We start from the raw sequence: 111,978 nt of genomic DNA on the forward strand, positions 1-111,978 counted from the left end.
TTTTTAAAAACCAAAAACCACCCTTTTTAAAAACCCTTTTTTCGTCCAATTTTAAAATAAATGGTGATAGTTATGTTAGAAGTTTTTGTCTGTACTGTTACCCTCGTCTGATAGTTATGTTAAGAGTTTTTGTCTGTATTGTTACCCTCGTCTGATAGTTATGTTAAGAGTTTTTGTCTGTACTGTTACCCTCATCTGATAGTTATGTTAAGAGTTTTTGTCTGTACTGTTACCCTCGTCTGATAGTTATGTTAAGAGTTTTTGTCTGTATTGTTACCCTCGTCTGATAGTTATGTTAGGAGTTTTGTCTGTATTGTTACCCTCGTCTGATAGTTATGTTAAGAGTTTTTGTCTGTATTGTTACCCTCGTCTGATAGTTATGTTAAGAGTTTTTGTCTGTATTGTTACCCCTCGTCTGATAGTTATGTTAAGAGTTTTTGTCTGTTTTGTTACCCTCGTCCGATAGTTATGTTAGGAGTTTTTGTCTGTATTGTTACCCTCGTCTGATAGTTATGTTAAGAGTTTTTGTCTGTTTTGTTACCCTCGTCCGATAGTTATGTCAGGAGTTTTTGTCTGTATTGTTATCTCTCTATCTAAACAAAGTAAGAAGTTCAGCTTTAATATGTTAAGTATTGTCTTGAGTTCTATGTTCAGTTACATGATGTATATGGCAGATTTTACCTTAGCCTTGTACCCCGAGTAATAGAATCTACCATCCCTGTGTAATATAGACATAATAATAGGCATTGCATGGATGTCATACAATTTGGTATACAATGTATTACTAATGACTTGACGTGATAATGAGGGAGAACGTTTTGAATGACGTAGGATTTTGTCTTGTGAAGTGTGAGAAAGGTGTGAGGGAAAAGCTTTGGTTATCATGAGTCTCCCAACGAGGACATGAAAGCTGGCAACCCTGAGACAGAGAAATTCATTGTGAAGGTAAGATTTTTGAAGTTTAACATGAGGTATCTAAACCTGAGGCTTTGTCAGGTACTGAACCTTAAAAATCGATGTTTGAGGTTTCATGATCATAATTACACAGAAATGATAATATTCTTATATATTTTCCTATTGTGAAATACTTGTTTCAATAGTGAGTTTAAATACTTCAACAATGACAAATAAAATGTGTGTTATAATGGCATCTTATTTTATGACATTTACAGAGTAAACACAAATACAAGTTGTTTTTTCAATAGGCAAACGAAGAAAGAAAATCGAGGAATGCAGCAGTGAAGTATGACAGACATGGCACATGTGTAATATCTCATAAAACATATAAAACTTTCAGATATAGTATATACAGCACCAAATAAACCAAATCTGACCTCTACATCTGACCTTTGTGAAATCTGAATCTGTGACTGACTGCCATGTGACCGCTGGTATGCAAATCACAGTCTACTAGTGATACATATCTAGTACATAATGTCCTAAATATAGCAACACTGTTCAGTTGTGATTTAGCCCAGGTAATACATTATCAAGTTTAACATTAAAATTACCCTGCTCTGCTAATATAACGTTATTCTCATGCTATGATGCGTTCCGTACCTGGATGGCTAGTACACTTGCTACGCGGATGACTGCACATGATGGTTACCAAGGTATTAATAACATTTTACAAAGTTTCAAAGGAACTGAAAAATGTATAAGTACATATAGTTCATATAGTTGTAGATGTTGATGAGAGCTGTGGTCCACTGCATGCTTTTTAAATTTTATTAATCAACTAAAATATCCCAAAACAATTACTGACTCAGAAACAAAGGTCATTATTTATAAAGTTTTGTCTACTAAATGCTAAATCAAGTAAAAAGGTTAATGTTGAAATGATTGCTACAATGAAGGAAACTATGACAGACAAGTTTATTTTCTACTTACTTGCTCTTTGCACTTTTTTGAAGACGAACATTTCTCTTCCACATCTTAAAAGTCTTCCACAATCTGGAAATAAGATAGGTTCAAAATTCAAAGTCACCATGATATTTTTTTTTACCAGGTTTCTTTGTACCATGATATCAAATCCCTGCTTTATGAAAACTACATGTACCAGTATGAAGTTTCATAAATCAAAAGGTTCCAGGGGCCTGTGTTCGTAACCTACATTTCACAGTGATGGCAAACCATAATGAGTGCTGAATTCAGAGACAGGATTTTGTATACGATATACATTGATAATATATGTAAGCTTTGATTAAACATTCAAAGTATCTCAAATAAATAATCCAACAAAAGGAAAACAATACATTTAAATAATAATATTGGTTTTCAAATGCATGTATGAAAGAAATATGAAATTTACCTAAAACAGGTCTCATATATATTTTTTAATGATTCTGCAATAAGCTCATGTTAATATTAATAATAAATGGTATTTCATTTTCCTGTAATAGTAATTGATAGTTAGTGTAACACTCTGACTGCTACTTAATTGTGCTTTCATTGACAAAGATCAAGATATTACCTCTTTAATTTCAGACTTCCACGACTAAATCTAACATTCCAATGATGTCCATTTTCAAGTTTTGTAAATTCAAAATCAAACATTAACACTTATCAATGCTATTTTACACTTTGTATTGTGGAAGAGATTTTCAAACAAAGATTGTTTATTTCTGTTTTATGTTTCTGATCAGAAAGTGTTGTCATAAAATGTTATATTCCGAATATGTACATGTACAGGTTAAACAGTAATTAATCACTCTCACCTGAATTTTACAAACACAGGAAGTTGATGTATCATGTAGAAAAGTCGTCTCTCCCATAGCCACCAGAGGGCAGGGTTGTTTACAGACTCAGTGCTGCCATCTTCTTTCTGTGTACACTGAAAACGAAAGAAATTGATATTCATTACAATGCAGTTATCAAAATGTCAGCTGATTCATCGTTACAAATAATAAAATTTATCATCCACTACACATATCTATGTACATTACGAAATGCTTTATATCTCCTCCTAATTCTGTTTATAGATTTTAAATTTTTACTAAATGTTGAACACCAACTGGATATTTTGCCTATTACGTATTATTTTCTAAATCTGACATCAGATGGAGTTCTCCCATTATATCTCAATCTGTAAAAGTAAAACTGGAGCAAAGAAGTCAAAACACTTTACACTACAGTGATACATGGCTGCCTTGAAAATGATTTTACTGGTATCATTCATTAAAGGTACTACCTGTTTCATGAAAGAAGTTTATTACAGGTAAGTTTTAAATATTATGTACATGTAATATCAGACTCACCGTGGTAATGAAGGATGCTGTCACAGTGTAGTAGACTTTGTGTGACCTTGCTGTATTGGCCGATACAACCTGAAGGTCATAGGGATCGTATCGAGCTCGTCTATTTTTACGCCACTTTGGCAGACAATACACAAAGTCTCCATCATCTTCTTTGTACTTAGACCCAACCTGTAAAAAGTTACATTAATTTAAACATTTGGTAGCCGTTCAGTCAACACTAATGTCAAGTTAAGAGAATGAGATTTGAGTTTGAAAAGAAATGGGCCTTTCAGTAAGAGATATTGACAGCCTTATAGCAATTATAACAGTACTATATTTATCCTCTACTTTTTGATTTTATAAACAAAGGAATGGATATCTAAATACATACAATGTTTTCAGCCTCTTCTTCTGGAATGTTCCGCAGAATCATCATGCTGGCCTTACAGCCAGGAGCATGACGAGGAATCTCGGACTCCCAGCCCAGGCGCTCCCGCAGCCGAAGTAAGTTATAAACCATATTGTCATTGTCTGGGACTGCAAGAGATAGGTGACACAAGTCAGAACTACACATCAATGTACCACATACAGAAAATCATCTGAGTTATCTCCCCTACTTCATAAATACAGACTATACCTCCATTATACCTACATCAGGTCATCTTACTTCTTTTTCATTATGCTGTCAGAGAAATATTCAAACCTTTTTTTTTTTATAAAACTTGATTAGTTAAGTCTGATAGAAGAAATCAAGAGTAAATATATTTCAGTTTGTATTTCTTTTAAATTTCAGATTTGGAAAAAAAACTAAATCAAATAAAATTTGTTTGTACATTTGGTTTTTACAATTGTACAATTTGTTTGAATAATTGTACATTTTGTTTGTACAATTATTCAAATCAAAAATAAAAATATTAAGATAACCAATATTAAACCCAAGTGCCAAACCTTTTCACAAATTTTTCAACAACACTCAGCAAACATTTTATTAATTACTAATTTTACCAAATCTTCTTAACCACATTCAAACAAAAAATTCACAAAACCTTCAAGCATTGGACAAATAAGGAAATAATTGTTAGCTAAGATATCAAATTGGTCATATACTATTAAAATAGATGTGTGTCTTAAATTCTGATCCATGGGAGACACGAGTGATCAATACAAGTTGCTATTATAACTTGTTTCACCGATTGTTATAAATAAATAAAGTCTACATTACAGTATTCTGTTCCACAAACCTAAACAACAAAAATTAAGTTTTTTTTCTGATTTTAATATAAAGCAATAAATATAGAAACCCAAGGATATCTGAAAAAATATCTTCCTATCAAAATATCCTATTTCATACAGAAATATTAAACTTGTCCCAAATTCATAATTTTAGTGAGTCTCCAAATAGCTCAAAGACTTGTTTTGTAGATTTCATATGGAACAGAAATTCCTATACCCAGTACATACGTATCACAATTAGATACTTGGATAGATCAAAGAAGAGAAGCATATTGAGGACAAGAGGATGGTAAAGTAGCAGAACACTGGAAATATGGGGAAATGGCAGCTGCAGGATATTGAGGTGGAATGGCTTCAGAGTCATACTGGGTTTCTAACACTATACACTAATTTAGGACACTTACCCCAGACACTAACCCAGGACACTAAACCCGGACACTAAACCCGGATGCCAACACCAGCCACAAAGCCCGGACACTGAACCCAGGACACCAACCCAGGACACCAACCCAGGACACCAACCCAGGACACTAACCCAGGACACTAACCCAGGACACCAACCCCGGACACTAACCCAGGACACTAACCCAGGACACTAACCCAGGACACTAACCCAGTACACTAACCCAGGACACCAACCCAGGACACCAACCCAGGACACCAACCCCGGACACAAACCCAGGACACCAACCCAGGACACCAACCCAGGACACTAACCCCAGACACTAACCCAGTACACCAACCCGGGACACTAACCCAGGACACTAACCAAGGACACTAACCCAGGACACCAACCCAGGACACCAACCCAGTACACTAACCCAGGACACTAACCCAGGACACCAACCCAGGACACCAACCCAGGACACTAACCCAGTACACTAACCCGGGACACCAACCCAGGACACCAACCCAGGACACCAACCCAGGACACCAACCCAGGACACTAACCCAGGACACCAACCCAGGACACTAACCCAGTACACTAACCCGGGACACCAACCCGGGACACCAACCCAGGACACCAACCCAGGACACTAACCCAGGTCACCAACCCAGGACACTAACCCAGGACACCAACCCCGGACACTAACCCAGGACACTAACCCAGGACACTAACCCAGGACACCAACCCAGGACACTAACCCCAGACACTAACCCCAGGACACCAACCCCGGACACTAACCCAGGACACCAACCCAGGACACCAACCCCAGACACCAACCCAGGACACCAACCCCGGACACTAACCCAGGACACCAACCCAGGACACCAACCCCAGACACCAACCCAGGACACCAACCCAGGACACTAACCCAGGACACCAACCCAGGACACCAACCCAGGACACTAACCCAGGACACTAATTACCCAGGACACTAACCCAGGACACCAACCCCAGATACTAACCCCGGATACTAACCCCAGAAACCAACCCAGGACACTAACCCAGGACACTAACCCCGGACACCAACCCAGGACACTAACCCAGGACACCAACCCGGGACACCAACCCAGGACACCAACCCAGGACACTAACCCAGGACACCAACCCCGGACACTAACCCAGGACACCAACCCAGGACACTAACCCAGGACACCAACCCTGGACACTAACCCAGGACACTAACCCAGGACACCAACCCAGGACACCAACCCCGGACACCAACCCAGGACACTAACCCCGGACACTAACCCAGGACACTAACCCCGGACACTAAACGCGGATGCCAACCCCAGACACAAAGCCCAGACACTAACCCAGGACAATAACCCAGTACACTAACCCAGGACACTAACCTAGGACACTAACCTAGGACACTAACCCCAGATACTAACCCCGGATACTAACCCCAGAAACCAACCCTGGACACTAACTCAGGACACCAACCCAGGACACTAACCCAAGACACCAACCCAGGACACCAACCCAGGACACTAACCCCGGACACTAACCCAGGACACTAACCCAGGACACCAACCCAGGACACCAACCCAGAACACCAACCCAGAACACCAACCCAGAACACCAACCCAGGACACCAACCCCGGACACTAACCCAGGACACTAACCCAGGACACTAACTCAGGACACTAACCCAGGAAGTAACCTAGGACACCAACCCAGGACACCAACCTAGGACACCAACCCAGGACACTAACCCCGGACACTAACCCCGGACACTAACGCTGTACACTAACCCCGGACACTAACTCAGGACACTAACCCAGGACACTAACCCAGAACACCAACCCCGGACACTAACTCAGGACACTAACCCAGGACACCAACCCAGGACACCAACCCAGAACACCAACCCAGGACACTAACCCAGAACACCAACCCCGGACACTAACCCAGGACACTAACCCAGGACACTAACTCAGGACACTAACCCAGGAAGTAACCTAGGACACCAACCCAGGACACCAACCCCGGACACTAACCCAGGACACTAACCCAGGACACTAACCCAGGACACTAACTCAGGACACTAACCCAGGAAGTAACCTAGGACACCAACCCAGGACACCAACCTAGGACACCAACCCAGGACACTAACCCCGGACACTAACGCTGTACACTAACCCCGGACACTAACTCAGGACACTAACCCAGGACACCAACCCAGGACACCAACCCAGGACACCAACCCCGGACACTAACCCAGGACACTAACCCAGGACACTAACCCAGGACACTAACCCAGGACACTAACTCAGGACACTAACCCAGGAAGTAACCTAGGACACCAACCCAGGACACCAACCTAGGACACCAACCCAGACACTAACCTAGGACACTAACCCAGGACACTAACTCAGGACACTAACCCAGGAAGTAACCTAGGACACCAACTCAGGACACTAACCCAGGACACTAACCCAGGACACCAACCCCGGACACTAACCCAGGACACCAACCCAGGACACTAACCCAAGACACTAACCCAGTACACTAACCCAGGACACCAACCCAGGACACTAACCCAGGACACCAACCCAGGACACTAACCCAAGACACTAACCCAGGACACTAACCCAAGACACTAACCCAGGACACTAACCCAGGACACCAACCCAGGACACTAACCCAAGACACTAACCCAGGACACTAACCCAGGACACTAACCCAAGACACTAACCCAGGACACTAACCCAGGACACCAACCCAGGACACTAACCCTGGACACCAACCCAGGACACCAACCCAGGACACTAACCCAGGACACTAACCCAGGACACCAACCCAGGACACCAACCCAGGACACTAACGCTGTACACTAACGCTGTACACTAACTCAGGACACTAACCCAGGACACCAACCCAGGACACTAACCCAGGACACCAACCCAGGACACCAACCCTGGACACCAACCCAGGACACTAACCCAGGACACTAACCCAGGACACTAACCCAGGACACTAACCCAGGACACTAACTCAGGACACTAACCCAGGAAGTAACCTAGGACACTAACCCAGGACACCAACCCAGGACACTAACCCAGGACACTAACCCAGGACACCAACCCAGGACACCAACCCAGGACACTAACCTAGGACACTAACCCAGGACACTAACCTAGGACACTAACCCAGGACACTAACCTAGGACACTAACCCAGGACACCAACCCAGGACACTAACCAAGGACACTAACCCAGGACACTAACCAAGGACACTAACCAAGGACACTAACCAAGGACACTAACCAAGGACACTAACCCAGGACACTAATCCAGGACACCGACCCAGGACACTAACCCAGGACACTAACCCAGGACACTAACCCAGGACACTAACCCAGGACACTAATCCAGGACACCAACCCAGGACACCAACCCAGGACACCAACCCAGGACACCAACCCAGGACACCAACCCAGGACTCTAACCCAGGACTCTAACCCCAGACACTAACCCAGGACACTAATCCAGGACACCAACCCAGGACACCAACCCAGGACACCAACCCAGGACACTAACCCAGGACACCAACCCAGGACACCAACCCCGGACACCAACCCAGGACACTAACTCAGGACACCAACCCAGGACTCTAACCCCAGACACTAACCCAGGACACTAATCCAGGACACCAACCCAGGACACCAACCCAGGACACCAACCCAGGACACCAACCCAGGACACCAACCCAGGACACCAACCCCGGACACTAATCCAGGACACCAACCCAGGACACCAACCCAGGACACCAACCCAGGACACCAACCCAGGACACCAACCCCGGACACTAACCCAGGACACCAACCCAGGACACCAACCCCGGACACTAACCCAGGACACTAACCCAGGACACTAACCCAGGACACTAATCCAGGACACTAACCCAGGACACTAATCCAGGACACCAACCCAGGACACCAACCCAGGACACCAACCCAGGACACCAACCCAGGACACCAACCCAGGACACCAACCAGGACACTAACCAAGGACACTAACCAAGGACACCAAATCTCTAGATTACTACGAGGGTTACAATTAAGATTATACGCTTCCAGAGCTACAATCAATGTACACTTTGTATATATATAATAATCATGATTTATGTAAAACAGGTATAAAATGCAACATGCAGTTCTATATACTTTTTATCTGTAAATATCTTCAGGCCTGTATAACCATTAGAAACAGACAAATTAAAATTGTAAATACACAGGTTTAAGTAACAAGCAACATGCAAAAATGTTTTATTTCAACAAATGCCATGCAACGTCTGAATGCCATGCCATGTCAAGTGTTCTTACCAAAGGTTATGCCATCTACTTCTCGGACTACAGTGTAAATACAAACCGTTTGTTAGTCATCAGCAAGATGCTATACAATTGTATTAAGTTTCATCAATTAGATAGAATCTTATGTCACATCAAATAAATTTGTGTCTACTGAAGTTTTATTTTAGTAATGAGATTTTTTTTATCTACTGTAGGCTTTGAATTAGAAGGTTAGCTGCATGTATTATATCAAATTTTACTGTTAGGTTCCTATCCTGTGCTAAGTGCTCCACCTGATTAGAAAATGTTCGTAACTGAATTACGGTAGGTTTAAATTTTTTCAGCATGCATCATTTGAAATTAATATTTCTAATGTAAGATAAAAAATTCATAACATTATTATGTTGATTACTTGGTTAGTGTAAGTATTTATGATAAATATATTTATAGTGAACGGTTTTCATATAACAAGCTAAATATACCTGTATCATCGTATTTCGTTCGCTTCTTTAAACTACTATGAATGTCCTTCTGCATGGAGGATGCAGATCTGTCTGTAACTGGAGCTTTATCCTTTGTGGGCGGAGCTTTGACAGGAGGTGGAGCTATAGTGTCAATAATCGGTATCCCTCCGGGGTATTTCACGAGGCAAACGTCAATATCCTCATCCTCTGTCACACCATCATCAAAGGATTTTCCAGTTGACACACGGGAAGTTAAAGATTTGGTTGGGGAGCTTTCACTTCCTTCTTTGCTGAATGTAACAGTTTTCTCCTCTGGAACGTCTCCTTGGGGAACACTGGGTTGTTCCTCTAACTGCAGATCTGAGTAAAATGACACACACTTTATGCTTGTGATATGCATATCCAATCAAAAAGAGTTCTGTAGTGCTGAGCTTTAAAAAAATTGTAATGAAAGATAATTTGGACTCATTGATAACACACTTGTATGATGGCTGGTGTCATTCCATCACTTAGCAGTTCTAAATATATGGAAGAGTTATATACCTCTTCACACAAATAGAGTAGAAAGACAATATTCACAAAAATAACATTTCTGTAATGTCCCAAAATTTCAAAACAAAACCATTTAGGCAATCATGAAGGTATTGCAAGACAATCCAGTCCCCAGCTAGTAACTGAAAACAACTTCATCAGGATTAGCCACTTCTTCAGAAGAGACGTATACACTGATACACAAATACACTGAAGGTATCCGGGTCACAATCAAATCATTTTTACAGTAAATTCTATATTATCAAACTGTGTTCATCTTGGGTTGATGGAAAGTATAAGATGAAAGAAGAAAGTTTGTGATTGACAGAGAACATTAACAGCATGCTGTAACCATGCAGCAGTAAAAATCATACCTGAAAATCTACAACACCATTTGATAGAATTAAGTGGGACTCTGAGATTAGACCTGAAGTTTCTGGGACCCTAAAAACAAAACTACAGTGAAAACCCTGTGAGGGTTACAAAGATATGTCCATACCTGGGCCAAGGTTTTCCATCTCATTGACTCCGGACTCCCCCATTAGTTCTACCAACTCGGCGAGAATCTCTAGATCCTCCGCACCCTCAGACACCATGTCGTCCACTGGGGTGATCGGCACCGACACCACTTTGGGGGTTTTCTTGTGGAGCCTGGTAACATATTTAATTATGATGTATATTAAACACCAACAATTACTAGTTTTAGCCCAGTTATCGTTACCTGACAGTTACAAATTCCTGGGTATATACTTATACTTATACATATACAATAGGAAATTAGATTAATTTTGAAATTTGACTATTAATAAAGCAAAAATGTTGCTTTGTTTATTCATTGATAGCCTATAGCAACATTCTATTTAACCAACCAAGATTCACACTAAACCTGTATGTAATTTCTCTTCATTTGAATCACAAAATATTAACAAATTTAATAAGAAGTCAAAAATTCAATTCGAAAAATCAATAGGAAAATAAAGTTATAATGGGTTTTTTTTCATTAGTAGTAAAATGAATAAAGCTCATTATTTCTTTTTTCAATATCTATAAACAGATATTAAAACAGATACCTAGACGACTTTCATGCAATTAAAAAAAAAATGAAAATATTATTACAGCTTAGATTTTAAACCAAAAAAGAATTGATTGACATAAGTATACATCTAGGAATGACATTGAATTAACAAGTGAACTACTAAACAAATTGATGATTAATTCCTAAAATATTACTTTAAACAAAAGTTTGATGATCTTATATCACTGACACAATAAAGTTTTGGTGAGGGACACTCTATATACATAAGTATATCTAGGAATGACATTTAATCAACAAGTGAACTACTAATAATAATAAATAAAACAAATTGATGATTAATTCCTAAAATATTACTTTAAACAAAAGTTTGATGATCTTATATCACCGACACAATCAAGTTTTTGGTGAGGGACACTCTGTATACGTACATGCTGACTGTAAGTTTGGGTGGGTCAAGTGAAGGCTGTTGATTACGTTGATTGAGATCTGTCTGACGCTTCTGGTAGTCTCGTTTAAATATTGTTGTTCTAAAACTTGACATAGGAGCACCATTGTTAGTTTTGGCTGATGGTGGTCGAGGTATCAGTGGACTCTGTAATAGCAAGAAAGATCATTCATAAATTTTGATAAACAAGATCTATTGCATACTTTTTAATTTCCTAAAATCTCTTCCTGTCAACCATAAAAGTAAACATAATATAGATGGCTGATGCATACATATTTATCTAAACAAATTTTACAATGCTACAAACAAAAGATTACATTATTATATTTTAGTAGTAGTGTGCAGCCAGCCGGGATCGAACCCGCAACCCTCGGCTTACTGGTCCGCCGCTCTACCGACTGAGCTAAAGGGAAATTCCCCCTAGCCGGAAGCTAGAAGGCGACCATACAACTATGTTCAGTATCTACAATTAAAACCTGGTCTGCTACAATAATAATAAAATATTCTTTTTTCTTTTATTGCTTCTTTTTTTATTCAGAATTATATTTATATGACTTATATGTGACCCTTTTTCTCACAAAACAAGTGTCACTTTTCTCTATTTATAAAACATGTATTATCAAATCCTGAAAAGTATTACCTGTCTTGTTGGACCTTGAGAACTGTTAAGACCAGGCTGAGTTTTTGAAGAGCTTGTGTTTTGCTGTCCTTGTTTATTTTCCCGGGGCGAAGCTTTCACCATCCTTAACACGTCCGAATTATGTGGTCTATCAATCAGTCTCTCCATCAGATCTAAATGTTTTCCAGCATGCATTCCCTTGCTCTGTTGCTTTCCTAGTTCTTCTACTGTTTTGGCACGTTCAAGAGCTGAGCCAGGAGCGAAACTGACAACTTTGGATGCCTGGTTGCTGGACGTATGGGCCTGTAAAAGGTCCTGATCTGTGATGTCCTGGTTTATTATAGTGGATTCTGAATACTGGCTCTGACTAGCATAACTAGCCCGAGACTCGCCTCTTGCTTCAGACATCCTGGCAGTGTCAGTAAACTTATGCACACTTCAATGTATTATCATCTGGAATTATATATTTATATGTAAGAATCACAATATGATAAAGCTTATCGGTTTTAATAGCTCAATAGAGATAATGTTGATTTGTTTTAACAGGTATAAATAACCTATAAATAAAACTTTGATTTGAATCACAGTAGCATTTTATCTAGATCAATTTTTAGTTTAAAATTTGGCGTCGTAACAGGGCATAGAAAATTATCATTATCAATTGCAGTCATCTACATTTTAATTATAATTAAAATCATCAAAGTCTACAGCGGGTCCATAAATATAAATGATGCCTCTTGCACCTCTTGATATTAGGAGGAATGTTGACATTTACGTTCCACTGCAGTAGGCCTATCACTGCATGCTTCTGTTGTAGTTATTCAAAGTCAGTCTGTCAATACGTACGTTCTAGTGGGAACCTAGAAGGAAGTTTAATCAATATATACATAACTTGGTACATGTTTTATGTCAATGACAACATGCCTTGATCTCAATAATGAGATTACCATTCACATTATCCTTCCAGTCGTGTTCAAACACCGCTCTAGTCCGCCATGATAGTTTACATGTATCTTGGCAATACCCAGCATGCTTTGCGACATACGACAAACCAATCCAGTTCGCGGGAAATACAAATATTGCATCTCTTCCCAGAGTTGTCGTTCCTTTACAATCACAAATGCCTCATGGAAATGATTGAATCGCATAGAAACAGGATGTTTACGATACCCCCATATGTGAAATACTTTTATTGTATACAGGTTTCGGTAATAAATATTAGACAAACATTCCTAATAGAAAAGTGATCGATGATCAGAATTGATGACAAACTACGCATTATTCATCATAAATAAACTAATTTAAAAGGTTACATTTATGTTGAAATACAGCGATAATCAATGTATGTATCAATGCAATATCCAAGTATTTTACAATGTATGGACCTTTTTAAATAAAATATGTACCACATAAGGACGGATCTCTATATTGCGATACAAATGATAGTGAAACAAGATGTTTCCGTCCTGTAGATATCAATGGTCACATCACAAACCACAAAAGTTATATATAAACACGACACCGTACACACCACGATAGGACTAATATCCATGGTCACATCACAAATCATAAGTTATATATAAACATGACACCGTACACACCAAGATAGGAATTACTTAGGCTCGGAAAAAACAATAAATATACTGAATATGCTGATTTCGGTCAATATTCGATTTTATCACATACACAGAACCACGTCAGTATATTGTTCTTCATATATAAATATTCATCGCTGAAACATGGTCGATATTTCGTTCTGGGCCGAGATAACACGATAAGCTGGACTCCAAAATGAAATCAACGTTTTCATAAAAAGATATCTGGTAATTTAAAACGGATTCGCGTAAAAAAAACGTTGATCATCCATAAATTGTATATTAGTTTGATACGATATAAAAATGACGGCATACAGAGATGTCCTCAACATGTGAAAAATACAAGACAAATTATAGACCGCAAATAAGATTTGTAAAGCAATTAAAGTTATCAATATTTACTTATTTGCTAACGTGACATGTAAGAAATTCAAAAGGATTCTCAACCCGAAGGTCAAACCACATGGACTGTTCACCAATGACAACGGCAATGACCAATTTAAACAGTAAATTATATAACGTTAATAGCGAACGGCAGCACAAAAATATAAGGCTTTCAGATCAGATGAATTCTTTTAGGGATATATTTTTCATATGTACACGTACATTCATATAATCATAAAAAAAAACAAATTCCTCCTCATCCTCATCATCGTCGTCGCTGCCGCGGCCGTCGTTGTCGTTAGTAGAAGGATAAACTTACATTTCCGAAGCACCATCGCCAAACGCACCATTATCACTAACTAGTTGATCCTCATAAACTGTAAATTAAATATATCCCTCTCTTCCTCGTTGTCGTCATCATCGTATAACACATTTATAAACTATAATTAGTATGTGTATTATCAGTAGCGTTTAAATGGATTTAGACAAGCTACACTAAAGGGAGAAACAGAAAACGTATATGATACGTTGCTCGATGTTATATCAGGTAGCACTGCCTGATGTGTGGACTACATGTATATAAACTAAAACTTATACATAACAGGACGAACCTTTTCCAGAAAGAAATTATTTTGCAATTTTGTTGACAGTCATTTCGTCATCGTACATAGCAAACGGCGAAAATACAATGTCTTCGCCATGAAAGAAAAGAAGGTTTTCCATGTTGAAATATAAATCTATTCTATCACGTATGTCAGATATTGTCAATTCAAACTGAAAATATTGTTTTATTTAAACAAACATTCCAAAAATATTCCACCTACGTTTTAAGTTTGTCTTTCTTGTAGATGTGGAAAAAAATTTAATTGATATAATTATCGTCACATGCAATATTACACTATTCAGACACCTATATAAGTATCTATAATTATCATCACACAAAATATTAGACTTATCAGAGACTTATGCTCATATGAATAAAGACATTATTTAACCGGTAACTTATTGTTGTATATAACCGGTAAATTATTGTTGTATATAACCGGTAAATTATTGTTGTATTTAACCGACAAATTATTGTTGTATCTAACCGGTAAATTATTGTTGTATCCAACCGGGTAAATTATTGTTGTATCTTACCGGTAAATTATTCTTGTATCCAACCGGGTAAATTATTGTTGTATCTAACCGACAAATTATTGTTGTATATAACCGGTAACTTATTGTTGTATCCAACCGGGTAAATTATTGTTGTATCTTACCGGTAAATTATTGTTGTATCTTACCGGGTAAATTATTGTTGTATTTAACCGGTAAATTATTGTTGTATATAACCGGTAAATTATTCTTGTATCCAACCGGGTAAATTATTGTTGTATCTAACCGGTAAATTATTGTTGTATCTAACCGGTAAATTATTGTTGTATATAACCGGTAAATTATTGTTGTATATAACCGGTAAATTATTGTTGTATATAACCGGTAAATTATTGTTGTATTCAACCGGTAAATTATTGTTGTATCTAACCGGTAAATTATTGTTGTATTTAACCGACAAATTATTGTTGTATCTAACGGTAAATTATTGTTGTATTTAACCGGTAAATTATTGTTGTATCTAACCGGTAAATTATTGTTGTATCTAACGGTAAATTATTGTTGTATATAACCGGTAAATTATTGTTGTATTTAACCGGTAACTTATTGTTGTATATAACCGGTAAATTATTGTTGTATATAACGGTAAATTATTGTTGTATATAACCGGTAAATTATTGTTGTATTTAACCGACAAATTATTGTTGTATCTAACCGGTAAATTATTGTTGTATATAACCGATAACTTATTGTTGTATTTAATCGACAAATTATTGTTGTATATAACCGGTAAATTATTGTTGCATATAACCGGTAAATTATTGTTGTATCTAACCGGTAAATTATTGTTGTATTTAACCGACAACTTATTGTTGTATCTAACCGGTAAATTATTTTTGTATCTAACCGGTAAATTATTGTTGTATTTAACCGCCAAATTATTGTTGTATCTAACCGGTAAATTATTGTTGTATTTAACCGGTAAATTATTTTTGTTTCTAACCGGTAAATTATTGTTGTATCTAACCGGGTAAATTATTGTTGTATCTAACCGGTAAATTATTATTGTATATAACCGATAACTTATTGTTGTATATAACCGGTAAATTATTGTTGTATCTAACCGGTAAATTATTGTTGTATATAACCGGTAAATTATTGTTGTATATAACCGGTAAATTATTGTTGTATATAACCGGTAAATTATTGTTGTATCTAACGGTAAATTATTGTTGTATCTAACCGGTAAATTAAGTTGTATATAACCGGTAAATTATTGTTGTATTTAACCGGTGAATTATTGTTGTATTTAACCGGTAAATTATTGTTGTATCCAACCGGGTAAATTATTGTTGTACTTAACCGGTAAATTATTGTTGTATCTAACGGTAAATTATTGTTGTATTAACCGACAAATTATTATTGTATTTATCCGGTAAATTATTGTTGTATTTAACCGGTAAATTATTGTTGTATATAACCGGTAAATTATTGTTGTATATAACCGGGTAAATTATTGTTGTATCTAACCGGTAAATTATTATTGTATATAACCGGTAAATTATTGTTGTATCTAACCGGTAAATTATTGTTGTATTTAACCGACAAATTATTGTTGTATCTAACCGGTAAATTATTGTTGTATCCAACCGGGTAAATTATTGTTGTATCTTACCGGTAAATTATTCTTGTATCCAACCGGGTAAATTATTGTTGTATCTAACCGACAAATTATTGTTGTATATAACCGGTAACTTATTGTTGTATCCAACCGGGTAAATTATTGTTGTATCTTACCGGTAAATTATTGTTGTATCTAACCGGTAAATTATTGTTGTATATAACCGGTAAATTATTGTTGTATATAACCGGTAAATTATTGTTGTATTCAACCGGTAAATTATTGTTGTATCTAACCGGTAAATTATTGTTGTATTTAACCGACAAATTATTGTTGTATCTAACGGTAAATTATTGTTGTATTTAACCGGTAAATTATTGTTGTATCTAACCGGTAAATTATTGTTGTATCTAACGGTAAATTATTGTTGTATATAACCGGTAAATTATTGTTGTATTTAACCGGTAACTTATTGTTGTATATAACCGGTAAATTATTGTTGTATATAACGGTAAATTATTGTTGTATATAACCGGTAAATTATTGTTGTATTTAACCGACAAATTATTGTTGTATCTAACCGGTAAATTATTGTTGTATATAACCGATAACTTATTGTTGTATTTAATCGACAAATTATTGTTGTATATAACCGGTAAATTATTGTTGCATATAACCGGTAAATTATTGTTGTATCTAACCGGTAAATTATTGTTGTATTTAACCGACAACTTATTGTTGTATCTAACCGGTAAATTATTTTTGTATCTAACCGGTAAATTATTGTTGTATTTAACCGCCAAATTATTGTTGTATCTAACCGGTAAATTATTGTTGTATTTAACCGGTAAATTATTTTTGTTTCTAACCGGTAAATTATTGTTGTATCTAACCGGGTAAATTATTGTTGTATCTAACCGGTAAATTATTATTGTATATAACCGGTAAATTATTGTTGTATCTAACCGGTAAATTATTGTTGTATATAACCGGTAACTTATTGTTGTATATAACCGGTAAATTATTGTTGTATCTAACCGGTAAATTATTGTTGTATATAACCGGTAAATTATTGTTGTATATAACCGGTAAATTATTGTTGTATATAACCGGTAAATTATTGTTGTATCTAACGGTAAATTATTGTTGTATCTAACCGGTAAATTAAGTTGTATATAACCGGTAAATTATTGTTGTATTTAACCGGTAAATTATTGTTGTATTTAACCGGTAAATTATTGTTGTATCCAACCGGGTAAATTATTGTTGTACTTAACCGGTAAATTATTGTTGTATCTAACGGTAAATTATTGTTGTATTAACCGACAAATTATTATTGTATTTATCCGGTAAATTATTGTTGTATTTAACCGGTAAATTATTGTTGTATATAACCGGTAAATTATTGTTGTATATAACCGATAAATTATTGTTGTTTCTAACCGATAAATTATTGTTGTATCTAACCGGTAAATTATTGTTGTATTTAACCGGTAAATTATTGTTGTATTTAACCGGTAAATTATTGTTCTACTTAACCGGTAAATTGTTGTTGTATTTACCTGGTAAATAATTGTACTTAACAATAAATTATTGTTGTATTTAACCGGTTCATTATTGTTGTATTTAACTGGTAAAAAACTAATTACATTAGTCATGTACAATTAAAATAACCAGAAAGTAGCTGTAAGTGTATCACCTGGCTGATGCTACCATAGAGGTTTCAGTGGTTATATATACCTCATGCATAAAATCTAATGATGTTGGTAAGATATACAAAATGCTCTTCACATACTTACCAACCCGAAGAAAATGTTTCACAATACGTTCTCTGATAATTCCATTTTGTATTTTAGTGATGCTGTAATCAAGTGGGCTGGTGGGTAGGCGGAACCAAACTGGACGGGACGTGGACAAAAGGACAGGCGTTGGACACGAACATGATTGTAGTGGGAGGCAGTGACGATTACAGGTGTCTTGCGATCTTGGCAGCAGCTTTTTCCAACAGGGAGCTTCATGGAACACATATTTCATTTTGTCAATGTGTGGTTATGTTTTAAAAAAAAAAATAGAGCGAAATGCTTGACAGAGTAAACTTGTCTGCCATATGTATATGTCAACCAGAGAAGTGTGTCTGTCCAATGCCAAACAAAGTGAAAGGGACATACCCTAAATAGTTACACTGAAATATCTAAAGAATGTTCATATAATTGAATAGATGATTAGCAAATCAATCTCCATAGCAACCCTGCAGGTGTTGTGTCATTTCAAAGGATACCATTTAAATAGTACAAAGTGTATTTAAGAAGTAATCATGATCATGGATAACGAAAGTATTCTTCCCGTGTTCATAAGTGGTTTCAATGAGGATTCTCTAATTCGGACAATCTGTTCAGTATGACTATGTCTATATGATATGAATAATGAAGATGTCAGACATTTTGTTCCACAAATCGTCAGAACTGTACAGTTATTATCATCAAAAACATATTCAGTGTTGATTTTCCTTAGAAAATATAGTAGACAAAGTCACCAGGAGCAAATTCTCAACTTCACATGGTAGCATGATTGCGTTGTTTTTTTTATGCCCAGCAAAAGCATCCATGGCTTAATAGTCAGGATCTCATTACATTCCAGATCCAAGTTCCCAGCATGTGCAGAAATTCCCTAACCTCGATTGTACTGCCCACTTTTCTTCCTAGTATTGTTGGGTAGTTTTTGGAAAGACAGTGGTATGGTCATGTATACCCATAAAAAGTTCTGGTGATCAAGAAATAACTCACGAAATTTTAACTGCATAAAATGATGTTGAACCAATATTTGCATTATCTAGCAAATCAATGCCCTTAATTCACCAATGTTCTCAACTTAAAATTAACAATAAAAAAAAAAAAAAATTGAATTCATGGGGAAAAGAATAAGAAAGGAACTTAATTGCCATAAATTCTGTAATGTTTTCTATGGATAAAATTTAAATTCACAAAGGTTTTTCTGCCTTAATGATTAAATAAACACAGTAGCACTCTGCCGTAGGCCTATGATAGAAGACAAAACACTTAATATAACATTCACTTTTAATTAAAGATGAACTGTATTGACTCCAGTCACAAGCTATAATTATCTTGTACAAATTTAAGCTTACAGTGGTAAGCTCGGCATTACAGGAGTTAACAAAGTATCACAATATTGCATAAACACTAGAGTACAGAATTAGGTAACATCATACGATTGGGTAATACTAGCCAATAGAAGCAACACATAGAAATGGTAGCAAACGGCACACTTCTGGTCAAATATGTGCGACACACTAAACCAGTAATAGGAAAATAAAGTTGGACACACTCAGTGCACTTGGAATATAACCAGCCATATCAGGTTTTTTTGTTCCATTATCAAAATACCTACGTCGGCAAAATTCTTAAATTATCCCTTGAAGCTACCAAAATGCTTTAATAATTTTTCTTCAGTGTGATGTACAACAGTAATGGTTTTTCTAAATCTTATGAATTTGTTTAAGTATGTGCAATGGAGAACATATTCCGAATAACTTCTGAATTCTTTCGAGGATTTCTAAATGTGGTTGTATACTAGAATACCTGATAAAATATGTCCCAAATATACAGCTTGTGTATATTAAATAAGTTATTGTATGACAGCAAACTACAAACTCTTCATCTATCTCCAGTTTTCCTACCTTTTACTAATTTCTTTCAAACATTTCAATTGAAGTGGAAAGAAATCAGTTTTTTTCTAATGTTCAGACAAAACAGTTAACAAATATCCTACAAAAAGGCCACTTGTGTAAAAATTCTTTTCTTAAAAAAAAAAAGAGGTATTTTTTTTATTAATTTTTAGCACATTGTATTAAATTTTACGTGATTAAAGAGGTCCACAAATGCCAGAATTGGTCACCTGTCTTTATCTGAATAAAAAGATATAAGTCACAGATTGTGTTGGCCATTTCAGATTTCTTCCAGGTCATCATTTCTTCATTGTGGAATTAAAATTCATTAGAAAAAATTCCCAGCCAATCGGAGAACAGAGGTCGTTTTTAAATTTTGAATTCATCCCATGACCATAATAGAATTAATGATATAAAGTCTTGATGATGCACCAGAGCATTAACTCAAATGGCTCTTTGAGCCAGGTGAGCTAAAAATTCAAATAAGAGATATTCAAATATATTATGTGATAAATAGTTTGTATACTTATTAATACAATACTGCAATATCTTGACAATAAAATTGTACATACAAAATACCTACAGTACGCACTACAGCAAACATTTATATGTAGACAAAGAGAAAAATACAATTAACCACATATTGGAGTTTCCTCCTTAGTTTTCATGGTCAGATTTCAAAACAAACAAAATAAATACAAACAAAACAAGAGGCCCAAAGGGGCCTTCACACTCAAATGAGTCTCATGGCCTTATTAAATGGCAAAAACATATTAAATAGATGATCATTCTGAAAACAACAATACTGCTATTGGTCAAAGCCTTACCACTGATCGCTTCTATTCCAGTATTGAAAGATCATACAAGTTGAATCAAAATAGATTTTCAAGTCGACTGATTTTTAAAAATTTCAAATCAGCTCCTAGTAAGAAACTTTAAACTACAAAAATAATTCTAGAAGTATCCAGACCTCGTGAATATTACAATGTTTTCTTTTTGAGCACATCAAACTGCATATCTCACATAACTAATATAAGAATTCTTTGCTATCAGACAAAAATGACATTCAGCAAAAGGCCAATAGGGCCTGCATTGCTCATCAGTTTATTTTGTTATCTGAAACAAAACTAAACTGCTTTCACTTATTACGAGACGAAATATCTTGGCTAAACTTAAGTTTCAGATGAAATCTCATTGATATCTGATCAGACTTTCAGTAGTAGGATTAATACAAGAAATAGCAGAAGAAGGAAACAGACTTGTTGATGGACAAGACATCAAACCAAAAGGCTCCCAAGTACCCTGGACCCAGTGTACAATACATGCTTAAAGTTGTTGGAAATTAAAGTTTTTTTTTTATTAAACATGCTGTTAGAGTAATATCTATGCGAGATTCAAATTTCCTGTCAGGACACATCTAAGAATAAGATACATGATTTCAGTGTTTGATTCAGTCATGCAGGATGCATGTGAATTGACGGGTATGAAAACATGATTTTTTTTTTGGTAAACGAGAGAGATAGCATTAACGACTACCTTCGCCCAATGTACCAACATCAAACAGGTCTAGATAAATTGGTTGATTTTATCAAAAGAAAAGGTTCATAACTAAGCTAATAACATATAATAATTGATGTTAAATAATTACTAGTCACTATGAACACAATATTCTTAATTTGTACACAATGGAATTTCTCATAATAGATATACATATAAAAGTTTGTGTAATGACCAGCCAGACAAGTACACAAAACGACACTAAGGGACACAAGATATAATACCAAACAATGTACTGTGTAATCATAGGTTTTACAATACTGGATTATGTCCCTTTGGGACACTACTTGAGGTGTCTTTGGATACGAGTTTGGACAGTTAATGTGATGTTGGAACATAAAACTGATTTGTTACTAACTCAGTTGGGTGGTGCTAGAAATGACAGGAGAATCATTTTCAACTGTTCATATATTGAAATTACATTATCTCTCAAAACATGTGACCAAGGACACCCTGGATTATCTCCCTTTGGTGACAGAGTGCTAGGCTAAATAATTCTTTTTTTTTATGCATTTGAAATAAATATATTAATTCTGAAATCTTCATCTGTTTCTAAATAAATTCTTGTAATTAATGTAAAATGTTTGTAAAAAGTGTCTGGGATATAAATTATCAAATGATTCGACAGCTGACAATTACAAATCTTGTTTACAATAAATAGATATGGTACAAATTTGGCCCAGCACACAAGATACCCAAAACAACATCGTCTAGAGACAGCCCTTACACAATGATGTTTAGTTTGGGTACATTAGAGATCAAAAACATCGCAAAACACTTGCATGTCGTGTTTGGACAGCTGCGAGACAAAACTCCAACAAGTACTCACATAAGCTCGTGACAATGAAGTTACCCAACGATGCCGATGAGATGGGGATATTTACATACTGGATCTCCTCACATTTAGGATGATTTTCAAATGCAAATTAAAGAGGAAAAAGATGGGGGGAAAGACCACAATTCTGATTAACACTTTCACTCTTACCAGTAAGGAAATTATTTACGAAATACTTTGTACATCCAAGGTTCAATTCCCTCACTGTTTTGCTTCTTTTTTTCATTTTTCTAAAGAACAGTGTTTTGTGTTCTAAATTTCTCTAGGAAGCATCTTATTTCATTTCAAATGTGCATACCAAGCATCATGGCTCATATTTTTTTCTTGGTGGCCTAGAAACGTCACTCAAAAGTACAAAATGTGAAGTGTTCGCAGACCACAATATCAACCCTGTACCTCGTAGTCAACACCAGGTTCTCTCATACGAGTATCTAGTGAACAAACACACATAATGTGGAATAGTCTACAGGTGAACCCCATAGCACTGGTTTATTGTTCTTTAGACAGTATCTTTAATTGTTCTACAGACACTTAAACATGATGGATATTATTGAAAGATACTGCACCTTTTTTACCTACATTAAGTACGTTTCACATGAAGTCTACAACAAAAGCAAGGTTAAGTATAAGTATGTTCCACACTAGATGTGCTTCGTCTTCCTGCTGGTGTCATGTCATGGCTATCTCATGGCAGTAACATATATCTGTCCCAGGATAACATATGCTGTATTGACCTTGTGCAACACAATCTCAGTCTTGAAATATATTGTATTTATGGAAATCTTTTATATGGAACCAAAACATCTGTTGGTCTGTACTTTCTACTGTGCTTTCTCTTTCTTCTTCAAGAACGGTACTTTAGTCTGCACTCTGAAAAATATACAATTATTCTTCGTTAACATTGCGATGCTAATCAATCTCATTTTCAAATTCACTCATTCAAACTAAAACAAGACCTTGGTTAATTGAATGTGTTGACATCTCTACTTATGACAACACAGTCGTACTTATTGTTCCATACAGACAACACAGATGTACTTACTGTTCCATACAGACAACACAGTCGTACTTACTGTTCCATACAGACACCACAGTCGTACTTACTGTTCCATACAGACAACACAGTCGTACTTACTGTTCCATACAGACAACACAGTCGTACTTACTGTTCCATACAGACAACACAGTCGTACTTACTGTTCCATACAGACAACACAGTCGTACTTACTGTTCCATACAGACAACACAGTCGTACTTACTGTTCCATACAGACAACACAGTCGTACTTACTGTTCCATACAGACAACACAGTCGTACTTACTGTTCCATACAGACAACACAGTCGTACTTACTGTTCCATACAGACAACACGGTCGTACTTACTGTTCCATACAGACAACACGGTCGTACTTACTGTTCCATACAGACACCACAGTCGTACTTACTGTTCCATACAGACAACACAGTCGTACTTACTGTTCCATACAGACAACACAGTCGTACTTACTGTTCCATACAGACAACACAGTCGTACTTACTGTTCCATACAGACAACACAGTCGTACTTACTGTTCCATACAGACAACACAGTCGTACTTACTGTTCCATACAGACAACACAGTCGTACTTACTGTTCCATACAGACAACACAGTCGTACTTACTGTTCCATACAGACAACACAGTCGTACTTACTGTTCCATACAGACAACACAGTCATACTTACTGTTCCATACAGACAACACAGTCGTACTTACTGTTCCATACAGACAACAACACAGTCGTACTTACTGTTCCATACAGACAACACAACACAGTCGTACTTACTGTTCCATACAGACACCACAGGCGTACTTACTGTTCCATACAGACAACACAGTCGTGCTTACTGTTCCATACAGACAACACAGTCGTACTTACTGTTCCATACAGACAACACGGTCGTACTTACTGTTCCATACGGACAACACAGTCGTACTTACTGTTCCATACGGACAACACAGTCGTACTTACTGTTCCATACGGACAACACAGTCGTACTTACTGTTCCATACGGACAACACAGTCGTACTTACTGTTCCATACAGACAACACAGTCGTACTTACTGTTCCATACGGACAACACAGTCGTACTTACTGTTCCATACGGACAACACAGTCGTACTTACTGTTCCATACGGACAACACAGTCGTACTTACTGTTCCATACAGACAACACAGTCGTACTTACTGTTCCATACAGACAACACAGTCGTACTTACTGTTCCATACAGACAACACAGTCGTACTTACTGTTCCATACAGACAACACAGTCGTACTTACTGTTCCATACAGACAACACAGTCGTACTTACTGTCCATACAGACAACACAGTCGTACTTACTGTTCCATACAGACAACACAGTCGTACTTACCGTTCCATACTGACAACACAGTCGTAATTACCGTTCCATACAGACAACACAGTCGTACTTACTGTTCCATACAGACAACACAGTCGTACTTACTGTTCCATACAGACAACACAGTCGTACTTACTGTTCCATACAGACAACACAGTCGTACTTACTGTTCCATACAGACAACACAGTCGTACTTACTGTTCCATACAGACAACACAGTCGTACTTACTGTTCCATACAGACAACACAGTCGTACTTACTGTTCCATACAGACAACAGTCGTACTTACTGTTCCATACAGACAACACAGTCGTACTTACTGTTCCATACAGACAACACAGTCGTACTTACTGTTCCATACAGACAACACAGTCGTACTTACTGTTCCATACAGACAACACAGTCGTACTTACTGTTCCATACAGACAACACAGTCGTACTTACTGTTCCATACAGACAACACAGTCGTACTTACTGTTCCATACAGACAACACAGTCGTACTTACTGTTCCATACAGACAACACAGTCGTACTTACTGTTCCATACAGACAACACAGTCGTACTTACTGTTCCATACAGACACACGACTGTACTTACTGTTCCATACAGACAACACAGTCGTACTTACTGTTCCATACAGACAACACAGTCGTACTTACTGTTCCATACAGACAACACAGTCGTACTTACTGTTCCATACAGACAACACAGTCGTACTTACTGTTCCATACAGACAACACAGTCGTACTTACTGTTCCATACAGACAACACAGTCGTACTTACTGTTCCATACAGACAACACAGTCGTACTTACTGTTCCATACAGACAACACAGTCGTACTTACTGTTCCATACAGACAACACAGTCGTACTTACTGTTCCATACAGACAACACAGTCGTACTTACTGTTCCATACAGACAACACAGTCGTACTTACTGTTCCATACAGACAACACAGTCGTACTTACTGTTCCATACAGACATAGTCATACTTACTGTTCATGACTCCATCCACTTGACAGCAGACCATATTGAAGTAGTTATCAATCTGAACCTGTGGGAGAAGATAAATCACACATCATATTTCTGGGAAATAATGGATTTTACTATTAATCACACCTTTTCAAGAAGTGGCAATATTATGTTCATGACGAAAATCTGTTCTAATACTACTAGCATTCATACCTTGAAATCACATTTCTGGGGGAGGTTTTTTTTCCTTTTCTAATACTGATTAAGATTTGACTTCAACAAAAAAAGAAATACTGAAAACTTTTTCAATAATGCCATCACAAAAATTTAAATCTTTGTACCATTGTCAAGAAGAAGCAACAGTGATTTAACCTTTTTTCTGATGAGTTTACAAAAACTAGGCCCTGTATCAAAAATAATTTCTGATCCATCTAGGAGTCAAGACAAGTTGTTAATGGCTGGACAAAACTTATAACTAACTACACATACACTGTAGTGTATAATGTTATACCGGTATGTACACATATCGCGATGGCGGTATAAATCTTAATTCACGATGTCCGACTAATCGTATCAATACATTCAGAAGATTTCATCTTTAAAAAATTTGGCACCATACAGGGATCAATCTAGGGCCGTTTTACTACCGGTATTCGGTAGTTTCCCCTCGGTGATAAAATTCCCCTTCTGCAGAATATTCCCCTTGGAACTTAGATATTTCCCCTATTTCTACCTGGAAAATACTGTTTTCTCATACAATTTCCCCTACTTCATAATAGATTACTTTTTGATGTTTTCTCCGCGATCGTTTTGTTTTGTTTTGCAAGAAATAATTATCGAGGCGAATATTAAATCTTGTTCTTGTCTCGTTCAATCAGGCGCTTGACACGTCACATTTTCCGTGTACTATCAGCAAGCGTCTGGTTGCATTGAACGAGACTAGTAATCGACTACACATGCTTCCGGTGGCATGATAACAATTCTTAACACTGTTTACGTTTACAATTATGTCTCACAAAGACCGATTCTACGTGAAAAAGCTTTCCAAAAGGGATGCATTGGGAACAAAGAAACTAAAAGATTTGTTCAGCAAGAAACCAAGGACGGACACAAATGACAACCAGGCTGGCAGTGGACTTTCAAACGAAGGAATTGTCTTGGTCAGGGTCACTTGATGCACTGATGAGGATATGTTCCGAGGGAAAAAAAGAGGAATTTTCCAAATATGATTTGGAAAAAATGGTGGACATATTCAAAAATAAGAAAGAGAGAAGCTAGGCTTGATCTTTAATATGGATACAGAATATGTAGACATATATGCAATAGTGTCCCAGTGAAACAAGTAAACCCCCTGGAAGAAATATTTACTGTGTTTATTTTCTGTTTTTTAAAAAGAATCTCACACGCTTGAAAGCTGTCAGTAGAGCCAATCTAAATAGTCTTGGAATGCTTAAAATCATTTTCAGTCTGTGGCCCCTTGCATTGGAACCCCAGCTATTTTCCCCTGAATACAGAAAAGGGTATATTCCCCTAAACCCTAGATTGATCCCTGCCATAACAGGGTATACGAGTGTGAGCATAAAAATGGTTTTATAAGAGAAACATAGCAAGGATTGAGAGAATAAACCAATAAAGATGGTACACAGATATAAAATGTAATGGTTTTATAAATCACACTCACCTTGTAAGTCTCATAAAATTTCGGAAGTGTAAACACAGACACAACAGCTGTAAAGGAATAAATAGTGGAGATCAATACATCATTCTGTATATAACACCTTATCCTGTATATAACACCTTATCCTGTATATAACACCTTATCCTGTATATAACACATTATTCTGTATATAACACCTTATCCTGTATATAACACATTATCCTGTACAGATCTCGATCATTAAATAAATAGTGGAGATCAATACATTATCCTGTATATAACACCTTATCCTGTATATAACACATTATCCTGTATATAACACATTATCCTGTACAGATCTCGATCATTATATAAATAGTGGAGATCAATACATCATTCTGTATATAACACCTTATCCTGTATATAACACATTATCCTGTATATAACACCTTATCCTGTATATAACACATTATCCTGTATATAACACATTATCCTGTACAGATCTCGATCATTATATAAATAGTGGAGATCAATACATCATTCTGTATATAACACCTTATCCTGTATATAACACCTTATCCTGTATATAACACCTTATCCTGTATATAACACATTATTCTGTATATAACACCTTATCCTGTATATAACACATTATCCTGTACAGATCTCGATCATTATATAAATAGTGGAGATCAATACATCATTCTGTATATAACACCTTATCCTGTATATAACACATTATACTGTACAGATCTCAATCATCATATAAAGTCATTAGGAAATGTGTAACATTAACAATATCATTTCAAATGAGAAGCTACTGTATCAAACATTTTTCTATTTTAGTTACAAATAAGTTGATTAACTTGATCTTATATACATGTACAGTCTTGTTATCAATGCCATTTTAAACAAAATACAGAGTGCAATTTTTCAAACGTTAATTTGAAATGTAATTTTGGAAAACAATTTAATTTGTTATTGTCAACATCACTTACAAAAACATCAACATTCACATTTTGATTTTATCAAATGATTTTTCAATGATTTACATTACGACAAATACAAAATATTTGTAATAATTGTTACTTTTATTTCTGTTCTTTATTTTGCACACTTTTTTCATGCCAAATAAAATCTTTTGTCAAAGTTTTAATTTCATTAAATGATAATTACCAAGGATGATCAGTGTCATTCCGTTGAACCAGGCTCCGATGTAGGTGAGCACCCACAGCAACAGGCCAAACTAAAAAGGAGAACATGGGTTATACAAGACCAGAACAATACTGTATAACATGGTATGGTCTTCCGTGGTTTGAAGCTTTTAAAATTATTTTGAGGTTAGTCCATGTAACAGTGTAATAATTTCATATTCATGTTTCCGTAGCAACCACGAAAACAACAAGTTTATACACAACAAACACTTTATGTTATACAGTATATACTTTCTAGTGAAACGTCTTTGCCTCATTGTAAAAAGAAAAGAAAAAACAAGAGATACTAAAACGTTCCTGATGCAATCCTACCTAATTATACATGTACATAGCCTTTGATTAACTGAGAATTTGGCCTTAAGCTTGTGTATTTAACATGTTGACAAATTCTCAACGGTCTTAAAGTTATACTTGTGGATGTATGAGCAGGCAGGCATATTTGTCTGTATAACCTAACTTTGCCTATTACAAAATTCATATTCAGACAATACATAAATAAGGTAATTCCAGAAAGATTTTGCTAAAATACTGTAACAAAACCTATATATCTTTGTGAAGTTAAATATTAAGCTGTCATCATCTTTTTAAGTAATTGTGGTATAATTAAAATGTACCCTTGTTTTACAGATATATATAAGATTTAAATGTGTTTCTAATATATCGGGCCTCTTACATCAGATCAGAAGCATTTCCCTCGAGAGAATCGACTAGAAGCATTTACCTTGAGAGAATCGACTAGAAGCATTTACCTCGAGAGAATCGACTAGAAGCATTTACCTCGAGAGAATCGACTAGAAGCATTTACCTCGAGAAAATCGACTAGAAGCATTTACCTCGAGAGAATTGACTAGAAGAAGTTACCTTGAGAGAATCGACTAGAAGCATTTACCTTGAGAGAATCGACTAGAAGCATTTACCTCGAGAGAATCGACTAGAAGCATTTACCTTGAGAGAATCGACTAGAAGCATTTACCTCGAGAGAATTGACTAGAAGAATTTACCTCGAGAGAATCGACTAGAAGCATTTACCTTGAGAGAATCGACTAGAAGCATTTACCTTGAGAGAATCGACTAGAAGCATTTACCTTGAGAGAATCGACTAGAAGCATTTACCTTGAGAGAATCGACTAAGTCCTCAATAAGGAAGAGACGGCGCAGCTCCCGAGAAGTGTTGTTCACGTGCCGTGTGATGTTTTTGAGAGCCATCTGGGCCTTATCCTCGGGCACGTCAATGTCCATGTCCAGGTAGACTCTGTAACATGTCAGTGTAAAACCAATGCCCCGAAATTATTATATTGCCTGTATGGAACAAATGGTTCAAAGGGCCCGAATTGCTCACTAGAGGTACACTTTACAAAGTTGATAGCAATTCATCACTGAAGTCTTTTCTCCTCATTTTCAAAATAATTCATAGCTTGTGATTTCTGAAGTAAAAATGCTACTGACAAAGTATCAAGACCTGTAACACATTTGACGTGATAGTTATATTAAGTCCTCTACAGTTAATTTGACACTTTTCACCTTGTTATTGTGTGAAGGTCATTCACTCTAACTGGAGGTTCAACAGCCTAAAGGATATTATTTAATACTGGGTACCATAAAACTTCTTTTGTTATTTAGAAATAACTCCAGATTTCAACGTTGGTGAACCCAATTCCTTTGAGCCCTGTTTAATATAGGCTATTGATAAGTGTAAGCATATTTTTTTTACCCCTGTGACCCTGAATGTGGTAAAATGATGCCCATTGGCATAATATTGACCCTTGACCTATTCATAAAGGTTATTTGTTAAGAGAAATACTGGAGTGGATGAAGGCCATCTGGCCCTCAAAAAAATGTAAGATTCCACATTATAAGCATTCTAATCTTATCATTGACCACTGGTCGGTCAATAATTAGCTAGACTCAAAGGGTTTGGCCACTTATCAGTAAACAGTGCCTTGCTGCTGGGACTTGAAAAGCCTTACGATTATTATATCTGGACCCGACTCTAAAGGCACCCATACTGGTAGATGGCATTAGGGTAAATTATCTTAATCATCATTATTTATTGTTTCTGCTACAACCATTCTAAACATCCCAAATTTCTAATGACCTCCACATAGTGTTTTCCTTGTCTATGAGTTGTCTCGGAGTTCTCCCATCTACTCCTGTATGTTTACATCAGGGGAGTAGTACTAGTGTTCAACAATGGAATTGAATAGAACCCTGCCACTCACATGTCCATCACAGGGGGACTGTCAAGCTCTGTGGACGTGCCAGATGGATAGGACATGTCTGCCAGGGGGATTCAGGCCAGTGGTGATATCTAATACTCCCCCCCCCCCCCCCCCCACCCCCTAGCGTCACCTGAGAACAAGCCTCTATTGGGGTGAAAGGAGTGTTATGCCAGCAACTAACCAACCAAGCAACCAACAAAGGTTTTATATAAATGGGTGTGGCTCTCCATATTTCTGTAATTTTGAATGCCTTCATGAAGGGAGATGATCATGAAATTATTCTGGCCTGAATGGGCGCGAGTCTCCATATCTCTTGACTGCTTATAATTATATGATAATCACTCAATATAATAGGTGAAATAATTCTTAGCTGAAGGAATTGTCTCTCCTGATTCTAGACTGTCTACACAAGTCAAGATTTACCTGAATGGGTGTGGGTCTCCAGATTTCTGGACAGCCTGGAGGACATTCTTGTAGATACGGAAGCTGAGCGTGACGGTGATAACAGCCAGAGATAGATAGGCGAGAACGCTCAATACTGAGAAACAGGACAGCGACAGAAGGATGAACATCATGGAGCCAAACACTACCCCCGTCGTCTTCACATCACGCCAGTACACAAGGTTCAACACTGGAAAACGACACATGGGAACAAATTAATATGCATATTTAAGATTATTTCAACTATTTCAAATGTTTGTGTTAATTTGTATTTGACTAAAATTGTTAAATCAAGTTGGACATTATGACAATATCAACTGAAATTAAATTAAATGAAATTAACATTTCAAGAATAGTATACAGATTGTTTAGTCCAAGTACAGAGAAATCACTGTCGGTAGTTGGATTCCTGAGGTTTATATCACCTGTGTAGATAAGTTAAAGTGATTACACATGCACATGAACAGAAGGGAAAGTCTAGGATTTCATTCAAAAGTTAAGCCGATATGATCCTGGAAAACCCTGTATTTACTTAGTAAGACTTTATATAACCTCTAGAATTATTTCCTGTTTTCAATACTTCACCTAAAACTTCACCATTTTAAAATTAATCAAGCTTTGTGGCAAGTAGACCGATTGGCTTTCAGTTTCTGATACGAGTATATTCTTATTTTTATGGGCTTCCCTGCTTGTCCAAATACAGGTATCACAACATAAGGAAATGATGAAAGACAAGGAAAACATACTTATACTCCCTGGAGACTGATAGCCAGTGTAACTGATCAGGCAAACCAGTTACTACAGGGTTGGTAATTATTCCACATCACCAACCCTTTATCAAAATATTTCTCTGGAATTACTAATAACCATTATGTATACAGCATCAATTCTGTGTTTGTAATTGAAACAATGAATCACATTAGCCTGATCCACATCCCATAATACCAAGTCGCCATGGTTCGACATGAGTCACATCAGAACACAAGGCACTGTGTGATGAGAACTCGTGACGATCTTCATTAACATACTAATCTCAAATTAAAGGATTATCATATCATTTCGTCATCAACATTTCATCACCTAAAGGAAACCATGTTTTAATTTGTGTATCGTGCATTAAAACCTTGACAGAGTAATCATTGCACATTTGTAATTTTGTTCCTATATAGCAAGGCTGCTGCTGCTGGCTCCCCTATATATGTCGATCAATATCTCGCTCTACTAAAACATCTGACGGTATGAATGGCTGTTTGGAAGAATTTTTCAACACAACAGTTTACTTATGACTCACACTTGGTATCTATATTTGAAGCTGGAACATTTCAATTGATAGCTGGGAAAAAAAAGAAAAAAAAAACACAGAAAGATCCATCAATAATGTAGTACCTTCAGGATAGTACAACATCCGAACCCCACCCCCAACATATGGCCAGGCATAGTCAGCCAAGTTGTAGTAAGAATATTATTTATACATTAGCAGAAAAAATATACAAATCAAAAGCTTAACATGATATAGACAGATAAATAATACATAAAGTGCAGGTACATCTAGTAATTGTTTTAACATACAGGTATGTAAACAGGTAACACTGTAGTAGACAGGTACGTGTAGGGAGTACAGGTAACACTGTAGTAGACAGGTATGTGTAGGGAGTACAGGTAACACTGTAGTAGACAGGTATGTGTAGGGAGTACAGGTAACACTGTAGTAGACAGGTATGTGTAGGGAGTACAGGTAACACTGTAGTAGACAGGTAGGTGTAGGGAGTACAGGTAACACTGTAGTAGACAGGTATGTATAGGGAGTACAGGTAACACTGTAGTAGACAGGTAACACTGTAGTAGACAGGTAGCTGTAGGGAGTACAGGTAACACTGTAGTAGACAGGTAACACTGTAGTAGACAGGTATGTATAGCTCTAGGGAGTACAGGTAACATTTTATTAGATGGATATACATGAAGGGAGTACAGGTAGACAGGTACATAGAGTGTTCATAGCTATAAGGAGTATAGATAATTTTGGTAACATAGTTATACAAACATAACACAGTATAGAGCTATAATTATGATAACATGACCAGATCATTAAGATGCAGAGACTATTGATCCACTATAGTTGTTATATAAATAGCATCATGCTGACTAACCTCACACAACCTGCCAGCCATAGTAAAGATTACAATAGGAATCTCAGACTGGAAATACCAATAAACACAGACAAACCTTGGCCAAGTATTGTCAGTTTCTTGTCATTTTGGATGCATCAATTACAGTACAGGACTGGTTTATTGTATAGAAGCAATTTGACTTCAATTTATTAATTACAGTGGAGCTGCACATGTCTACAGTATTGCCAGCTTACATTTATAAATAACAGTAAAAAAAAACTTGCAATACTTTGTATAATCAAGCTAACAATAACATGATCAATACTGTTTATTTTTTCGATAGCATTCTTAAGCGAAATGTTCAGTGTATGCTGACAATCCATCTATAGCATTCAATAACAAATATTTTAAAATAATCTTTGAAGTTATTGTGTTTGATTTGCAGGGATGATATAATGCAATTGCCTTCAACCCCATTGATTTAACACAGAATTTATCCTCAAAAGTATCCAAAATGATGGACTGATTGGCTCTGCATGCAGCTGTGACAGCACTAGTGATAACTGTATAGGTATATTGACTGTATCTGTGTCATTGACCTTGGACCAATATGGGCGCTATTCAAAGGTGTTAAAACTTAATATGTTACAGAAAAATATGTGAAGTGTCTTGTCAAGTTATATGTGTACCATGTTGGTTAGGCGTATCAGGACAGACATCAGGGTAATTACCCTTGAGCTGAGCTGCTGTACATCTCCCACCACAGTACTTGGTAGTGGTGTGTCTCATCAGTCAACACCGAGGCTCCCATACAACCACAGCATCATTGGAACCAGATTGTTATAGTGGACTGTGAGGGCAGACTGTGGGGAAGCTGCTGTGTATATCATATATATATGATATTATCATCAGGACGTCCTCCTACAGGTTATTACACACTGAGATCAACTGGTGCCACTTACACATACACACATCTGACCAGACAGGTCCTATAGTATACTAGTATATCATATATAAATATCATCATCAGGACCTCCTCCTACAGATTATTATACACAGTGAGATCAACTGGTGCCACACATCTGACCAGCCAGGTTCTATATTATACCAGTATATATCATAATGATTACATCAATGATTGTGTTATTAGCCTTGGCCTACCTTTATGTAAAGGTTCCAACATAAGTAGTGTACAAATTGTTTCCCAAAGCAGTGACCCCCAGGTGCAACACCATACCCTGAATCATATCTGTAGCCAATTTTGAAGCCTGTTTTATGTGTTTGTGGTAGCGTAATTAATAGTGGGAATCTGGATCACTTTTAAGTAGAACAAAACATAAATTCTTCTACCAGGCACCCCTATCTTCATACCTCAGAGCTCACATCAACTTCACTTCAAATCATACTGTGACCTCTATTCATAAAGAACATTGCTCCAAATGAAATATGGTTAAACTCTTTATTAATTTGGAAGAACTAGTAACCTTCAATTAGGTCTGCTTGCTCCATCATGAAGGCCCAAATATAGCAATTCCCTGAACCAAATTGAAGTCAAAAAGAACATTGTGGACTAGTAATGTTTTAAATGGAAAGATGAGAGAGGACACACAATGTCATAAACAATATCAACAATTATATACAGACCATACACTACCTAGGACTATCATCTACAGAAATAGTGTGTGACTTCATTATTCAACAGTTTCAATCGTCATGACAATCTATATATAGCTAGTGCTCAGCTTTTGATGTCAACTGTAATTACTATTCAATACTTCGTACGTGATATGTATTTTTTTTTTTGGTGGACTGATTCTGATAGCTCCAACCTGTGGTACACAGAGTGATTTCTGTCTTTTGCAAAATATGTCCTTCCTATTTCGTAATCACTAAACTTTGTCGCTGTTGCTGAGCGTAACAATAGCTTCATCAACAATCAAAAGATGTTAAAAACTCTTATTCCCCATAATGGCACCATATGACTTAATTGCCAAACCACTGGACATGTATCACTATACAGGCTTTCATCATATAAGATGTCACTCATTATGAGGAAAGAGATGTAACACTTCATGGGGAAGAGAGTTTTAGAGGCTGTGACTCAATGACATCCCGACCTTTAAGGCCTTCTTTCTCTTCATGACGTGGAGCTCAACCAGGCATTACCAAGCAATAGTTTGCTATCTATGATCATGAAGACATTATCATGCATTTCAAATGGAAGGGTCAATGACGCATGTCTAATTCATACAATATGTAAAGACAAAACAAATATTCCATCAGTGAAAAAATACATTAAATACAAAATTATACTACTTAGGGCCAAGATAGATCCATATGAATTGTGGTCTTCAGCAATACTTTGTAATGTATGCATTAGTGAATGTTATATTGGCAGTGATAGTGACTGGCAGTACACACGTCTGATGTTGGTAGTATGATATGACCCTTCCTTCAGTACTCCAAGCCAACACACAATCAATACCGCTATGGCATCATAAGCCTTGGGCCAGGCATCAAGCTGCTTACCCAGCCAGCACAATCAATACCAACTTGAAATGCATTCTTTTTGCATTACAGGATTTCTCAAGGTATATGACGGGAAATAAAATCAGCCATGATCACCTCTGTCTTAGCTTTGCATTACAGATGCTGTGAATGCAACGTCACATAGATGAACAACACAGCAGCAGTGGATTTACCTCAGAACTTGTCGCCAATGTGAACGGAATAGTCACAAATCATTACTGAGGTTGTTTACTCTTGTGATCAATTTAAGCAGTAAAAATAATCAACAATGGCAGGGCCTAAGATAGCACACCATTTCTGTAACACTGAACATCTGGTGCCAAACTTCTCCCACAAATTCTGTTACTTTAAGGCTATACTTGATTAGTGCCTATACCCCCACTGATTAAAACATCAGGCTGTATACAAAACAGAAAGCAATTTCCAAACCAAGTTCACTGCCCAGAAGGACTAATTATGTTAGTTGTCATTGACAATTCCATCACAGCAGAGTACTATCGCTAGTCCCTTTCCAGGTGACTGGTTATAAGGGCGTGTGAACCTATCTGACACACAGAACGTTACACATCAGGTAGTGCACATGTGTGGTACACATTAGCCCTGCGTTTCCACACATGACATGCTCGTGATTGGTGCAACACACCTTTGCAGCCAATAAAAACAACAAATTGATCTCCACTCCAGCTTTTTCCCCCTCAATACAACCTGCAGAATCCTCGATGGGTTGAGGGCTGGGGGTTGAGGGAAATCAAACACTTGCTAACATATTAACCAATTTCATGCCATACATATTGCCTATCATTTTCCATCCCATTACTGGGCACTAATATTGATCCAGTCCCCCACACATCTATACCTAGTAATGTGGCTGGTATCTATAAAACACTAGAACAATCTGCTCTGGTATTACACACTCCAATTCAAAGCAGCCACATAAATACTGACAAGACATATATTATATATAAATGTCGGTGTGACCAAGAGCTTGAGGAAGTACATGTAGGCCCAAGTTAAAGTATTGTGGACATATTTGTCAATTTAAACCAATTTAAAAAAATCTTCTTTTTGTTTAACTGCTAAAATATATATAGTTATATTACCATGTAACCAATGTTACTTGATTTGTTTCCAAAACCTAAATTAACAAAAAAGTCATCATCTGATGATGGATTTTATGCAAAATTTAAGTTGGGGCAGACAGAAAGCACATGCATCGATTGCTATTAAATATTACTCAGCATGATGTAGCAATTTTATTGTCGTGACCTGTTCATGATTAATATCACTTTCCATCCTGTCTCTACAGAGATTTCATTCACTGCAATCTGCAAAAGTGTTTTATGACAAATTCTTCACAATATTTCATGCAACATTTAAATATTATCATTTCCAATCTGAAATTGTTTCTTCTCCCTTTCAGATTTTAGTCAAAGTTTAGTAACATGCAGGTGATCTGAGCTCTGAAAGTGCTTGTTTGGTAAGTCACACCTAAAGCCCTCACACATGTACACTAATTGCATTTAACCCAATAAGGATACCTATTGAATGTTCCAAATAAGGGAGCCTTGTGGAATTAATCAAGTAAAACTTGAAAAAAATTGGGCATTGAAACAGCTGTCAACAACCAGTTTTTAACTATTTTCTTTCTTTTTTTGCTTTCTTTTTCTCCTTTGCTAATCCTTTCCAACAGTGCTATTTATCCAAATAATAACAGTCGGACTTTGTTATCTCGAACAGGAAGAATCATCTGTTCGGAAATCATATAGCAACGTATAATCTTAAAAAATTGAATACACAACTTAAATATTATTGAGTCTATATTATTAAAATATAGATACAGTCCCATTTCTAGCAATCAGGAGAGCTCGAGATAACAAGGTCCAATTGAAATTCTAATTCTAATTCTAATTCACTGTAAAGTATTTACAAATTTATTTATAGCTAATATGCAGCCATGATTCACTGTTAACATTTGATGTATGTTCAGGAGAGGGCCTCGATAAGTTTTAGAACTTGTGCCCAAATCCTATTTGTCACTATAATTATGAACCAATCAAAGGCAAATAAATATGTTTAAACCAAAACTTGAAATGATTATTTTGTAATCAGACATTTTTATTGTAGGTTTAATTATTGCTTAAAGTTGTCTAATTTATAATAGGTTTTGCTTAATAGACAACTTAAGCCAATGATATGATTTTGTTTTCAGGTAGTTCTCTTCAGAATGATATATATATACTGAGCTATATCAAAGAGGCAATGCATAATGAAAACTCTATTCCTTTCCTGCAGTAGAAAGGGTGAAAATAGGAAGTACTGTTTAAAGGAGAGATCTAAAGACGAGTTGTATCATTTACACCTACTAGGGTTGATACACAACACTGGCAGACTGTTCTTCAAAAAAAGGCTTTATATGTATCATCGTGTTACAATGATACCCTGAGTTCCAAACAACTATAGTGGATAATATACTTGGCATTCCCTAACCTTGATGTCTGTGAAACACCAGAGAAACACAAGAGGTACAAAAGGCCTGTTACTTACTGGCACCTAATGCCAATCGTGGCAAAAATTCTCATTAAAACATGATTAGATGCACACAACTCTCTTGCTTTGGACAGTACGTGACAATATATATAGTGACCAAAGCTTCATTGCCTAGTTAAAGCTGACATGGCCATTTGGGATTAGGTGATATGACATGTAAAATGTACATACAAGTTGATACATATATGTTCTTTCATGCTTTATGGAAAACTGTTATGTGAATTTGGTTGTTTTCAGAAGTGTGTGTGTAAAAACAATATTCTAAAGCCAGCACCGATGAGTAATCAGTTTCAAATTTCTACCACCTACCACCAATCACACATCATGCCAGACTGATCGGTTTCCCATACATACAGATATTTACACATTCCTGTAATGCACTAGTTATACTTTGAAGCCAAAGTACCATGCAGCAGGACTTACGCTGCTTCATCTCTAGTCGATCAGATTCTGGTAATTTGGCTTGTCCTAGTTCGAGAGAAAAAGAGACTATTCTTTCATCAGCAAATGGCAAGAATGTCTGTTGAGACATCTTATCTTTGTGTAATAGTGGGCATCACTCTAAATTTTCTAACAGATATCGCTTTATGCTGCTGGGGAAAAACAATACACACACCCATCACATACAAAGCAGTATTCATAAGACTGTAAAACAAAGGCTTATAATTATATAGATGTGTTGTAACAAAAATTTGAAAATGTAAAACAATTAATGATACATTAAATGATTCAGGAAATAAAAGTTCAAGTACTTCTTGAATGTTTTGAAACTGAAAAGGGAAATATGAACAGACTACCTCCCTTTGGCGATCACTGAAAACAAAATAAATCAAGACTTCCTTATTTTCTTACAAAAATGAACAAAGGGCTATAACTCTGTTTAAAGAGGTGCATATAGCCACATTTTGTATGTGAAATTCCACTTTTTAAAGATAATTCATCCACCATACACAACCTGCAGACTGAAATCCTTTACAAAGATTTGTGTATATCACTTTAAAATGATAATTCAATGGTGCATCATTGATTTGAGGCTGTTATTTTAAACTTTATAAACTCAGTGATAATTCTAGATACATTGTTTTTTTTTCCCATAAACTTATACTAATTTTAGAGAGCTTGATTTCAGTGGAATACTTTGTTCTAACAGACCTTAGGTAATTCTTATAATGTTAATATTTATTTCAGTGGAATACTTTGTTCTAACAGACCTTAGGTAATTCTTATAATGTTAATATTTATTTCAAAGTAAATATTTTAAGTCCTTTTTAAATGTATAATTATTCATGTATTTCTATCTCAGAACTGTTATAAAAACTTAATGTTCTCATCAATCATCAAAACAGGGTGTGTGTCCTATTAAAATGACACAGTTAGGTTTACTGTATGATGTGTCCCACTGATTGTAATTTAAAGGGGCCTACAACTGTTACTGGACTGGTCTTTTTCATTTTTTTTTTTTAAATTTCAGACTAAGGTGAGAAATTTAATGGGTTTTAGTAAAATTCTGAGCGGAGATCATCTTCATGTGTTATCTGTATGTGTATACATGTCTTTTAACAATGAATGTACATACAACCTCCACAGTAGTACAAACCTACTTCTGAACACGTGTCACACATTTGTACATCAGTTTGTATACTGAGCTAACATTAATCTACATAACACTCGTCTGTATGCATGAGTGCACACTAAGCTGGGTCTGTATATATTCCTACATACTGGATGGTTTTCTATACACTCCAACCTCCAATACTAGTATGACAATGTTAAATGGGCATATAGAGATACACATTTTTTTTCTTTACAAGTGGATTTATTTTATGATGGTATTTCCCGTCTGGACTTTGTGTAAACTCAATGAGTTCAAGTACCATGAACCTGACTGTGTCCCATGCGTCAATTAGATACAGTTTAACATTGAAATCCTGTTTGTGTGTGTGTACACATGAATCTTACACCGACGATCAGAATAATAATGCTACCAGGGCATATATAAATGCCATCAGAAATTACACCATTTTCATAAATGAATGTATTTATGTGTGACCTAAATAAACAGCCATCCAACTAGTACAAAATAATGAATAATTGATTGCGACTAGAGGCCATGATATCATTGTAGTGGAGCTAAAGCTTTAGGCCGGTAGAATGATCACTTTCACTATTACACATCTACTCTTCTATGTTTACACTGCTTGTCAATGTCAGATCTGTCTTCCAGCGAGTATTGCCAGGTCTGGCCTCAAAAACAGGTGGACCCATTATAACAGCTATATCATTCTTATAACATTTTCGTTACAGAAAATCTGCTATTAAGCAATATTGAAACATACAATTCACCTCCACGTCAAAAAGTAGCTAAAATCCCTTTGCACAATTATATTAATATGCACTACCTTGAAATTAATATAGATATCACCAATAGTAATTATGTGCATAATCAGAATGCTTGAAAACAAAAAGATATTAATATGCCCCCCCCCCCCCCCCCCCCCCCCCCCCCAAAAAAAAAATCTCACCCACCCTAACCACCATTCCATGCTGCAGTTGCATTGGATTCCACCCACTATCTATCTGTACTATTTCCTACTCCTAACACTTATAAATTAGGTTTGTAGGACAGGTGTAATATAAGGTACTATGGTTGTTCTCCATGATTCTTTAGATCAACTCCATATATACTGGGTACAATAATTGTAAACTATATCCATATACTGGGTACAATGATTGAAATATGCAAAGATCAAAAGTTGAAAAATATGCAAAGATTAATATGTAAAAAAAAGAATCCTCTTACCTCTTGGGTCGACATTCTTCAGCCATGTGTCTGAAAAAAACCATTATCACCTTTATTAATGTGAAAATGATGCTTTTCAATAATTGATAAATATAACAAGTAGCATGTGCCTAATTGAAGAAACAATGGTTTGAACATGTATAATGGCAAAATTGTTAACCTTTTTTTTTTCTGAATTAAAAAAAAGAAAAGAGAGAGAGTGAGATAATTTTGAAGATAGAACTTGTAGAACGTATTTAGCCAAAGATGAAACTTTTGCCATTTTCCCCACAATTAAAACAGACTTTCACATATCTCTGCAAATTATCAAGCAAATAATGTATTGAACCTTACAGAGAAATTTAAAAGTAAAATGAAAGTATATCAAAAGCATGCTAATCAATTGTGAACTCTGACACCGTGAAGAAACTAACATGCTGAGTGAGAAAGATGGATGCGATTGAAAGTCATAGAAGGTAGAAGTTTTAGTTGGCCTTAAAGTAAAATCTTCAAGTTAAATGCTTCTTAAGAAGTGCAGTTAATCTGAATGCTTAATTTATAATTAGGGAATACATTTTTTGTTAAGAAATTTTCAGATTCATGATAAACTTATCTATTTAGCACCACAAAATCTTGAGCAAACTTGGATGACGATAAATGTGTGATAGGAACAATGACGTATAACGAAAATACACTGAAAGACTTTGCAAATGCTGTGTGTACAGACTGTCAAATCAGTCACCTTGCTAGCAATGAAATGGTGTTATTGTTAATAAAAATTGCTGAGCTGGGTCCTGAGGTATGAAGTCCATTTACACCACTTCAATACATATAAATGTGCAGTAGTTTATGATTGTGCATACATTTAAAATGCAAGTGTTCTTGGTGGCAGCCTTGTCCTGATGCCTTATCTAGATTATGTCTGCTGGGTTAATAGCCAAATAACAGGGACCTGTCCAAAGTATAAATGTCCTGCAAGGCTTCAACATTGGATGTTGATCCATTATGCACCTGCACACGTCAAGATTCAAAGAGTAGAAAAGATAAATGTTCACACCAGCCCGAGCACACCTCCAGTGTTAAGTCCTTATATACAGGTAACAATCAAACATTATGTGTTAGAAGGACATTGGGAGCCTCCAGCAGGTCACCCTGCCATGAAAGGAGACCTTGGTATGATGGCAGCAGTGGCAATATTCAATGCAGCCACTAGAAACAATGCTTGTCCTATGATTTACATAGATCTTCAATACAATGGAGATCTTTCATGGTCTTGAGATAGCTCTGGCTCATACAAAACCAGTTATATCAACTTATATATTAGTCATGCTTGTTGGCTTAGATGAAAGTCTTAGCTACGTGACGTGGGAGGAAACCGGAGCACCTGGAGAAAATGATCACGGGTGATCCTGTTCAAGCACCTGTAATTGGGGAATCAAACCCAGGCTGCCTAGGTGAGGGCAAGTATTTTATCACTGTGCCACGTCCTGACCACTTCTCCAATGCAATCTGACATTATTAACTTCTATAGACTCATAGGCATACAACTGGCTTCATGACAAAGCTGGCTTCATGACAAAGCTGCCTTCACGGAGGCTCAAAGTGACACATTCATGATAACCACCTATATGCCCACCATACACTTATGCCAGCCGAAGACTAAAGATCTAGAGGCACCGGTATATACCTAGGAGTGCTGATACAGCCTGGAATAACACTGTAACATGCAGTGTTTATGAAATGTGACCCCTTCAACTCTATGTTGATCATGGTGCCACACAGATGGTCACTGAAGGCAAGGCCGATCATTTTTGCTCCACCAAATTAAACATACCATATGTGCCGAGATATAAACCTCTCATCCTCTTCAATGGCAAATACCACACACATTTGAACAGGTTTGTGAATTTTCAACAAAAATACCATGAGGTAGCTTTATAAGCATGGCTGTAAGAACATCAGGATGTTACTCCTGGGATCCATGTCAGAGCCATCAGCTCATTGACTTAACTGTCAACATAACGAACAGCCTGCCCTAGCATCTGCCATCATAAGGAGGAAATGATGCTAATGACTCTTCTGCTGAGACCAATAATTTCCAATGGCTGTAAGGTTATGTTATGATCTAAGATTAAGATACATGATGTCCAACAATATTCGCCATTGTAACCAATTATCATCCATGTGGATTTCCATTAGGTTACTATTGTGGGTGTCAAGTCTAGGCCAGTGTGGATGTTCATCCAGGCCAGTGTGGGTGTCAATCTAGGTATGTGTGGGTGTCAAGTCTACGCCTGTGTGGGTGTCAAACCCAGGCCTGTGTGCAGCATATATATAGGGCAATGAACTGCAATCACACTTGCAGGACTTTACCGACCTGATCACAATGAAAATCAAGTTGTTATAATCAGGGGCCATTGTATATAATGCCAGCAGATGGCCAAATCTAATTCAACATAGGAGTCCTAGTTATTACTGGTAACTGTCAGTGTCATGTGAATCAGTATTTCAATTGTCTTATGCCAATAGTCTATGCAGAATGTACTACATATACAAGTCAAAACCAACTGCAACAATCATCTTTGAGACTTGCCATTTTGGTTATACCAAAGGCTTGACATCAGACCATGTGGCCCACAGTTTTATTGCAAGAAGCACGCAGGAATTTCTGAAGGCCTGAAGGTGTGGAGTTCAGCAGGTGCACTAGATATTATGCATGTTCTTTTTTTTCAAATTTAAAAACTGAGGTGATAACTTATAAGCAGTTGTTACAAGTCTATACAAGCTCAACCTCATTGTATCCTTGGTCCTTTGGACTTTGAAACCTATCATTGTCAAAAGGAAGATCAATATGCAAGTACCTAGTTAAATTGTTTTCCTCAAGGAACAAAAAATGAGATATTCTATCCACCTATTCAAAACCTTCTAGCACTGGTTGCAATTGGTAAAACGGGAAACAAACATTTTTAATGCTGGCCTATATAGCTAATTCCTTGTGATTCAAGTCAATTTGATTTTGCTGTTCCAATCAATCGATCAGAATTGGATCGTGCAAAATATACTCGAATGAAGGGATCATGCATGACAGACATTAATCTTAATCTTTATCCATTTTTTTTGTGTTCAAGTTCAGACAGGCGAGCTGACAATTTTTCACTGTTTGTGAATTCATGTTACAAAACCTAATTTTAACCTTACTTTCCACTTCATAACACCAGCCATTCGTTAATGTCTACCTTGTGTACTGATCTGTAATAGTGTACATGCAATCTACAATTACCTGTGGAATATTTCAGTATATAGATACACTATATATAGATCTACAAGATAAAAGTTTAATTACTTTATGCATATATATATATATATATATATTTAACTACTCATGATCAGGGTGACAAAGTATTAGCTAATTATAATTAATGTACAGTAAAAAACCAGTTGGTTATATTATAGGTATTACAGGCTGTTTAATGTAATTGCAGATAACACAAGGAAATACTGCCCCTAATCAGTGATGTCTGTAGACAGCTTATTTACACATACTGGTACACCTGTACACTGGCACGGATACCCTACCCAGTGAGTGGGCACTTCATTTTAATATGACAAGCCTGTTAGAACAAAGTTCAAGGTCAGTTCAGTATTTGATCAGCCCTTTACTGTGTGTAGTCCATGTTTACTGTAAAATCTAGGTGTCATTGACAAACTAAGGTAGGGATATTATCTATAAATACTGTTCTATTTCTGTACAACATGTAATTGTGGATTTCCCAATATTGCAAACTATCAAATTCAAATTCAAATCAAATTCACAACTACATTATACATAGGAAATGGATTACAAAAATCATTAAAATATTCTCAATAGTGAGGATTTCTTGCAGAATTATTTCCTAATATATGTGCCTTATTTGTTTCTAAACTGATTTTCTAGTAGTCTGTCTGCATAAATTTTGGGAATACAGTATTTAAGTACAGTATTTCAAATGTAATAGGGAAGCTGTTATTCATCCTTTTACTTAATGCAGAAAAAATATCACACTTCTTTGATTAGGTGAACAAACCTGTTTAGTTAAGAAATCCGAATCTAAGATATTTCATACAATTCAAGGCTTATTTACACTGATGGTTCTAGAACCCTATAAACAGTATTACTGCATGGGTGGCTGCACAATCTACTTTTATCATCACGTTACTGGTTGCACTTTCTCAAGTTCTGATCAAGTGTAAATAGATTTTATTGGAGAAATGGCCTATGAAAGCCTGTAAATAAGAAAATGTCACTTGGCAAAAATACCAATTAGAATTTTTGAAATAAAATCTTTTACTGATCAACTGTTTCCATTCTTTATATAGCCCAATGCCCAAAATCAATAACAGAGATACTTTGATTGTATGTATACAACATATAAAGCTAATTAGGTGTTAATAAATTGAGGTACACAATGAACTAGATTTGGGGCGAGAGCTTAACCTCATTTTTCAAGCAAAATCTCATCTTTTATTTATTCACCTCCAATTGCAGTTCAATATATATTGCAGTATGGAGCACAAATTTGAAAAGATTTAAGTGGGAGTGTTGCCTAATTCTACAATATAAATTTATGTTTCCATGTTCTCTGTTTTGAACAAGATTACAACTTTATAACATATATTTTCAAACACCCAATCATACCAAAATAACACTGTAGGTATATCATTGCTTGGTGCAGAATGAAGATTTAAATATATATATATATCCAACACTGGTCCCCTGTGGATTTATAAAGTGTATACTTATCAGATGCATAATTATGTATAATATACTTAAAGTGCACTAATGAGAGACAGAGAAGCATTTGAGAATGTAAAATGCAAGACTACTGATTAAAAAGTATAGGCTTAAATAGTGATAGGTCATTCCAGATAGAGGAAACTAAGCCAAGCATCATGGAAAATGACAATGTATGCAACAGTTACTCACAGTCATGGTGGCACAAGGTAAGTCTTATCCGATATCATAATTTGAATAAATTCACATTTCAAAGCAAAATGACACTATATTAACAACTGAAGCTTGCACCTAACAACATAATTGAAATCTTAGGTTCAGTTTGTAATTAATTAATTATTAAAATGATATTGAAAATTTCGGCAAAACATGCATATGAATATCATTGACAAGTGAAGATAAGTGTACCCTGGTACACAGACCTAGTCATTTTGGAGAAGACTTGCTTGTTGTAGTAAAAGTTTGATGGCCCTTGTCCGAAGAAAAGGTATTACATATAGAATATATAAAAAATATGATGAAACCTTCATTTCCTCCAATCAAAATGGAAAGAAACATTGCAATCGGAAATTTTCAGTGATTATAATTATTGATCAATTGTCTTTTCTAACTCTTGACTACAGTTACGATGCTAGGGATTTCCGTGAACATGCAAAAACTAAAAACTCATCCTGTTTGATTCTGTTTGAATGAAGGCACCTCACATGAATATATAGCATGTTGATGTTCTATAAAAGCCTGTTATAACAACATTGAACATGTTCTTTGATACCCAGTCATATTTAATACATACCTATCAAAACTAATGCTATCTACATTTACCTATGCTACCAGCATAAGATGAATATATTTGATAAATGACATTAATGTGTTGTCGCTGTTAAACATTTAGATCGGATATAACATGCCGTTTGTCTATTGCGCCATTTTGATGAGTAACTAAGTTACGTGCATTAACTTTTCCATTTGAAAGCATGTTAACTGAAGAACGTGAACACGTTTGCAATAAGTGCCCATCTCTAACGATTGGTCATTCGTTACCTGCCGGTGGTTTGGAGACAGACACAGGTTCTGATGTTACTTTTGGTTCGGGTTGTATGAAAGGTGAAGTATCTGCTTCTAGTTCGTACTCAAAGCCACGATTGGTTTCCCCCATCCCACTTGTAAAATCAGTTGTTGGTGCAGGGGGTGCAGTTGGTTCGGGAGGGCCCGACTGAGAACCAAAATTAATTAAAGGTTCTCTAGTTTGGGAATCTTGAGGTGTCAGGTCACCATCATCAAAGTTTACGAGAGGATTAGAGGCATTCGCCTCGGATGTACCAGATTCATAGCGATCCTCCTCGGCTGCCTCACCGGTAAACGACGTAGTGGTTATCGCCTCGTCTTGCTCTGGGATTTTATCCACCTTCTCAAAGTCGTCGTTATGGAGGTCGCTAAAAACGTGCTCCTGGTTTGGTTGATAATCTCCCAATAAATCCGCCATTATTAGAGTAACGTCAAGTGTGCTTTTTAAATTATTATCACAAACAATTTGAAGCCGCACGACACTGTTGCATGCAACCAGACCTGGATCCGAAAGAAGTTGGACCTGACGTAATGGTCATGCGCCGAATACACATTCGTTCGGGACCTCTCTAGGTTTGGAGAAATGATCTTGCAGCTTAACTATTTGAATTAAACTTTGGCACTAAACAGTGTTCAATAACATAAGAGAAATATACACCACGTTTATGCTAAGCTGCCGATAGAAATTGACATAAGGTAAAAAAAATCTTTGAAAGTATACACGAGAAAAGTATTCCGAAGGTATTCTGTCTAACACAAATCCTACTTGATTGGTCACGGCTAGATTGTATGAACCAATCACTGAACGCGTTACAGATCCGTTAACAAATATCACAAACCTTCAAGATGGCTAGTGATGATGCCGTCCGATCTGGGAACGGTTCAATACACCATGTGAAAAATGGTAAAACAAATGGTTTTCATCGCCACAAAAACGGACACAATACCAATGGAAAGAATGGAGATTCTAAAAAGGTAATTTCATCGTGTATGTCATTTTATGATTGTGTAATAATCTTGACAGCAAGTTTTGGGTGGGACTCGTGCTCATGATACAAATTTTCATGACATCGATGCCATTCAATTGATCTAGTTTTATAATATATTTTTCAATAGGACTTATAAATAGTCTGAAGTCAAAGTTATTTGTGCAATCTTTTTATTTCCTTAAAAAACTTTATCACAACAAATCTTGAAGCCACGCCCACCGATCATGCCAGAAATTGCAGAGTTGCGTCCCCTATAAATCAGTTGTCAAGCGATTAAGTAAACATTTACGGTTGTTTATGTGCTGATGAAAACAAGGTCAAGAATTGTGTCGATTGTTAAACTTGTTGCATAAATGCTAATTTTGATTAACTGTATTGCGTAATGGTTATGCTGTACCAGAATCTTTGAGAATGAGATTTCATAAAAGTTTTTTTGACTGTTGTCAGATGACAGCTCAGGAATTCAGATAAGTTATGGTTGACTTACTTTCATTAGATAATGTATATATAACCTTGTTTATATTGCACCATAGTAATACTGGTCAATTTGCATACTACATCGTTACTGGCTTTAACGAATAATTTGAAAGAAAAAATAGGCATATATCTTGATATTTTTAAATGAGTATTTAATATTGTATTTATTGTAATGTTTGGTATGAAGTTTAAAGGTATATGCATTATACATACACCACAGAAAGGTATTAAGCTAAGATACCAGATAAGATATAAACACAAACAGTTCGATACTCCAACTTGTGGTTTATATATTTTACACAAGATATGCCTCAATATGTTACAGTGTATATTACACTAGACAGGATGAAACTTTTTAACAAATGTTTAGCTGCACTATATATATTTATAAATATATGCCTCTGATTCCCACTATTACTCACTGATATTGTAAGAGTTTACTAACATCATGATTATCATCAGTGGCCATGGGCCTCCAGCAGAATTGGATATTTTGGCCTTTTGTTACAGCTAGACTTCACATGAAAGTGATGAAAATAAACCTGAGGCACACTTCGCAGTAGTTAGGATACTTATTTTGCCATCACACTTTTTCATATCCTTCTAAATTTATATGCATTTCTTAGCCCCTTACTTTTGGCTTGTGGGGTGAGGAAGCTGCCTTTCCTCAAGTGAAATGGGATATAAATGTAGATTCCATCCCTTTGTAACGGTTCGAATTAACATATAACCCAGGTTCTTAATAGTACCGTACTTTGAATGTATAAACCACACAACAACTAGATACAAGTCCTACATTTATTCAACACTATCATTGGCAATATAAAACAACTAGTAACAATAACTATTTACATCACCACAGAATAAAACCATCTTCCTCACTAGCATACACGAAGCAGCTATTACCCAAAACATAGACAGAAAGACTGAAATAGAGTAACCAGCCAATGGCTTCTCGTAAGTGTAGGAAAAGTAGAGAAAGGAAAGAATAGAAGGGAAGTAAACAACCAACTTGCAACAATGAAGTACCAGCCAATGGCTTCTATATCTTCATACAACTTCCCACATATACTCGATACATTCACACATATAAACTAGCATCCTTTTCCATTCACAATGGTCCCCATAAATTAGCATACAATGTTTTCAATATAAAATACACAATCATAGTTACCCGCACACATTCTCAAACTATATACATACTCTCACACTACATATATTCTACATTCTGAACACATATATTCACACTCACAATTAACAAATCAACTATAATCCAACAAAATACTATCATACATACACAAATATATACTTCTACTAAGGGACACAACTCTCAAACAAAGGTACATAACTCACAAAATCCATTCCCGTTACACCTTTACCAAGATAAACATTAAGTCATTGAGAATGGTACATTCTGCTTGAGGTTCATGATTAATTATATGATGGTAAGGATTGGTTATAGTCAGTGTTACTCCAGATGATGTCACTTTCACAGGATATGTTGTATAAATTGATTGAGTTATTCAACAATTTTGTATAAAAAGATATTTGGACACTTTTGGATATAAAAAAAAACAAAACAACTACTTGAAGTGTGTACAAGATGTATTTTTAGCCCACCATCATCAGATGGTGGACTATTCAAATCGCCCTGCGTCCGTGGTCCGTCGTCCGTCCGTCCGTCTGTCCCTCCGTCCGTCCGTAAACAATTCTTGTTATCGCTAATCCTCAGAAAGTGCTGAAGGGATCTTTCTCAAATTTCATATGTGGGTTCCCCTTGGTGCCTAGTTATGCATATTGCATTTTGAGACCAATCGGAAAACAACATGGCCGACAGGCAGCCATCTTGGATTTTGACAATTGAAGTTTGTTATCGCTATTTCTGAGAAAGTACTGAAGGGATCTGTCTCAAATTTCATATGTAGATTCCCCTTGGTGCCTAGTTATGCATATTGCATTTTGAGACCAATCGGAAAACAACATGGCCGACAGGCAGCCATCTTGGATTTTGATAATTTAAGTTTGTTATCGCTATTTCTGAGAAAGCACTGAAGGGATCTTTCTCAAATTTCATATGTAGGTTCCCCTTGGTGCCTAGTTATGCATATTGCATTTTGAGACCAATCGGAAAACAACATGGCCGACAGGCAGCCATCTTGGATTTTGACAATTGAAGTTTTGTTAGTGCTATTTCTGAGGAAAGTACTGAAGGGAATCTTTCATAAATTTCATAGAGGTCCCTTGGTGGCCTATTATGCCTATTGCATTTTGAGACCTATCGGCAAACAATGGCGAAATGCAGCCATCTGGATTGACATTGAAGTTTGTTATCGCTATTCTGATGAAGTATAGAAGGGATCTTTCTCAAATTTTCATATGTATATTCCTTGGTGCCCTAGTTATGCATATTGCATTTTGAGACCAATCGGAAGAAAACAACATGGGCCGACAGGCAGCCATTTAGATTTGACAATGAAGTTTGTTATCGCTATTTTGAGAAGTACTGAGGGATCTTTCCAAATTTCATATTGTAGATTCCCCTTGGTTGCCTAGTTATGCATATGATTTTGAGACCTATCGGAAAAACAAACATGGCCCGACAGGCAGCCATATTGATTTTGATAATTGAAGTTTGTTATGCATTTATCAGAAAGTACTGAAGGGATCTTTCGCAAATTCATATGTAGTTCCCCTTGGTGCCTAGTTATGACGTATTGCATTTTGGACAATCGGAAAAACACCATGGCCGACAGGAAGCCATCTTGATTTGATTAATTTGAAGTTTGTTATCGCTATTTCTGAGAAAGTACTGAAGGATCTTTCTCAAATTTCATATATAGGTTCCCATTGGTGCTAGTTATGCATATAATTTTGAGACCTATAGAAAACCACATGGCCCAAGGCAGCCATCTTAGATTTTGCCAATTGAAGTTTGTTTATCGCTATTTCTCAGAAAGTACTGAAGGGATCTTTCTCAAACATTTTCATAAGTTCCCCTTGGTCTGTAGTTCTGCATATTGCATCTTGGGACCAATAGGAAAACAACATGGCCGACAGGCAGCCATCTTGTATTTTGACAATTGAAGTTTGTTATCGCTATTTTACAGAAGGTACTGAAGGGATCTTTCTCAAATTTCATATGTAGGTTCCCCTTGGTCCCTGGTGTTGCATTTTGGGACCAATCCGAAAACAACAGACAGCCGTTATCGCTAAATCTTAAATTTTATATATAGGTTCCCCTTGTTTGAAAAGTACTAGAGGGCTGTTTCTGAATTTACACAGATTAGTAAGACTTAGAGGAAGGGAAAAGTAGAGAAAAGATCAATCTGACATGGAACCTATAAAGATCATTCAATGGTGGGCGCCAAGATCCCTCTGGGATCTCTTGTATAATATAGACTCATGCAGCCATGCACATTTTTTGTTTTTTTGTTTTGCTCTAGTATTGAAAAGATAGTATAGTAACATGGAGCCATATAGATGTCCTGTGTTTATGGCCAAAAAATCAGTAACATTTTTAACATGAGGGGGCTGTAGTGGCCAAGTGGTTAAGTTGTCCCGACACTTTATCACTAGGCCTCCACCTCTAGGTGCAAGTTCGAAACCCCATGGGGCAGTTGCCTGGTACTGACCATATGCTGGTGGATTTTTCTACGGGTACTCCAGCTTTCCTCCAACTCCAAAACCAGGCACGTCCTTAAATGACCCTGGCTTTTAATAGAATGTTAAACAAAATAAACCAAACTAACATCTATTGAACAGTTATAATTATCAAATATATAGCAAATAGTTATGACTTACATTTATGGTAAGTCGTGGAATAATTTTGGTTTTTAGGGATGGATAGTATGGTTTCCTGATAGTTTTTGGAGATTATGATTTCATGAAAGGTTTTGGAGAGTATGATTTCATGAAAGGTTTTGGAGAGTATGATTTCATGAAAGGTTTTGGAGAGTATGATTTCATGAAAGGTTTTGGAGAGTATGATTTCCTGATAGTTTTTGAGAGTATGATTTCATGATAGGTTTTGGAGAGTATGATTTCATGATATAGGTTTTGGAGAGTATGATTTCATGAAAGGATTTGGAGAGTATGATTTCATGATAGATTTTGGAGAGTATGATTTCATGACAGGTTTTGGAGAGTATGATTTCCTGATAGTTTTTGGAAAGTATGGTTTCATGATAGGTTTTGGAGATTATGCTTTCCTGATAGTTTTTGGAGATTATGATTTCATGATAGGTTTTGGAGATTATGCTTTCCTGATAGTTTTTGGAAAGTATGTTTTCATGAAAGGTTTTGGAGAGTATGATTTCATGATAAGTTTTAGAGAGTATGATTTCCTGATATGTTTTGGAGAATATGTTTATGTTCTCACTTTTGATAATCCTTTTTCTGACATTTTGTATTTTTATAGAAGCCTGACTGGCAGGACGACTTCTGGGAATCCTTTGAAGAGACTCCTATCATAGCTGCTATATACACTTATTTCTGCTTCGGACTGCTTGTTGTTTTTGGACATATTCGTGACTTTTTAAGAAATATTGGAATAGAGAAAGTAAAATCATGCACAGAACCAAAATTACCTGTAAGTATGCAATGATATTGATTGTATAAACTGAAACAGTGGCCATGGTTTGCTATTGTCAGAAACATCTTCCATTAATTTAGCTCACCTTGGTGTCAGGTATCCGTCCATCCGTCAACAATTGACTTTTTTCTTCATAACCACTGATCAGAATTAAACAAAATTTAACTGGTAGCATCCCTATGGGGGTAGGGATTCAAAGTTGTACAAAGGACAGGGCTGCCCCCCCCCCCCCCCCCCCCCCCCCCCCTTGTATTTCTTTCCTTCAGGAAACAAAAACAGAAAGAGATGATCACATATGATACAGACCCTGCATGCCTGTTATTATTGTATGATTGAATTATGTATTTCAGGGATTTGTTCCACTGTATCAGAGCTGGGAGAGTTTTTACACCAGGAACATTTATCGCCGAATAAGAGACTGCTGGAACAGACCAGTGACAAGTGGAGCTGGAGCCGAGTTAGATGTTGTGGAGAGGGTATCCAACGACAATGGCTGGAACTTTACGTATGTATAGATTTTTATTTCATTTTGTTTTTCAGGTACAAATAATTCTTATATGTATCAGATATATAACCTAGATTATGACTGTCTGAACAACTGGGTTTATTTTTATATTATCTGTTATAGCCAGTCCAGGTTAAAAGATGAGGGAAATCTGTATTACATTATGAGATGGATTATTTGAACTGCATGTCATTGCCAAGCTAAAGCTGAAAAGCTTAATGAGATGTCCAAAAATGGACAAAAATAAAAAGTAAAATACAGTCACAAGAACACCAGTAAGTTAATTGACAATAGACAATAATTTCACCACTTTGCTTGTGTTTTCTAGAAATACGGGCAAAACACATCGTGTGATGAATTTGGGATCCTACAATTACCTTGGATTTTCTCAAAATTATGGGCCGTGTGCAGATGCTGCAGAGGAATCTACCAAAAAATTTGGGATGTCATTTTGTAGCAGTCCTCAGCATTTAGGTGAGTACTCTTATAGATCATACACAAAGTCCTTTCAAGTGCTATCGATTACTAGCCTGAGCAATACAGGCCCACCAGACTTTTTATTTACTCTAAGTTTCATTGTTTTTAATGTGTTGCATATGAAGCTTCCTCTGGCTTGTAATCTTCAGCATTAAAAAGTAGGTAAACAAAACAATCTGCTGTATATAGATTGAATCTCTTTTTCTCATCAGGTTACTCTAAGTTGCACAAAGAACTGGATGAACTTGTTGCTGAATTTGTTGGTGTGGAGGCAGCGTTTACCCTCCCAATGGGCTTTGCCACCAATTCAATGAACATGCCATGTCTTGTCAGTAAGGTTTGTACTCCCTAGACTTTGTAGTTAATTGGTTTACATTCTGTGTTTAAGTCTTCAAATGGGGCATAGATTTGAGCTGGAATTTATCAGTATTTTCCCAGATACATCTTTTTTTTTTTTTAATTTTCAATTGTCCTCTGAATTCAGTTTAATGATTAAGAGATTTGATAGGATCATGCCAAAAAGTTTTAAGTATAATATACTTATATTTAGATTTCAATAGAGAAATTTAATTTTATTTGTCATAGTAGTTTAATCTTGTGTTACATTAACCAGGGTAATTTGATCTTGTATTAATTTGTCTAGGGTAGTTTGATCTTGTGTTAAATTTTCCACGGTTGTTTAATTTCATGTGTTATATTTACCAGGGTAGTTTGATTTTGAGTGATTCTCTGAACCATGCCTCACTAGTGCTAGGATCCAGACTGACTGGTGCCACTATCAGGACCTTCAAACACAACAGTAAGTATACATCAACAGTAAGTATACATTAAACAATAAAAATGAACTGATTGTTCTCTGTAAACATGAACAAATTGTTACACAGTAAAACATGAACAGTTTGTTACACAGTAAACATGAACAGATTGTTACACAGTAAACATGAACAGATTGTTACACAGTAAACATGAACAGATCGTTACACAGTAAACAGGAACAGATTGTTACACAGTAAACATGAACAGATTGTTACACAGTAAACATGAACAGTTTGTTACACAGTAAACATGAACAGATTGTTACACAGTAAACATGAACAGTTTGTTACACAGTAAACATGAACAGATTGTTACACAGTAAACATGAACAGATCGTTACACAGTAAACATGAACAGATTGTTACACAGTAAACATGAACAGGTTGTTACACAGTAAACATGAACAGATTGTTACACAGTAAACATGAACAGATTGTTACACAGTAAACATGAACAGATTGTTACACAGTAAACATGAACAGATTGTTACACAGTAAACATGAACAGATTGTTACACAGTGAACATGAACAGGTTGTTACACAGTAAACATGAACAGATTGTTACACAGTAAACATGAACTGATCGTTACACAGTAAACATGAACAGATTGTTACAGAGTAAACATGAACAGGTTGTTACACAGTAAACATGAACAGATTGTTACACAGTGAACATGAACAGGTTGTTACACAGTAAACATGAACAGATTGTTACACAGTAAACATGAACAGATTGTTACACAATAAACATGAACAGGTTGTACACAGTAAACATGAACAGTTGTTACACAGTAAACATGAACAGATTGTTACACAGTAAACATGAACAGATTGTTACACAGTAAACATGAACAGATTGTTACACAGTAAACATGAACAGATTGTTACACAGTAAACATGAACAGTTTGTTACACAGTAAACATGAACAGATTCCTATTAATAAGTATGACAAACATGTTGACGAGGAATACATTATTTTCAGATATGACAGATTTGGAGGATAAGCTTCGTACAGCGGTGATTGAGGGCCAGCCCAGAACACACAGGCCCTGGAAAAAAATCCTGATAGTTGTGGAAGGAGTGTACAGGTATTAATCTTTGTTATCAGTGAAAACATTAAAGTTGTATTGGTAAACTGGTGTATGTCTTATAAACTAAGGTATTGAATACTAAAGTGTAGTTGTATTTAGGAACTGAAAGTAAAACTGTCATTACAGTTATCTGAACGGCTATACTTCCCTTGCCAGTACAGTATAAAGTAATGATGTTGGCATTGGGAGCAAAATTGAATTTAAAAGCCAGGAATTAAACCTAAAAGGTTTTGACTAAAGATATAATTCCTTTTCCTAGAACTTATATGAAATATCAGTTTTAATTCTTATAACCAGTCTATAGCCTGTTATGTAGGTTTTAAATGTTGATAGTGATACCTTGTATTTTAGTATACAATGTACTGTCACATTAAATGTTGACTCTTCAGATAGTTAGCATGTATACAGCCATATTGACATAAAAATGATTTATTGTTGTGACTTATGTTTTAGTATGGAGGGATCCATTATCCGTCTACCAGATGTGATTCGTCTAAAGAAGAAGTACAAAGCTTATATCTACTTAGACGAGGCTCACAGCATAGGGGCACTGGGGCCAAATGGAAAGGGTGTTGTCGACTATTTTGGACTGGATCCCCGTGATATCGATGTCATGATGGGGACATTTACGAAGAGTTTTGGTGCAGCAGGAGGGTACATTGGTGGATCAAAGGTCAGTACAAATAAAATTCAGCGTCAGTTTGCCCCTATCAATATATTGTACCAGAAACTTATATATTGAAAAAAAATGAACTAGATGAGCGCTTTAGATGTCTATTGTTCGCAAAAGGAGATAAAGAAAGTTTTGAAAACATGTTTCTTTTTATTGACTCATATAACATTGTATTTAACACTTGATTAATTTGAAGAAATGAAAAGTTTCTCTATGAAGATGACAGTGTTGATTATTTATCTTTTTTTTTTCTCTTTTTTCAGAAATTGGTGCAACATTTACGAGTGAATTCTCATGCAGCGCTTTACTCCGTCTCGATGTCGCCGTGTGTCACACAGCAAGTGATCTCCTCAATGAGGATTGTCATGGGACTAGATAACACATTAGAAGGTAATATGTCAACCAAAATGTCTAAAATCAAGATATTTCAGAAAGGCTGAGGATTAAGGTATTTGACCGTTAGGTTCCTGGAAGGTTACTTGTAAGAGGTATGACAAAGTTTTGAACTAGATATGACCATAAGTCAAATCTAGATATATTCATATACATTAAACAACTTTAAAAAGGTTCTCTGAAGAATCACCAAAGAAAGGAAATACCAAGAAAGCGATGCAGGCCCATTGGACCAATTATTTGTTTTCAAATTAATATGAAGTTCCATCTGTCTTACAAACTTTTAAATCTCTTTTTCTCCCTTTCTACACTGAACAAATTTTTTTCTAACATTACAATAAATATTACAACAATAGAAATGATTTGATGACAGGAAAAAGAAAAATTCAACAGCTGAAATGGAACACAAGGTACTTTAGACATCGCCTACATAAATTGGGCTTCATCGTCTACGGCAACAAGGATTCGCCCGTGGTTCCACTGCTTATGTTTATGCCTACGAAAGTCGCGTAAGTAAATATTTGTAGTGTGATGATTGTCACCTTTTGTACATAAGAATCTTACAAGAGACAGTATTATTGTTGTTAGTCTAGAGTAATGGTCTAAACATTGCTTTCATAGTATCTAGGTTAAACTAGCCATGACTATGAGGTTTCATTTTGAATCATTTGATGTCCTATTAACATGGTCATTTAGGGAAGGACTCCTCTGCATCCGAGATGCATGTGTGTAATGTATATGAATGTGGTTTTGAAGGCTGCAGTATGTTTGTCTTTGTCTCCTTGTGGTAGCATGGAACTGATGCGTGAGTGTTAAGCAGGAGAAGCAGCCACATTAATTTGTATAGGCTCTGGTATGTCTCAGATGGGGAAAAGAACCCAAAGCATTACATAACCAGTTTAATACAGTATACAATCAAACTTCATTATTACAAAGTCTGAAACCCTGCTTAACTCAAAGTGAAAATTCAGTTCTGAAAGTAAAAATTCTGTGTAAAATATATTCAGTTACTTAAATCTTGGGATATCTCAAAGTTTTTCATGACCATAGACTTCAAGATTATGAGGTTCAAGTGTACCAACAGAAGGGATTGGAAGTTTGATACAGATCTTGTCCATGCTGGTTTTCTAAAGTGCGGGAATTAATATTGAAAAGACATTACAGTAAAAGGTCTAAAGGTAGAAACAAAAATGTCATCTGAAGCTAAAATCTTCTTAACTGATATCCCTCATTTGTCTTTTGCTACTTATGTAAAGGAAACCGGAAGTAATGTGTAGTATTTCTACTTACAGAGCCTTTGCTCGTATGACACTGGATCGAGGCCTGGGTGTGGTAGTGGTAGGTTTCCCAGCCACGCCCATCAGTGAATGCCGAGCCAGATTCTGTGTGTCTGCTGCACACACCAAAGAACAGTTGGACAAGGTTAGTGCAATTTACAATTAAATACAGTCAGTCCTAATCAAGTGACTTTGGTTCATTATTGATACTTAGATATACGTGTATATAACAAAAAGGAATCTGTCCTTACGAAGGTTAACATATAAAGAAAAACCTGTGAGAGCAGAAAGGCCTAGCAACAGAGTCTTGTTGTTTTGTTATTTTATACATGTATATATAAATATATATATTAGAAAAGCAGAGCTAGTGTTAGTTCTCATCAAAACATTATGATTTTATTACAGTACATTTTATGTTGTTAAATGTTATTTGTTTATCATTAATCATATTTTTGCTGGTAAAAATGATTGTGAAAACACGACTGTGATAATTATGTATTGTTTTTGTTTAGGCACTTGCTATCATCGATGAGTTAGGTGAACTTCTTGGCCTCAAATATTCCACTATGGCTGTGCCGTCTCATGATGAGACAGACATTCAGCTAATCGAGGTACAGTAACATTATATAGTCAATGTGAAACTTTGGTGTTTAGTACAGATTGTCAAATAAACATGAATGGAAAGTAAAAAAAAAAATTTGGATACAGGTAAGCATACTGGTTAAGTTTTAGTAAGGGTAAGGGGAGGTAAGCAGTAATGTATTATAATTATGACTATTGTCATTTAAGGAGAGAGAAATAACACTGTTGGGTAGACTTTGTTTATTATGCCCCACTACCAAGTGGTCGGAGATATATAGAGAATACATGGTCAGTGTCTTAAAATATATGCTGTATTTTGGCGAGGGTAAAGAAAGACAAAAGTGGCGAGCCTTGGCGAGCCACTTTTGTCTTTCTGTCCCGAGCCATAAATACAGCTTATATTTTAAGACACTGACCATGTATTCTATTTATCCTGCAACAGTCATAAAAATAATCATCAAAAATAATCATTTTGAAGTGAAACGGTGTCAAAAATGACAGAAATATGTTCGCCTTTCAAACGTAGTTTCACTTTGAAGTAGGTCAGTCGAACTGACGCACGTGCTAAGATTCCAAAATGCAGCTGTTTTCCGTCACTGCCGTATACAGCAAAAATATATATGGTGGGTGTATTCCGACAATGCGGTGGCAGTTGCAGGATAAAATGTGTGGATGGTCAGGTGGCACAGGGGTAACACACTTGTCTTTCTCCTATACAGCCAGGATTTCATTCCCCGAGACAATACATAGCAGTGGGCAGAGTCATGTAGGCGGTAAACCATATTAACCCTTTCACCCCTTAGTAACTTTAATGGATTCTGCCATTCATTCATCATTTAAAGTTGAATATGGTCAGTGGGGGTAAAAGGGTTAACTAAGATTTGTGGTTTTAGACATGATAATATATCGTGTCACCTGCCAGACATATGGGTTTTCTCTGGGTACTCTGGTTTCCTCCCATAAGACCTCTCGTGTGCTTTGATAAACACTACTAGGATTAATTAAGTTGATATGACTTGTTTTACAATTGTTGAAAAATTGATAAAGTTCAAATTTAAAGGGTAACCCCCATCGGTCCCTCCACAGGTTTGGTTACATGGTTTGGCACAGTTTGTCGTTCACTGATAACATGATATATTATTTTTATTGGGTTACTTAATCATTCTTTCAGATTATCTGAAATAATTGTGATTTATCTTTTAATACAGTGAACATATCTCGAAGTTCCTTCATCATCATCACCATCATAAGAGTGGATTGGTGGTCCAGAAGAGAGAAGCATTTTATTTCACGGGCAGAAAAATCTGCTTTATCGCTGGATCATCATATGAAGCTATGCGTCTTCAAATCCTAGCTTTGTAACCTGAGTTTACGGTTATAACTAAGATCAACCATCAACTTGATGATTGACGGAGGAGAAGACATTCATCACATTGCCATATGTGTACTTGAAACCAGACGAGACATCAGTGAAGATGTATGTGTCTATGTGTTCAATTTTTATCAGGGAATGAAAGAAACAAGTGTTATTTTTACATGTGCATGTTGGTGATATATATATTTGCCTTTTGAGTGTGGATCTGCTTGCTTTGGACTGTATGGAACACACTTTTACAGATAAGTGTTGCTTTGTGGTGTGTATGGAACACACTTTTACAGATCAAGTGTTTTGCTTTGTGGTGTGTATGGAACACACTTTTACAGATCAAGTGTCACTTTGTGGTGTGTATCACAGTGTTTTATACTGATTTTAACACCATTGTTGTTTTTGCTTTAAAAAAGTAAATTAAGTTTGGAGAACAAATGTGCTTTGATAGTGAGACTTAGTTAGTGAGGCTGTTAGTTATGTTTGAGAGTGAGGCTGTTTGTTAGTTATGTTTGAGAGTGAGGCTGTGTTTGTCAATAAGGCTGGGGATGTGTTGGAATTTGTGAGTGAAGCAGAGTTTGATTATGAATGTTGGTTATTATCCATTACTTATATTCTTTTCTGAGTGGCACAAACATCTGTTGAGTTGAGTTAGTGATACTGTAAACACCTGTGTTATTTTAATGTAATTTTATTTTCATACTGACTCTATACCTAATGCATGTTTACCATAAAGTGTAATCAAATGGAAAGTGCTTCAGCACATTTCTGCACTAAAACCCTGTTGACCCAAGGGTTAGGTGCTTTTTGTACTAAATCATAAATAAATGCTGTACAGAGGATTGGCCCAATAGAATTAACCAGAATGACTATAAGTGTTTTTGTATTTAATTTATTTATCAACTAAGTTATCTGTTGCAGCTATCAATAGAATTATATTTGTGTTGTGTTTGTTTGTGAGGTAAAAATACTATAACACATGTCTACCTTAATTATATTAATTACCGGTAAGACCTGTGTTGAGGTACCTTGGTAATATTTATTACCAGTAAGACACCTGTGTTGAGGTATGTGTACCCTGGTAATATTTATTACCAGTAAGACACCTGTGTACCCTGGTAATATTTATTACCAGTAAGACACCTGTGTTGAGGTATGTGTACCTTGGTAATATTTATTACAGTAAGACACCTGTGTTGAGATATGTGTACCTTGGTAATATTTATTACCAGTAAGACACCTGTGTTGAGGTATGTGTACCTTGGTAATATTTATTACAGTAAGACACCTGTGTTGAGGTATGTGTACCTTGGTAATATTTATTACAGTAAGACACCTGTGTTGAGATATGTGTACCTTGGTAATATTTATTACAGTAAGACACCTGTGTTGAGATATGTGTACCCTGGTAATATTTATTACAGTAAGACACCTGTGTTGAGATATGTGTACCTTGGTAATATTTATTACAGTAAGACACCTGTGTTGAGGTACCTTGGTAATATTTATTTAATGTTGAGATCATTTGTGACTATGATAGAATAACATACAATGTTATGTTTGTGAGGCCGGCTTTTATCATTGAAGGCCAGAAACTTTTTGTTTTGTTGTTTCATAATGAAAAAAACCCGTAATTTTGATCTTAAAACCAGATCGATACCCTGGCTGTGGAATATTAACCAGTGATGTTTTAAATAATCTATCCTAAATACCTCTTGACTCCTGCCATTCCTTACACTGTTTTCTTCCAATTCAAATTTTACTTTGTTATGAACAAGTTTTACATAAATTTGTACAAAATTAGTAATGTTCACTAGGGACATGTATAAAGCAAGTTACGTTTGTTTGGGAAAATGTACAAAATTGGTTATGTTTGCTAGGAGACATGTACAAAGCTTATGTTTGTTTGGTAAATTGTACAACATTGGTTATGTTTGCTTGGAATCTTGTACAAAGCTTATGTTTGTTTGGAAAAGTGACTTCATTTTGTCTAGGGATATGTACAGATTTAGGTACGGTTTGTTTAGGGATATGTACAGGCTATGTATGGTTTGTTTAGGGATGTGTACAGACCATGTATGGTTTGTTTAGGGATATGTACAGGCCATGTATGGTTTGTTTAGGGATGTGTACAGGCCATGTATGGTTTGTTTAGGGATATGTACAGGCTAGGTATGGTTTGTTTAGGGATGTGTACAGGCTATGTATGGTTTGTTTAGGGATGTGTACAGACCATGTATGGTTTGTTTAGGGATATGTACAGGCCATGTATGGTTTGTTTAGGGATGTGTACAGGCCATGTATGGTTTGTTTAGGGATATGTACAGGCTAGGTATGGTTTGTTTAGGGATGTGTACAGGCCATGTATGGTTTGTTTAGGGATGTGTACAGGCTATGTACGGTTTGCTTGGGGATGTGTACAGACCATGTACGGTTTGTTTAGGGATGTGTACAGACCATGTACGGTTTTCTTGGGGATGTGTACAGACTACGGTTTGCTTGAGGATATGTATAAACTTCAAAGCTTCATTTTACTGAAGTTCTGGGTGGATTCTAATACTGAGTGATTATTGAAGAGCTTGCATGTCTTTTCATTCCACATCTGACATTCATGATGGCCACTCTTATTTCTGATATGCTGTGATATCTACAGCCCAACATTCAAGTTCTATTGGACCAACTATTTTAATATGTTTTAGGAGCGATACTTTTTGGGGAAATACTTAACATCCTATGACAAAGTTTTAATTTGAGGATTAGAGGGGTTTTGTGAATCTCTGAATATAACTGGATGTTAACAAAAGGTTTACAAGTACAACTTCATTGGGTTGACATCAACTCAAGTGTTCAGTGATGTACTTACATCAACTCAGGTGTTGTATCAGTGATGTACTAACATCAAAGTGTCTTCCAAACTGGCTGCTGTGAACTCTTTTTGGCAGAGACATGCAAGACTATAAATTCTGATGCACCAATATTGTGACTAATTTGTTGCAGTCATACACCAAGATTTACTTTAAATCAGACTATTTCAAACTATGTTTCAGTTTTCAAAAATGGTTGCCATGGTTTATGGCTATAAATCTTGTTCTATATGTGTACTTTGCTGGAAGCCAACATGAGGAGAAATAACATTTTATCTTGTACTTGCCTGGCGGATACAATCAGCCACATCTTCAGTTCTATGGGGTCAGTTGGATTGTTACTGGGTTTAAGTGTTGCTGATGCTGATTTCTTCCACAGATAGCTTAAGTACAGATGACATTTTGGTCTGAAATGGCAATGAAATATGTTGAGACATTAGATTTTTTTGTTTGTTTTTTTCATCGTAAACAAAGGTTTAAGTCTCATCAAGTTTAAAAAACAAATCTACTTAAGAATGGAAGGTGAACTACTTTCAACTTCTTTGCTGTTAAAATCACAAATACTCAGGTGAGGGATACAGGCCTATTGAGCCTCTTGTTTACATAACAATCCCATTTTTTATTTTTGTGTGTTTTGACATGCTTGCATATCATCAAATTGATGTTGTTTTTCTGCCAAAAGCCCAATCACTTCCTGCCCTATATTTACAGATGTGTTGATTGATATGATGATATGGATAAGAATCAAAATCTTTGAGAAAAACTAACTTTTAACTTCCAATTATATCAGTATTCATAATGATGGTCACTAAGTAGTCTTATAGAACATGGAATGTGTATGGTAATCTGTGCCTAATTCTCTCATCACCATCACCATATTTATCTTGCAAGCCCATTAGACTAGTGCAGTTCAGTGGAAGTCCTTTCAAATGTTACTTCATTGCTCTGCAAGCTTAACCCTCTGTTTAAGTCAAAGTATATGTTGCCGGCCCTGGCCTTATTACAGAATTAATAGGTAATATTTCTATAGTTGATTAGTCATACCTACTTTTTAACATTCAGCTATATCTACGGTAGATTATAATTTGACCACACTTAATTTTCACCGACAAAAATTGACTACAGTTGATGTTGTAGGGAATGTCATTATAATGTAGTACTTGTCGAATGGCTGAAATACATATTTGTAACATTGATAATGAAAACACAGTCGTCTACAGACATATTCTTCAAAAGATGCAATATTTCTGTTAGCAAGTCTGTTGTACACCATACTATTTAAGTATAAATGCATGTTTCTATAATGTGTTGTGTATAGTTAACCGTTAATGTATTTTGTATATTTTGATAGGTAATCTGTTTTCAATCACAAAGTGGTTTTCAATGTTTGTGAAATATGTAAAATTGATCTAACAAAGTCTATTTTATAAACATTTTATCTTGGAGTTGGCATAAACAATACTTCTATATATATATATATTCTTTGTGATACTGTATAACACATGTAAACATTCTAGTTGTCATATCAGTCCCAGTGATTTATATAGTATTAAACATCATTGATCAAAACCCCTGAAAACATTACCCTCCCAACACTTTGTTTGGAAAAGTAGGTACTTAAAATTACTTTGCTATTTGAGTCATACCAAAATCTTTATTTTATTAACATTTCAAGCCAAAGTTTTTTTAACAAAATTAGAACAACAACTTCGTCCATTATATACATTTTTTTACTTTTCTATTCTATTACGATATTTTGGTTATTGATCATGTTTATCTTGATGAGTTGTGTTATATTTTTGTTTGTGCATTTGAATAAGAAGTAATGCAGATCTTCATTGTGGTGTTTTTTTCTGAACCTGCTAGAATCTCTTTGTATTTAGTCCCTGATACCACATTAATGAATTCTTTTTGTGTTAAGGTTATATTCTGTTTATACAGTAGGTTTAGCTTGAGGTCTGATTACAGAGACTTTCCTATAAGTCAGGGTTCAGTTTACACAGTATGTTTGATGACATAATATGTTGTTGCTGACAGTGAATAAAGTTCCACTCAAAGGAATTCAAAATTGACGTTTTAGTACTCTTTTTATTGTGAAAAAACAAATCTTTAAGCAATATGTTCTTCTCCAGGTCTTTTGTAAAGACAGGCTGCAGTTACATTGTCAAAGGTTTACACGAAGCACTTCATTTGTCCATGTGTGCTGCCATTAACACATTGGTTGGGCCATAGCACTTTGCTCTATACGCTAAAGATTAAGGTCAGGACAAGGGTCAAAGATCATATTGTCAAACTTGCCAGACCTAATGACTGACCCTGCAGTTAAGTCACAGATGTGCTGATCTTAATGCTTCATGTATTGAAATGGCATGAAAGATGCTAAAACCAGATTATTTTGTGTAAAACGCAACATTTCAATTACCCTGTTGCTAATTTTCCATTTCTAGATAGCACCCTCCCTGCTTCTCCACTGTACAGAGATTAAATGTTCCTGTCAAACAGCATAATTGTAAGTAAACATCTATGGAAGACCAAAGGAGTATAAATTCTAACATTGAAATTCTGTTGGTGCAACTAAGGAAATGAAAATTGTAACACTGTAATTTGACATTCAAAATTCTAAAATTGATTCTGTTATTGCAATTTCAAAAATGTGAATTGATAAATTGCGGTATTATATTTGACAATGTTTTACTTTTGCAATCATTACACATACCACAGAGTGGCTTGATATTGCAGTGGCTCCCACATTTAGTACATTCATGTATGGTTATTAAATACTGTAATAAATGAATTATTCATTTTAACTGTAATCTTATTTTAAGCTGTTGTTGCACTAAATTATATTAAAACTAATTACACATCCTACATATTAGTTATATGGTAAATACAAGATATCCACAAGTGTTCACTACACTATACATATCTATTGTATCACTTGGTCTTTTTGATTTGTTTTCGCAACTTTTCAGGATCTCAAGTTAATTTTATTTCATTATCTCAAGATATTTCACCGTAATGTAGAAATGTATGTTAACATCTATCTAAAAGTACATTTTACCTGACTGATGATAGGAACAGGAGGTACCTAATGGTTTCCCATTGTCCATTATATTTAACGGTAGAATACTTACGTTTGTAAATGTACAATCATTTACAGATAATTCGCATACTTTAATGAAACATTTACTGGTTTGATCATCAGACACTGCGGCTGTTTATAAAGATATATATAGTTATACGGAGAGGATTTCGGCCAGTATGTGTTATAGCTGTGTGTATGTCTAACAATCTGCTGACCAATGAATAACACAAGTAACAAGATTTCGAGATACTCCAGGGGTTATGCTCACTTTCGCTCTCCGCACCTCTGGAATTTGTCGCGGTAAAATTGAAGGCCGTCACTGTGAACTTGCGGATAAAACAAAAAGACGCATTTGATCCTTTAATATACAATAAACGAATCTCAAGTTCGTACTGTTAAATTGACTGACTTTAAATTTGATTGTCACTATGCTGTGAGTCAAATTGTCTGACTTTAAATTTGATTGTCACTATGCTGTGGGTTAAATTTTGATTGTCGCTATGCTGTGAGTCAAATTGTCTGACTTTGAACTTGATTGTCGCTCTGCTGTGAGTCAAATTGTCTGACTTTAAATTTGATTGTCGCTCTGCTGTGTGTTAAATTGTCTGACTTTGAACGTGATTGTCGCTATGCTGTGTGTTAAATTGACTGACTTTAAATTTGATTGTCACTATGCTGTGAGTTAAATTGACTGACTTTAAATTTGATTGTCGCTATGCTGTGAGTTAAATTGACTGACTTTAAATTTGATTGTCGCTATGCTGTGTGTTAAATTGACTGACTTTAAATTTGATTGTCGCTATGCTGTGTGTTAAATTGACTGACTTTAAATTTGATTGTCGCTATGCTGTGAGTCAAATTGACTGACTTTAAACTTCATTGTCGCTTTGCTGTGACCGCTAAAAGAAATGCTCTAGCTTAGTGATGGGCCTGGTTCTTTATTCCAGACACCAATCAAATAGCTAGTTGTGTGCCTCGATTTCGCCCTGGTATATTCCATGGGTGTAGAGAGTGAATGTAAAGTGGGGCGTACTGAGGACGGAAACTACTTAATATCAGATTAAATTGTACATATTACAAATATTCTTACAAAAAGATAATAGCTTTCACTTAAAAATGATAAACTACATGAACAAGAGCTTCATGCACAATTCTAATTTGTTTGATTACTTTAAATTTAAAAGATAAAAAGAGAAGATAAATCGTTGGATGAGTGGTTAGAACATAAAGCATGTTAACTTTTGTTTTGGAGAAAAAATTCTCTTTGTTAGAGATTATTAACAATTAACAATGGGGGAATTCATCATGTGTCTGAACACAGAAAAGCATTCCTGGCCTAAATTGGTACGACAGCTCACAAGATGACATTTGATATGTATCAAGGAGGTAAAACAACATATAGTATAGTCCTTTACATATTTTGTTTACATGTATTAGGTAAACATTATGTAACAATTACATCGTAATGAAATCCCAAGCACCAGTGGTTACTAGTGTATATGGATATTTTATCACTTATCATTATTAGCTCACCTGGTCCGAAGGTGAGCTTATGCTATACCGTGGCGTCCTGTGTCCGGCTTCCGGCATCCATTGTACGTCCGTCCGTCAACAATTGACTTATTCTTCATAACCGCTGATCAAAATTGAACAAAATTTGACTGGTAGCATCATTATTGGGTGGGGACTAGAAACTGTACAAATGGTGGGGCTGACACCCCTGTGGGCTGAGAAGCGGGGCCAAAAAGGGTCAATTTGGCTTAATTGATATAAACGACTTCTTCTTTGGAACTAAGCATTGGATATAACTCATATTTGTGTGGTAGCATCCTTATGGCGAAGGGATTCAAAATTGTACAAATGGTGGGGCTGACACCTCTCCCTTGGGGTTTGGGGTCTTTCCCCACCCTTGAAGACTTATTACTTTTGTTTTATCTGTGAAACCATTCAGATCCCCACCCCATAATCATATATTGCCTTGCGGGGCATCAAGAGATGAACACAATCCTGATGTAAAAATAGACCCAGGGTTCTTTCCCCACCCCAAGGGACTTATAGTTTCTTTAAATACAATCATGTTGAATCTTGACTTTGTTTCTGGGTCATATCTTTGAAGCAGTTGAGATCCCCACAACATAATTATATGTAATCATAGATCAACAAATAAAGCTATTAGCAAATGGAACATAAACATTATTTTGATGTTTGCTCAAATAAACCAGGTGAGCGATACAGGCCCTCTGGGTCTCTTGTTCATTATGCCTGATTAATGTACCATTAGTTCTTTTCTGTTTGTAATATCCAACTTTCTCCCTGCATGAATATGCATAATACACATGAATATGAATTATAAGTTCGTGAATATTCATATGTTGGTTAGTGTTATATGTCAGTTACAGATCTTCATGAAAAGCTTGTAAAATTAAGTGTGTCAGTGTGTGAATATGTTTTTTTAGATTTATATATATTTAAGTTTGAAAGTTTTATAGCAACCAGTGACGGACACAATTAATGTAAGCTTTTTATATATCCTGAATATATACATATCAAAGTTGTTTGTATTTGTACTTTGAATAAATAAAAAATAAAAAGTAAATAAATATTTAGAGAATGCTTTATAGCTGGTGGTGATACACCACGACTTACCGCTGATACACAAAAGGTAATGTAGGTATAGCACTGCAACATACTGTACCTAATTATAAGGTCCTAAACAATGGTTTATGTTGCTACAGTACTGTACCTAACTATAAGGTCCTAAACAATGGTTTATGTTACTATAGCGACAGTACTGTACCTAACTATAAGGTCCTAACAGTGGTTTATGTTACTATAGCTACAGTACTGTACCTAATTATAAGGTCCTAACAGTGGTTTATGTTACTATAGCTACAGTACTGTACCTAACTATAAGGTCCTAACAGTGGTTTGTGTTACTATAGCTACAGTACTGTACCTAATTATAAGGTCCTAAACAATGGTTTGTGTTACTATAGCTACAGTACTGTACCTTATTATAAGGTCCTAACAGTGGTTTATGTTGCTATAGCTACAGTACTGTACCTAATTATAAGGTCCTAAACAATGGTTTGTGTTACTATAGCTACAGTACTGTACCTAACTATAAGGTCCTAACAATGGTTTATGTTGCTACAGTACTGTACTTAATTATATGGTCCTAACAATGGTTTGTGTTACTATAGCTACAGTACTGTACCTAATTTATGGTCCTAACAATGGTTTATGTTGCTATAGCTACAGTACTGTACCTAATCAATGGTTTGTGTTGCTATAGCTACAGTACCTAATTATAAGGTCCTAACAATGGTTTATGTTGCTACAGTACTGTACCTAACTACACGTATAAGGTCCTAAACAGTGGTTTATGTTGCTATAGCTACAGTACTGTACCTAATTATAAGGTCCTAACAATGGTTTGTGTTACTATAGCTACAGTACTGTACCTAATCCTAACAGTGGTTTATGTTGCTACAGTACTGTACCTAATTATAAGGTCCTAACAATGGTTTATATTACTATAGCTACAGTACTGTACCTAATTATAAAGTCCTAACAATGGTTTGTGTTGCTATAGCTACAGTACTGTACCTAATTATAAAGTCCTAACAATGGTTTATGTTGCTACAGTACTGTACCTAATTATAAAGTCCTAACAATGGTTTATGTTGCTACAGTACTGTACCTAATTATAAGGTCCTAACAATGGTTTGTGTTGCTATAGCTACAGTACTGTACCTAATTATAAGGTCCTAACAATGGTTTATGTTTCCCTCGACCATGTCTATTTCCCTCATTCTGATATGTCAGAGTTACTTCCCTTCGTGTCACTATATGTCAGTGTTTAGCCCGACAAAGGCGATGGGGGCCGACAATGATTTCCTTCGCCAAAACGTGATTTCTCTCACTTCTACTGTTGAATTTAAACACTTTTCATTTCAAAATGTCTGTATATTACGTTGATGTACATTCTATCCGCCTTTTGATATGTTTGCATGTTATAAGATCCATATGACTGTACAATATTCGCTGAAATAAAAAAAAAAGTGTGTTTGAACCTTTCACTGCTCCTTAATTTCCATGGGCCATTCCACCTGTGGTATATTCATAATTACTGATATATAAATCTAAAAATATCTAAGTGGTCAGATGACTGATTAACAATTCAGTAATCTGACGGACGACCTAACCGCATTTTAAGGTAACACCTGTACTCCGGCTTTCCTCCACCTCCAAAACCTGGCACGTCCTAAACGACCCTGGCTGTTAATAGGACATTAAACAAAAAAACAAACCAAAGCTGGGGTGGAGGTTTGGAGAATGGTTCCCTCTAATGCTTAAATGGTAAGTTTAATCTTATCATAATGGTCCACCCAAGTTGAAAGAGAAATCTTCTGTCGAGGTTGATAATATTACGTCTTTCACGAGGACAGCCTGGGTTCGATTCTTGGAATTCTTATCATTTTCACGTCTTTACAGATTCACTCCGAATGCTCGATTTTCCTTTAAGATAAGACCATGCACAAACACTTCCATAGACGTCAATAAATTTAGTTAAAATATGGAGGTAAAATCTTGTTTCCTAATTTTGTGAAAAAACAACAACAACATTCTTAGTAACCTTGTCCCCGTGACCTATATTTGTATGACGGGTGTCCCCGTGACTTGGATTTGTACGGCGAGTGTCCCTGTGACCTAGATTTGTATGGTGGGTGTCGGCGTGACCTAGATTTGTATGGTGGGTGTCATCGTGACCTAGATATGTACGGCGGGTGTCGGCGTGACCTATATTTGTATGGCGGGTGTCGCCGTGACCTAGATTAGTACGGCGGTGTCGTCGTGACTTGGATTTGTATGGCGGGTGTCCGCGTGACCTAGATTTGTATGGCGGGTGTCCCCGTGACCTAGATTTGTATGGTGGGTGTCGCCGTGACCTGCATTTGTATGACGGGTGTCGTCATGACCTAGATTGGTATGGCGGGTGTTGTCGTGACTTGGATTTGTATGGCGGGTTTCCCCGTGACCTGGATTTGCATGGTGGGTGTCGTCGTGACCTAGATTTGTATGACGGGTGTCGTCGTGATCTAGATTTGTACGGCGGGTGTCGCCGTGACCTAGATTTGTATGGCGCGTGTCGCCGTGACCTAGATTTGTATGGCGGGTGTCGCCGTGACCTAGATTTGTATGGTGCGTGTCGTGGTGACGTAGATTTGTACGGCGGGTGTCGCCGTGACCTAGATTTGTATGGCGTGTGTCGTCGTGACCTATATTTGTATGGCGCGTGTCGTCGTGACCTAGATTTGTACGATGGGTGTCGCCGTGACCGAAATTTGTATGGCGGGTGTCGCCGTGACTTAGATTTGCATGGCGGGTGTCGCCGATGTAGCAGAAGACGTTTACTACTCCGGAACGCCAGGTCGTATCATCATTGTACTGTTTCAGGGGTCTCCACGCAGGTCTACATTTGTTTATATTTTACCCTCGTTTTTTCGTAAACATGTCGGCATTATATCTGCCCTTCCTTCCCAATGTCACCAACGTGAGATGTATCGATATCGAGTGGGTGTTACAGGCCAAATAAATATTTTGTTTACACACCTAACTGTGGTTTCCACTGCAGATAATTGTGACGTCACCCATATCATTATATTTAAGATTTATGATTTATCCTTCTTTGATCTTTCACTTTACAATCTACATGTATGTATAACGTTTCTGCTTCATAAGTTATTATACATTATCTGTCAGACAGACGATTTATATTGTATTACGAGGGCTAATATGTTGCCGTAACCTGTTCCTAATCCTCTTGTCACTTGTCAAGTAAATATGTTTAAACTAAATTGGCACAAACATGCAACATTTGATAAAAAACAACAACAGGTATACCATAAAATGACATTTAATCTTAAACATTCTTGTGTAATCTTTAACTTTAACGCTGTTCCTGTATTGTAAAACATCTGCCGACGATTAAATCAAAACTAAATTACAATTATCAAAGTTTGCCTAAATAACATTAGGATATTTAAACAAACTTTTAATTACGTTGATCAACATTTGAGTAATTTAAAGAAGAAGCATGGTCATCGTTTAAAGAATCTTGACTTCTGCTTTCCTCATTACAAATGTACTTAATACTGTGTTAATAACAAAGATAAGAGAGCCATATCAATGTGTAATAATTCTAAATACTGTACCTAATTACATTAATGCAATTCATCAAACTCACATTGTGATAGAGTTGTTTACCGGATTTTTTTTAATTATCGAAAAAATTGTTAATTAACATTGCATTTTCTAGAGGTGGCAGTGCTCTGTGATGACAAATTTAATTTTCAGCCGAGATTAAAGATATATGCCCCATGATCTTTTATTTTCACCGAAATTCTAACTCGTGTTTGTGACAAATGTGGGGGGAAATTACTGGAAAAGGTTGGAATATGTCACAAACATTGGTTAGAAGGTACAGTAATCTTTTAAAGTTCGAGCCGACGAAACAGCTGTATGGTGACCCAAACATCAGTGACGAAACAGCTGTATGGTGTCCCTAACATCAGTGACGAAAAAGCTGTATGGTGTCCCCAACATCAGTGACGAAACAGCTGTATGGTGTCCCCAACATCAGTGACGAAACAGCTGTATGGTGTCCCTAACATAAATGACGAAACAGCTGTATGGTGTCCCCAACATCAATGATGAAACAGCGGTATGGTGTCCCTAACATCCATTACGAAACAGCTGTATGGTGTCCTCAACATCAGTGACGAAACAGCTGTATGGTGCCCCAACATCAGTGACGAAACAGCTGTATGGTGTCCCCAACATCAATGATGCAACAGCTGTATGGTGTCCTCAACATCAATGATGAAACAGCTGTATGGTGCCCCTAACGTCGATGACGAAACAGCTGTATGGTGTCCCCAACATCAATGATGAAACAGCTGTATGGTGTCCCCAACATCAATGATGAAACAGCTGTATGGTGTCCCCAACATTAATGACGAAACAGCTGTATGGTGTCCCCTACATTAATGACGAAACAGCTGTATGGTGTCCCTAACATCAATGATGAAACAGCGGTATGGTGTCCCTAACATCCATTACGAAACAGCTGTATGGTGTCCTCAACATCAGTGACGAAACAGCTGTATGGTGCCCCAACATCAGTGACGAAACAGCTGTATGGTGTCCCCAACATCAATGATGAAACAGCTGTATGGTGTCCTCAACATCAATGATGAAACAGCTGTATGGTGCCCCTAACGTCGATGACGAAACAGCTGTATGGTGTCCCCAACATCAATGATGAAACAGCTGTATGGTGTCCCCAACATCAATGATGAAACAGCTGTATGGTGTCCCCAACATTAATGACGAAACAGCTGTATGGTGTCCCCTACATTAATGACGAAACAGCTGTATGGTGTCCCTAATATCAATGATGAAACAGCGGTATGGTGTCCCCAACATCAATGATGAAACAGCGGTATGGTGTCCCCAACATTAATGACGAAACAGCTGTATGGTGTCCCTAACATCAATCACGAAACAGCTGTATGGTGTCCCCAACATTAATGACGAAACAGCTGTATGGTGTCCCTAACATCAATCACGAAACAGCTGTATGGTGTCCCCAACATCAATGATGAAACAGCTGTATGATGTCCCCAACATCAATGATGAAACAGTTGTATGGTGTCCCCAACATCAGTGACTGTCCCCAACATCAATGCTGATTCAGCTGTATGGTGTCCCCAACATCAATGATGAAACAGTTGTATGGTGTCCCTAACATCAGTGACGAAACAGCTGTATGGTGCCCCCAACATCAATATGTATGATGTCCCTAACACCAAAGACGAGTCCTAGAAAGACGGAACAGCTGTATGACGTCCCTAATATTAATGACGAGTCATAGAAGGACGGATCAACCGTTTGATGTCCCTAACATCCTATAAGGACGGATCAGCTGTATGATGTAGTGTAAATCATATCGGCTCTACTGTATCTAACTCTCAATATATTTTGAAAGATGATAATACCTTGACTGGGTGTCGTTGGTATATTTGTAGATAAGAGTTATTATGGAGACATGCATGAAGCCTCTGTCGGTATTAAAATGTGTTGATTTTACGTTTTTAATAAGGGATCACTATTGAATGTCAGATATATATATCCTGCTCTTACGAATAACTTACATAAATGGGTAATTTCTGTATTTGAAGGAATGATTAATAAAACATATTAACATCTAATTTTTGAATAGCTCCACAAGAAATTTAAAGGCAACACGTTTTCTACTACAGTTAATATACTATTTGTAGCAACGTCTACAGTGTATTAAAGTGGAAAGATAGAATCAGTCGAGCTAGACTTGTACAGACGTTAGAACAGGATTTCTCCATTTTTTTTGTAAGATGTTACCTTTATAATATAATCTTATATAGGAACATGGTGATTTCATTGGGAAAAATGGTAGGTCTTTGTCAAATCTGAAGTCACACTCGCAAGTAAGCACACAGATCCTTTCATTGTCCGATCTAAAGTCACACTCGTTAGTAAGTACAAAGATCTTTTCATTGTCCGATCTAAAGTCACACTCGATAGTAACAATGAATCTCAAATCCCATACCGTTACATTGACAGACTTTGAACTTGGTTGTCCCACAAAACAAATGCATCAGCATTATTTGACACCAATGAGATAGCTAGTTGTGTGCCTTCGATTTATCATATTCCAGTGGTGCAGAAAGCGAAAGCGAACAGCTGATGTTTACATTCTGGTCCTTATGTGTTAACTTAAAGTGTTGTGGCTTTTACACGTTCACATTATCTTGTTGTTGATATCATTAGTGACCAGTAAGATAAAGGATCAATAAATACGGGTCCCAATAACAGCAGTGTCGCCTTTATTGCTTTCATTGAGATTGTGGCGTAACCCAGATTTGACCTAGATTTAAATGGCGGGTGTCGTCGTGACCTAGATTTGTATGGCGGGTGTCGTAGTGACCTAGATTTGTGTGGCGGGTTTCGCCGTGACCTAGATTTGTGTGGCGGCTGTCGCCGTGACCTAGATTTGTGTGGCGGGTGTCGTCGTGACCTAGATTTGTGTGGCGGGTGTCGCCGTGACCTAGATTTGCATGGCGGGTGTTGTCGATTTGACCTAGATTTGTATGACGAGTGTCGTAGTGACCTAGATTTGTGTGGCGGGTGTCGCCGTGACCTAGATTTGTGTGGCGGGTGTCGCCGTGACCTAGATTTGTGTGGCGGGTGTCGTCGTGACCTAGATTTGTGTGGCGGGTGTCGCCGTAACCTAGATTTGTGTGGCGGGTGTCGCCATAACCTAGATTTGTGTGGCGGGTGTCGGCGATGAAGCAGAAGACGCTTACTCCACAAGAGCGTCTGGTCTTTTACTCTTGTCCTTTTTAAGGAGTCTCCGTGCAAATCTTTTTTTTCAAAAATATATTTTGCCCTTGTTTTTGAGCTTGAACTATGGTTTGGTTAGTATGCCGATATTCTTTGTTGTTTTTGACTAACCCCTTTGTTGTTTTTGACTCACCCCTTTGATGTTTTGACCCACCCCTTTGTTGTTTTGACTCACCCCTTTGTTATTTTGACTCATCCCTTTGTTGTTTTTGACTCACCCCTTTGATGTTTTGACTCACCCCTTTGTTGGTTTACGACTCACCCCTTTGTTATTTTGACTCACCCCTTTGTTGTTTTCGACTCACCCCTTCGTTGTTGTTTGACTCACAACTTTGTTGGTTTTTTATTTTTGACTCATCCCTTTGTTGTTTTGACTCATCCCTTTGTTGTTTTCGACTCACCCCTTTGTTGTTGTTTTTTTTTACTCACCCCTTTGTTGTTTCGACTCACCCCTTTGATGTTTTGACTCACCCCTTTGGCGGTTTTTTGACTCACCCCTTTGTTAGTTTTTGACTCACCCCTTTGTTGGTTTTTGAATCACCCCCCCCCCCCCCCCCCTTTTTTTTTACTCATCCCTTTGTTGGTTTTGACTCCCCCCCCCCCCCCCCCCCCCCTTTTTTTTTCTTTTTTTTTACTCATCCCTTTGTTGTTTTGACTCACCCCTTTGTTGGTTTTGACTCACCCCTTTGTTGTTTTTGACTCACTCTTTTAATATTAATTACAATTGATCAGTTGATACTGGTCGTATTTCCGACATCGGTATTGTCTTAAAACATCACGGGCTTCATTCATGTAGTTATTTACTGAAAATTAACCACACTCAATATATCCAGACTGTGAGCATCGACATTAATCGGGCTAGCATGGATGGAGATTAACACTTAATTATTCGGCCAATCATCGTGCCAATACTAATTTCAATCCACTTATCGCAATCCAGTGTGACAATCAGGACGGTCAATGTGATAAATACCTGACAAGTTGGAGGAGAGAAATAGTACGCTGAAGGCCAGGGGAGCGTCCTAGAGGGAGGAAACAGCTTTGTGGTTAAGTGAAAGCCACCTAGTTTTAGGGCAGGCAAGTTATAATGTATTATTACACTACTACACACCTGGGTTGTGTGAGTGTGATAATGTATTATTACACTACTATACACCTGGGTTGTGTGAGGGTGATAATGTATTATTACACTACTATACACCGGGGTTGTGTGAGGGTGATAATGTATTATTATACTATTATACACATGGGTTGTGTGAGGGTGATAATGTATTATTATACTACTATACACCTGGGTTGTGTGAGGGTGATAATGTATTATTACACTACTACACACATGGGTTGTGTGAGGGTGATAATGTATTATTACACTACTATACACCGGGGTTGTGTGAGGGTGATAATGTATTATTACACTACTATACACCTGGGTTGTGTGAGGGTGATAATGTATTATTATACTACTATACACCTGTGTTGTGTGAGGGTGATAATGTATTATTATACTACTATACACCTGGGTTGTGTGAGGGTGATAATGTATTATTACACTACTATACACCTGGGTTGTGTGAGGGTGATAATGTATTATTACACTACTATACACCTGGGTTGTGTGAGGGTGATAATGTATTATTACACTACTATACACCTGGGTTGTGTGAGGGTGATAATGTATTATTACACTACTACACACCTGGGTTGTGTGAGGGTGATAATGTATTATTACACTACTATACACCTGGGTTGTGTGAGGGTGATAATGTATTATTATACTACTATACACCTGGATTGTGTGAGTGTGATAATGTATTATTACACTACTATACACCTGGATTGTGTGAGGGTGATAATGTATTATTACACTACTATACACCTGGATTGTGTGAGTGTGATAATGTATTATTACACTACTATACACCGGGGTTGTGTGAGGGTGATAATGTATTATTACACTACTATACACCGGGGTTGTGTGAGGGTGATAATGTATTATTACACTACTATACACCTGGGTTGTGTGAGGGTGATAATGTATTATTACTCTACTATACACCTGTGTTGTGTGAGGGTGATAATGTATTACATCTATTACACTACTATACACCTGGATTGTGTGAGTGTGATAATGTATTATTACACTACTATACACCGGGGTTGTGTGAGGGTGATAATGTATTATTACACTACTATACACCTGGGTTGTGTGAGGGTGATAATGTATTATTACACTACTATACACCTGGATTGTGTGAGTGTGATAATGTATTATTACACTACTATACACCTGGGTTGTGTGAGGGTGATAATGTATTATTACACTACTATACACCTGGATTGTGTGAGGGTGATAATGTATTATTACACTACTATACACCTGGGTTGTGTGAGGGTGATAATGTATTATTACACTACTATACACCTGGGTTGTGTGAGGGTGATAATGTATTATTACACTACTATACACCTGGGTTGTGTGAGGGTGATAATGTATTATTACACTACTATACACCTGGGTTGTGTGAGGGTGATAATGTATTATTACACTACTATACACCTGGGTTGTGTGAGGGTGATAATGTATTATTACACTACTATACACCTGGGTTGTGTGAGGGTGATAATGTATTATTACACTACTATACACCTGGGTTGTGTGAGGGTGATAATGTATTATTACACTACTATACACCTGGGTTGTGTGAGGGTGATAATGTATTATTACACTACTATACACCTGGGTTGTGTGAGGGTGATAATGTATTATTATACTACTATACACCTGGGTTGTGTGAGGGTGATAATGTATTATTACACTACTATACACCTGGGTTGTGTGAGGGTGATAATGTATTATTACACTACTATACACCTGGGTTGTGTGAGGGTGATAATGTATTATTATACTACTATACACCTGGGTTGTGTGAGGGTGATAATGTATTATTACACTACTACACACCTGGGTTGTGTGAGGGTGACAATGTATTATTACACTACTATACACCTGGGTTGTGTGAGGGTGATAATGTATTATTACACTACTATACACCTGGGTTGTGTGAGGGTGATAATGTATTATTACACTACTATACACCTGGGTTGTGTGAGGGTGATAATGTATTATTACACTACTATACACCTGGGTTGTGTGAGGGTGATAATGTATTATTACACTACTATACACCTGGGTTGTGTGAGGGTGATAATGTATTATTACTACTACTATACACCTGGGTTGTGTGAGGGTGATAATGTATTATTACACTACTATACACCTGGGTTGTGTGAGGGTGATAATGTATTATTACACTACTATACACCTGGGTTGTGTGAGGGTGATAATGTATTATTACACTACTATACACCTGGGTTGTGTGAGGGTGATAATGTATTATTACACTACTATACACCTGGGTTGTGTGAGGGTGATAATGTATTATTACACTACTATACACCTGGGTTGTGTGAGGGTGATAATGTATTATTACACTACTATACACCTGGGTTGTGTGAGGGTGATAATGTATTATTACACTACTATACACCTGGGTTGTGTGAGGGTGATAATGTATTATTACACTACTATACACCTGGGTTGTGTGAGGGTGATAATGTATTATTACACTACTATACACCTGGGTTGTGTGAGGGTGATAATGTATTATTACACTACTATACACCTGGGTTGTGTGAGGGTGATAATGTATTATTACACTACTATACACCTGGGTTGTGTGAGGGTGATAATGTATTATTACACTACTATACACCTGGGTTGTGTGAGGGTGATAATGTATTATTACACTACTATACACCTGGGTTGTGTGAGGGTGATAATGTATTATTACACTACTATACACCTGGGTTGTGTGAGGGTGATAATGTATTATTACACTACTATACACCTGGGTTGTGTGAGGGTGATAATGTATTATTACACTACTATACACCTGGGTTGTGTGAGGGTGATAATGTATTATTACACTACTATACACCTGGGTTGTGTGAGGGTGATAATGTATTATTACACTACTATACACCTGGGTTGTGTGAGGGTGATAATGTATTATTACACTACTATACACCTGGGTTGTGTGAGGGTGATAATGTATTATTACACTACTATACACCTGGGTTGTGTGAGGGTGATAATGTATTATTACACTACTATACACCTGGGTTGTGTGAGGGTGATAATGTATTATTACACTACTATACACCTGGGTTGTGTGAGGGTGATAATGTATTATTACACTACTATACACCTGGGTTGTGTGAGGGTGATAATGTATTATTACACTACTATACACCTGGGTTGTGTGAGGGTGATAATGTATTATTACACTACTATACACCTGGGTTGTGTGAGGGTGATAATGTATTATTACACTACTATACACCTGGGTTGTGTGAGGGTGATAATGTATTATTACACTACTATACACCTGGGTTGTGTGAGGGTGATAATGTATTATTACACTACTATACACCTGGGTTGTGTGAGGGTGATAATGTATTATTACACTACTATACACCTGGGTTGTGTGAGGGTGATAATGTATTATTACACTACTATACACCTGGGTTGTGTGAGGGTGATAATGTATTATTACACTACTATACACCTGGGTTGTGTGAGGGTGATAATGTATTATTACACTACTACACACCTGGGTTGTGTGAGGGTGATAATGTATTATTACACTACTATACACCTGGGTTGTGTGAGGGTGATAATGTATTATTACACTACTATACACATGGGTTGTGTGAGGGTGATAATGTATTATTACACTACTATACACCTGGGTTGTGTGAGGGTGATAATGTATTATTACACTACTATACACCTGGGTTGTGTGAGGGTGGTTATTACACTACTATACACCTGGGTTGTGTGAGGGTGATAATGTATTATTACACTACTATACACCTGGGTTGTGTGAGGGTGATAATGTATTATTACACTACTATACACCTGGGTTGTGTGAGGGTGGTAATGTATTATTACACTACTATACACCTGGGTTGTGTGAGGGTGGTAATGTATTATTACACTACTATACACCTGGGTTGTGTGAGGGTGATAATGTATTATTATACTACTATACACCTGGGTTGTGTGAGGGTGATAATGTATTATTACACTACAACACACCTGGGTTGTGTGAGGGTTTTAATGTATTATTACACTACTATACACCTGGGTTGTGTGAGGATGATAATGTATTATTACACTACTATACACATTGGTTGTGTCAGGTTGGTAATGTATCATTACACTACTATACACCTGGGTTGTGTGAGGGTGATAATGTATTATTACACTACTATACACCGGGGTTGTGTGAGGGTGATAATGTATTATTACACTACTATACACCTGGGTTGTGTGAGGGTGATAATGTATTATTACACTACTATACACCTGGGTTGTGTGAGGGTGATAATGTATTATTACACTACTACACACCTGGGTTATGTCAGGTTGGTAATGTATCATTACTCTATAATTATATACCTAAGTTGTTATGATATACAGTTTTCTTTCTGTCGCCAGAGACCCATTAGCTGGTCAAATAGATCAATTATCACGCGGTTCTGAACGGGAAATCTATCAACACGACACCTGGTTGTCCTGGTTACCAAACTGTAAACACTGTTGATATAACAGCTAAGATTAATCCCATTATGTCCCCTAATGGTTAGGAAACAAAGATATGATTTCAGATATCTTGGTGGCTTATATATTGTCCCTGACATACTGTATTTAATCAAACACTTCACATTTAAAAAGTTTCTTTTACAGAAGCCAGGACACATAAACACAAAAGAGGTATAATGGAAAATTAAAATTTTAATAATTCATGGACGGAAAATTCATTTTCATATATTTCAAACGTAATCTAAATTTTATTTCCAATATATTTCAAATACATGTATTGGGTGGACCAGTTTTCGATTGATGAACAATTCGAACGCCCACAATATATATGTTTATAGATATATACCACCGTTTACCTTAGGGATTAACTTCCAACCGTGTTCAAATAAATTATGAGGTTTTGTATGAGGTCAACACACACACTGGTGATAGTCAGGAGGAAGTGGCGGTCATGATTGTCCGGTTTGATAATCCCCAACATGAGCCCACTCTCCCAACACGAAATGTTTTAACTACGGACAAAAGAGTGTTGTTATTTAAACAAACACTAGTCGAATACACATTACCGATATATATCCAGTTCTTAAATGAAATACGTGACGATGAAATATATCCCTCAATACATTTCGTGATTCATTCAGCCAGTTAATGTTCCACTGTGCACAACACTTGTGATACAGACTATAACACATGACTTAAAACTTCCTTAAAATTACATGAAATGTTAAAAACGGATTACGTTATATTTTGATATATCACAGCACGCACTCATCCAAATTCTTTCAAAATAGTCGCCGCAAGTGGATCAATAACCAGATAATAGGGAGGTAAATGTATCCAACATCCACACGTCACATCCAAGTGACATTTTACATGCCTTAGAAAGCAGTAATCCTCGATTTGGATAAAACATCAACAAATTAAATAAATTCATCAACACTGATATTTGTCAGACACAGATTGTTTAACGAATATGAAACTAATCGTGATAAAACAGCCACTTTTACTTTAATTATAAACACATGTAACATTTAATAAACGAGTCAAAATTTATATATATCCGGACGGGTATAAATCAATATAATATCATAATATATGCGTAGAGCAAGCACCATATCTCAGCACTGGCGGATAATTTAGGCGAAAAATGTGGCGAAAACTGATCCGACGGCCTCGAACCCATCTCCTTTGAATACAACGGTCGCTTGATTGTCGTACGTCGTGTCCCATAGACAACGACTGCCCAGTCGGACAGACTGACCACAGTCCTCAACGATAAGTACCGTAGCTACGATCTTATAACGGACAATTCCACTCTGCTTCACTCTCTCTTTTATCATGTCTGCTAGAGATTTCGACAGGAGTCGAAACTTCTTTGCGTCGTACTGTCGCCCTTTCAGATACGCCTCAAACACATTTGTCATAATCTTCTCGGCGTTTGCTATGGAAAACTGCGTTCCTTCCTCTGGCTCTACTTTGTAGGTGTTTTCCAACGATTTGATTGGTTTATGGCCAGACTCAGATCCTGTCTTGGATAAACTCGCTCCAAAAAGACTTTGCATTTTAAGTTTAGTCCGAAGCCGACTGAACCTTGTTCTGTTCATACTGCTGGACAATTTTGAACCACTTCCAGCATCACTTTTCTTGTCATCCATCGAAGAATGTCCTCCTAGAGTCAGTCTGTCCTTGAGGCTAAGTTTATTAGAAGGAGTCCCCATTTTTTTGGCTCCTAGCGATGACTTGGAAGAGCTGGTCGCACCCTCTACCACAGTGCTATCTGGTTGTATACTCGACTCCTTCAGGTGGGCTTCGTGTGCTTTTAAATTGTCGGCGCTGAGTTGTCCCTCCATCGTGACTGGCGATGAATATCAATACGATAATAAAAGGGTTGTAAGTACCCGGTGATGGATGTGTATTGACACAGACAGAGAGTGAATGATCGACCGCCTATAATAAACCGAAAGTAACTCGAGTTTCACACACAGATACCAGCGGGCGTGAGCTGTTTGTCTCTAATATCTCCAGTCAGGCGGTTCGCTCGATGGATCACAACCGTGCTGATCAAATACCTTTTCCCAAGTTAACACGTAATGTCAATATTACCATTTACGCTCCCAGTTCTGCCGTCTTGTAACATATATATGACGTGATTGAAAGTCAATCACTGTTTCCTCTTGACAACATTCATAACTTTGTTTTCTACACTATGAATATCACTCATGTAATTACACACGACATCGTTCGACAGAACTTTGCTCTGAAGTATAAAAGGTCCTTGTTGTATCAAATGTCATTCAGTGAAATGCCGGGATTGTCGTTAACTTCCCTGGGTGACCGGCTGTCCATTGTTCCGTTTGGGTATAGCGACGGAAGTATATAGTTATTGGCCCCGCCCCTTTTAGATCAATTTCCATCGTAAGAGTGAGTGACCAAGGTTTGTAGTGTTATTTAGAACGCTTGTGATAATGTACTGTAATAGGTTAAATTGTCACTAAGAGCTGTAACGCCAATCGCTAAAGCCAATTACGTGTCGTAGATTGGGTTTTCAATGCGGCGTCCTTCACGTCTATAACACTGTGTATGTAGGGGCCGAGTGTTCTAACGAGTTTGATTTTCTGGTCTATAGGAGAGATGTATTTAAGATTGGTCGTATTCAAGGACATTGTGTAGGATTATCATATCTAACCCGTACCCGGTGTCCTATATAAATATTTCCTTTCTTCGACTTGTTAGCTTAAATATAATAAGACATAAACAAATCGTGTGAAATATTGAAACACGCTTTAAATAATACCTGTCCCGTCAAATGATGGATTTTTCGTATTCACAAAAGAAAACTCATATTTACTTTATACAATTTTTTTTTGATATAAAAGTTTCAACTTTTCCGAAAAAGTTGACAAAGCTACATGTACTTACAACGATACGAAGGACAGGAATGTCAAATCCTTGTAATAGTTATCTATCATTAGTGTAGACTTACTTAAACATGTTAAAGAAACCTTTCAGGACACGATAAACATTAATAAGATAAATACCCACTAGCGATAGTTCTCATTTTATGTTTTAAATTGTATTTAAATTGTTAAATACACATAACTTTACTTGAATTTTAAAAAAACTGCTTTTATTTCAGAATATGGCGTATTAGGTAACTACACGTTTACGGATTATAAAATGACACATTTTTATCACATCGATCCAAAAATGAACTAGACTGTAGCATACAGTTGTTTCATCTATCCAGGACTCGCCAGTTATACGGTACTGGCACATCATACAGCTGTTTCGTCCTTCAAGGACTCATCAGTTGTGTTAGGAACATCATACAGATGTTTCGTCCTTCAAGGACTCATCAGTTGTGTTAGGAACATCATACAGCTGTTTCGTCCGTCTAGGACTCGTCAGTGGTGCGAAGGGCCTATAGTTTTTATATTAAGGAGGGGAACGAGGAAAGTTAACATAGGCCGAAAAGAATTTCAAAATATAGACTGGGAGGTGCAATAGCCCGTTACTTCAATAAATCCTATGATTATCTTAAATAAGGAATTTCAACGTCAAGTACATGTGTATGTTCTGATCCGTGTCACTTTTCAAAGAAATGTTTAATGCGACAACCAGGTTACAGTAAACTAAAGTCGAATTCAGTGTAGAAAGATACTGTAGCTGGAAACAGTCGCGGTCGATTGATAATTACCGCGGGCTACGTAACAATTGATTATGGTTAGCGGAAGAAAGCAGTGAACGATTGACGAGAAATTGATCACAGTTAGCTTTAGAAGTGAATGATTGACGAGAAATTGATCACGGTTAGCTTAAGAAGTGAACGATTGACGAGAAATTGATCACAGTTAGCTTTAGAAGTGAATGATTGACGAGAAATTGATCACGGTTAGCTTAAGAAGTGAACGATTGACGAGAAATTGATCACGGTTAGCTTTAGATGTGAACGATTGACGAAAAATTGATCACGGTTACCAGTGAACGATTGAAGGGAAGTTGATCACTCTTAGCTGAAGAAAAGGAAAGAATAACGAAATATCACAGTATTATCAATGAAATACATTAATTTAGAATGGGCAATGACAGCCAGATATCGCGGTTGTCAGAGAAAATACCATAGAAAGCTGACAAATCTTAAAATCTTAAAATGTAAGCTGAGATCAGGGTTAGCTAACTATTTATAGAATGATTATCAATACCAAAAGTATTTTGTCCTCAAATGTACCGTGATCTATAATCAACGTCAAGCTGGGAGGAATCACTTGATGATATTTGAAGTATCATTTTACGGGGATTTAAAGTGGTTTAAAGGTTTACGGCTATCAATAAACTAATATCTATATTTACAGTACGTCTGAAACATCCACTTTACGACGATGAAAAGGTATGATTTGGTGTTAGCGAGCATGCACGGCTTGTAAAAGCAAATTAAGTGTAACATATGCCTATTTTCCCTATTTACCATGAAATGTCGGTAGATCCGGGTTTAAAGTCTAGCATTTTAAATGACACGTAAAAATCACTGAACTGTCTTCGTCCCCATTTTCAAACTGAAATAATATCTTTATCATTACTTGTCTTTCTTATTATACGTGCTCGTTCTCGTACGAACGCTGGCTATCCCTGTACCTTTGTAATTGGTGGTATGAAGAGTATCCGCTCTGACTGGCCTTATATCGTCTGTATTATGGACATTATGTAACCTGCGTACGTTATGACTGAAGGCAATTCCGTATCAGGCACGACGGACCTATATACCATTTACCTATACAGTATATAGTTAGTATGGTAAAATAACCTTCGGATAAATTACTTGTCAATTGTCAAACGGCTCAGGAAAAACTCTTATTTTCATTTCGGTTGTACTATGATGTTTTTTACAGTTCACTTTGACATACAGGAATTAAATAGTAACATTTCCAAAGAATCATAATTTTGTTTTCAATATTACACGTCGCTGACCTGCAATGCTAACAAAACGCCCTAGGGAATGGCGTAATACGGTCGACACGACTATTTCATTATTAACGTGACAAATCTCACCAGGTCCTGGCCATGACAGATTTAATTTCTCGTCGTGAATGAGTCCATTCATGAGCGATATGAATAGCTGATACATCGATAATTATTTCCACCTTTTCCAACAGAAGGTCGTAACAGTCTAATGCCGATATAATGATCGTGTAGGCATTAAACAATCTCGTGGAATAAATTTCACACCGTATATGACATAAAATCATTTATCCCAGAAGAAATGGCCATCCCGTATGTTGTTAATATAATACCCACTATATGTTGTATTTACTGTGTGTCTGTTATATATATATATATAGCCGGATATCCGTGTAATATAGGAATACATTGAACGAAATACAGAAATGTAGATTTGTTTGTGTGCACCTGTTGTTTACATCTTAACACAAAGTATATTTTACAAGCATATACCAATTTAGCATAGTAAATATTGTTTCCTTGTTTTGGGTGGTGATCTGAAATTATTGATGTGGAACAAACACCAACAACTAAAATATCTATCTGTACGGCTACAAGGCTTGAAAAACGAGTTTCTGTTCAAAACGGGTTCAACACAATTTGAAGACGCATTATTGAGTAAATAATACGGTAAGTTCTAAGCACTTATACATTTCTGTAGATATTACTAAGTAAATATTACTGTCGCCATTGTAACACCTGGGACCACTGTCTTGAAGCTACCTTGACCTCCGTCCTCATACGACCCTGGCTGTTAGTGTCTAATTGACCTCCGTCCTCATACGACCCTGGCTGTTGCTGTCTCATTGACATCCGTCCTCATACAACCCTGGCTGTTGGTGTCTAATTGACCTCCGTCCTCATACGACCCTGGCTGTTAGTGTCTCATTGACATCCGTCCTCATACAACCCTGGCTGTTGGTGTCTTATTGACACCCGTCCTCATACGACCCTGGCTGTTGGTGTCTAATTGACACTCGTCCTCATACGACCCTGGCTGTTAGTGTCTAATTGACCTCCGTCCTCACACGACCCTGACTGTTGGTGTCTAATTGACCTCCGTCCTCATATGTTCCTGGCTGTTGGTGTCTAATTGACCTCCGTCCTCATATGTTCCTGGCTGTTAGTGTCTAATTGACACCCGTACTCATACGACCCTGGCTGTTGGTGTCTAATTGACCTCCGTCCTCATACGACCCTGGCTGTTGGTGTCTAATTGACCTCCGTCCTCATACGACCCTGGCTGTTGGTGTCTAATTGACCTCCGTCCTCATACGACCCTGGCTGTTGGTGTCTAATTGACCTCCGTCCTCATACGACCCTGGCTGTTGAAACCAAGGGCCACTAAGGGCCACTCTTCTCAAGGGAATTCTCTTAACACTACAAAGTCGTTGTTGGAATTTTACCCTAATCGACATACCCATTTCTAAACCTCATTCGTCTGCGTGGAAGACAAATGCTTTTACATATTTAATCTCATTCCCTGTATGTAATAGGTGTCGATATGGCGGAAAACAACAGGAAACGACTCACGAAAATATTTTAAAAACATCTTCAGTAACGAATTCCAGGGCGTGAAAAACGCCCCTCGACACCCGAGTGCACGCTGAACTGCAACTTCAGCGGTGCATTTCCGTATCATGCAATCATTCGATCAAAGTGAAATTTTGCATGGTGTTAGATAATGGTCTCATAAGTATGTTAACAGAAAAAAATATCAAAAAATCTTCATTAACGAATTCCTGGGCGTGCAAAATGTCCCTGGTCACTCATTAGGTACACCGTATGGCGGTACAAATTATAGCATAACATATGACGGGGGAGAAATAAATGTTGGGGTTTTAAAAGGTCTGATCTACGCTATTGTCCGGTTGGTTTCCTTACAAATAGTCAATTACACTCTCTTTAAAAAATGATAATACTAAAAGAGGGAAAATACCAGCAATTACTCAAATAATATTATTAACATGTCCATATTGACAACGACTGAATCTTCCACTGACCTAGGCAACATACACAATATGTACGACACATTTGGTATACATATAGCCGATGGAAACATTAAATTTCCGAGTATATTAAGCTATACATTTCCTTTCTCAACATTAGAATTACATAATTTAGCAATGAGTATTTTCATTAAAGATATGACTAAAAAAGCATTATGTATCTATCGTATCGGCACACCGGTCGAGTTTACAATATGGCGCGTGGTCAAAGTTTGTGCTTGTGTCCCCCGATTGAATTACGTTTTTATAGATTTTGAATAAGAGTATGACGCGTACTAGATAAATCACACGATAGAAAAATATCTATATTGTACAAATGCTTAGCAAAAACAATAATTGTACAAGATTTTATGCAATAAATTCACTTTAGTACAGGAAATTTCTTGTAATCAAATCACAACATCGACAGAAAATCGTTTATATACATTGGTTCTCCACAGATTAAACATTTCCATTGATCATATCTAACATCTCCTAACAAAATTCTTCAAGTAAGTTTGAAGACGAATATTGTAGAATTGTTGATGATCAAACTATATTTGATTAAAGTTGGGTTAGGAAGCACATATTTGTTGTAACAACAAATAACAGTCAGCAGAAAGCGAGAGGCCGATGTCGTGTCTTCGACGACGTTCGAGCAAAATGAGTAAATAGGCGGATTTTCAAAATTTTGGCCATTCTCGCTTATACTTCGGTACAGGAAAGGATACTCAACTCGTCACCATGAGCGCCGCAGCAGCATCTCCAGCTAAAAAGGTCAAGAAGGCTAGCAAGCCTAAGGTTCCAGCAGCTCACCCAACATACGCTGCTATGATTGCCTCAGCCTTAGGAGCTTTGAAGGAGAGAGGTGGATCGTCCAAAATCGCCATTGCCAAGTACATCAATGCTAACTACAAAGTTGGTAACGACTCTACCAAGGTCAATTCCCGAGTGAAAATTGCTCTCAAAAGCTGCGTGAAGAAGGGGTCACTGAAGCAAGTTAAAGGCACTGGAGCTTCTGGCTCATTCAAACTTGGAGAAAAGAAACCCACAGCAGAGAAGAAGCCTAAGGTAGCAGCCAAGAAAGTAAAGAAGCCAAAGGCAGCAGCCACAACGCCAAAGAAAGCAGCGGGTGAAAAGAAAGCCAAGAGTCCCAAAAAGACTGCCAAGAAAGCTGCCGCTAAGCCAAAGAAGGTTAAGACCCCCAAGAAACCAGCAGCAAAGAAGCCAGCAGCTAAGAAACCGGCAGCGAAGAAGCCTGCAGTGAAGAAAGCAGCCAAGAAGCCTGCCAAGAAGTAAACACTTAAGTGTTTGGTCAAAATTGACCCCATATCCCAAAAAGTCCTTTTCAGGACTACCCAATTTCCTCAAAAAACGTCTAAATGACGTCTCGATAATTTGCGCATTTTATACATCATATACATTACAGTGCAACAATCCAAACAATGAACGCAATCATATTGGTCTACTGCCTGGTTAAGTTCCTCGTGCGGAGCGCCAAACCCCTCCAGTAAACAGATTTTTTGTTTATCTAACTAATATTTCAGAAGACTTTGGAATGACTTGCGGAGGTTAAGGTCCAAAAGAGACGGAACGTGTTAAATCCTCGGTCGTTAATCAAAAATGAAAATACACAGATAAAGTTTCTTTCCGGCTTTAGTCACTTCAATAACGATCTGATGTACATGTCATGTTTGCAAAAGGAATAACGATAAAACGGAATTCAACAAAATAACAATTTATTCATGTCAAATCAAATTAACCGTTTAAATTTAACATATAATATATGTAAAACGTAACAGACCCATTACCTTATATTGGACATATAAAAAATTGTTTGATAGGCCTGCTTACGTTTTACCGATAACCATGTCATTTCCGTATGTATTAGTACAGGAAGTTGGGCTGCGCATGTGCAGATAAAATGTTACTGTTGCTGAGTTGGCATGTTATCCGATTTAATAGACAGCGCTGACCATTACAGTCGTACTCTGAAAACCTCGGCAGTAATTACGCTATTGTTTCAGCTGTTTAAAGATTAAATAGGTACCAGTGACTGTTTCATTTCCACGCCTGTAAAAACATCAACCGAGTACCGGCGTGTCAGAGATTAGTTCCGCTTGAGCGAGCGGGTAGATGAGTTGTTGTCTATCGTGTGTACTATTATCGGTGACCGCCTTAGGAAATTACCTGGTGTAAGTAAAGCAGTACTTTTTATCACCAAGAGTTGTTGTTATAAAATTCAACCGACAATTTCTTTAATGAATTTATTAAACACTTACAATAGCATGTAATAATCGGTAGGTTTGTAGTGCCGATATCTTCAGTATTACAAACGGAATTTCGATGTTAAAAAATGACGGCGTTTACCACCGATCGATATTCCTGATATTCCTTGATGCTGTTTTTATATACATTCAACTACAGTTTGTTACGACACACAGGCCCACCAGGTGAATCCCCTACTTGTCCTCATTACATTATCTCCTGTAACGTTTATATTCAGTTTATAGATCACACACTACTGGCGGAGTCGATGTACAGTATAAAAGGACTTCCTTAGAGAATAAGTCAGGTACCGGATCCTTTACTGGGAGACAGGTTGGCCCCAAGGACATTATATATATTACATACACTAATTTTGTCTCTGACATTAGATATAGAATCTGACTCGTTTGTGTACATGAAACATGAGGAAATCGATTAACACCTTATTAATACAGTATTTCAAAGCATAGCATAATGTGTTGACTAATATCGTTCTCACTTAAGACTGTATCTCTATGTATTTATATCCATGTTTGATTCCATGGTTCCAAAGTTTGTTTCTCAGAAAAAGTTATTGAATCACATTCGGCTGGTCAGGAGAGGAAGACTTTTAGCGACCAATTTCCAATTTGAGATACCTATAGCTATGTACAGCACGTGGTTGTGAACTGTACCAATGGTTACATGTAGTTTGTGAACGAGGTTTGTAACTGTGGCTGCAATGCGTGATTCCGAACCGTACCCATGGCAACAGTACGTGATTCCGAACCGTACCCATGGTAACAGTACGTGATTCCGAACCATACCCATGGTAACAGTACGTGATTCCGAACCATACCCATGGTTACAGTACGTGATTCCTAACCGTACCCATTGTTACAGTACGTGATTCCTAACCGTACCCATGGTAACAATACGTGATTCCGAACCGTACCCATGGTTACAGTACGTGATTCCTAACCGTACCATGGTTACAGTACATGATTCTTAACCGTTTCCATGGTAACAGTACGTGATACCGACCGTACCCATGGTAACAATACGTGATTCCGAACCGTACCCATGGTTACAGTACGTGATTCCGAACCGTACTCATGGTTAAAGTACGGGACTCCGAACCGTACCCATGGTAACAGTACGTGATTCTGAACCGTACCCATGGTAACAGTACGTGATTCCGAACCGTACCCATTGTAATAGTACATGATTATGAACTGTTCCCATGGTAACAGTACGTGATTATGAACTGTTCACGTGGTTACAGTATTTCTTTATTTCCTGTTACATTTGGCGTCCAACTAAATATGCATGGAAGATGATATAGGGCTATATGTAGCCGAAGGATTTCTTGAAGGAGTGGGGAGTTTGGATAAACACTGGTGGCCAGGTAGTTAAAATTGTTAGAACACGCGTCCGTTTAGAGTTTGGGGTCCCGGGTTCGAGCATCAGTCTGACCGTAATTGTTTCTCTACAAGCGTTAACGTTTTGTATGGAAACCCAGATGTGTTCTTGCTATAGCCCATGCATCCCGTATGTTATCCTGGTTTAGGGCAACCCTTCCCCTTAAAAAGTAACTTAACGCGTCAAAAGCTTTTCCGCTATAAAAGGAGGGCTAGACTTCTAAGGGCCACTCTTCTCAAGGGAATTCTCTTAACATTACAAAGTCGTTGTTGGAATTTTACCCTAATCGACATACCCATTTCTAAACCTCATTCGTCTGCGTGGAAGACAAATGCTTTTAAATATTTAATCTCATTCCCTGTATGTAATAGGTGTCGATAAGGCGGAAAACAACAGGAAACGACTCACGAAAACGATCGAATGTCACCGTTGAGCCGCGAGACAGAGCTGTTTGTTTGTGACTTCCTGAGTTCCAGAGAAAACCACCTTCATATATCCCACACTTAGTATCCAGAAAGATATATTCTCCCTATAGCAGGATGTTATGATGATATTATTCTGTAGGGACTACCAAATTAATCACATTATAATAGTTCCGGATATTACAGCAGTCCAAACTCTAGTTGACAGATATTACATTTTACATTACATCTGTCTGTATCTGTCCGTCCATCCGTCCGTCAGTCTGTTTAAACAAAGCTATCTTTTACTAATAAATGACACGTATATATGCCGAATAATATCTACAAAAACTGAATTATATGGCATTCTGAAACTTCCACAGCTAAAAGATCAAAATGGACCTTAACAAATGTAAACATATAAAATTAAATTTGCACCAACCGCATAATGAATTTAAAGTATAATCCTAATTAGATGTATTGGGTTTGAATGTGACATAAAACAATAAATATGGTATTACTAAACAGTTACCAAACAAGCGGAGAAGTGATAAGGTAGTAGTGTTAAAGTAAAAACTTTTTACACATTTATTAAATATGATACATTTATTAATATTTCATTTTGATTATTATCATTCATTATATAATCCTTAACTGGATTATAATCCGAGACCAACTTACCTACTAGCAAAATAGAATTTAACGTCCACAATAACGACCTTTCGGGCTGTCAGTGGGATAATGGTTTAAGTTTTACACATCTTTGACACATACAAATTTGTATTTTTTATTTAACGAAAATAAGGATATTTCTGATTTCAGTAGTATGTTTCAGAAGACATGATAAATAAGACATTTGATACCCACCACCTTTGGGACGATTCCCTTTGGTGAGACGTCCACCGGGTCGGACAGATCCATGGTATCCAATAATAACTGCATCTTGGTATGTGGGTACCGTATGTTAAAAATACTCCATAGCCGTTTGAAGAACCGTGCTAGCTCTCTTAACTATGACCTTTTCAGAGCAAATTTTAAAATTAATTCTCCTGAATATATGTGTGGTAATCCTTGAAAGACTCCTATCATTTCCCCTGCGTATGAACCTTATAGGCCCGTATTTGTTTTCTATTTACAATTAACATTGTTATATAACCTTTCCGCAAAAATTAAACCTCTGACTTTCTCCTATTTGGCGAACCAGAATACAGCAATGCAGATATTACAAATTATTTATGTGTCCCCCCCCCCCCCCCCCCCCCCCCCCTTATTTTCCGATTTCATTATATTTTTAACAAATTTAGCAACGGAGTAAGAATGAATTAATTCTGTGAATTTGCAGGAGATTGATAATTAATTGATATATTCATGATATTTTAAGTCGTTAATATTGTACGAGAGTACTAAAAACAGCATAGGTCTCTGATTTTACGTTATATAACGAGTGTCCAGCTAAGGGCTCCCCTAGTCACTCATCAAAACTTTTTATCTTGGAATATATATAATATTTTCGTATTCATTTTAGAATACAAATTTTTCGATATTACCTCACGTTCTTATTACTGGGTAACTGAAAAAATAATCGTAATTGATAAAATAATAAGTTTTTATTTGTATTTTATTTCGGGTTTCAATGTGTTACATTTGTGGGAAGTGACACGAGTTAATGATCAATTAATAGGGACATACCAAGATGTTATGTAAACCAATACAATTACCGGTCACACCGCAGGTGAGCGGTGCTACGGGATTACTTTGTCAGAACTCAGGGTTAGTAGACATCAAATGGCCTGGACAGTGAAGTGATCACCGAAGCTGGATTCAATATCAAAATACATCGATATGACGATGTTAGATAAACGTATAATCTGTATGTTACAGAAAAAATATAAAATACGCCCTGGATACTCAAATGCACGCTGCACTGCAACTTTAGTGTATTTCCGTAATATAAAATCATTTGATCAAAGTGAAATTTTGCATGGTGTTATATAATGATGTCATTAATATGTTACAGAAAAAAAATATTTAAAAAAATCTTCAGTAACGAATACCAGGGCGTGAAAATCGCCCCTCGACACCCGAGTGCACGCTGAACTGCAACTTCAGCGGTGCATTCCCGTATCATGCAATCATTCGATCGAAGTGAAATTTTGCATGGTGTTAGATAATGGTCTCATAAGTATGGTCACTCATTAGGTACACCGTATGGCGGTACAAATTATAGCATAACATATGACGGGGGAGAAATAAATGCTGGGGTTTTAAAAGGTCTGATCTACGCTATTGTCCGGTTGGTTTCCTTACAAATAGTCAATTACACTCTCTTTAAAAAATGATGATACTAAAAGAGAGAAAATACCAGCAATTACTCAAATAATATTATTAACATGTCCATATTGACAACGACTGAATCTTCCACTGACCTAGGCAACATACACAATATGTACGACACATTTGGTATACATGTAGCCGATGGAAACATTAAATTTCCGAGTATATTAAGCTATACATTTCCTTTCTCAACATTAGAATTACATAATTTAGCAATGAGTATTTTCATTAAAGATATGACTAAAAAAGCATTATGTATCTATCGCATCGGCACACCGGTCGAGTTTACAATATGGCGCGTGGTCAAAGTTTGTGCTTGTGTCCCCCGATTGAATTACGTTTTTATAGATTTTGAATAAAAGTATGACGCGTACTAGATAAATCACACGATAGAAAAATATCTATATTGTACAAATGCTTAGCAAAAACAATAATTGTACAAGATTTTGTGCAATAAATTCACTTTAGTACAGGAAATTTCTTGTAATCAAATCACAACATCGACAGAAAATCGTTTATATACATTGGTTCTCCACAGATTAAACATTTCCATTGATCATATCTAAAATCTCCTAACAAAATTCTTCAAGTAAGTTTGAAGACGAATATTGAAGAATTGTTGATGATCAAACTATATTTGATTAAAGTTGGGTTAGGAAGCACATATTTGTTGTAACAACAAATAACAGTCAGCAGAAAGCGAGAGGCCGATGTCGTGTCTTCGACGACGTTCGAGCAAAATGAGTAACTAGGCGGATTTTCAAAATTTTGACCATTCTCGCTTTTACTTCGGTACAGGAAAGGATACTCAACTCGTCACCATGAGCGCCGCAGCAGCATCTCCAGCTAAAAAGGTCAAGAAGGCTAGCAAGCCTAAGGTTCCAGCAGCTCACCCAACATACGCTGCTATGATTGCCTCAGCCATTGGAGCTTTGAAGGAGAGAGGTGGATCGTCCAAAATCGCCATTGCCAAGTACATCAATGCTAACTACAAAGTTGGTAACGACTCTACCAAGGTCAATTCCCGAGTGAAAATTGCTCTCAAAAGCTGCGTGAAGAAGGGGTCACTGAAGCAAGTTAAAGGCACTGGAGCTTCTGGCTCATTCAAACTTGGAGAAAAGAAACCCACAGCAGAGAAGAAGCCTAAGGTAGCAGCCAAGAAAGTAAAGAAGCCAAAGGCAGCAGCCACAACGCAAAAGAAAGCAGCGGGTGAAAAGAAAGCCAAGAGTCCCAAAAAGACTGCCAAGAAAGCTGCCGCTAAGCCAAAGAAGGTTAAGACCCCCAAGAAACCAGCAGCAAAGAAGCCAGCAGCTAAGAAACCGGCAGCGAAGAAGCCTGCAGTGAAGAAAGCAGCCAAGAAGCCTGCCAAGAAGTAAACACTTAAGTGTTTGGTCAAAATTGACCCCATATCCCAAAAAGTCCTTTTTAGGACTACCCAATTTCCTCAAAAAACGTCTAAATGACGTCTCGATAATTTGCGCATTTTATACATCATATACATTACAGTGCAACAATCCAAACAATGAACGCAATCATATTGGTCTACTGCCTGGTTAAGTTCCTCGTGCGGAGCGCCAAACCCCTCCAGTAAACAAGATTTTTTGTTTATCTAACTAATATTTCAGAAGACTTTGGAATGACTTGCGGAAGATAAGGTCTAAAAGAGACGGAACGTGTTAAATCCTCGGTCGTTAATCAAAAATGAAAATACACTGATAAAGTTTCTTTCCGGCCTTAGTCACTTCAATAACGATCTGATGTACATGTCATGTTCGCAAAAGGAATAACGATAAAACGGAATTCAACAAAATAACAATTTATTCATGTCAAATCAAATTAACCGTTTAAATTTAACATATAATATATGTAAAACGTAACAGAACCATTACCTTATATTGGACATATAAAAAATTGTTTGATAGGCCTGCTTACGTTTTACAGATAACCATGTCATTTCCGTGTGTATTAGTACAGGAAGTTGGGCTGCGCATGTGCAGATAAAATGTTACTGTTGCTGAGTTGGCATGTTATCCGATTTAATAGACAGCGCTGACCATTACAGTCGTACTCTGAAAACCTCGGCAGTAATTACGCTATTGTTTCAGCTGTTTAAAGATTTAATAGGTACCAGTGACTGTTTCATTTCCACGCCTGTAAAAACATCAACCGAGTACCGGCGTGTCAGAGATTAGTTCCGCTTGAGCGAGCGGGTAGATGAGTTGTTGACTATCGTGTGTACTATTATCGGTGACCGCCTTAGGAAATTACCTGGTGTAAGTAAAGCAGTACTTTTTATCACCAAGAGTTGTTGTTATAAAATTCAACCGACAATTTCTGTAATGAATTTATTAAACACTTACAATAGCATGTAATAATCGGTAGGTTTGTAGTGCCGATATCTTCAGTATTACAAACGGAATTTCGATGTTAAAAAATGACGGCGTTTACCACCGATCGATATTCCTGATATTCCTTGATGCTGTTTTTATATACATTCAACTACAGTTTGTTACGACACACAGGCCCACCAGGTGAATCCCCTACTGGTCCTCATTACATTATCTCCTGTAACGTTTATATACAGTTTATAGATCACACACTACTGGCGGAGTCGATGCACAGTATAAAAGGACTTCCTTAGAGAATAAGTCAGGTACCGGATCCATTACTGGGAGACAGGTTGGCCCCAAGGACATTATATATATTACATACACTAATTTTGTCTCTGACATTAGATATAGAATCTGACTCGTTTGTGTACATGAAACATGAGGAAATCGATTAACACCTTATTAATACAGTATTTCAAAGCATAGCATAATGTGTTGACTAATATCGTTCTCACTTAAGACTGTATCTCTATGTATTTATATCCATGTTTGATTCCATGGTTCCAAAGTTTGTTTCTCAGAAAAAGTTATTGAATCACATTCAGCTGGTCAGGAGAGGAAGACTTTTAGCGACCAATTTCCAATTTGAGATACCTATAGCTATGTACAGCACGTGGTTGTGAACTGTACCAATGGTTACATGTAGTTTGTGAACGAGGTTTGTAACTGTGGCTGCAATGCGTGATTCCGAACCGTACCCATGGTAACAGTACGTGATTCCGAACCGTACCCATGGTAACAGTACGTGATTCCGAACCGTACCCATGGTAACAGTTCGTGATTCCGAACCATACCCATGGTAACAATACGTGATTCCGAACCGTACGCATGGTAAAAGTACGTGATTCCGAACCGTACCCTTGGTTACAGTACGTGATTCCGAACCGTACCCATGGTTACAGTACGTGATTCCGAACCGTATCCATGGTTACAGTACATGATTCCTAACCGTTTCCATGGTAACAGTACGTGATACCGAACCGTACCCATGGTAACAAGTACGTGATTCCGAACCGTACCCATGGTAAGTACGTGATTCCGAACCGTACCCATGGTTACAGTACGTGATTTCGAACCGTACCCATGGTTACAGTACGTGATTCCGAACCGTACCCATTGTAATAGTACATGATTATGAACTGTTCCCATGGTAACAGTACGTGATTATGAACTGTTCACGTGGTTACAGTATTTCTTTATTTCCTGTTACATTTGGCGTCCAACTAAATATGCATGGAAGATGATATAGGGCTATATGTAGCCGAAGGATTTCTTGAAGGAGTGGGGAGTTTGGATAAACACTGGTGGCCAGGTAGTTAAAATTGTTAGAACACGCGTCCGTTTAGAGTTTGGGGTCCCGGGTTCGAGCATCAGTCTGACCGTAATTGTTTCTCTACAAGCGTTAACGTTTTGTTATGGAAACCCAGATGTGTTCTTGCTATAGCCCATGCATCCCGTATGTTATCCTGGTTTAGGGCAACCCTTCCCCTTAAAAAGTAACTTAACGCGTCAAAAGCTTTTCCGCTATAAAAGGAGGGCTAGACTTCTAAGGGCCACTCTGCTCAAGGGAATTCTCTTAACATTACAAAGTCGTTGTTGGAATTTTACCCTAATCGACATACCCATTTCTAAACCTCATTCGTCTGCGTGGAAGACAAATGCTTTTAAATATTTAATCTCATTCCCTGTATGTAATAGGTGTCGATAAGGCGGAAAACAACAGGAAACGACTCACGAAAACGATCGAATGTCACCGTTGAGCCGCGAGACAGAGCTGTTTGTTTGTGACTTCCTGGGTTCCAGAGAAAACCACCTTCATATATCCCACACTTAGTATCCAGAAAGATATATTCTCCCTATAGCTGGATGTTATGATGATATTATTCTGTAGGGACTATCAAATTAATCACATTATAATAGTTCCGGATATTACAGCAGTCCAAACTCTAGTTGACAGATATTACACTTTACATTACATCTGTCTGTATCTGTCCGTCCGTCCGTCCGTCCGTCTGTTTAAACAAAGCTATCTTTTACTAATAAATAACACTTATATATGCCGAATAATATCTACAAAAACTGAATTATACGGCATTCCGAAACTTCCACAGCTAAAAGATCAAAATGGACCTTAACAAATGTAAACATATAAAATTAAATTTGCACCAACCGCATAATCAATTTAAAGTATAATCTTAATTAGATGTATTGGGTTTGAATGTGACATAAAACAATAAATATGGTATTACTAAACAGTTACCAAACAAGCGGAGAAGTGATAAGGTAGTAGTGTTAAAGTAAAAACTTTTTACACATTTATTAAATATGATACATTTATTAATATTTCATTTTGATTATTATCATTCATTATATAATCCTTAACTGGATTATAATCCGAGACCAACTTACCTACTAGCAAAATAGAATTTAACGTCCACAATAACGACCTTTCGGGCTGTCAGTGGGATAATGGTTTAAGTTTTACACATCTTTGACACATACAAATTTGTATTTTTTATTTAACGAAAATAAGGATATTTCTGATTTCAGTAGTATGTTTCAGAAGACATGATAAATAAGACATTTGATACCCACCACCTTTGGGACGATTCCCTTTGGTGAGACGTCCACCGGGTCGGACAGATCCATGGTATCCAATAATAACTGCATCTTGGTATGTGGGTACCGTATGTTAAAAATACTCCATAGCCGTTTGAAGAACCGTGCTAGCTCTCTTAACTATGACCTTTTCAGAGCAAATTTTAAAATTAATTCTCCTGAATATATGTGTGGTAATCCTTGAAAGACTCCTACCATTTCCCCTGCGTATGAACCTTATAGGCCCGTATTTGTTTTCTATTTACAATTAACATTGTTATATAACCTTTCCGCAAAAATTAAACCTCTGACTTTCTCCTATTTGGCGAACCAGAATACAGCAATGCAGATATTACAAATTATTTATGTGTCCCCCCCCCCCCCCCCCCCCCCCTCCTTATTTTCCGATTTCATTATATTTTTAACAAATTTAGCAACGGAGTAAGAATGAATCAATTCTGTGAATTTGCAGGAGATTGATAATTAATTGATATATTCATGATATTGTAAGTCGTTAATATTGTACGAGAGTACTAAAAACAGCATAGGTCTCTGATTTTACGTTATATAACGAGTGTCCAGCTAAGGGCTCCCCTAGTCACTCATCAAAACTTTTTATCTTGGAATATATATAATTTTCGTATTCATTTTAGAATACAAATTTTTCGATATTACCTCACGTTCTTATTACTGGGTAACTGAAAAAATAATCGTAATTGATAAAATAATAAGTTTTTATTTGTATTTTATTTCGGGTTTCAATGTGTTACATTTGTGGGAAGTGACACGAGTTAATGATCAATTAATAGGGACATACCAAGATGTTATGTAAACCAATACAATTACCGGTCACACCGCAGGTGGGCGGTGCTACGGGATTACTTTGTCAGAACTCAGGGTTAGTAGACATCAAATGGCCTGGACAGTGAAGTGATCACCGAAGCTGGATTCAATATCAAAATACATCGATATGACGATGTTAGATAAACGTATAATCTGTATGTTACAGAAAAAATATAAAATACGCCCTGGATACTCAAATGCACGCTGCACTGCAACTTTAGTGGATTTCCATAATATAAAATCATTTGATCGAAGTGAAATTTTGCATGGTGTTATATAATGATGTCATTAATATGTTACAGAAAAAAAATATTTAAAAAAATCTTCAGTAACGAATACCAGGGCGTGAAAATCGCCCCTCGACACCCGAGTGCACGCTGAACTGCAACTTCAGCGGTGCATTCCCGTATCATGCAATCATTCGATCGAAGTGAAATTTTGCATGGTGTTAGATAATGGTCTCATAAGTATGGTCACTCATTAGGTACACCGTATGGCGGTACAAATTATAGCATAACATATGACGGGGGAGAAATAAATGCTGGGGTTTTAAAAGGTCTGATCTACGCTATTGTCCGGTTGGTTTCCTTACAAATAGTCAATTACACTCTCTTTAAAAAATGATGATACTAAAAGAGAGAAAATACCAGCAATTACTCAAATAATATTATTAACATGTCCATATTGACAACGACTGAATCTTCCACTGACCTAGGCAACATACACAATATGTACGACACATTTGGTATACATGTAGCCGATGGAAACATTAAATTTCCGAGTATATTAAGCTATACATTTCCTTTCTCAACATTAGAATTACATAATTTAGCAATGAGTATTTTCATTAAAGATATGACTAAAAAAGCATTATGTATCTATCGCATCGGCACACCGGTCGAGTTTACAATATGGCGCGTGGTCAAAGTTTGTGCTTGTGTCCCCCGATTGAATTACGTTTTTATAGATTTTGAATAAAAGTATGACGCGTACTAGATAAATCACACGATAGAAAAATATCTATATTGTACAAATGCTTAGCAAAAACAATAATTGTACAAGATTTTAGTGCAATAAATTCACTTTAGTACAGGAAATTTCTTGTAATCAAATCACAACATCGACAGAAAATCGTTTATATACATTGGTTCTCCACAGATTAAACATTTCCATTGATCATATCTAAAATCTCCTGACAAAATTCTTCAAGTAAGTTTGAAGACGAATATTGTAGAATTGTTGATGATCAAACTATATTTGATTAAAGTTGGGTTAGGAAGCACATATTTGTTGTAACAACAAATAACAGTCAGCAGAAAGCGAGAGGCCGATGTCGTGTCTTCGACGACGTTCGAGCAAAATGAGTAAATAGACGGATTTTCAAAATTTTGACCATTCTCGCTTATACTTCGGTACAGGAAAGGATACTCAACTCGTCACCATGAGCGCCGCAGCAGCATCTCCAGCTAAAAAGGTCAAGAAGGCTAGCAAGCCTAAGGTTCCAGCAGCTCACCCAACATACGCTGCTATGATTGCCTCAGCCATAGGAGCTTTGAAGGAGAGAGGTGGATCGTCCAAAATCGCCATTGCCAAGTACATCAATGCTAACTACAAAGTTGGTAACGACTCTACCAAGGTCAATTCCCGAGTGAAAATTGCTCTCAAAAGCTGCGTGAAGAAGGGGTCACTGAAGCAAGTTAAAGGCACTGGAGCTTCTGGCTCATTCAAACTTGGAGAAAAGAAACCCACAGCAGAGAAGAAGCCTAAGGTAGCAGCCAAGAAAGTAAAGAAGCCAAAGGCAGCAGCCACAACGCAAAAGAAAGCAGCGGGTGAAAAGAAAGCCAAGAGTCCCAAAAAGACTGCCAAGAAAGCTGCCGCTAAGCCAAAGAAGGTTAAGACCCCCAAGAAACCAGCAGCAAAGAAGCCAGCAGCTAAGAAACCGGCAGCGAAGAAGCCTGCAGTGAAGAAAGCAGCCAAGAAGCCTGCCAAGAAGTAAACACTTAAGTGTTTGGTCAAAATTGACCCCATATCCCAAAAAAGTCCTTTTAGGACTACCCAATTTCCTCAAAAAACGTCTAAATGACGTCTCGATAATTTGCGCATTTTATACATCATATACATTACAGTGCAACAATCCAAACAATGAACGCAATCATATTGGTCTACTGCCTGGTTAAGTTCCTCGTGCGGAGCGCCAAACCCCTCCAGTAAACAAGATTTTTTGTTTATCTAACTAATATTTCAGAAGACTTTGGAATGACTTGCGGAAGATAAGGTCTAAAAGAGACGGAACGTGTTAAATCCTCGGTCGTTAATCAAAAATGAAAATACACTGATAAAGTTTCTTTCCGGCCTTAGTCACTTCAATAACGATCTGATGTACATGTCATGTTCGCAAAAGGAATAACGATAAAACGGAATTCAACAAAATAACAATTTATTCATGTCAAATCAAATTAACCGTTTAAATTTAACATATAATATATGTAAAACGTAACAGAACCATTACCTTATATTGGACATATAAAAAATTGTTTGATAGGCCTGCTTACGTTATACCGATAACCATGTCATTTCCGTGTGTATTAGTACAGGAAGTTGGGCTGCGCATGTGCGTATAAAATGTTACTGTTGCTGAGTTGGCATGTTATCCGATTTAATAGACAGCGCTGACCATTACAGTCGTACTCTGAAAACCTCGGCAGTAATTACGCTATTGTTTCAGCTGTTTAAAGATTTAATAGGTACCAGTGACTGTTTCATTTCCACGCCTGTAAAAACATCAACCGAGTACCGGCGTGTCAGAGATTAGTTCCGCTTGAGCGAGCGGGTAGATGAGTTGTTGACTATCGTGTGTACTATTATCGGTGACCGCCTTAGGAAATTACCTGGATGTAAGTAAAGCAGTTACTTTTTATCACCAAGAGTTGTTGTTATAAAATTCAACCGACAATTTCTGTAATGAATTTATTAAACACTTACAATAGCATGTAATAATCGGTAGGTTTGTAGTGCCGATATCTTCAGTATTACAAACGGAATTTCGATGTTAAAAAATGACGGGCGTTTACCACCGATCGATATTCCTGATATTCCTTGATGCTGTTTTTATATACATTCAACTACAGTTTGTTACGACACACAGGCCCACCAGGTGAATCCCCTACTGGTCCTCATTACATTATCTCCTGTAACGTTTATATACAGTTTATAGATCACACACTACTGGCGGAGTCGATGCACAGTATAAAAGGACTTCCTTAGAGAATAAGTCAGGTACCGGATCCATTACTGGGAGACAGGTTGGCCCCAAGGACATTATATATATTACATACACTAATTTTGTCTCTGACATTAGATATAGAATCTGACTCGTTTGTGTACATGAAACATGAGGAAATCGATTAACACCTGATTAATACAGTATTTCAAAGCATAGCATAATGTGTTGACTAATATCGTTCTCACTTAAGGACTGTATCTCTATGTATTTATATCCATGTTTGATTCCATGGTTCCAAAGTTTGTTTCTCAGAAAAAGTTATTGAATCACATTCAGCTGGTCAGGAGAGGAAGACTTTTAGCGACCAATTTCCAGATTTGAGATACCTATAGCTATGTACAGCACGTGGTTGTGAACTGTACCAATGGTTACATGTAGTTTGTGAACGAGGTTTGTAACTGTGGCTGCAATGCTGTGATCCCGAACCGTACCCATGGAAACAGTGTTCCACCGCCCAAATTTAAAATTATTGAACCGTCCCCCGGTACAGTTTCGTATTCCCAACCAAAACCCCTTTTTTACGTGATTCCCCCCAAAGATAAAAGCGTATTCCGAACACCCCTTTTTCAGGGGTTTTAACCGCCCGGTTTTAAAAGGGGATTCCAAAACCCCCGGAAAAGTAATTGAACCCCCCTACCGGCCCGGGGATTAACCTCCCATTTTTAAAGCCCATTTTTCCTTTTGGTTTTATTTCCCCCTTTTAAAAACGGGTCCCAACCGTCCCTGGTAAAGTTTTAAATTTTGAAAACCCCCCTTTAAAAATCTATTGAAGGGGTTTTTAAATTTTTGGAATTTTTAAAAGGGAAAATTGTTTTAACTGGGAGTGGTTAATTTTCTTTTTCCTTTAATTTGGGTCCCTTAAAACTAAAATGAATTTTGGGGTTTTGGGGAATTTTTTTAAGGGGGGGGGTTTATAACCTTGGGCCTGTTAAATTTTTTGAAAACCCCCTTTAAAAAGGGGGGCCCGGGGGGCAAGGGGTACCAAAGCTCTCAAGTTTTTTTGGAAACCCAATGTTTCCCTTTAACCCATCTCCCTAGACCTGGTTTAAACCCTTCCCCCTTTAAAAAAAAAAACCCCCAAACCCCAAAAAGAGGGAATTCGGGCCCAAAATTTTTTTTTTTCTTTCAAAAACGTTTTAATTTTACCCCAAACCCCCCCTTCTAAAATTTTTTTCCAAGACAAACTTTTTAAAATTTTAAAACCCCGTATTAATTTTAAAAAGGGAAAAAAAAAACCCAAAACATCCAAAATTGGGCCCCGGCGGCTGTTTTTTTATTCCTATTTCCAGAAAAACCCCATTTTCCCCTTAATTTCCCAAAAATAAATTTTTACAATGTATAAAATTTTTAGGGGACCAAAATCAATTTTAAATTTTTTGGAAACCAAAAAAAACCCCAAAATAGTTACAAAATTTTAAAAACCAAGGTTCCCGGGTTTGTCCCCCCAAAAAAAAAAATTTTTTTTTTTTAAAAAAGCATATAATCCCCCTAAAATCAAAACTAATTTTAATTTAAACTTTCCCCAAAAAAATCCTGTCCTTAAAAAAAAATAAAAAAATTAAACAAATAAATTTTTTAAAAACCAAAAAATTTGGGGTTTAAGGACTAAAAAAATAAAAATTTTTTCAAACTTAAAAAAAAGGGAAATATAATTTTTAAATACTTTTATTTTTTATAAATTTTTTTAAACTTTTTATTTTTATTCTTTTATAACCTTTCGGATTAAAAACCGAGAAATTTATCAAAAAATTTTTTCCTCATTTTTGGGGGTTAGGGGTAATTTTAAAATTTTACCAATTTTGACAAAATAAAATTTTATTTTTATTTAAAAAAAAGGATTCATTTCAATTTTTAGGTTCCCCCCCCCCCCCCCGATTCCCTTTTTTAATCCCCCGGGGAAAATTCCTGTATTAAAAAAATAATGATTTTTATGGGGTATTTTAAAAAACCCAAAACCGTTTAAAACCTTTCTTAAATTTTTTTTAGAGCAAAAATTTTTTTTTCCCTTTTTTTGGAACCTAAAATTTTATATTTCCCCAAATTTGGGTTTTTTGTTTTTTAAATAATTGTTATTAAAACCCCTTTTTTTTTAAAAACCCGGGTTTCTTTTTTTGGGAACCAAACAAGCATTTAAAAATTTTAGTGTCCCCCCCCCCCCCCTTTTCCCCCCTTTTTTTTTAAAAAATTTTCAACAAAGAAAAAAATTCGGAAAACAGGAAGTATTAGATTTTCCATAATTTTTCGTTAAATTTTTAGAAAACTAAAAAAAAGTTTATTTTTTTTTAAAATAACAGTTCCCCTAAAGGGTTCCCCTTTTCCCTTTTAAAACTTTTTTCTTGGGAAAATAAAATATTTTCTATTTTTTAAAAAAATTTTTTAAAATTTTTTCCCCCGTTCTTTTTGGGTCGAAAAAAAATTTTAAAAAAATATTTTTTTTTTTTTTGTTATATTTGTGGGGAAATGAAATTAAAGTTTTGGCTCCCAAAATTTTAAAAAAAAATCCCTTCCCCCCAAAAAACCGGGGTATGCCCGGGAAATTTGTCACCTGGGTTATAACAAAGGGGGAAAAACGGGGTTTTTAAAAATAAATCTTTCTGGGTTTAAAAAGTAACCCTTTTTTTTTAAAAAAAAAATTTAAAACCCCCATTTTTAACGTCCCTGCAACTTTGGATTTCCTTAAAACATTTTAAAATTTTAAATTTTTTATTGTTTTTAAAAGGGTTTTAAAAAAAAAAATTTTTAAAAAAATCTTCCAATAACTAATGCCCCCCAACCATATGAAATGAACCCCTGATTTCCCCTACGCAACCCTCGATGAAGTGAAATTTTTGGTTTTTTTTATTTTTATTTTAGTCCCTATGGGGTACAATTTGAAACCTATGGGGGGGGAAAAAAATTTTTTTTAAAATTGATTTTATTTTCCCGGGGTTTTTTTAAAAAAAAACTCAAAAAAGTTATAAAAGGGGAAAAAAAAAATCAAAAAAAATTTTTTAACCTTCAAACAATTTTAAAGGCAAATAAATTGAGAAAATTTGGATAATTGGATGGGAAACAAATTTTTTCCATAATTAAAAGGGAAAATTCCTTTCCACTTGAAAAAAAGAGGATTTTTAAAATTAAAAAAGCTTTTATAGATTCCCCCCTTTTAATAGCGCGGGCAATTGGCTTTTTCCCCCGAATTTGTTTTTTTAAAAAAACGCGGGTTCCCAAAGATAGGGTAAAGGGGAAAACTTACAAAACAAAAACAGTTTTTCAAAATTCAGTGGAAACTTTAAAAAAATTCCCAAATGCAAAAAACGTTTTTTTTAGGGGGCTACAATTAAACCTTTCCCTTTTCTTCAAAATTTAAAAAAAAAAAGGGAAAAACAAAAAAAAGTTAGCAAACATAGAAAAAGGGGTTAGGGAACCAAGTTTTAAAAAAAAAAGGGGAGCGAAAAAACCACGGCCAGGGCAAAAAAAACTAGGGGAAAAAAAACCCCTTTTACTTTTTTGGAAAATTCCCCCCTCCCCCAAAAGCTTCCCAAAAAATTAACAAACCCAAGGTCCAAATCCCCCCCCTTTTTTGATTCCCCCTTAAAGGAAATTTGGGGTCGTCCCAAATCCCATTTCCATAAACCCTCTCTAAAAATTTTCCCCTTCAGGCAACCCCGAAAATTGCTTAAAAATCTAAGAAGGGGCCTGGAGCGTTAAGGGGGCCGCCCTTAAATTAAAAAAAACAAAAAACCTAAGTTCCCAAAAAAAAACCAAGGGCCCCCCAAGGAAAAAAAAAACCAATCCAAAAAAATCCCAAAAAATCCGAAAAAAGGGGGAAAAAACCCCAAAAAACCCAAAAAGGGGAAAAAGGGGAAAAGCCTCTAAAAAACCAAACCGAAAAAGGGGGAAAACAATTTTGGGGCAAAAGCCCCTAAAAAAGTTTTTTGGTTTCCCAATTTTAAAAAAAAAAATTAACCTCAAAATTTTTTTTTAAAACCTATTTCGTGAACATAAAAAAAGGGCCCCCTTGGGGTTTTTTTTGGGCCCAAAAATCCTTAACCCTTTTTGTTTACTAATTTTTAAAAAAACGGGGTTTCTTAAGAAAATTCCCAAAAAAACGAACTTTAAACCCGGTGTTAAAAAAAAAAAAAAATTTAAAATTTTTTCCCCCCATAATTAAACGGGTTTTTTTAAAATTTTTTTTAAAAAAAAAAAAAGGTTCCAAAATAAATTTTTTATTCTAAATAAACCGTTTAAATTTAACATGTATTATATGTAAAACGTAACAGAACCATTACCTTATATTGGACATATAAAAAAATTGTTTGATAGGCCTACTAACGTTTTACCGATAACCATGTCATTTCCGTGTGTATCAGTACAGGAAATTGGGCTGCGCATGTGCGGATAAAATGTAACTGTTTCTGAGTTGGCATGTTAACCGATTTAATAGACAGCGCTGATCATTACAGTCGTACTCTGAAAACCTCGGCAGTAATTACGCTATTGTTTCAGCTGTATAAAGATTTAATAGGTACCAGTGACTGTATCATTTCCACGCCTGTAAAAACATCAACCGAGTACCGGCGTGTCAGAGATTAGTTCCGGTTGAGCGAGCGGTTAGATGAGTTATTGACTATCGTGTGTACTATTATCGATGACCGCCTTAGGAAATTACCTGATGTAAGAAAAGCAGTACTTTTTATCACCAAGAGTTGTTGTTATCAAATTCAACCGACAATTTCTTTAATGAATTTATTAAACACTTACAATAGCATGTAATAATCGGTAGGTTTGTAGTGCCGATATCTTCAGTATTACAAACGGAATTTCGATGTTAAAAAATGAGGGCGTTTACCACCGATCGATATTCCTGATATTCCTTGATGCTGTTTTTATATACATTCAACTACAGTTTGTTACGACGCACAGGCCCACCAGGTGAATCCCCTACTGGTCCTCATTACATTGTCTCCTGTAACGTTTATATACAGTTTATAGATCACACACTACTGGCGGAGTCGATGTACAGTATAAAAGGACTTCCTTAGAGAATAAGTCAGGTACCGGATCCATTACTGGGAGACAGGTTGGCCCCAAGGACATTATATATATTACATACACTTATTTTGTCTCTGACATTAGATATAGAATCTGACTCGTTTGTGTACATGAAACATGAGGAAATCGATTAACACCTGATTAATACAGCATTTCAAAGTATAGCATAATGTGTTGACTAATATCGTTCTCACTTCAGGCTGTATCTCTATGTATTTATATCCATGTTTGATTCCATGGTTCCAAAGTTTGTTTCTCAGAAAAAGTTATTGAATCACATTCAGCTGGTCAGGAGAGGAAGACTTTTAGCGACCAATTTCCGATTTGAGATACCTATAGCTATGTACAGCACGTGGTTGTGAACTGTACCAATGGTTACATGTAGTTTTTGAACGAGGTTTGTAACTGTGGCTGCAATGTGTGATCCCGAACCGTACCCATGGCAACAGTACGTGATTCCGAACCGTACCCATGGTAACAGTACGTGATTCCGAACCGTACCCATGGTAACAGTACGTGATTCTGAACCGTACCCATGGTTACAGTACGTGATTCCGAACCGTACCCATGGTAACAGTACGTGATTCCTAACTGTACACATGGTAACAGTTCGTGATTCCGAACCGTACCCTTGGTTAGAGTACGTGATTCCGAACCGTACCCATGGTTACAGTACGTGATTCCGAACCGTACCCATGGTAACAGTACGTGATTCCGAACCGTACCCATGGTAACAGTACGTGATTTCGAACCGTATCCATGGTAACAGTACGTGATTCCGAACCGTACCCATGGTTACAGTACGTGATTCTGAACCGTACCCATGGTAACAGTACTTGATTACGAACCGTACCCATGGTTACAGTACGTGATTCCGAACCGTACCAATGGTAACAGTACATGATTCCGAACCGTACCCATGGTTACAGTACGTTATTCTAAACCGTACCCATGGTAACAGTACGTGATTCTGAACCGTACCCATGGTAACAGTACGTGATTCCGAACCGTACCCATTGTAATAGTACATGATTATGAACTGTTCCCATGGTAACAGTACGTGATTATGAACTGTTCACGTGGTTACAGTATTTCTTTATTTCCTGTTACATTTGGCGTCCAACTAAATATGCATGGAAGATGATATAGGGCTATATGTAGCCGAAGGATTTCTTGAAGGAGTGGGGAGTTTGGATAAACACTGGTGGCCAGGTAGTTAAAATTGTTAGAACACGCGTCCGTTTAGAGTTTGGGGTCCCGGGTTCGAGCATCAGTCTGACCGTAATTGTTTATCCACAAGCGTTAACGTTTTGTTATGGAAACCCAGATGTGTTCCTGTTATAGCCCATGCATCCCGTATGTTATCCTGGTTTAGGGCAACCCTTCCCCTTAAAAAGTAACTTAACGCGTCAAAAGCTTTTCCGCTATAAAAGGAGGGCTAGACTTCTAAGGGCCACTCTTCTCAAGGGAATTCTCTTAACATTACAAAGTCGTTGTTGGAATTTTACCCTAATCGACATACCCAATCTAAACCTCATTCGTCTGCGTGGAAGACAAATACTTTTACATGTTTAATCTCATTCCCCGGAATAGGCGTCCTTAAGTGACTTTATTGGTTCGATATGGCGGAAAATAACAGGAAACGACTCACGAAAACGATCGAATGGTCACCGTTCAGCCGCGAGACACGGAGAGAATCAATACCGAACACTCCCACATCACCAGTCGTTGTTTGTTTGTTCATTGTGACTTCCTGAGTTCCGGAGAGAATCACCTTGATGTATCCTACATTTAGTATCCAGAAAGATATTCTCCCAACATCTGCATGTGTTTGTTATGATGATATTATTCTGTAGGGACTACCAAATTAATCACATTATAATAGTTCTGGATATTACAGCAGTCCAAACTCTAGCTGACAGATATTACACTTTATAAATAACATCTCTCTGTCTGTATAAACAAAGCTATGTTTTACTAATAAATGGCATTACGTATGCCGAATAATATCTACAAAAACAGAATTATACGGCATTCTGAAACTTCCACAGCTAAAAGTACGTCAGATCAAAATGGACCTTAACAAATGTAAACATATACAAGAGATCCCAGAGGGATCTTGGCGCCCACCATTGAATGATCTTGATAGGTTCCATGTCAGATTGATCTTTTCTCTACTTTTCCCTTCCTCTAAGTCTAAGTCTTACTAATCTGTGTAAATTAAGAAACAGCCCTCTAGTACTTTTCAAACAAGGGAAACCTATACATGTATATAAAATTAAAGATTTAGCGATAATGGCTGTCTGTCGGCCATGTTGTTTTCGGATTGGTCCAAAAATGCAATACCAGGGACCAAGGAGAACCTACATATGAAATTAG

General features: G+C 36.8%; 7 protein-coding genes and 1 long non-coding RNA gene across 11 annotated transcripts in view; 5 read left to right on the top strand and 3 right to left on the bottom strand.

Moving 5' to 3' along the window:
• Positions 1-13,308, bottom strand: part of LOC117324605 — a 14,549-nt gene extending 1,241 nt beyond the window's left edge. The window contains exons 1-10 of the mRNA XM_033880525.1: positions 13,254-13,308; positions 12,328-12,759; positions 11,671-11,834; positions 10,706-10,857; positions 9,694-10,035; positions 3,628-3,773; positions 3,258-3,425; positions 2,718-2,833; positions 1,891-1,953; positions 682-718 (exon numbers count right to left, since the gene is read on the bottom strand). Coding sequence (XP_033736416.1) covers positions 682-718; positions 1,891-1,953; positions 2,718-2,833; positions 3,258-3,425; positions 3,628-3,773; positions 9,694-10,035; positions 10,706-10,857; positions 11,671-11,834; positions 12,328-12,714 — 1,575 coding nt within the window. The 5' untranslated portion in view covers positions 12,715-12,759; positions 13,254-13,308. The remainder of the gene's footprint in view (positions 1-681; positions 719-1,890; positions 1,954-2,717; positions 2,834-3,257; positions 3,426-3,627; positions 3,774-9,693; positions 10,036-10,705; positions 10,858-11,670; positions 11,835-12,327; positions 12,760-13,253) is intronic.
• A 6,758-nt stretch (positions 13,309-20,066) lies between these two features.
• Positions 20,067-48,311, bottom strand: LOC117323125 (reticulon-1-A-like). 4 transcript variants are annotated; one of them, XM_033878154.1, is made up of 9 exons: positions 48,018-48,311; positions 41,948-41,977; positions 39,571-39,615; positions 31,946-32,153; positions 30,417-30,555; positions 29,266-29,335; positions 28,135-28,181; positions 26,478-26,535; positions 20,067-23,948 (listed from the first exon to the last, which is right to left on the bottom strand). In XM_033878154.1, the coding sequence occupies exons 1-9, from the start codon at positions 48,178-48,180 to the stop codon at positions 23,923-23,925; spliced, it is 786 nt and encodes a 261-aa protein (XP_033734045.1). In that variant the 5' UTR covers positions 48,181-48,311; the 3' UTR covers positions 20,067-23,922. The 4 variants fall into 4 exon arrangements, with proteins under 4 accessions (XP_033734045.1, XP_033734043.1, XP_033734046.1 ...); XM_033878152.1 differs by having other exon boundaries at positions 47,739-48,310; XM_033878155.1 differs by lacking the exon at positions 39,571-39,615 and having other exon boundaries at positions 48,018-48,309.
• A 288-nt stretch (positions 48,312-48,599) lies between these two features.
• On the top strand, positions 48,600-61,180 carry LOC117323126 (serine palmitoyltransferase 2-like). Its single transcript, XM_033878156.1, has 13 exons — positions 48,600-48,737; positions 53,646-53,816; positions 54,170-54,324; positions 54,653-54,798; positions 55,014-55,138; positions 55,507-55,600; positions 56,601-56,706; positions 57,163-57,382; positions 57,646-57,772; positions 58,149-58,284; positions 59,068-59,197; positions 59,565-59,663; positions 60,843-61,180. The coding sequence occupies exons 1-13, from the start codon at positions 48,609-48,611 to the stop codon at positions 60,843-60,845; spliced, it is 1,641 nt and encodes a 546-aa protein (XP_033734047.1). The 5' UTR covers positions 48,600-48,608; the 3' UTR covers positions 60,846-61,180.
• A 277-nt stretch (positions 61,181-61,457) lies between these two features.
• On the top strand, positions 61,458-65,936 carry LOC117323127. Its single transcript, XR_004531654.1, has 2 exons — positions 61,458-62,067; positions 62,443-65,936. It is a non-coding gene; the product is annotated as an uncharacterized LOC117323127 (long non-coding RNA).
• A 16,308-nt stretch (positions 65,937-82,244) lies between these two features.
• Positions 82,245-84,473, bottom strand: LOC117323128 (tctex1 domain-containing protein 1-like). The gene has a single exon (XM_033878158.1). It carries the CDS (start codon positions 83,912-83,914, stop codon positions 83,201-83,203), a length of 714 nt encoding a protein of 237 aa, XP_033734049.1. The 5' UTR covers positions 83,915-84,473; the 3' UTR covers positions 82,245-83,200.
• A 5,290-nt stretch (positions 84,474-89,763) lies between these two features.
• Positions 89,764-90,683, top strand: LOC117323129 (histone H1-beta, late embryonic-like). The gene has a single exon (XM_033878159.1). It carries the CDS (start codon positions 89,792-89,794, stop codon positions 90,344-90,346), a length of 555 nt encoding a protein of 184 aa, XP_033734050.1. The 5' UTR covers positions 89,764-89,791; the 3' UTR covers positions 90,347-90,683.
• A 5,569-nt stretch (positions 90,684-96,252) lies between these two features.
• Positions 96,253-97,204, top strand: LOC117323130 (histone H1-beta, late embryonic-like). The gene has a single exon (XM_033878160.1). It carries the CDS (start codon positions 96,273-96,275, stop codon positions 96,825-96,827), a length of 555 nt encoding a protein of 184 aa, XP_033734051.1. The 5' UTR covers positions 96,253-96,272; the 3' UTR covers positions 96,828-97,204.
• Positions 97,205-102,703: 5,499 nt separating this feature from the next.
• Positions 102,704-103,313, top strand: LOC117323131 (histone H1-beta, late embryonic-like). The gene has a single exon (XM_033878161.1). The coding sequence runs from the start codon at positions 102,724-102,726 to the stop codon at positions 103,276-103,278; it is 555 nt and encodes a 184-aa protein (XP_033734052.1). The 5' UTR covers positions 102,704-102,723; the 3' UTR covers positions 103,279-103,313.
• Positions 103,314-111,978: the final 8,665 nt, after the last annotated feature.

Source organism: Pecten maximus, chromosome 3, assembly GCF_902652985.1.
Source record: "Pecten maximus chromosome 3, xPecMax1.1, whole genome shotgun sequence".
NCBI classification, from domain to species: Eukaryota; Metazoa; Mollusca; class Bivalvia; order Pectinida; family Pectinidae; genus Pecten; species Pecten maximus.

Excerpts from the sequence above, each read along its gene's own strand:
- LOC117323129 (XM_033878159.1), top strand. The coding sequence starts at position 89,792 with ATGAGCGCCGCAGCAGCATCTCCAGCTAAAAAGGTCAAGAAGGCTAGC.
- LOC117323130 (XM_033878160.1), top strand. The coding sequence starts at position 96,273 with ATGAGCGCCGCAGCAGCATCTCCAGCTAAAAAGGTCAAGAAGGCTAGC.
- LOC117323131 (XM_033878161.1), top strand. The coding sequence starts at position 102,724 with ATGAGCGCCGCAGCAGCATCTCCAGCTAAAAAGGTCAAGAAGGCTAGC.
- LOC117323125 (XM_033878152.1), bottom strand. The coding sequence starts at position 48,180 with ATGGCGGATTTATTGGGAGATTATCAACCAAACCAGGAGCACGTTTTT. Across the intron at positions 29,336-30,416 it reads ACTTAGTCGATTCTCTCAAG|TTTGGCCTGTTGCTGTGGGT; the intron begins GTAAATGCTTCT and ends TCTCCTTTTTAG. Across the intron at positions 26,536-28,134 it reads AATTTTATGAGACTTACAAG|GTTCAGATTGATAACTACTT; the intron begins GTGAGTGTGATT and ends CTTCTCCCACAG.
- LOC117323128 (XM_033878158.1), bottom strand. The coding sequence starts at position 83,914 with ATGGAGGGACAACTCAGCGCCGACAATTTAAAAGCACACGAAGCCCAC.
- LOC117323126 (XM_033878156.1), top strand. The coding sequence starts at position 48,609 with ATGGCTAGTGATGATGCCGTCCGATCTGGGAACGGTTCAATACACCAT. Across the intron at positions 53,817-54,169 it reads GCACAGAACCAAAATTACCT|GGATTTGTTCCACTGTATCA; the intron begins GTAAGTATGCAA and ends TATGTATTTCAG. Across the intron at positions 58,285-59,067 it reads TTTATGCCTACGAAAGTCGC|AGCCTTTGCTCGTATGACAC; the intron begins GTAAGTAAATAT and ends TTCTACTTACAG.